This window comes from Sarcophilus harrisii, chromosome 3 (assembly GCF_902635505.1).
Source record: "Sarcophilus harrisii chromosome 3, mSarHar1.11, whole genome shotgun sequence".
NCBI lineage: Eukaryota > Metazoa > Chordata > Mammalia > Dasyuromorphia > Dasyuridae > Sarcophilus > Sarcophilus harrisii.
Window position 1 is genome coordinate 220,271,351 of NC_045428.1, and position 121,896 is coordinate 220,393,246.

General features: G+C 35.0%; 1 protein-coding gene across 3 annotated transcripts; it reads left to right on the plus strand.

Annotated features, from left to right (window-relative positions):
• Positions 1–71,944: 71,944 nt before the first annotated feature.
• TUBGCP5 (tubulin gamma complex associated protein 5) lies at positions 71,945–121,444 on the plus strand. Of its 3 annotated transcripts, none has more exons than XM_023500394.2 (23): positions 71,945–72,289; positions 77,550–77,603; positions 78,010–78,118; positions 80,522–80,618; positions 80,910–80,989; positions 81,577–81,712; positions 85,950–86,067; positions 86,633–86,722; positions 87,872–87,965; positions 88,864–89,110; positions 89,280–89,482; positions 94,422–94,537; positions 99,543–99,811; positions 101,009–101,207; positions 101,888–102,076; positions 102,383–102,565; positions 105,788–105,872; positions 105,968–106,088; positions 106,795–106,973; positions 107,837–107,962; positions 108,558–108,646; positions 116,541–116,645; positions 118,356–121,444. In XM_023500394.2, the coding sequence occupies exons 1-23, from the start codon at positions 72,144–72,146 to the stop codon at positions 118,444–118,446; spliced, it is 3,126 nt and encodes a 1,041-aa protein (XP_023356162.1). In that variant the 5' UTR covers positions 71,945–72,143; the 3' UTR covers positions 118,447–121,444. The 3 variants fall into 3 exon arrangements, with proteins under 3 accessions (XP_023356162.1, XP_003765669.1, XP_031814943.1); XM_003765621.4 differs by having other exon boundaries at positions 71,946–72,289; positions 116,541–116,641; XM_031959083.1 differs by lacking the exons at positions 71,945–72,289; positions 77,550–77,603; positions 78,010–78,118 and adding an exon at positions 78,570–78,693 and having other exon boundaries at positions 116,541–116,641.
• The last annotated feature ends 452 nt before the right edge of the window (positions 121,445–121,896 follow it).

Here is a 121,896-nt window from a genome sequence, read left to right on the forward strand (position 1 = left end):
CATTATATTCAAATATCACAACTTATTCAGCCATTCTCCATTTGATGGCTATTCTCTCACTTTCTAATCCCTTGCCACCACAAAAAGGGCTGTTACAAACATTTTTGCATATGTAGGTTCCTTTCCCTTTTTTATGATCTCTTTGCGATATAGATCCAGTAATGGCACTGCTGGATCAAAGAGAATGCAGTTTTATGCCCTTTGATTATTGTTCCAAATTGCTCTCCAAAATGGCTGGATGAGTTCACAACTTCATCAACAATGCTAAAATACACTTTTATAACAGGAACCAAATTGTAATTTAAAGCTTAGAACTCTACATCAATTGGACAAATGAAAAAGGTAGTTGATGACAGGTCAATGGCAGGATAAAAAACTTTCTTTTCTAGATTGGCCATGGGCAGCCCATTCTTTATTCATACCAAAGCCTTCCTCACAAGGTTAATGAGAATGAACCTAAAAAAAATCTCCAGGGCCAGATGGATTTACCAGTGTATTCTAACAAACATTTAAAGAGCAATTAGTTCCAATTCTATATAAACTATTTGGAAAAACAGATGAAGAAGGAGTTCTACCAAATTCCTTTTATGACATAGATATGGTGCTGATATCTAAATCAGGAAGGGCCAAAACAGAAAAATAAAATTATAGACCAATTTTTCTAATGAATATTGATGCAAAATTTTAAATAAAGTATTAGCCAAGTATAATGTTCTTTTTTTCGGTTTTTTGGGGGTCTCTGCAGGCAGCCCTCTTTTCAGTTCAGTAATCACCACAAGAACAGCCACGTGTTAAAGTCCAAATCCTTTATTGTCTCCTTCAAAGTCTTGTCTCTTTTCTTGGGGCCTGGTTAACTTTTTTTAGAGGCCTATATCTCTTCTTGGTTCCAAGACCTTGAGCTCCCGCCTGTATGCTCTGGCTCCTGAATCTACCCAAATGAATCCTGGCTGAGGTTCCTAGCTTATATGCTCTACACTGAGTATGAACCAATCATTATATCACTAGAAAACCATTATTTGTTGTAAGATTAAATCAATCATACTGAACATAGAGAACATTATGCTAAACTAGGTAACCATTGTCTCCTCAATTCCACTCAATTAGTATCTTATAAGAATCCTTTGTTTCAAGTTCAGAGTTCTGGCCTATAACAGCAAAGACATTACAGCAACATATTAATAAGAAAATACACTATGACCAAGTGTGATTTATACCAGGAATGCAGAGCTGGTTCAACATCAGGGAAACTATCAACATAATTAGCCACATCAATAACAAAACTAACAGAAATCATATGATTATCTCAATAGATGCAGAAAAGGCATTTGACAAAATACAACATCCATTCTTAATAAAAAAAAAAAAAGATTAGAGAGCATAGGAATAAGTGGAGTTTTCCTTAAAATTATAAGTAGCATTTATCTAAAACCATCAGCAAGTATCATATGTTATGGGGAAAAACTGGGAACATTCCCAATAAGATCCCAGGGATGAAACAAGATTGCCCATTATCACCATTAGTATTCAATATTGTATTAGAAATGTTAATCTTAGCAACAAGAGAAGAAAAAGAAATTAGAGGAATTAGAGTAGATAATAAGGAAACAAATTATCACTCTTTTAAGATGATATGATAGTATATTTAGAGAATCCTAGAGAATCAACTAAGAAAACTACTAGAAACAATTAGCAACTTTAGCAAAGTTTCAGGGTATATAAACCCACATAAATCATTGGCATTTTTATGTTACCACAAAAGCCTAGTAGCAAGATAGAAAGAGAAATACCATTTAAAATAATTGTACACAATATAAAATATTTGGAAGTCTACAGGATTATTGGGATGAAAAGGATAGAGTTTATTGAAAAGGATATAAACCTGTGATATTGTTGGTATGAGGAAATCTCACTGGAGGACTCTTCCACTAATGCAAGTTGACCTTGAATCTACAACTTATAATCTTGACAAATCGTTTACAATATTGATAAGTACAGCCAATATGTTAGGTCTTCTACACCTCATTACAATGGAAAACATTACATAGAAATATGACCTATTATCATGAAATGATGGTAATATGATTTTTTGTTGTTGTTGTCATTAGTATCTAAATTCCAATGCATAAACTAAAAAAAGAGGCAAATCTACATCTCAATGGGACTTTCTGAAAACTATTATCAGAATTTAGACATTTCTGTGGCAAGTTGAGAGGAGGAAGCCTGATTTTAGAGGTTTTCACTTATGATATGGAATATGGTTTAGGGAATTTCAGGAAAAGGGAACCTGTGTCTTTCATCTAAAGTCCTACAGATATATCATAAATAGCTATAGAAGAAAAGAACTTTGCAAAAAAAAAATACCCCATGAAACTCTCTTTTTATATTTCCTTAAGTACAAAACAAAGAGTAAATAATGCAAAGAAGAAATGGAAGACAAGGCTTTTGTTCAGTACCACACATGGACTTGCCTAAGATCAGGTTTTTGTAGAAATCATAAAGAAAAAAGAAAAATATTTCCAAATGCCTGTTTAATAATTTTAATAAAAGATGAATTTTGGTCTTGAAAAAGATCTTTCTAATCTCATTAGGTATAAAACATAGAAAATGTTTTCTAGTTACTAGTCTTTGGGGAAAATGAGAAGAAAGGGTCCAATTAGTCACTGAAGTTTGGGGAAATTTATAAATTCAATTGGCAAAAAAAAGTTTTAAGTTTTAATAATTAAGTTCTTCTGTGGAAAATGAAATGGAAAACATGAATAGACAAGAGTAGCAGGAAATATGGATAAAAAGAAGCCTCTTTGGTATATCTTAACCCTTATAATAGTCTCCAGATGACAGCATGCTATAACAGAGGCTGGGTTAATAACTTTGTGAACTCTTTGTCCCTCTACTTTTTGGCTTCCCTAGGAGATGAATGTTTTACAGCAGTTTGCAAGGATTATAGTTCAAGGGGGATTCACTATAAGAACACTTCTTTTTGCAGCAAATTGGAAAAGTGAAACTATCTAAAAGGAAGTGCAAAAATGTGTGCTGATTAAGTACTGATAATTTTTTTAAAAAGTCTCTTGGTAAAAATGCATTTCTATGTCTTCATACAGGAGGAAAAAAAAATAGAGAGGCTGCAAGAGTAATGAAAGAAACCTTATTAAAGGAAGGAGGAAAAGTAAAACTTCTTGATAAGAGTGGGAAGGATGAGGGCTATCAGGGGGAAAAAAAGAAGCAATCAATTTATGAAATCAAAGTTAGAAAGGACTTAAAAATCTAAGAAGGAAGCAAAAGCAGGTCAGATATTTATATTTCAAATAAACCCATTTATTAACGTTTCATTTACAGTTAGAAAGGATGAAAAAAGAAACAGGAAATGTTTATTCTTTTGCACTTAGAAATATGTTCTTTTCCTACTTAGCACATTGAAAGAACATCAGCTTCTCAGCATAACATCAACAACACTTCAAACTTGCAGCCCCTAAATCTGAAATTTAAGAACTTGTTTTCTAGAGGGCCAAATTTGTTTTTTAACATTCTCCTACAGTTTAACATATAAGACTATAACTCCCTTGTGTTTAAATGAAAATGAATACAAATTCATTTCCTGAATAACATTAATTTGTGGTTTCTTTTCTTGCACTGACTTCACACAGAGGGACCCCAAGCCCAATGATCAAGAGATATAGGCCAAATAAAAGATTGTCTGAGATTGTGACCTAGCTGGGAAGACCCCGCTCTTTTTTTCTAAAGAACTGAAATGAAAATCTTGCTTGGGAGAAGAGAAGCTTCAGTAGCAAAAACTGAGGCAATAAGAGAAGTTGAAGGGAGACATTTTTTTTTTAACTCGATCCCTGTAAATGAAAACTTTTTTATATTTTTTCCTCAAAGAGCAGTAGTAAGAAAAAAAGAGACCATTAAGTTTAAGACTAAAAGAGTTTGTATGCCCAAAGGGCTATCAAACTCTGTATACCTTTCATCCAGCAGTGTCTCTACTAGGTCTGTATCTCAAAGATCATAAAAAAAAGAAAAGAATCCACATGTGCAAAAATATTTGTGGCAGCCCTTTTTGTAGTGGCAAGAAACTGAAAACTGAGTAGATGCCCATCCGTTGAAGAATGGATGAAAAAGTTGTGGTATATGAATGTAATGGAATATTATTGTTTTATAAAAAATGATCAAGAGGATGATTTTAGAGTTGCCTGAAGCAACTTAAATGAACTGATGCTAAATGAAATGAGCAAAATCAGGAGATCATTGTACACGGTAACAAGAAGATTATGTGATGATCACTTTTCAACAATGAGATCATTCAGCCCAGTTCCAATGATCTTGTGATGAAGAGAATTATCTGTATTCAGAGAGAGGACTGTGGGAACTGAATGTAGACCACATCATAGTATTTTCACTTTTATGTTGTTGTTTGCTTGCAATTTGTTTTCTTTCTCATTTTATTTCCTTTCTGATCTGATTTTTCTTGTGCAGCATGACAGTTGTGGAAATATGTATACAAGAATTGTACATGTTTAATACATATTGGGCTGTTTGCTGTCTGGAGTGGGATGGAGGAAAGGGAAGGAGAAAAAATTGGAATACAAGATTTTGCAAGGGCAAATGTTGAAAATTATCTATGCCTATGTTTTGAAAATAAAAAGCTTAAAAAAAAAAAAGACTAAAAGAGTTCAGAAGTGACTTCTTCTCCTTTACGGAGGAAATAGCCAAAGATTCCACTGAACTAGAAATTTAGCAGTTTGGGAGATTTTTTTTTCAGCAGCAGAGGTATACCACCTCCATCTAAGTAACATCTGAACAATATCTGGCAGACTATCAGTGAAGACTATATGTTCAAAGGAAAGATCTCTAATAGCATTGGGCAGAAACAGACCAGCAGGCAAAAAGTGTGATACCAACAGCAACCTGCACCATCAGTAGGGAGATTTGAGATAGCTAGATGATGCAACATGTTATAGAGGCAGGAAGACTTGAGTTCCTGCCTCAGACAGTTACTAGCTGTGTGACTGTGGGCAAATCACATAATCTCTTTCTGCTTCTCCACCTCCTGGGCTTTGCTCCAACCAATATAGATTTCAGTTCCACTGAAAGTGTTATGCTCTGAAGAGCTTCTGCACTCAGAAGCCAACCCCGAGGGCTCCTCACCAAACTGACCAGCAACGGATCCTCCTACCAGTGAATGAACTTGCAAGCAAAGCTAAATACTCAGCTCAAGACCAGTGAGTGAAAGCTGCCTACTGTGGCAACTCAGGATACTGGATGGTCAAGAAGGGTCCTCAGGATGCAGGCAGTCCAACATAAGTCTGACCCATCTGGGCCCTGTCTAGCAGCTGGTGGAAGCCCTCAAAAGAAACAAAGGGTCTCAGCTTCTCTAGAAGCTTCTTGGGTCCAGCTTGGCCCACTGAATGTTGGGTTGACTCAACAGGTATATAGATCCTTGTATACCTTTGTAGTTTCAAAACAATCTGTGGGGTGAGAACCAAGTAGGAAAACTTCTTTTTTTTTTTTTTTAATTTAATAGCCTTTTATTTACAGGATATATGCATGGGTAACTTTACAGCATTAACAATTGCCAAACCTCTTGTTCCAATTTTTCACCTCTTACCCCCCACCCCCTCCCCTAGATGGAAAACTTCTTAATCATCTGCTCAATTATTCTATTCTCCATTATGGGGTTCTCCTGAATCATAGCAGATTTTATTCAGATCTCTGACTATTCCACAGGATGACACATGGATGATGTTGGCTGTTAAGACATCACGGAGAGGGAGGCTATAATAATAAATTATTATATTAATGGAATGGAATATTATTGTTCTATAAGAAATGATGAGCAGGGTGATTTCAGAAAAGCCTGGACTTACATGAACTGATGCTGAGTGAAGTGAACAGAACCAGGAGAACATTGTAACAGCAAGTTATTGCTGTTACAGCAAGATTATGTGAGATTCAACTATGATGCACTTGGCTCTTCTCAGCAATGTGGTGATTCACGACAGTGTCAATAGACTAGGGATGGAAAACACCATCTGCATCCAGAAAGAGAACTATGGAAACTGAATGTGGATCAGAGCATAGTATTTTCACCCTTTTTGTTTGTTTGTTTGCTTGCTTTTCCTTTCTCAGGCTGCAGAATGCACAATCCGTGGAAATGCCAGAAATCAGACCAGCTGCTCTGGGTCTCACAGAGATCGTGAAAAGCAAGAAAAAAAAAAAAAAAAAAAAAAAAAAGACACCAGTGTTCTTCCAAAGTGAAGACTAGTAAAAAAGGAAGATACTCTTTATTATCATTAACTCTACTCTTAAATGCTTTCTAACCACAGTATTGCTAAGTAAACACAAATGAAAACAAAAGTAGACAAATCAGTCAGTGTATAAAGGGACTATGTGAAAGCTGGGTTCAAGGAGAAATTTTGACATTCTTAAACACTGTCTCTCTTCCTATCCAGGCAGGTGGCTAATAGTTCCTGTTCCCATTCGTCTCAAGCATTTCTGCTCCCAAAGCTTCCAAATCTCCTGCCAGCCAATGAGCAAAGTGAAGTGGGGGTTTGTACCAGGTCAGAATGACATGAATTACTGCCAGCTGAGTGCAGATTAAGCAGGCAAGAATGCCTGGGAACGTATAGTTTGGAATATAGCAAGCTATGCATTGGTGAGGCAAATGTGATTATATCACCAAGCAGGTGTGATTACTTGGGAGGTCACAATGGTTTTTATTCCTCTTTTGGTCTGATTTTTCTGCACATGAGAAATATGAAAATATGTTTAAAAGAATTGCACATATTTATCCTGTATCAGATTGCTTGCTATCTTGGGGAGAGGGAAGTAAGGGAGGAAGGGGGAAAATTTTGTAACACAAAGTTTTACAAAAATGAATGTTGAAAACTATCTTCATGTGTATTTAGAAAAATAAAAAAAAATTGTTGTAAAAATGGAACCTTTCCTTCTGTCTTTGATTTCTCTATGGAATATTCCTAGTATTGTTATGATTGGGTCAAAGGGTATGTAATTCCAAACTGCCTTCTAGAATAGCTGGAACAATTCATGGGACCAAGAAAAATATATTAGTGTGCCTGTTGTGTCTCAGCCCCTCCATCAGAAGAAAATCAGTTTCCTTAATCCCTAGCCACCATAAGTTTCATTTTTCTTCTCTACAATCAAATGAGAAAGGATTCATACCAACTTTTAGAATATTGAAGTCTACTTATTTCATAAGTATCTACGTACTTATTACCTACTTATTCCACCTTTAATGTTTGCAAATTCTTACCTAAGTAACACAGTGGATAGAGTGCTGAGCATGGAGTCAGGAAGACTCATATTCCTAAATTCATATCTGACCTCAGACACATACTTCGCGTAAGACCCTGGGCAAGTCACTTTACCCTGTTTGGCTCAATTTTCTCATCTGTAAAATGAGTTGGGAGAAGAAAATGGCAAAGAACTCCAGTAAATTTACCATTAAAACCCCCAAACGATGACAAGAAGAGTTGACATGATTAAAAAAAACAAATAAATAACAACAGTCTTCTAATCCTTGTGATTCAGATCTTTCTTCAATCTAAGAAAGAAATAAAAAAACAAAAAATAAAATCCTTTTCTCTACTTCCTGTCCCACATATTCATCTCTATCAAGTTCAGCTAACACATTCCCAGCTATCCCTTGTTTCTTCTATTGTACCTTCTGATATTCTACTTTATTATTAACAAAGTCCCCTCTATTTCACAATATCTTCCTTGGAATTTGGATACCCTTTGAAAATCCCTCTTATTTACTATCTTTTCTAGTGCTGGCTATTTTTTCCCTCATTCCTTCCTCCACCATATCACCTCAAATTGTCCCACCTCCAAGATTCTGAATTCTGAAACTGCTTTCTAATCAGAATCTCCTGCCTTTCCACCTTTTTCACTAACTTTATTCCTCTTGAACCCTCTTGGTCTTCACTGGATCTTCCAGTTCCTTAATCCTTACTTGTTCTTCCAGTTCATTACCACTGCACTGGTCTCATTTCCCTTCCTTCACAGAGATAGGATAATAAGAGAATTGATCACTGGACTTAGAGCAGATAAAGATCTGAATTTAAATCCTGCCTGAGATACTAACTAGCTTTGCATGGCTCTGGATAAATCACTTAGCCTTTCAGCACTTCCTTATCCTCATTTTTAAAATGAAGAGGTTGTAGTTGATCTCTAAGGTCCTTTATAGTTATAAATCTTGTTAGTCAGTCACTTTTCAGTCATGTCTGACTCTTCATGATCCTATTTGGGGTTTTCTTGGCAAACATACTGGAGTGCTTTGCCATTTCCTTCTCCAGTCCATTTTACAGATGGGGAAACTGAGGCAAACACTGTTAAGTGACTTGCCCAGGTTCACATAGTAAGTGTCTAAGGCCAGAGTTGATCTCAAGAAGATGAGTCTTCCTGATTCCAGATCTGACCCTCTATCCATTGTGCCATTTAGCTGGATCATTTCCACAATTATATAAATCTATAATCTTCTGCCCTTGAATACTTCACTCCCTTGTCCTTTTGATGTTTTCACCTTGATAATTCATAACCCTGGGACAAGGCCACCACATGCCTTTCTAATCTGGATGTATCAAATACTGCTGGAGGAAGAAAAGACACCTGCTAGATGGATTCATTGCCAGGCTGTACTATCTAACCATACTAGATCTTTTTCTGTTTCACAGCATACTTTTATTCATCTCTGGTTGGTTCTATAACCCAAGGTTTAAGCCTGGGCATTTGTGTAAGATTCTCAAAGTTGTTGGAAAGAAGGTTTACCAGATCCTCCAAGTCTATATAAAGGGTGTAATTGTCAAGGGCTTAGAAGATGAGACTTCTCTCTAATTTCCAGCATCTGAGAGAGAACACCAATAGTTCTAGACTTTCTTCAAGAAAGAAAGGGAAACTGGAAGGAAAACAAGACTTGGGGAAGAAGCCAGCTCGTAGAGGATCATGATATTATTTCCAGCTTGCTACTTTAGATACTTTAGGAAATTTCTCCTTGGCTAGGACTAGGAACTCTTTTTCTCTTGATAGAATTAAGATATCTCATTCCAATACTGGAAACTTGGACCAGTTTACAATTCCTTATCACTCTCTCTTCAGAAATAAATCTAAAACTTCTCTTCAATCTATCAACTCTACATTCATTGTTCCTCTCTCAGCAGATGACCTCCCATTCTACTTTCCTAAGATTGAAGCAGTCTGTCATGAGTATTCTCATTTTCTAGTCTACACACTTCAGAGCTGCTTTCTATTTTCACTCATTCTGTCTTTGCATCAGCCTCAGAGGATAGGATTACTATTTTACTTGACAAGACCTACTTGTGCCCTTGATCCTATCCCTTACAATTTCCTCTAGGAGCTATCCCCTATTAATTATACACTTTCTTTCATCTTTCATCTCTGGCCTCTTTCCTACTATCTACAAACGTTCTCTTTAAAAAAAAATCATTCTACATCCTTTCAATGCTAAATTCTTAGAAAGAACAGTGACTATTCACTATATCTACTTCCTCATATCTCTTCATTCCTCACTCTCTTGCAGTCTGACTTGTGACCACATTTTATTGAAACTGTTCTCTCAAAGGCAACCAAAGACCTCTAAATTGCTAGATTCAATAGTCTCAGTTTTCATCTTCTTTCAACACTGTTAACCACCTCTTTCTATAAATTCTCTCTTTCCTCAGCTTCTAGAACACTGTTTTCTTCTGGTTCTCTGGCCCCATTTTTCTCGATCTTTCCCTCGGAATCATTATATCTCCTCTTCAGCTATTTCTTTAACTTTCACTCAATCTTGAGAATTGAAGTACCCAAAGATGCTTCTTTTGGTTTTAAGTATAACCAAACAGATGCCTTCTCCTTTTGTGGCACATAAATTCCAACAGTATGCTTCCCATTGATAATCAATCAATAGATTTAATTAGCTTTCAGAAAAAGTTTTTGCTAAGATGTATAAATTTGGATACACTGTTCAATAAATATATACAGTTTTCATAACAAGACTGGTCGCAATCTTGGAGTACAATAGTAATGAGGTATATGTGTAGGATACATGTGTGACAAATGGTAATTCATGGTTCTTGGTAGCTCATGGCTTATAAGTCCTTTGACTTATAGGAGGGAGAAAATATATATGGGAGAAAAAAAATTTCTCTTTCAATTAATTTTTTCCTGGGAAAGTAATAGCATTTCTAGCTATTTGAAAGTGGCAAGTATTAGAAAATGTTTAAAAAAAGATATTAACTTTATTTTTTTTAATAATACAGATACTTTATTAATGAAAGTAAGACATTATCCCTTGCACATCATAGGGGTTAGGGACATGGTGATCCCTTCCAACTCTTACAATCTGGAAAATCTGTGCTCCTAACATGTTGCTATTAAAAGGTATATGCTTATCGATTATGTCTTTCTGCCATAAAGTTAGTACCTTAAAGAACTGGAAACTGAGCAGATGTCTACCAGTTAGCGAGTGACTGAATAAGTTATGATATATGAGCATAATGGAAAATTATTGTTCTATATGAAATGATGAAGAGGCTGATTTCAGAAAAGCCTGGAAAGACTTGCATGACCTGATGCTGAGTGAGATGACTAGAACCAAGAGAACATTGTACAAAACAAGATTATGTGATGATGAATTTGATGGACTTGGCTCTTTCCAACAATGAGGTGATTCAAGACAATTATAACAGACTTGTATTGGAAAGATCCATCTGCATCCAGAGAGAGAACTATGGAGACTGAGAGTATGGATCATAGCATAGTATTTTCATCGTTTTTGTTGTTTGTTTGCTTGGTTTGTTTTTCTTTCCTTTCTCGTTTTCCTCCTTTGATCTGATTTTTCTTGCACGTGCACAGCATGATAAATGTAGAAATATATTTAGAAGAATTACACATATTTAACCTGCGTTAGATTGCTTGCTGTCCAGGGGAGGGGAGAAGAGGAGAGAGGGGGAGAAAAATTTGGAACACAAGGTTTTGCAGGGGTGAATGTTGAAAAGCTATCTTTGCATGTATTTTGAAAAATAAACAGCTATGTTATTTAAAAATTTGCACAGATTTTCCAGATTGTAAGAGTTGGAAGGGATCACCATGCCCCTAATTAGCCCCTATGATGTGCAAGGGATAATGTTTTACTTTCATTAATAAAGTATCTGTATTATTAAAAAAAATAAAGTTCATATCTTTTTTAAAACATTTTCTAATACTTGCCATTTTTAAATAGCTAGAAATGCTATTACTTTCCCAGGAAAAAATTAATTGAAAGAGAAATTTTTTTCTCCCATAACCCACTGGTTACCCTGAGAAGGATGAAAATCTGAATAAGCATTAAACTGTGAGAGGGACTTTCCTTCCAGGAGTAATTTTCAAAGCAATCAATCAAAGCAATCCTTCAGGACTTTCTTGAGAAAGGAAGGGAAATCTGGCTCACCAGTAACCAGGCATTATTGGCATTTCCCCATGACAAAGATTCCTGCTGAAGTAGTATTAACAGTAGTTTCTCACAGAATCCATATCCTATGGCCCGTCCCCCTAAACTATAAACCTTTCCCCTAGGATGCATTCAGGCACATAAGCATCCCTCAATTTCAAATTTGAGAAAAGAAGGTTGTTAGGAGATTTAAAAAAAAAAATAAGGAAACCAAAACATAGAAAGCACTAGGAATTTTCACAGAAGGTTAAATTTAGGATATGAATTGCTCCTAAGTCACTTGATTGTCCTCAGCTCACTAGTAGGTGCCAAAATGAAGGAAAGAGGGAAGAAAGAAATGGAGCTGGACAGGGGATCCATCATCCTGAAAATGTAAAGAGCTGAATTCATGCAAGATTAAATGCATGCATAGCACTCCTTATAGGCTGCTGCCCCAATTTTCACTCATGTTAATGGGCCAGGTCCCTAGTCAGTAGCTTACTCTTTCTTTTAGGGGTACCTCTAAGAATCATTGTAGTTTCTAGTCTTGTTGCTTATGAAGTAGTGTGCTCTCAATTAATTATCAGCTAAAGTTAATTCACTTTCAGAAAGGGTATTTATTAAGTTGAACAATTATAGTTTCTGTAATAATTGGTGTCAGAACAAAGGATCCCATCATTATACATGTTAAGACACAGTTAGCATGGTACTGTGGTTATGATATAAAGTTTCCCTATGGATTTCATTTTAACTGTGATGCAGATAATTCCCAAGGTTCTGTACTGAAGCCTAATCTTTCCCTTGAGCTCTAGAGCTTAACTTTCAGCAGCCTATAAGGCATCTCCTGAATTTCTCTTATCACCTCAAAGCCAACATATATAAAACCAAATACATTATCAACTTCCCTAAAAATGTCCTTCCCTCTAATTTCTCTCTTTTTGTTAGGGGCACCTTTAGTCTTCCTTACCAAGACTTGAAATCTTAGGATCATCTTTGATTCTTTTTCCTCACTATTATTCCATCCCCAACCACTTATTTACCAGAGCTTAGAGATTCTATTTCCACAAAGATGGTCATATTTCTTCCTTTCTCTCTACAAAGGGCAAGTGCTTACAAAGTAGTCAGAAAAAGTATTACAAGGACACCCTCAAAGGTCTCACTTAAGAACTTAAGAATTGATTATATGACATGGGAGACATTGACACAGGACTACCCAACATGGCACACCATGCTCTATGAGCAAAACAGAATTGAATTAATTCAGAAAAAAGTCAAAATGCACCAAGTTAGAGAATCTATCCCACATGTTCATAGGGATTATTTATGTCTGACCTCTGGCAGAACATTCTGAGCTCCTATTGGTCTGATCAATTGGACACACTGTAACTCAACATGATGTCTTAGAGAATGAAGGACAACAACCAACCAATCAACTCATAGATCAGGTCCTTATCACTTCTTACCTGAACCATTGTACTAGCTTCTAATTGAGCTACTTTCCTATCTCTTGTTTCTCTGGTCCATTATTCATAGAGTTACCAAAATTATCTTCCTTTGGCATAAATTTGGTTATTATTTTCCCAATAAAACAAACAAATAAATAATAGAGTGACTTCAGTCTAGAATAGAATATATTGTTTTCAATCTAGCTTATCAAGTTCAACTATAGACATGCAAAGATTATGTTTCAGTTGTGACAGGACACCTTGGTAGACTACTCCCATCAACTCTTCCCCTCAATTTCTTTGCCAACCAGCACATCACTGATCAAGCAGATAATTATCAAGCAGATAAAATTAAATAGGGACAAAAATAATTCTACATTTCAATTTAAAAAATCAATTTCACAACAACAAAATGGAGAAACAATAGCAATTTTTAGTTAAATATGAATATTTTAGTTGACAAGATTAATACAAAAAAAGTTTGAAAAGATGGGGATGTTTCAACTGAAAAAGAATATAGAATACTCCAGTAAAGTAGCAAGTAAATTGAACTAGGACTCACCAGAAATCAGGGTTCAGATCATGCTATAACACCCTCAATTTCTTTATCTGTAAAATTGGAATAAGATTCTATCCCTCTTAATGCTATTGCCTTTCCTTTTTTGATTAACTCCAATTTAGAGTGTGTATGTGTACATATACATATATATACATATATATATATGGAGAGAGAGATAAATATACTTATATATATATATATATATATGTATACATAATTTGTGGCAAAAGAAAGTGTTGGGGATCCCAAATATTTAGTGAAGTCATCTATAGTAAAAGGTTATGTGTGACTTAAGGGAAGGCAGAATAGACATCTCTAGCTTCTTCATCCCTGACTCTTTTTCAAGGAAGACTTCCATTCTTGCCAGAAGGGGAAGCAGAATTTGTTGGCCAGAGGCTACTGCTCTGCTTTCCACAGAGAGAGGGAGATGTCAGACTAGAAGTATATTTATCTGCTCATTTAAATGTTGTTCATCTAGGGGATACAGTTAGGTCCTATCTAATTTTTGATTGCTTTGCCATTTGGGGGATAAAAACCCCCAAATTCTATATCTAAGATGACTTCTTTCCCACCTAATATCAGTTATACAGTAAATGCACATAACAAATATGGTTTAAAAGTTCATTTATCCAAGTCATAACAAAGCAGAAATTAAAGAAGTTATTCTTGTAGGAGAATACATATCAGACAATAGAGGGAGGCAACTCTCTCATTGGGAAAAGATACAGATCAACCCAAAAAGAATGTCCCCGATCTCATCCAAGGGGTAACTCCCCAGTCTCCAGAATAGCAAGCTGAGAATAGATAAATAATGGAGATTTCCCTCTCATTTCTTCCCAGTTTTTTCCTTTAGAAACCTGAATTGGGGTTATAACCTCTTATATCTTCTCTCTAAAAACAAATGTAACATGTTACAAAATAAATGTTCTGCTTGTTTTATTACATGGACATAATTGGTTGCATGTGGTCTCCTCTATTAGATTATAAATTCCATGAGAGCAAGGACTGTATATTCCCTGTCTTTGAAACACCACTACATAGCATAGTCCCTAATATCTAATAGGTGCCTGATAAACATTAGTTGACTAATGGACAGACCTACCATATCACAGAATTGTAGTGAGAACCAAATAAGATAGTATATAAAAGCAATTTACAAACCTTAAAAGTCTAAGTCCTATGTGGGTCCTATTGCAAGACCCATTTCAGTTAAAGCTTCTAAATTAGAAGGAATAATCCATTTGCTAAAGAGCAAGGTACTCAGCTTATTGATTATTTACTTATGTGAGCTTCAAAGAGAAGGAAAAAATAAAAAGTAAGCTAAATGAGAAACAGGGAGGCAGCTGTTGACAATTTAATTTTCTTTCTTCATAGCCAATATTACTTCAGTAGCCCCTGATGGGGTATAATTTTGTTTTGCAGGTAAAGGATTAAATATTTGTTTATGAGACCAAAATGTCCAGGAGAACCTCTATTGAAGCAGATCACTCCCTACACTCCTCAGATCACAATTCCTATTTTACCTATGTATGTGACCACTCCTCTGTACAATGCTTCTATTAGGAAACACAGCATTCCATTCAATTGAGTTCAAGTATCAGAATACCTGGATTTGGATCTAACTTATTACCAGTGTGACTTTAAGCAAATTGCTTAAATTTCCTGAATTTCAGTTCCTTATCTGAAAAATGAAGAGAATGGATTAGATAGCACCTAACATTTTATCCAGCTCTAAATTTATTTGAGATAATAAACACTTTTGCTGTTTGATCATATTTGAGTCTTTGTGACCCTCATTTGGGGTTTTCTTGGCAAAGAGTGATTTGTCATTTCCTTCTCTAGCTCATCTTACAGTTGAGGAAACTGAGGCAAAGAGGGATAAGTGACTTGCCCAGGGTCACATAGCTTGAAGTGTCTGAGAACAGATGAATTCAGGAACATTAATCAGTCTTCTGACTCCAAATCCTACATTCTAAACACTGCATCACCTACCTGCCCTTTTTTGATAAATGTATCAGACTCTTAGTTTCTCTGAGATTGTTTTGAAACCAATGGCAATTCGGTATGGTAGAAGAAACTGAAACTTTCTGTTTATCCCCTTCTTAGTTACTGTTCTTTTCTCTGTGTCAACCTGATCTCTCTATCTTCTATCTCCTCACTCTTCCTAGGTTCTATTTTCCTCTATAGCCTAATTCCAAGCATCCTTTCCTTTAAAAAAAAAAAAAATCAAACAAAACCCAACATTTGAATGCCTTTTTTATACCTATCTCAGTACTAAGTACTAAAGAAGACCTGGGGAATAAAGAAGGAAAAGACTAAGTTAGTGAGTCCCAAAATATCTTAATCATTATAATCTAGTTGGGGGGAGGAGAAGACGCCAAATAAAGCAATACACAAATAAGGCTTTTCTCCCTTTTGCTAGTTGAATTTGCTAATTCTCCTTCTAGATCCCTAAACCCTGAGGAAAGGAAGGAAGGAAGGAAAGAAGGAAGAGAAAGAGAGAAAGAAAGAGAGAGAAAAAAGAGAGAGAAAGAAAGAAAAGAAAGAAAGAAAGAAAGAAAGAAAGAAAGAAAGAAAGAAAGAAAGAAAGAAAGAAAGAAAGAAAGGAAGGAAGGAAGGAAGGAAGGAAGGAAGGAAGGAAGGAAGGAAGGAAGGAAGGAAGAAAGGAAGGAAGAGAGAGAGAAAGAAAGAAAGAGAAATGAAGAAAAGAGGGAAGGAAAAAAGAAAGAACAATCAAATGAACAATAACAACAACAAAGAGGAAAATACACACTCTCCATAGTTCTCTCTCTAGATGCAGATGGCTCTTTCCATCATAAGCTTATTGGAGTAGGCACTATATTTTTTAAAATGTATTTTATTTTGCTAAATATTTCCCAATCACAAGAAAAAAAGTTAACATTCATTTTTTTAATTTGCATGCCAAATTCTCTCCTTTCCTCTCATTCCTCTGCTATTTCTTGAGAAAACAAACAATATGATATCAATTTTTCACATGAAGTAATACAAAATATATTTTTATACTGTGGCTCAATTTTTTTTAAAATTTTACTATTTTGTTCTGAACACCTCCAAATGAATCATTCCATAAATATAATAGAACTTAAAAGAGAAATTACATATGAAACCAAAAATCTTTTCCATACAGCTTGCTTTTTAAAAGGCGTGTAATAAATTCAACATGTTCCTTTCAAAGCTATCCTTATTCATGCTTCCTTCTGAACTTCTTTCTTTTGTTTTCTAGATGTAACACTGATTATACCAGCCTTCAGTACCTGCAAGGACAGGTATGTTATCTCACCTGGGATTCTTCAGAGAGCCAGGGGGATATTTAGGCCCCCTCATACCCGCTGCCTGGCCAGTTGTGTTTCCCCAAGCATAGGGGTAGAAAGTTGTCTCTTGAATTCTCTTTCCATTTAACCACTAATAGTCAGTTTAGCTTTTACAAAGAAATGTTTACTTCAAAAGTTGTAATGACAATATATAAAAACTGACTCCCCAGTCCATGGGAGACATCCTCCTCTTCCTCTTTTGCACCACCCCAGTCTCTGGGGAAGGGAAGGGGATTGGGTTCATGGCTTACTCAGCTCACATTTAGCAGTCTCACTTCCAAGTCCCAAACCCCTCTCTGGCTCAAGTCCCAGCCACCCTGCCTTCTCAAAGGCTTCCTGGACAGGCTGACTGACTACAATATCCTGCCTGGAATCCTGGCTCAAAGGGATCCCCTACCAGCACCAGACAGGGAGAAAGAGGTTTCTGTTTTATTTAACAGAACAGAAACAAATACCCAGGCCCATTTCTCAGAGAGGTAAAAGAGAAGTCAAGCAGAGGAAGGAAGTCCTTCCCTTCTCACTGGTTCAGTCCATGATACCCAAGCTCTAGTTGAATTGTGACCTTGACCTTCTGAATACAGCAGGAAGGATCTCAGGAAAAAGCAGAAGTTAAAAGCAGGACTGTCTTGTTCTGACCGGATTTAAAGGCAGTCTTTTCTGGCTACGTAGCCAGTGAAAGGAGATTATCCTCCTTAGGGGGACAGAGCACCTCCATTTGAGGCAATCTAGACATGTTCTGAAGGTCCCTCTGACCACCTCCATGCTAGGTGATCTGAACATGATTGGACAAACCTTACATATGTGGTTTTAAACAACGTTCCCATGATCCTCTTTACTCTTTCTGTTTTTAATACTTTTGCTGTCTCCATACCTTACCCTTCTTTCCATGACAGTTTCCTGGTCCCATGGAGTCTAGGCCCTCTTGGATTTGGTGGATTCCCAAAGACCATGTGAGTCACTCTATCCTTCACCATATCCTGCCCTGATGACCAGACACATTTCCATAGGAAGGTGAAAGGAGGCTGCATCCAGAGAAGCTGAGGACTCTGTATACTTGTTGCTTATCTTTGCTCTCTTGAAGCAAAGTCAACTTCCTTTTGCCAATTTAAGTGCCTTATTTCATCCCAACATCAAATCTGAGGTGAGAGTGATGGCCTCGAGAGCCCCTTCATACATTAGTTGTTTGGAGCATTTTTAAAATGAAACTATTGATTAGCTTTTATTCTTGAAGAATTCCCTGATCATGTTCTTTGATCATCATCCATATGACTCTTGTTGCTACATATTTGAATCTATTTTCCATATATCTTGGACATCCCACCTTTATCAGAGAAACTAAATGAGCAGATTTTTCCTCCTGGTTACTTTTTCCTCTCAGCACTCCTCATATCCCTTCACAATGAAAAAGGTGGTAAAAAAAAAAAAAGAAGGAATGTGATCAGCACCCAAGATTTATAACTGAAGCAATCTGTTTCTGTTCCACTGCCCCTCCTACTCTCCACTAACACTGACGCTGATTCCTAGGGCTTAATTTTTTTTCTCAATGCCAGAGAAACTGAGGAAAGACAAATTGGTTTATAATCTTTTAATGTGGAGAGTTTTTTTAGGCTAGACGACCCAATGGAACTCATGTTCAAAAATCATTCCAAACTGAGGAACTGAGACAGAGACCTTTTATAAGGTTTTAGCTAAACAGGACATATAACTTAAGTATACAATCTTAAAAGGCAGATAAGGAGGAGTGAGGACACTGAGTGGTCAGACAGGCCATAATTCCAGGAGGGGACCGACCATAACTTAATCCTGACAGGATAAGGGTCAAGATAAGAAAGTGAAGGGCAGGAGACAGTGAGGCAAAGGGCAATACTCAAACAGAGAGGGAATTATTCTAGCAAGGATGGAGATAATGCACCTGGAGTTCATGATACAATGGAATGTAAAATGGCCAGAGCTTCAAGGTTTTTCCTGAATCAATTCTCCCAGTCCTAAAGCCAAGGAAAAAGGGGGGTGTCTATAATAATTTTATTCAGGGCATGACAATTCAGGGCATAACACTTCAGGATCCACTCTCTAAAGCTGGTTTGCTTTGTTTATGGCTATTTTTTCCATCAATATTATCTTCCCTTTTAAGCCCCCTGGCCCTTTCCTATCTGTTTCACTCTGGAATTTAATATTTTACTATAACAAATTCTGTGTATGTGTGTGTGTGTATGTATGTATACATACACCCCTATATGTTTCTACCCCTGTAGAATAACTCAACCTTACTGTATCCAATAGAAAGCCAACTTATGATATCAAACCATGGGGTTAAATTTCCCCTATAAATCTGTCTATGACCTACATCAACTTTGCTGAATCCCTTTTGGATTAGCCCACCACAATATTCTACCTGGTGGTGTCTTTCTCCCCATTCCCTTCCCCCATTGTGCCTTTCTCGTTCTTATATATTAACTAATTCTTTTGTTGTGCCGCATTTCCCTTTTATTTCCTGCCTCAGTTTCCCTAATTGTCCTGCCTAAGTTCCCTTTATTAATCTTACTCAGTCCCCCTGGTTGTAACACCTCCCCTTCCTGATCATTAGGACTGAGATAATTAGGACCTGGAGATCTGGCCACTGGCATTCCAAAAGATAAAACTCCAGATGTCCTATCTCATACCTGGTATCCTCTTCTATCTCTAAGTTCCAGACTTCCTGGCTCTAGTTGGACACCTCTTAAATCCTCCCAATCAGTAAGAATTTATGGCCTACCCCCAACCTGTCAGAACAGGATTGATGGTCTCTGCCTGGAGATTCCCCATTCACCAGAGTTTGGATTCTACCCCTTCCCCGCTCCCCTCCACCCCTGCCTTTATCTAGCGGAGCTTAGAGCCATCTATATTTCACAGGAAACTCACATTCGCTGCTGGATGCTTTGAAACATCAGCCTTGGGGGCAGCGTGCCCCCAGCACAATCTCTCCCTCTTAAATAAAATATTAAAAACTCTCTAATGTAATGTTCTGGTTAGCTTTCTGGAGGTCTCCCGACCAGCCTTGGTTTCAGCAGAATAATCACCACAACAATAGTCAGGAATAAAGTCCAAAGTCTTTATTATCTCCTTCACAGCCTGTCTCCTTTGCCTGGGGCTGGGCTAGCTTTCTGGGGGACCTTCAGATGGGCCTTGGTCTTAGAGGAATGCAGGAGGCAGGAGAGCCACCAAGATGGTGGGAGATGGAATGTCTCTCTTCCAGTCCTTGTTAGCTCTTATATACCCTATTGTACTTACATCATTACAGCATATGATTATGTGTGAACTAGAGAACCATTACATCACCATGCTAAGTACTAAGTATATATGTAAACTAGATAACCATTGTCTCATCAATCCTCTGAGTTAACACCTTATTTCAAGTATATTTCTCCAGAGTTCTGGTTCTCTACACTCTAATCTCTATTTTGCCTCAGTTTCTCTGGCATTGCACTTTTACGGTGCTAAACTCCTTTATGGATTTAATCTGACAGTTAATGGTATACTCCCACTTTCTCCTAGTTAATTGTGAGTTCCACTAGGGAACTTGTCTTTTCCATTATTATTGTTAAAACCCCTTTCCATTGCTAACTATATGCTCTCCCAAATCTATTTCATATTTACTACTCCTAGTGCCTATTTTACCTATTCATTTTGTCTGAACCTCTTATCATAAATAAAATTACCTTTTGCCAAAGGAGAAAGCCTTTGTGAATTGCTACCAAACTCCATCATTTGGTGCCTACATCAATCTCATCATTTGGTGCCTACATCAATCTCATCATTTGGTGACAATTATCTGACATAAATCTCATCACCTCAATGCCTTTCAAAAATGATAAGATTATCAGGAGATAATTATCTATTTTCCCCTTATCAAAATGTTAATATTTAATTATCTTACAACTCCTAGTTGTTCAAATGAATTGAACTTTCTAGGTTTCCCTTGATTCACATTTGCATTTCAAAATTTCCACTCATGTCTGGCTTTTTTATCAGGAATGTTTGAAAGTGTTCTATTCCATCAAAGATCCATTTTTATAATAAGCCTCAGCTTTTGCCTTTGGAAGACCGTATTCAATTGTCTCCTCTCATTTATTGTAGAAACTTCCAACTCGTGTATGTGATCCTAACTGATTGCTTGCTTCTTTCGATCTTAATTTCTTTTTTCTTTCTTTTTTTTTTGTTTGCCGAGTTGGGGTTAAGTGACTTGCCCAGGGTCACACAGCTAAGTGTCTGAGCCCAGATTTGAACTCAGGTCCTCCTGACTTCAGGGCTGGTGCTCTATCCATTGTGCCACTTAGGTGCCCTGATCTTAATTTCTGATTGCAGTATTTTTTAGTATTGCAAAGTTTGTAGTACTTTTCCTTTAATTTAAAAGATCTGGATTTAGAATAAGATATTCATGAGATTTTTTTCCTTTGAAGGTTTCTTTTAGGACTTTAGTAGTGAATTCTTTATATATTAATTTTGCCTTCTTGTTCTAATAGATCTGAATATTTGCAATATCTTGAAACAGTTTCCAAGCTTTTTAAAAAATCAAATTTCATGGTCAGATGTGTAGAAAACATAGTTAGAGATGTCACTACTGGAAGGGAGGAGAGGAAGGAAGCTGCCTATGTGTCAATATACTTGTAAATGACTCTGTGATATGATCAACTAAGGTGATTGCCAATGCAGATGTAATTAGGGGTGGAAACTCATGTGGAGCAATTAGGAGGGCTAGACAGGCTGTAATCTCTGTAACCAAGGGGAGGATTTGTGTTTCAGGATGATGGGGGGACCTTGATACTGTCCTTTTGTTTTAATTTTTAATTTTTTAAAAATTTCTTTCCTTTTCAAGTTGTTATCAAATTCCTATTATGTGCTAGCATTATGTAAAGCACTAGGAATACAAAGAAAGGCAAAAACAATCCCTGTCCTCAAAAAACTTAGAGCATAAAGGAGACTACATGAAGAAAAATTATGTATAAACAAGATATACAAAGGATAAATTGAAAATAAATATGAGGAGGAAGTTCCTAACATTAAAGGAGACTGGGGAGGGCTTCTTGCAAAAGCTAGGGTTTTTTCTGAGACTTGATAGAAGGGGAAGCCAAAAGGGAGAGCTTTCCAGATATGGGGTACAGCCAGGGAATAAAAGTATGTGATGAATTGGCATGTGGTGTGAGAATATCCTGAAAGGCAGGGTCACTGATCATAGAGTATAAGGATTAAAGTGTAAGTAAACTGAAAAGGAAGGGAGGAGGCAGATTATGAAAAGCTTTGAAAGTCTAAGAGAAGATTTTATATTTGATTCCCTAGAGATAATAGAAAGCCAAAGGAGTTTAATGAATAGAGGAAAGATAAGATCATGCCTTCAGAGATTATTTACCTACGTGAATAATAAAAGGAGACTGTGAGCATTCTTATAAATAACTTTGATCCTTTGTTAATTTTTGTTTCATTTGTTTGATGTCATTTGTTCTTTGAGGTCTTTCTTCTCTACAGGATACCTTTTAGGGAAGAAAGGAATGGTCCATCCTAAAAAAGAAATAGATAAATTCCCTCTGGTAATTGATAGCCACCTCATGAAGAAAATATTTTTTTTAACCTAATACCAAAAAAAAAAAAAAAAAAAAAAAAAACCCTCAAAAAAACCAAAAAACTACCTTGCTGAAAATACTACTATGTAAATTCTTTTAGAGAAACAGCAGGAAGAACAATCTGACATCACATTTTGTGCATTTAAAAGTCATAATGATGAAGCTAAAGTAGTTTTACTAGCTAATATAATAATGCACCCTGGAGGGCATCTTTTTTTAAGAGGTAACAGATTTGGGAAGTTTTGCAGACTAGACAACAGTCAGAAACTGTCTTCTGCCTGAAAGCGTAAGCTGCCTGCTTAGGAAAAACAGCTTTGGATACATGAGAAGGTATCTTCAAAATTAGATCTAATTCAAAAGAAAATTCAGTGGGTTCATTTGGTCTAACAGGCATTTACAGCCAAGACTACTTGACAAAGCTTAAGTGAAGGGTTTGAGATATAGCACTAAATGATGAGATTGAGGAGAGTAAATAGTATTAAGTGTTGGAGATTGGCACCAAATGTTGGGGTTCAGTCACGTTAAGAATTCACAATAACCTTACTCTTTGGCAAAAGATATCTTTATTTAGGAGAGGTTACATACAAAATGAAGAGGTAAAATAGGTACCAGGAGTAGTAAATATTAAATGGATTTGGGAGAGCACATAGTTTGCAAGGAAAGAGGTTTTAACAATTACAAGACAGTTGTCCTTTAGTGGGACTCACAATTAGCCAGGAGAAAGGGAATACACAATGAGATAGGAGTATGCCATTAACTGACAGGCTAAATCCATAGAGGAGTTTAGCACCCTAAAAGAGTTAGTTATTTCAAGGAGAAAGACCCCATGAGTCTAAGGGAAGAATGGGGTAAGGAGAATGACACCATGATGCATGAGGGAGAGGATAAAAAGAAACTTCAAGGCATAAAACAGTGGCTGGATGTCCCAAAAGGGATTTAGCAAATATGGCAGAATGGTTCATGGAGAGATTTATAGGAGGAATTTAACCTTCAGGGTTTGATATAACTTGACTTTCTGATCAGATACAAATTCAAGATGGGGATTACCCAAGACCTCCAGAGGGGGTGAACCGTAAAATTGAACTGATGATCCCCATCAGTCCCTTCCCTGCTTGCTTCAGGGAGTAATCTTATCCAGTACTTCAGGCTTTCTCTGCCAATCCCATCTAGTGACCCAGGATTTCATCATAAGATTTCAAATCAATTCAACAAGCATTTATTAAGCTCTTGTTTTGTACCAGGCACTATGCTAAATGCTAATGAAGGAAGAAACATAACATGTTTGTTATTAAGATGCTGAAAATACTGCTAGGATTTCTTCCTGGATCTTAACCATTAATTACCAGCTGTCTAAGAATCAATCTAATATAAGAATTGAGGGGCTAGAGCCAATATCTTATTTCTGTATTTTTAGAAAGTCTCATTAAGAGCTGAAGATGAATTTCTGGTAAGGTACATCAGAGAAGCTGGGTGTCTCAGTGGAAAAAAGCTGGATGTGAATTCAAGAAGACTCATTTTCCTGAATTCAAATCTATCCATAGAAAAAGTATCCGTAGACACTTAGCTCTGTGACCCTGGGCAAAATAAATCACTTAACTTTGTTTGCCTCAGTTTTCTCATCTGTAAAATGAGTTGGAGAAGGAAGGGGAAAACCTCTCAAATATCTTTGCTAAGAAAATGCCAAATAAGGTCATAAAAAGTTGGGCACAATTGAATAACAACAAATGTTATATATCTGAATATACCTAGATCAAAATGTGTACAAGATGTAGATATAAAAAGCAAATTAAGAGAGCAAAGAATAGTTTACCTCTAAGATCTATGGATGGGGGAAGAATTTATGTCCAAACAAAAGATAGGGAGCATTATGAAATTTTGGATATTTTTGGATTATGTTATAATCCAAGTGGATAATTTTGATTATCTTAAATAAATAAAGATTTTATACAAATAGAGCCAATGCAAATAAGGTTAGAAGGAAAACAGAAAGCTGAGAAAAATTTTATAGCAATCGTCTCTGGTAAATATCTCGTTTTTCAAATATAGAGAACTGATTCAACTTTATAAGAATATGAGTCATTACTCAATTGATAAATAGATAAATAGATGAAGAAATCAAACAGTCACACCTATAGTCTATCTAGCTATCTAATATGACAGAAAAAGAAAATGATAAAGTTTTTGGAGAAAATGTCAGAAAATTGAGATACTAATTTATCATTGGTAAAGTTGTGAATTGAATCAATCATTCTAGAGAGCAATTTGGAACTACAATCAAAAGGCAATCAAATTGCACAAGATAAAAGAGTCCACCATGTTCCAAAGCAATCCATTTCAACTTAGAGTTGTTTTGATAAACAATTTTTCTTATAACAAGTTTAAATTTGCCTCTTTACAACTTTGACCCAAGCAGGGCAAGTTTATTCCTTCTTCCACATGACAAATGCTTAATTGTCCCTCTTAATTTTTCTCTTCTTTAGGTTGAACATCACAGATTTCTTCAATTGATCTATATGATCTTAAAAAATCTTCATCATTGTGGTCTCCTTCCCCAAACACTCTCTAGCTTATCAAATGTACTTCCTAGAATGTGACATTTACATTCTCTCTCTGGACATAGACAGCATTTTCCCATCATGAGTCTTTTGAAATTGTCTTGAATCATTGTATTGCTGAGAAGAGTCAACTAAGTCAATCATAGTTGATTATCAGACAGTGTTGCTGTTATTATGTATAATATTCTACTTCTGTACACTTTACTTAGCATCCATTCATATAAGTCTTTCTAGGTTTTTCTGAAATCTGCCTGCTTATCATTTCTTATAGCACAATAAGGTACTCATCATTAATTAAGGAGGTATGACAAGTGGCAAAAATGACAACTCTGAATGAATTTTTCCCAGAAGGAGTCCATCTTCAGTCCATAGCCTAACCATCTTCCTCTACCCAATTCCCTAAAGGAGCTGCAGAGAAACAAACCAGTCCAGCCCAGCCAGGTTTCTCCCTTCTTGATTTCACTCACTTTCTAAGAGGAGTGGACCTTTATAGTCTGACCACCACCCAGGGCTTGGGTCTGTCAGGAGTCCTGGGTCCTCTGCAGCCTATGTCCAGGTTTCCTCCACTGCTACTAGAGCCACTGCTACTGCTCTGACAATCCTATACCTCTTCCAGTACTACTGGAAGCCAGGAGACTATATACTGCATCCACATCATCCTGCAGGAATGTCTGGCAATCTGCCCGACAATGCACAACCTCAGCATCATGGGCTAACAGTTTTGTATATTTCTGCCTTCTCCTGAGGGCAATAGCCCCAGCCAGCAGTGAGGCTGGACATTACTCCTAGTCAACCTCATATTCCTACTGCTCAATCAAAACAACCAAGTGCAGGAGAATGCCCAGCATACGTCAAGTGCTAAAGCACTTTTTTTTCCTTGAAATGCTTCAAATACTGAATTCTGTGGAAGCTACTAAAGTACCATTGTAATCTAGTTAAGAAGAGAATACAGAGGAATAAAACTTCCTAATCCTAGATCATGTCTCATTTCCTTACATTTTACAAAGCAGTTTTTTTAGTCACCTTGAAAAAAGGTAATATAGGTATAATTCCTATATTGCCGAACAAGAAAATAAGGTATAGGTAGATTATCATAACTATTTTCATATAATCTGAAGCATTTAGGAGTGTTGGGCCTGCAGTCAAGAAACCCAAAATTTAAATCACATCTTAAAAACCTAGATGTAGGACCCTAGGCAATAATTTTCATAAAGCACTACATAAATACTAGCTATATTATAATTAGAGGAAGAGCAGTTAGGTGGCACAGAGCACCAGGCCTGTAATCATAAACTCTTTATCTTCCTGAGTTCAAATCTGGCTCAGATACTTCCTAGCTATGTGACCTGGGCACTAACCCTGTTTGCCTCAGTTTTCTTATCTGTAAAATGAGCTGGAGAAGGAAATAGCAAATTTCTCCAATATTTTTGAAAAAGAAAATTCCAAATGAGGTGAAAAATCAGACACAATTGAAAAATGGCCCAACAAAAAAGATGGGATTTGATCTGAGCACAAATCCAGGTCTCTTTCCACTATGCTACATTGTAAAAAATTCCATGTCTACGGATGTTCATGTCACATACATACACTCATAATCAATAGTGGAAAGAGTGAGATGATTATCTTCTTTAACCATATCATGTGCACAGTATGATGACCTTACAAACATACCATTGCCATATTTCTATTATGACATTAGAAGGGCTTATTTGCACAGTCAAGAAAAGAAAGAGGAAGAAAAAAATTTTCATGTGCATCTCAAAGAAATAAAGCAAAAGCCACAACGGATGTGGGTTTCTGCTACTGGTACCTTTTTTCCCACTTCCTGAGCAGCTTGAATGAGATAGACTATGCAAGGTAAATCCAAAAACTGACATTCATCACTCAGTCATAGCCGGTCTTAGAGGCCACCAAGATGGCATCTTTGACAACACTTCGATTAGTATCAACAGGGCTAAGCCAATTCAAACATGGGCAGAAATTAATTGTCCCCTAACTTATGGGGATGGTGAATTAGAAGAGAATAAAATTTAGTCTGAAGGCATGAGTTTGAATCTTGACTCTGCCATCTTTATGTGTTTTATCTTGAATATATCATTTTACCATCTAGATCTCACTTTTCCATTTTTATAATGAGTGGATTGAACTAGATGCTCTCAGGACTCTTCTCCATAGAATCTGTGATTATAGCGGAGTCCAAGCACCAAAAAACAAAATAATTAATCAATAAAAATTCTTCTGTTTTCCTTGTTCTCCTCAAAAACCGGTTATATTAACAGTTTTCCTTTTGTGAGTTCACTTTAGGAAGATTGGAAAAATGAAACCCCCATTATAACTATCAGCATTTTTACAAAAGGGAATTAGCATAAAAAATACAGGCTTCCCCACGCACAACTTCATAAAGGGAGAAGCTTTAAATTAAAATATATGAATTATAATGTAGGCTTTTTTTTAATGTGTTGAAAAGTTTTGCTTATTTCTTTTTGTTCTTTCCTTTAAAAAAAAAAAATGCTCTGCTAGAAGAGATGGCTATCTAGAGTAGGCAAAATGATACAGGGGAAATTTTGGGTCATGTTAAAACAAAAGATAAAGATAAAAATCTATTTTTAAAAAGAAAAATGCATGAAAATGGAGCACGTGTCCCTCTCTGGGTCTATAAGGACTTTAGTGACAAATTTTTTCTATTTTTGTCCAAGAAGTGGGAGTGGTTTACTCATCTGTAAAATGGTACAATACCTTCTATGGCTATTTCTTAACATTGTTGCAAAGATCAAATGTGATAATCTATGTAAAGTAGATGGCAAAATGCTACATAAAACGTGAAATGTTTTTAAATATAATCATAGTCTTTCTAATATCAAATACCCAGTACCAACTTGCCTCTTTCATTTTTCTCCTGAATATTAGTTTATAAATAGCTGATCTATAGAGGTAGTTGAACCTCCCAGTTGAAAGAAAACTGGTCCCTGAGCCAGGGAAGCCTCAGTTTGAATCCCACCTCTGACAAAAACTATGTAATCCTCAGCATCTCATAGAAACTTTTAATGCCCCAGACACTGTAGGACTATAATTTGCTGGGAAGTTATTGACCTAAAATGTTAGAGGAATACCTCTCTTACCCCAGAACTTGCACCATGGAAGAAATTTCAGATTTGATGCTGTTTTTTAATGACCTATCCATTGAAAATTTCATTTAGTTGTTGATCTTTAAAGTCTGTTTTAATTCTTTCTTTTTCAGTTCTGTTGGATGAACTATTCTTATGCAAAATATGTTTTGTAAAAAACATAGCATCAGTTTATAATCCCTAAGAATATAGAAGGTTGAAGCTGGCAGCCTCTGGAGCCACAGGGTATTTCTTGGGCTCTCAACTGCAGTAAACTAATCCAATTATCATCTGCACTAAATCTAGCATTAATATGGTGAACCAGAGGGATAAAGGCCCAGCAGGTAGCCCAGATTTGAAAGACAGGAAGTCTCTTAGGCTGATCACAGTTGGAGGTGCCCATGAGTAGCTCTTGTGTTTCCAGCCTAAGCAAGATAGGAAGATCCATTGGAAACCAGGGGGGTTGGGGGCGTGGGGAGGAAGAAAGGGTGAGAGGTGAGGATTGCTGAACCATAAAATGCTGGCACAGGAAGAGATCGTTGTGATCTTGTCTAATTCTCTGAAATTCCAATTGAGAGGGAAATGTTATTGAATGACTCAGACTTTAGGAACTGCCTTCATCATCCTGTTTCCCCAGCCCTCACAGCCATCATCCTGTGGAGGAGGGGCCAGCTAGCCCCTCTAGCTGCTGACCAACTACCACTTATGGGGCAGGGGATTCAGCCTGGTTGAAATAACAAGGCATCCTAATAGAAAGACAGAAGGCAGAATGTGCCGGGGAAGTCAAACCATTATACCATATTGACCACCATCTTCTCTCAGACCTAGATGGCAACAGTCTAAAGTCCCGAGCCCAACAGTCTTGGGAGTGACAGGGTCCCCCCAACAATATGCCTGCTTTTAACCCATCCCATTCTTCCCTTACCAAAACCATCACTGAGGGAAGAAGAGACCCGGCTTCCTCATCACCACCAGCCATGTCTACTAATCAGCTGACATATTTGGCAGATAAGTAAAAAGGCACAAGGAATGGCAGCACCCCCAAAATCATCAATCCTACTCCCATCTTACCCCTCAAAGTCATCATTCAGGGAAGCAACTTCCTTGGAGAAGGAGCTAGCCAACCCTCCTGAATGCCAATCAACTGCTACACAAGCCAGCGTGGCTGAAGCAAGTCAGTGCATCACTATCACCTTCATCGTGACGGTCCCTCTGACACCAGAGTAGCCTAAGATTCTGAATCCAAGAGCCTTTGGAAAGCAAATGCTTTCAGCTCACTGCCCACAGCCATCATTGGAGGAAACAAACTGAGCAAGTGCTCCTAAAGATGCTATACTCATTTACTGAAAACTCAGAAAAAGAAAGTTCTTGACATCAAAGTTCCTGGCACTTTCAACTTGTTCAGCATCACAAAACAGATAATGATTTTCTCAGTGGAAATGACACTAAAAAAGAAACATTCAGATCTTCTTTACCACACTGTACCCTAAGGGTCATGGGATTTTTCCATCTGACTTCCATCTGAAACTTTCCACATCTCTTTTCTCCCCTATTAGAATGTGAGCTCCTTGAAAACATGAACTGTCTTTTCTGTTTGTATTCCCAGGGCTTAACACAGTGCTTTACATACAATAAATGTTGGTAAATGCTTCGTTCATGCAATCATTCAGGCATTCATTATGCATATGTGAACACGGGAATATTCATCTGCTTAAATCACTTATTTCAGGTCCATCCTAGCAATCTGACCTCAGACTAGAATCAAAATGACTGCTAGTGCTATCATTTAGAAGCAGTATCTTTTATTATCTCTCTTGCTTTGAAGCCGTTTCTTCCTTACAGCATTCTCATGCTATAGTTGTAGAAAGAAATCCTGATCCTCAGCATCTCAGATTCTTCTTGTGTGTTTTTAAAAATTCTGATGTAGTTTTTTTTTTGTCTTTTATATATCATATGGATGAACAATCATTCCTTTTAACTGATAAAAAGCAGTATGACAGATGTCAATTTTAGTGGGTACTAATGGAATTCCAACAGAATGCTCATTAGCAGCCTAAAATGTTGCCTCTGCCAACTATTCCTAAGCCCACTACTCATTTTTCCTTTATAAATGGAGTTTCTAATCTTTACAGCAAAAATCTTTTATAAGAAAAAAAGAGAACAGCAAAGCTGTTCATTTACAATTGCCATCTGATGTTTCACTGGACAAAAATGCCAAAGAAAGAAATGTTTTCCTTTCTACAACTTCTGTATTTTAGCCATTTTGAATCAATAAACCTGGCTTCTTTGAATTATAAAAATTAGAGTCTTGAAAAAAAAGAAACCTGCTTTTTCTCCCAGGTTTATTCAGCTATTTGGAGTAAAATATTTTATGTATCAGAGATCAAATCCCTATCATTGCAATGCTTTCTATTTACAGATCATGTAAGTCACAAATCCAGTAGCAAAAGCATTAGGATATGAAAACAATGTAAGTAACAAGAAAGTCTCAGATAGCAGACTTCTTTCATATAAAAACAGGTAGTCTCTTAGATGCTTCCAGGGAATATAATCTAAAACTATGCAGGTATCTATTCTTCCTTCTCTCAGAACTCATGACTTAGACCTAAAAAGTCAGAGATCAGTGATGTCAGTTGCATGGAATTTTGAGGAAATCTTGGGTAATCAAGCATCCATTGAATCCTTTCAGTTTGTTTTCAGGTATATCAGTGATGTGTTCTTGAGTAACTGGATGCAGTTAGCAGAGAGGGCCTGAGTATTGATAGAATTACTCCCTGGGGCAGGTAGGAAAGGGCACTGATAGGAATCAGTTTGCTCTCATCCTCCAAATCTTCTGTGGAGGTCATGGGTAACTCACCTTGCTATGTTCAGTCAGAAATTCGAATTATGTCAAGCCCCTGAGGTTAAAATTTCCCTTATAAATCTGTATGTGGTTCACATCATCTTTCCTGAGTTCCTTTGTAATTAACTCTTTTAGGGTGATAAACTCCACTATAGATCTAGCCTGTTACCTAAGGGCATACTCCAACCCATGGGGTGTTCCTTTTCTCCTGATTAATTGTAAACCCCACTAGGGAACTTATCTTTTCCATCATGATTATTAAAATCTCTTTCCTTATTATGTGCTCTCCCAACTCTATTTCATATTTACTAGTGGAATTCCAACAGAATGCTCATTAGCAGCCTAAAATGTTGGCTCTATCAGCTATTCCTAAGTCCACTACTCATTTTTCCTTTATAAACATATGTCTTCATTATGTCTGTAATCTCTTCTCTAAATGAACCTACCTTTGGTCAAAAAGAATAGCCATTGTGAATTTTTTACATGAGCAGACTCTAACATTTGGTGCCTAAATCTCATCATTTGGTGTTAAACCCAAAATACATCATTTGGAACTAGCAAGTGCTTTCCTAAACGACATGATTTAAACATTATTAGGATTCTGTTGAAATTTGTAGGCCCAAGTGTTGAGTTTGGGAAGGGTCCCAAAAGGTTGGGGACACAAACTGGTGTCAGGAGGTGTCTCAAAAGAATTTGCAGGCTTGAACCCATTTCCAAGTCAAGGGGCAAAGTTTATTGTTATTGTAATGCCAATTGAAGTGGTCTAATTTTCAAGAGAATTTAGCAAGGAACCTGGAGAAAGGAGACACCTTTATCCAGTTGTTCATGTCAATGATATGCTAATTTTATGGCCTATAGGTAGGACCTCTCCTTGGATCAACTCTTGGGGGTGGGTAACCTCAGGGTCACAGATTCCAATGCCAAAAGACTTTAAAATCACTCACTGACAGATTGTTAGAACAGAAGCCCCCTAAGGTCAGGGGGCCTTAAAATTATTATAATATAAAATTATAGCTCCTTTAGAAGCTATATTACATAATTTTCCCTCTCAAGCAGTTTGTACCCCAAGTTCATTTGGAACAAAGGGATGGAAATCTCATCTTCTGGAGCTGCTTCAGGGTGACAAGGAGTATAGAGCTGTCCCTGCCTACTGGAGTCCAGACTGAGGAGGGGGAGACACATGACTTGAAGAGGAGGGCAACAGCATTCAGAGGGGTGCTGGGTGTCAGAATCAGTTAGCCAATGGTATTCAGGATGAACAAATAATTGGAAGTTCATAGCTTGGAGTGTGGAGGAAACAAATCTACCAATAGGAATGCTAGTTCTCAGAAGGTTATGAAGAAGCTTCAAGAAAGGTAGTGTAGAAGCATTATGAGTGAGTTTGCAGAATAATTTTGGAATGGATATCCTACAATTATCATGTGGGTAAGAGATCCTTTCCAGCAAGAAAACAGGAGATAGTCTGGTTAAAGTTATTCCCCTAGGGGGTTAGCTAGTATGAATGATGTGACATTTGGAATTTGATGGTGACATTTGGAAATGGAGCCTTTGCAAATAATGCATCAGGTCACATCTGTGGGCTGCCTTAAGGATGTTGAGGACCCACTCAACAATCCTGAATGCCCCACTACCCATGGAGTTCCCTAACTGGACTAAGGACTAAGGAGTTATCTCCCCACTGGTAGGGGCTCACAGAGTGACCAAGAGAGCTGAAGAGAAAATACTAGGAACAAAGCTCTGATCCTCGAAGTGTTGTTAAAGGTACACCTGGAAAAAGTGGAAAATAACAAGAAAGAAAGAAAGAAAGCTAGAATGAGGGAGAGAAGGCACAGCAATTTCACCCTTCTCTATCCAGTATGTTTCCAGTGTTTCCAGGAATCCAGCGGATGAATAGTTTCAGGTCCTCTATGGATTCATATGGATTTCAGGAATGTCTGAAGAAAAGAAGTAACAGGAGCACTTTTAATTCTAGAAACTTGAGTCCAGCTGGGGAAACTTTTGAGTTTGCACCCAATACTCTCGAGCCTCCAGGCACAGTTTAGTAAGGACTTGCTTGAGGATGTGATTCATTTTTTCCACTTTCCCAGAAGACTGAGGCCACCAGACAGGGTGTCGAAGTAAGAAATCTCAAGTGCCTCAGCCACCTTCTGAGTTATTTGAGAAGTGAAGGCTGGGTCATTGTTGTTCTGCAAAGAACAACCAGAAAGAAGTTTCCACTGGCTGGCCTCTGGATTAGAAGCTGGCCTGAAGGTGTTTCAAACCACCCAGAGGGGAAAAAGGTGTAACCCTTTCTGAGCTATATGGAGGGGTGTAAGAGTCAGGGAGCTGGGGACTTAAATGTGCCATGGTCACAGGCAAATGAGCAGCAGCATGGACAGTTGAATCTGTAAGCCTGAAATGGATTTCCCTTCTGATGTCCTGTACAAAACATAACAGAAACCTCTCTAAGTTTGTGGACAGTTTGCAATAGTTGTAGAATTTACCTTGCATGTTTAATAAGAGAAATTTTTGCTATCAAAAGTCCTTTTTCATTTCATATAGCCCCATTAGCATGAAAAATATGAAAAGTATATTTGGAGTCTGAATAGATATTCACTTTTATTCCTTTCCCCAGTTCCAAAGCCCTAGTAGGAGCAATGAGCTCAGCTTTCTAGGCAGAAGTCCCAGGAGAGGGGATCAGGTGGGGAGAGAAAGTGGCTTAGCCTCTAAGGTGCCATTGAGGGTTACCACAGAATAACCTGCCTTCCTTACCCCATTTTCAAGAAAATTGAACCCATCTGTAAACCAGTCACCATTTGGATTGTCAAGAGGAATGTCCCTCAAGAATCCAAAGCTTCCTCACAATTATGAATTGTCAGGGAGCAGAGTGACAGGGTTAAGAGTATGACGCACTAGGAGAGTCAAGTCCAGGGTGTCTAGCAGGAGAGCCTCACAGATGATAAGCCTCCCACTAGCAAGCCACTGATGCCCTTTGGCTTCCAAAATGCCCTGAACTCATTGGGGTTAGAACGTCCAATGGTTGGCCTAGGATGAGCTAGAAAGGCTCAGATAGCTCTAAGGCAAGAGGGTCATCCCAAAGACACCAAATTTCTTTGAGAAGCAAGGGGTCTGGAGTCAAGACCCCTAGGACCTGGCTCTACCTTCCATCAATGTATAGTATAAAAAGCTTTAGGCAGGGCTAAGGCTGGGTGGAGGGATTAGTTCAGCTTTCAGGGGCTTAAAAACCTTGGCCTGGTCAGGGCCCCCATTTGAGGGGGAATTGAGTCAGGGCCTTGAATAGAATCACAGAGGGGGCTGGGCAATAACTAAAGTTATTTATAAAATCCAGCCCAACCTAGGAAAGTACATGGGTGTTTCTTTGAAGAAGGTTCAGGGAGTGATTAACAAACTGATAGACAATGTTGGGCCTTTAGACAAAGAAACTTCATAGCCCTGGGTGGGAGAGAAAAGCTGGAAGTTAGGGATTTTTATGGCTGCAGCCAGAGAGGGCTCTCAGTGGGGCTGCAGATCAAGATATCGTCTCCATACTGGATATCCAGAGCCTGTCCAAATATGTGGGGCCTGTCCTGGAAGCAAACAAAATGTCTCCATGTTATGGACATGACTGCCCATGTTAATTGGTGGGGGTTATGTTTCCCTGTATTTGCCCCTTCAAGGGTAAGAAGAAATTGTGAATTTTTATGCAATAACATGCAAAGGAAAGCATCTTTAAGATCTAAGGTAGAAAACCACTGTGTCCCCTGGGATACTTGTACTGGACTCATGGCTTCTACTGACCATTTGCTATGATAATAGAAATTTTCTATAAAAGGAAAAAGCAGGAACATGATTATAATAGCATTAAAACAGTTCTTCAGGCTTCAGCCTGCGAACACATACATGATAAGATAAAGCATCCTTAGATCTATTTGACAGCTGATCATGCAGTAATAATTCCACCTCATAGCCAGATTCAGGGATAATCGGGGGGAAACAAAGAAAGAGAACTGGGAAACTGAGTCAGAAGGATCCTCAACCTTGAGAAGAGACTAAGGTGGTCCTCCCAGCTCTTGCCCAGATAAAACTTCCGGGAAGGCATTCTTTTGAGTAACTTATGGCATTTCTCTCAAATGGTGGGCTACTGATTTAATGATCAGGCAATCAAATTCAAAACTCAAAAGAATATCAGTTACAGTCCCAAGAGAATTTATCTCCAATAGCAAATTCCATTAATCACAGCTTAGGGCTAGATACATTATTTTAAAAGTTTACCAGGATTTACACACATAGGAGATTTTGTTTACATGCTCTTTATGTTGAACCTTATCTTGGTGCAAAGGATCAATCATTAAACAAGTTTATAGATACTTGGTAAACACATTCCTTGTTTAGAAACTATAAATCCTAAACAGGCTTATTTCTCAGGGCTGATGACCTTGTTTACCCTGATGTTTTCGAGAAAATTGGCAAGCTTGCAAATTAAGGGCAGTTGACAGAGACCAGAGAAGGAGTTGAGCTTGATGTTGCTCACTATTCTTAGTGTTTTCATGGGCTTCGATGTTTGATAATTCCCCATTCTGTGGAGGGGAAAAGGTGTTGCACATCTTATACTTCAAGGTGAACTACTAAGGCTTTCATTTCATCCCTCTTCTTCCACACACACAGTAATTACCCATTCTAGGTTTAACATGATGGCAGTAACTCCAAATAACTTAACAATTTTAGAATTTTCCTATGTTATTAGCCAAATAGTTTTAGCTGTAGTTTCTATTCCCTTAATAAGTTTCCCCTTTTGTTTTAGGGAAAAAATAAAATTATCTTAAAATTGTGATAGAACAGATTTCCAAGTCAAGGGGAAAAGTTTATTGTAATTGTAATGCCAATTAAAGTGGTCTAAATTCCAAGAGAATTTAGCAAGTCACCTGGAGAAAGGAGATACCTTTATACAGTTGTTCATGTGATTGATACGCTAATTTTGTGGCCTAGAGACAGGACCAAGGAGTATTCTCAAGAATTTGGTTATCATTGACCAACAGACAGTAATGTTTGTTGACAGACAGATTGTTAGAACAATAGTATTTTTAAGTTGGGGGTGGAGGACCTCAGGATCACAGATTCCAAAGCCAGAGACTTTAGAATCAATGACAGATTGTTTGTTTATTTGTTTGTTTTTATTAAAGCTTTTTATTTACAAAACATAATACATGTGTAATTTTTCAACATTGACCCTTACAAAACCTTTTGTTCCAAATTTTCCCCCTCTTTCTCCCACCCCCTTTCCTAGCTGGCAGGTAGTCTAATACATGTTAAATATGTTAAAATATATGAATCCAATATATGTATTTTTCTAGGTCAGTAAAATAGTTTCTTGGAAGTTTGATTGGTATAGCACCAAATAATAGAACAGTATAGGTAGTCTTATCAGCTTTATTATATCATTGACAGATTGTTAGAACAGAAGCTTCCTAAGGTCAGGGGATCTTAAAATTGTTGTTGTCTCCTCTAGAAGCTATTATTACATCACTAGGACACCATAACACTAGTGGTCTACATGTTCCCTCTTTGGTTTTTCTATTACCACCTACAGCTTAAAGTTTGTCTTTCCATCTCTTCTCATTCTTAGGCTTCTGGATGGGCTCCCAGATATTTTAGGATTGCTACCTTTCACAGAGTACTTGCCTGATGATACCATTACTCTGTAGAAGACAGACACAGAATCTTCTGGGAAATGTAGTCCAGGAAATTCCTCTGTGTGTATCTCTGTATCTCTTTCTCTCTTTCCTTGCCCCTATCCCAAACCTCATGGGAAATAAAGTCCTAGGAGCTTTCTTCCATTCTTTCAATAAGTCATTTTAGTCTATTAAGTGCTGAATATGAGTCGGGAACAGTGGTAAGCACTGGGAATATAAATACAAGACAGTCTCCTCCCTCAAGGAACTTGAATTCTTTTCTTTTTAAAAATTATTATAGCTTTTTATTTACAAGATATATGCATGGGTAATTTTTCAGCATTGACAATTGCAAAACCTTTTGTTTCAATTTTTCCCCTCCTTCCCCCCACCCCCAGATGGCAAGTTGATCAATACGTGTTAAATATGTTAAAGTATATGTTAAATACAATATATGTATATATGTCCATATAGTTATTTTGCTGTACAAAAAGAATCAGACTTTGAAATAGTGTATACTTAACCCGTGAAGGAAATCAAAAATGCAGGTGGACAAAAATAGAGGGATTGGGAATTCTATGTAGTGGTTCACACTCATTTCCTAGTGTTCTTTCTCTGGGTGTAGCTGGTTCTGTTCATCACTGATCAATTGAAATTTATTTGGATCTTCTCATTGCCGAGGATAGCCACTTCCATCAGAATTGATCATCATACAGTATCGTTGTTGAAGTATATAATGATCCTCCTGGTCCTGCTCATTTCATTTAGCATCAGTTCATGTAAGTCTCTCCAAAACTCTCTGTATTCATCCTGCTGGTTATTTCTTACAGAACAATAATATTCCATAACATTCATGTAACACAATTTATTCAGCCATTCTCCAATTGATGGGCATCCCCTCATTTTCTAGTTTCTTGCCACTACAAACAGGACTGCCACGAACATTCTTGCACATACAGGTCCCTTTCCCTCCTTTAAGATTTCTTTGGGGTATAAGCCCAGTAGTAACACTGCTGGATCAAAGGGTATGCACAGTTTGATAACTTTTTGAGCATAGAGGAACTTGAATTCTAATGGGAAAAAAACAATACATAAAAGGAAGCTGGAAGTGGAGGTAGGAGATATGGAAGATGAAGGTACTGGGGATGTAGGCTTGGTAGAGAAATCTAGAGTACAGCCTAGTGAGAAATAAAGTCATGATTGGATTTGGCATCCTCCATAAATGGAGGTTCTTGGAGGAGCCATCCAATTAGAGTGAGGAGACAAAGGGGTAGAAGGCTATCAAGTACATTTTTCTGATATTTATAAAAATATAAAAAGAATAGGTGTTAAAGTAGATTCCAAAGAACCTTTAATATTAACAGAGTTGTCAAAGGAAGCATTACAGATATTGATTTTAGCACATCCCCTATGAAATGTACACACTCAGCAGGCATTCTAAGATTTGTGTTAACCATGTAAAATTTTTCTTTAATCAAATTTAATTTGACCAGTAAAAAAAATTAATAAAGCAGATGTCCTTCAGTTAGGGAAAGACTAAACAAACTGGCACATTTAAATATTACTGAGTAGTGTGAAACTACAAATATGATTGTTGTGCCACAGTTTCCTTTTATTGTCCTGTCTCGGTTTCCCTAAGTTGTCGTGCCTCAGTTTCCCTAAATTGTTCTGCCTTAGTTCCTTGAAATATTCTGCCTTAATCCCCCAGGTTGCAACCCCCCTTTCCTGCTCATTAGAACTGAGATAATTAGAGCTGTGGAGATCTGACATTCCAGAAGATAAGAATTCAGATGTTCTATCTTAGATATCTAATTGGCATTGTCTATATCTCTAAGTCCCAGATTTCCTGCCTCTAGTTGGACACCTCCTAAGTTCTCCCAATTTGTTAGAATTTAAGATCCTATCCTTTGTGTATCTACCTGAGCTTACAGCCATATATATGGCACTGAGAACTCACACTCACTGCTGGATGCTTTGAGACATCAGCCCTGGGGGCAACATGCCCCCAGCATAATCTCTCCTCAAATAAAATATTAATGTGGTATATGAATATTATGGAATATTACTGTTCTGTAAGAAATGACCAACAGGATGATTTCAGAAAGGCCTGGAGACTTACACGAACTGATGCTGAGTGAAATGAGCAGGACCAGGAGATCATTATATACTTCAACAACAATACTATATGATGACCAGTTCTGATGAACCAGGCCATCCTCAGCAACGAGATCAACGAAATCATTTCCAATGGAGCAGTAATGAACTGAACCAGCTATGCCCAGAAAAAGAACTCTGGGAGATGACTAAAAACCATTACATTGAATTCCCAATCCCTATATTTATGTACACCTGCATTTTTGATTTCCTTCACAAGCTACTTGTACAATATTTCAGAGTCTGATTCTTTTTGTACAGCAAAATAACGTTTTGGTCATGTATACTTATTGCGTATCTAATTTATATTTTTATATATTTAACATCTACTGGTCATCCTGCCATCTAGGGGAGGCGGTGGGGGGGTAAGAGGTGAAAAATTGGAACAAGAGGTTTGGCAATTGTTAATGCTGTAAAGTTACCCATGCATATATCCTGTAAATAAAAGGCTATTAAATAAAAAATAAAATAAAATATTAAGAACTCTCTAATCTCTATCATGCCTCAGTTTCTCTGGCATTACATAATGAATACAGAGAAAAATGGAAAGACATGAATTTATTTGAAGTGAAATAAGAAGAAAAAAGTAAACAAATATATGACTACAACAATGCTGGGAAAGACAATATAACTAAAAAACTGACAGTGAAATTCAAAGAATAATCCCCAAAGAAAAGACTTGAGAAAATGCTTCCCTTCATTCATTTGCAAAGCTAAGAGGCCCACAGGTATGCAATATTGTATATATTTTCAGATTTTTTCCCTATCTATTAATTCATTGATTATTTTTTCTGCTTCTTTCTCTTCTTCTTTTAAAAATTTTTTTTGTTATATGGAATGACTCCCTCAAAAAGGGATGAAAGGAAGAAGTTAGTGGAAAATTTAAGGAAATATAAACAAAAGATGTCAATAAAATCTATTTTGTAAAAATACCTTTAAAAATTGTATCAGTTTCTTTATAGGGATGCTTTTTATTTTTTACAGTTACACAGAAAGGAGAAACTAGGGACAGTCTGTCTGCATGTGACTTCTGGATGAAGTGCTTATTGCTATGCTACTTATTGGGGTTGATCAGGAAAACCAGAACAAAATACAATTTTACCACAAGGAGATTTAGATATATTTTCTTAACTTTACCATAGCTATTGCAAGCCAATGCTGATGACTATAATTATTGTAAGAGTAATTCAAGCTGATCTGAACTTCAGGGTTTAAAATATCATGACAAGAGACACTCATAGACATTTAAGAGTTCATAAAAAGAATTTTAATTAGCCATGGCATGAAAAGGACATTCAACAAGGATCCTAAATTGAATGAATAGAGCTCAACTTTCCTGTCTCTGGATTGATCATGCTGGTACAACAGTCAAACCCAAAGGAGAGAAAACTCCTTTAGGGAAAAACTAGCCTGCTCTACATGGTAAATATTACTTTTATCACAATACTTTATGCAATCTTAGGTGCAGAAGCCAAAGGTTTAGTCCTGGGTGAGGAACAAAATACCTAGCACAACTAAGAAAATTCCAATTTGCCTCAAGTATTGTTCTATCAGGTTGGGGAGTGAGGGATGAAGCTCAGTTCTCTAGTTTCTTCTGAATTTCTTTCAGAATATGAACTGCCAATGCTGCTTTCAATAACAGCCATGGTAACTGTGGAATGTGTAGGGGACAACCAGGCTATGTAAATGTGAGCTATTGTGATTAAACTCCTCAAAAGGAAATGGCCTTTTTGCTTTTTCTCATATCAGACCCCCTTCCTTTTGTTCAAAGCTTCCCTACTATTTCTCATAAATCATGAGAAAACTTTTTTATTAAAGCTTTTTATTTTCAAAATAAATGCATTGATAATTTTCAACATTCACCCTTGCAAAACCTTGTATTCCAATTTTTTTCTCCCTCTCTTCCCCCTACCTCCTCCCTTAGACAGCAAGTAATCCAATATATGTTAAACATGTGCAATTCTCCTATACATATTTCCACAATTATCATGCTGCACAAGAAAAATCAGATCAAAAGGGAAAAAATGAGAAAGAAAACTAAAAGCAAGCAAACAACAATAAAATATAGGAAAATATTGTTGTGATCCACACTCAGTCTCACAGTCCTCTCTCTACATGCAGCTGGCTCTCTTCATCACAAGTCCTTTGGAACTGGCCTGAATCACCTCGCTGTTGAAAAGAGCCATCACAGTTGATCATCGTACAATCTTGTTGTTGCTATGTACAGTGTTCTCTTCTACTCATTTCACTTAACATCAGTTCATATAAGTCTCTCCAGAGCTTTCTGAAATCATCCTGCTGATCATTTCTTACAGAACAATAATATTCCACAATATTCATATACCATAACTTATTCTACCATTCCCCAACTAATGGGCATCCACTCAGTTTTCAGTTTCTTGACACTACAAAAAGGGCTGCTACAAATATTTAAACACATGTGGATCCTTTTTCCCTTTTTTATGATCATGAGAAAACTTTTAGGGAAATACAATAAAACTCATTTGATGAATAATTCTTGAAGAATCAAAATAGTGAAAAGATATAAAAATGATTTAGAAAAAGATTGAAGACATAACAAATATATATCTAATATAAGCAATAAGATTCATTTTATACTCAAATATTCATAGTGTATTTAATCACATTTATTCTTGAGGAAATTTTAAACATCTCTGAAAAAAAAAAAAAAAAACATCCGTATCATCCCTAGATAGAAGCTACTATAAATATTGCATGACTTCTGTCATTGCCCTGAAACTCCTGGAGTATTTTCTAAATATTTCTATTTTTATTCTGAGATTGGAAAAACATTTTAAAAATAAACTTAGAGAAGCTGTAGTAGATGTTGTAACAGTGCTGTTGAAATCCATGTCCACTGAAGTGCTGTTCTATTTTACACTGTTCTGCCCTACTACAAATTGATATTAGAAATACCTTATGAAGAACAAATTAGATAATCTGTCAGCAGAATAGTATCAAACCGATTTTATCTTACTTGCCTTCTGCCAGAAAACACAGCAAACATGGTATTTGAAACAAGTTCATAACTTCATAGGAGAATCTCCTTTGGCGTTTCTGAGTAATTCTCCACCTTTTCTTTCTCATGATCTACTTGATTTATGTATGTATGTATGTACATCTAAGTTTCCTTGCTTAAGAGGATAGTACAACCTTTGTCTATTCACCTGTAATGCTAAACTAAGGCTGCTTTTCTTTCTTTTTTCTTTTTCTTTTTTAGGCTTTTTTTTTATGATTGTGTGAGGAGAAGGAAGAGAATAGCAATGGTTGGTAATTACTTCTTTAACTCTTCCATTCATAATACACTCCCTAACTTCCAAAAAACTTAAAATAGAAGAGATAACTAGACACTAGTAGTGACCTTGAATATCCTGTTTCAAGAACTGATACCTCTTTATAGAGTATTTAATATGTGAGTACATATGAATGCATAAATCAGAACTCTGACTTTAATAATCTTTCCCTAATTTTGATAAATACATTTAATGCGTAAAAGATTGAAAATGACCTACTTAATCTAAGCACTAATGCTGATGTCTTATAAATATTCTCTCAGTAAACATTTAAGGAAGTCTATTAATGCAAGATGAATAAACAGATGTAGATTGAGCCACTTATTTTTGTCATTAATCATGCTCACAGGGTTTGCCAGAATAGTTAAAAAGATATAGGAAAACTAATAAAGAGGTGATTTTGCTTCAAGAGGATTCATAAATTATTCTAAGAGACAAATAATTACAGTCTATTTTGTGTCTTATGACTTTTTAGGATGCAAATGGGCAAATCTGTAGAAATTTTAAATGCTTAAAGCAAGTTAAAGAAAAGAATGTCCATAAGCATCAGTTTGATAGCCAGAAGGTAAATATGGGCTTTCTTCCAAATCCTGGACAAGTTCCTCATAGATGCTTAAAATTTCTTATTTACAGAGTTTTTATCTGGGCAAAGAATCATATTTTCCTAAATCTCACAGATAATATAAATATACATGTGCATGCATACATTCAGAGAGGAAGAGAGAGGCATTTTTATAAAGAACTTTGGCATTTTATTCTTGAAAATTTTTTAAATGGTTGTGTAACATCATCTTTAGAGGTAAAACAGACATTTTAGAGATTTGCTTTGTTTAATATTACTGTGCTTAAGATAGCTAGTTGGTGCATGGTATTGTGCCTGGATTCAGGAACACTTTGTTCAAATGCTAGCTTTGTGACTTTGGACAACAAATCATTTGATCACTTTCTTCAACTTCACTAAACCTGTTTCTTTAACTGCAAAATGGGAACAATAATAGCACCTAATTCCCAAGGTTGTTGTGAAGATCAAATAATATAATACTTGAAAAACATCTAGCACAAACTAGATACTTAATAAATGCTTATTTCCTTTAAAAATTTTCTGTAACTGGACATGTATTTATACATTAAAGGAGACTGCCTGCTTGTCAGGCATATTATAGCATATATACTCTGTTCAAGTATGGGTTGTACTGGATAGCCAATTAAATCCCTTTCAATACTAAAATTTTAAGATTCTAGAAATCTGGATTAGTATGTGGAAGTAAGATGTGTTGCAGAGGGGTAGGGGAAGAGTATACTTACTTTCTGTGATTGGCAATGATAGGTTGTTTCTGGTTCAGATTTTTTAAAAAATTAAATCAGTTACAACATAGTTAAAGAACAAAATAAATGTTGCATTCATTATACTTGGGCTTTAATTGATATTTATTATATATGAGCTTTCCAAGAAGTTAATTCCTAACTTTCATTCACTATAGCTTAAATGCATGCGATTAGTACAGAATGAGGAATTTTAAATATGCTCAAATGATGTTTCAGTAAACATCAAAGAATTGATTTAAGGAAAGATTAAAAGTGGATAGGAAAACGAAGAAACATTGATCTTTCAAGCTCATAAGTAAACCTTCTCTAAACCAATGCCTTGTGTTTCAAAGGAAGGAATCTCACAAATGGTACAAATCTGAAGAAAGGTGGATGACTCATCCTGGGATTTAGTGAGCTCAAATCTCCAGTTCTTGGAGGTCCCTGTCTCAACATGATTTCATCTTACACATGACATATTACTAAGTTTATATTAGAAATGCTTGTGCCCCCCCACCCAAGTCTATCTTCCATCTATTCTGTATTTATTTTGTAAGTAATTAAGCTTTCATCCAATACTGCAGTGTTTGGAATATTGCTGGGTGTTTAGGAGAAGAAAACCCTCTACATTGGTGGAGAGAATCCAAGTAAAGAATGGAGCTGATGCAAGAGCTTCTTGGAAAAGAGACAAATATGGAGAGAGAGAGAGATGAATAGACAGACAGACAAAGACAGAAACGGGGACAGAGAGACAAAGATGAGACACAGAGACCAAGATAGAGATAGAGACACAGAGACCTAGAGAGACTTTAAGAGGTAGAGACATAGAGGGAATTCAGCTCCTTAACATGTCTCTAATTTCTACCTTGCCTCTCTAATGATTCCAGAGACTTCCCCCTGGTTGAGGATGGGTCCTCTCTAACGGCTAAAATCTCATCTCACTCCCAACTAAAGAGCTCATTGTCTTTTGTGTATTTTATGTTATCTTCATCAAACCTTTTTGTGTTTCTGGGGATCCCAGAATATTGATATTCTAGACCAGTAACATAGATATTCCAACAGAATTTGGAGGCTTAGATAATATCCAAGTCAAGAGGCAAAGTTTTATTAAAAATGAAACCCCAATTAAAGTAGGCTAAATTCCAAGAGAGGAAAAAAGTGAAAAGCAAGGAAAAAGCAGGTAAATTTAGAGGGATTTGGGAGTACAAAACAAAGAACAGAACAGGGTAAATGACATCACAGGACTGAGGTTCACATGATTGGTGGGAAGTTTGATAATGGGGACTAACAACAACTCCCTTTCTTAAATTAAGACATACTCATTGTTTGAATCCAGATACAAGGTAGCAGCTCAGAATTTGGGATGACACCCCAGACAACCTTGAAAGATAGCTCAGTGGAATAAAGATATCAGGTCCAATTTCCTTTCTTTCATACACATTCTCCAAGGTTGTGCCACATCACTCTATTCTTACAATGACTACATCATTCCCAAGGCCAGGTGTCCTGGGAGTTTCTTGAAAAGTAGTGGGGTGACAATGAGATGATTCAAAGCAATTCCAATAGACTTGTGATGGAAAGTGCCATCCACATCCAAAGAGAGAATTTTGCAGACTGAATATAGATCAAAGTTTTGTTGTTATTTTTGTTGTAATTTGCTTGTTTCTTTTTCCTTTCTTTTGTTTTTTTCCTTTTAATCTGATTTTTTTTTTTGCATAGTGACAAATTTGGAAATATGTGTAGAAGAATTGCATGTTTAACTATATCATTGCTTGCTATCTTGAAGAGAAGGGAAGAGAGGGAGAAAATTTTGAAACACAAGGTTTTGCAAAGGCGAATGTTGAAAACTAACTTTGCATGTATTTGGAAAAATAAAAAGCTATTTTAAAAAGTATTGGGGTTTCTACTACTATTGGGACTTCTACCACACAATTCCCAAGACCAGGTAGTCTGGGGATTATTACTCCAACATTTCTAAAGTTTTTATTGACTGTTTCATTTGGATAAATTGATTTGCTCATTAGTCTCTTTTAGTATAACCAGAGTTTATTAGGGAAGGAATTTAGCTGGCCAGTGTAAGCTAAGAGTAAGTTTTTAATCATACAATCAGCGATATTTAGAGGATAGGTGGACAGATAGACATAATTTTTGTCTGATAGCCCTTTTGAAGACAGTTAAGGGAAAGAGCAAACACCTATACACAGTAGAAAAATTGCTGTCTTTCTGGAGGGATGTATGCCATATTTCAGGGATATCTATTCCCACTATTTGTGAGTCACATTTAGACAGCCAAGAATATATATGTATATTATTGTGTTGTTCGGTTACTTTAGTTGTGTTTGATTCTTTAAGATCCCATTTGGGTCTCAGGTTTTCTTGATAGAGATGCTATAGTGGTTTGCATTTTTTTCTCCAGGTCACTTTACAGATGAGGAAACTGATGCAAACAGAGTAAAGAGACTTGTCCAGGGTCACACAGCTAATAAATATCTGAGACTAGATTTGAATTCAAGAAGATTAGTCTTCCTGACTCCAGACCCAGCACTCTATCCACTAAGCAAGATTTTCACATCAAACAAATATATGTACTGATTTACATATGTCATCTCCCCCATTAGAATATAAACTCATTGAAGAAGGAACTTTGCATTCCAACTTAGCACAGTGTTTCGTGCATTTCAGTAATAAATAAATGCTTGTAAATTGTCTGAGTAGCTGTCAACTGCCACAACTCTCTCCTGTCTTAGCTATAAATTGTTTTTGTTTAATTAAGAAAGTTAAACTAATTAGATTGAACATTTTGATTGATCCAGTTTATGTCCATGTTATGTTCTGTTATTTTTCAATTGTGTTGGACTCTTTATGACCCTATTTGGGGTTTTCTTGGCAAAGATACTGGAGTGGTTTACCATTTCCTTCTCTAACATTTATATCTATAAGTTCCATGCAAAATTCAATATTTTCTATTCAATTAAATATTTTTCCATTTGTTGGTGGTAGAATTCAAGTAGAGTTAGAAAAATTCAGTTGTGCCCTTTCTCCTTGAACCATTATTACTCACAGAAATAAAATGAAATGAGATAGTCATGATTCCTGTGGTTCAACAACAAATCCCTCTGAGAAATTCTTTTTAATAACCCATTTCCTCTCTATTCATCCATCTAGATGATGCTGGAATGTGTGGTATGCATACAATTTCGGTGATCCCAGAATTTATAACTTTTTCCCAGGGAATGTAAGAGCTTAAAAGATTGATTCTATTTCCAGGTTTGTTTGTTTTTTAAACAAATTTAGTGTGCAACATTTTGCCTAATTTGCTTCCACTTAAAAGAGAGAAGAGAAAGGTAAGCCTCTGTAACTTTTTTTTTTATTGTACACTCCTACCAATCACTCTTCTTAGTCTCATCATTTCAATTCAGTTTGACAAAAATTAAGTAAATGCCTGTTATATAAAAGATTCTATATGAGATGCTGGGGCTAGGAAGAAAAAAATTATATAGTTCCAGCATTCTAGGATCTTACACATACACATATAAGTAAATACATTAATATAAAATAACTTGGACTTTAAACAATGTTAACAACTTGGAGTATCAAGAGAAGTCCTGTGGAAGGAGCATATAGAAAGTGTTAGGGCAAGAGATGTTTTGGAGGTAGAATTAACAAGACTTGATAATTAATTAGATATGGTGATGAATAAGGAATAGTGAAGAAATAAAGATGAATGAATGAATCATTTATTAGGCATTTATTAAGTTCCAAGTCCTGTGTTAAAGGCCAATAGTACAAATACAAAAAGTAGGATGTTTCCTACTCTTAAGGAGCTTTTTTCAAATAGGAGAATATGACATATATAGGGGAATGATAGCTAAATCTATGTGTTTTGGTTTAGAAAGTCACAAGGACAGTGAGTTGAATCATAAAGCAATTTGTTGACAGGAAGAATATTGTTGATTTATGTTCCCAGAGCTGGTGGTGAAAAGTTTCAGGAGAAAGAGGAGATCTGAGTGATTAAGGAGAGAAAATACTTAATGTATGATATGAAAATGGCCAAAAAGTATTGTGGTGACTCTGAGGGTTTTTAGACATGTTAAATTCATCAGTGAGAAGTGCAGGTTCCAGGGTGGGAGCCGAAGTGCTCGATGAGAATTAGGGGACAGAGCAAGACAGCTCCATGAAGATAGTTGGAGGTTTTAAAGACTGAGACTGGAGAATAGCAGAAATAGGGTCTCATTGCTGTTTTTGTCATTAGTACACCAAAATTCAGCATCATCTCTTCACTCCCTACTCAACAATCCTTTCCCCCATTTCATGTAAGAGAAAGACCCACTACTTGCTCCATCTCCTAGAACAAAGCAACCTGCAGAATCTATGTGCAGAATTTTTTTCTGTGCATCAATCTAACTTCAGACTTTTGTGTAGCATCACAATCTGTTAGAGTTAGAAAGAACCCTATCACTCCTCTAATCCAATTCCTTCAATTTATAGATGAAGAAACTGAAGCCCAGAGAGGCCATACAACTATTAGTGACAGATCCAGGACTCAAACTCAGTCCTATGACTTCTGGTCCAGTGGTCTCTTACTATATCAGGCTACCTACCATAGCACCTGTTTCCAACTGTTTTACCTAAAAAAGAAAATGTCAAGGGGTATTAGATGGATAGATTGTTTGTTGCAGAAAAAACTCAAAAAGACTGTGTATATTTACTTTAGCACTAGCTGTGGTTGAAGCAGTAGCTAAGCCTAAGACCCCCAGGAAGTAGCAGCATCTTTCTGCCCACAGACCATTGACTTTGTTTCTAGCATGGCCCTTACAGCCATCATTTAGGGAAGCAATCTTGTGGAGATTCCTCATTCCCACCACCAGCAACATTAATGGCCTACCAACTTCTAGCAACAAACTTACTAGTCTAAAAAAAGCCCTGAAAATTAAGTGTTTTCCCCAAAATACCTCTACTCCCCCCCATCTGTAGGATTCTACAGTAAGCCCACTCCAGGAAAGTAACCCTCATGAAGAGATGACCTGGCAACTTGCAATTGCTGCAGCCTCTCCTTTCATAGATAGCATCCACACTACTGAAGATCCACCACCTTAGGCTAGTCAAATAGCTCAACATTAGACAGTGATGCAGTTTGATCAATGGAAATGAACTCAAGAAGATGTATATATAACTCAATATTTCCTTGAAAGTAATTAATACATTGAGGCAATAGTGTCAATGGCTTCCTATTTGTTAATTGCAAGATGAATGGGAAAAGTAATGGCAACATATTCTTAATAAGCAAGAAAAGAAAAATTAATGTTTTGAATGGCTGAAGTCACCATTGTGTCATTTAGGAAACATTACAGGACTAGACAGTAATGTTAGAAGGTATATGTCTTATTTATGAAGGTGTATGATGGCCTCTAGTGGTGTGTATATGAAAACTACACAATTATATAATGTAAAATACTGCTCCCTAGCTAAACATTTATTCTTTCTTGTTACCATTTTTGTAAAGGGTGTCTCCTTTGTCTTTTGGATGCCTCACTAAAGTTGGCAGATTTTTAAATGAAAATGTCACTTTTCATCAGCATGAAAAAGCTATATACTACAAAAAGGAATGTTAGGGGAAATAATCTGAGTCATTTTCATATTTGTTGAGGTTTTTCTAATAAAATGATTATATAAGGGACTGATATTTTAGAAATACATCATAATGATGATGTCCATTAATGGACCAGTAATAAGAAGGCAAAATAAAATCCTAAATTATGCTTAAAAGGCAAAATATTAGCAGCAATTTTCCTTCAAAAGAGGTTCACTGAAAAAGCAAATTCAGAAAGTTGTTTAAAATTCAGAGTACTTCATATATAGGAAATGTTAGGTACATTTTCATACAAGATTTCTTAATTTCATCAAATGTATTTCAAACCATACCCCTATAAGAAGCCCAGGTCTTCCCAATCATAAAAAATTTCCCCTGCCACCCTTTCCAGTTGTCATTCTATTTCTCTCCTTTTTATTTAAGTTCTTAGGGAAAGATGTAAGGTGATTGACCAGGTAAATGCCTGATCAATTTAATAAGTTGAAAGGATAATTTTACTCATGATGAAAAATGCTATCCACTTCCAGAGGATGAACTCTGAAGCATAGATTGAAGCATATTTATTTTCACTTTCTTGATTTTTTTGTCTTTTTTTTTTGCAACATTAATACAGAAATATGTTTTATATGACTTCACATGTATACATATTGTTTACCTTCTCAGAAGATGGGAAAGTGTTGGGAGGCAAGGAGAGAACATGGAATTGAAAATTTTTTAATGAATATTTAAAAAGGGGGGAGGAAAAGACCTTACATAGAAATAAAACTATGCCCTGGCATATTGCTGAGAGGACATTGGAGGTTTAGGATTGCCTTCAAGATGTTTGATAACTGGGAGTCAAGGGATAAAGGACTTTTGTTGATTGAGCAGTCCTTTCACCATATGCTATTTAAAAATGAGCTATGAAACAGTTCTGACCTTTTTATGTGCTTTTCTCTCCCTCTCCTTCTTGTCCTTCCAAATTGTAGTACAGCAAGAGAAAAAGGGAAAGATATTTCTATCCTGACCCTCAGGAATAGAAAATGGCAATCTGCAGGAGAAATACATGGTGATCCTTTTGTGCTTACGCAGGTGCCCTTAGTTTCTGGATTTTCAGCTTCTTGCGTCTTTTGCCTTATTTCTTTTTTTCCAGAGAACAGTTTAAAAACTAAAGTTCCTTAGAATGGTCTTTCAGTAGCAACTGGAACATTGATGGCGTTCCTATAGAAGCATATGTTATCAGCGGACATTTGATTGCATGTGGCCTAAGAGACTAAAGCAGACTTCTTTAGACTTAGGAGTCACCTTATCTTCAATCCCAAATTTGAGAATTCCTAAGTTTAATCATTTGGCACTACCCTATTACAAAGAGGCAATTTTCCTTAATAATAGTGAATTCACTCTTAGTGAAACCTGATAAAAAAGAATTACTCTGAAGCTGAAATGCCAAATTCATAAGACAGTGGAGACAAGATCTTGACCTTGTTAAGCTCCCTTTTACTATGGTTTGCTCAGATAGCATACCTGAGACTTGACAATTGTTTGCTCAAAAAACATGTTGTTACCTTTGAGAGAAGGTGATCTTAGTGAGTTTTGTGGATTATTTTGGTACTTCATGTTTCTCTATTTTTTTAGAGACAGTCCTGAGTCTTTGGTATCTTGTGCATTTTCTGAGATAATGAAATAAAGACTTTCCCATACCCAATACCCATATAATAAATTGAGTATCTGTAAAAGGGTGAGAATTCCACATGTACAAAACTGTTTGTAGCAGCTCTATTTATGTGGCAAGGAATTGTAAATTGAGTGGATTCTCATCAATTAGGAAATGGATGAATAAATTAACATATGTTAATGTAATGGAATATTATTGCTCTATAAGAAATGATGAGCAGGCTGGTTTCAGAAAAGCCTTCAAAGACTTACATGAATGAAGTAAGCAGAACTAGAAGATTGTATACAGTAAAAGGAAGATTATGAGATGATCAACTATGATAGACTTATCTCTTCTCAGCAATGTGGTGATCCAAGACAATTCCAATAGACTTGGGGAGGAAAATGCTATCCACATCCAGAGATAGAACTATAAAGACTGAATGCAGATCAAAGCATAGTATGTTCACTTTTTTTTTTTTTTTTTTTTTTTTTTTTTTTTTTTTTTTTTTTCTTTCTCTTGAGTTTCCCCTGCTGTTCTGATTTTTCTTTCACAACATGACTAACATGAAAATATTAGGTTAAATTAGCTTAAAATGATTATACATGGAGGGAGCTAGATGGCACAGTAGTTAGAGCATGAATAAAAGGGTATAGAGGGGTCAAAGAGGATGAAAACTAGTGGGGGGAAAAGTCATTGAGCTTGTCAATTAAGTCATGAGTGAATTTAGAGAACAATTTCAGGAGTAGGGATGACTAAAAATCAATTGTCAAACTTTAAAAAAAGAATGTTTTTTTTTTTTTTTTCTGTACCCTGAATTCATCACTTTGCTGTGATGAAACAGATAAAATGCTTCATCACAGACTTCTGGAAATATGATTAGTTATTGCTTTGAACAGAGATCTTAAGTCTTTCAACACTGTTTTCTTTTATAGTGTTGTTGTACTTGTGTAAATTGCATTCTTGTGGAACATTATTCTTTAATGCCCCTATCTCATCTTTTAAAATATTGTAGTCCAAGCTCTCTGATACTCTTTAGTAGATGCTGCTGTGTCTTACATGATTCTAACTTTGGTTCTTTGATATTTCAACTCCTTTCAGGATGCTTGAAGTAGTAGGTGTTTGGAAGAGGGATTGATCTAAAAGCTTTAGATTTTGGCTGTGACATTCTGGGACATTTCCTTATAGTTTTTTTTAGGCGGTGATTAGTGCTATTTTTCTATCTTTATTTTGCCCTGGACAATTAAGGCTGGACAGTTGATTTATGATTTCTTGAAATACAAAATTCAGATTTTTTTTTAAAGAAATCATGGCTTTCCAGAGTCTTAAAATTTAAGTTTTAATACTTTAAAATATTTTTTCTTGTTTTCCAGGTCAGTTGTTTTTAATATGAGATATTTCATTTTCTTCTATTTTTTCAACCTTTTCATTTCTTTTTTTTCTGTCTCATGGAGTGAGTCATTGATTTTTCTTTGATCTAATTTTCAAGGAGTTTATTACTCTGGTAAAGTTTATTACTTTCTCTTTCTTGAGAGTTTTAAAAAATATTTTTCTTTTTAATATTAAATTATTAATTTATATATAAATTTTAATATAAATATTAAATTAAATTATATAATTTTTGTGGAAAATTGATTTTTGTCAGAGTCTATGATTAAGGTTGTTTTGCTGTTATTCTTCCTTTCTAATTTGGATTTGGGGCCGACATCAAATTTATAATAATTCTTTATACTATGTGTGCCTTCTTTAGGCACACATAGTATAGTTTAGTTCAATTTAGTTTTGATTTGGGTGACCTGAATGCTACTAATTTGGAGCATTGGATTTTCAGGGTTTTCTATAGTATCTCAAGACACAGTGCTACTGAACTCAGAATCGTAGAGTGTGTCAAAACCAGAAAATTAATGACCAAAGAGTCACAGAAGTTATGCAAAAATTGTTTTTTTTTATTTTTTTTAATAGCTTTTTATTGACAGAACCCATGCCAGGGTAATTTTTTACAACATTATCCCTTGCACTCCCTTCTGTTCCGATTTTTCCCCTCCCTCCCTCCACCCCCTTCCCCAGAGGGCAAGCACAAAAATTATTAATTCTGAGATTACCCAAGAGCTCACAAAGGTTAAACTCTGAAAAACAAGATAAAACCAAATAACTAACAGAGACTAAAAGCAAGAAGCATTGTTTATTCCATTGGAGGAGGGAAACTAGACATATGTGCCAGGGTCTCCTATAGAAGGAGACCCAAAGCAGAAAGGCAAAACCTTAATATGCATAGGTGGGGTTATACAGTTAACCAACTAGTGAGGTATATTTGCACCAATAAGGGATAACAGCAACAATGAGGCAAGTTTGATTCATAGCAGGGTTTCATGACTGGGAATATGGTTCCTACTGCAGCTTGCTGAGCTCAGGGACCAGTTGGAGCTGATATAGCCCAATTCTGTGATGCAGCTGTAACAGTTTATTCATAGAGTGAGCCAAAGGATTGCTGTTATGCCAAGGTCAGGACACAACTTGATTGCTGGGCCTTAACTCTGGAAAACAAAGTGTCCCCTAATAGTAAAAAAAGAGGAGTGAAAAGAAAGAGATGGTTTAGGCATGGGGATCCTGATAGGTGTTCTAGTGGATGCCCTACTAGCAGGACAATGTCCTTGGTACCTTCCAAGATCTATTTTGTGGGTTTCCAATCATTTTTGGCATTTTCTAGGGGAGCCTTCTACTCACGCTACATCTGAATATGGAGCCTAGTTTGCTACATGTATCTTTGGCACATCTCTGGTCATGCTGAGAGACTGATGGCTTGTTGACCTTCACTGGAGCTGTTCTAGCTGGTAGTATCACTTCCTATTGCCAATAGTCTTCTAGTTAACTTTTTGTTCAGTCCTCGGGTAGAAGAAGTCACTTTGTTTCAATAAATTTATTGATCATTATTTGGTCTGGTACAATTTGTTGGGTTTTGTGGAGTAAATATGTGGGAATTGAGCTGACTGTTTCTATTAGGCAGCTTTTGGGGTTAGAAGCTCTTTCCCATATTTGCAATACAGATTTTGGGTTAGTGTCCTACTTCAGTGATTGTCCTTTCTCTCTTCCTTTCTGGGTTTTCATTTTGCTCAGTTCACCAAGATTTTGGCTTTTATTCTTTTCTTTCTCTACAATCTCTCCCTTGAGGCAATCTTTTTTATTCCTTTAGCTTTAACTACTCGTTTTATGCAGATGACATCCAAATCTTTATCTTCAGCCCTAATCTCTTTATAACACAAAATCATATATATAAATGCCTTCAAGATGTTTGCTCCATATGAATGTTAAAAACTATCTTTGCATGTATTTGGAAAAATAAAAAGCTATTATATATTTTAAAAGTTTGTACCATAATGTCCCATCAGTATAGAACATTTTGGAAACTGAATTTAACTTTCCTCCTAAACCTGTTTTCCTTCTGATTTCACTATTTCTGTCTACACCTTTTACTCCATATTTCACATTTTTTAATTTTCAAGCTCTTTGCTCCCTTTCCCTATTCCTCTTATCGATCCTACATAAGATACATCTTTTGCCTTTATCTCCTTTTCTCTATTCTCACTAGCACCATCATAGTATAGGCCCCACCTAAACTACTCCAATAATCTCCTATCAGGTTTTCCTGACCCTTATTACTCCTTCTTACAATTTATTAATATGATTAACTAGGGATTTTCTCCTCTTCCCAGCCCTAGCAGCTATTGCTTTATTTACACAAGATATTGTGTCTTGACTCCTACTGAAAATAACTTATAGCTTTGTCACACTATAACCTAAAGGGCTTAATAATTTTTGGGCAAAGACAAGGCTACTTACATGACTTGGATGAGTAGAGAATTAACAATTCCTTCTGGCAAGATGGTAAAATCTTAGGCTTTAGTGCTTTTCCTATAGTTGAACCCTCCAAAATGTATCATCTATTCTTATTTGAACATGAGCTTCTTGAGAGCAAGGACTGATTGTCTTGTTTTTCTATTTGTTCCCTGTGCTTAGCATAAGGCTTCATATATATTAAGCACTTTATAGGTATTTTTATGTTCCATCCTGGCTTTTGCACAGATCTGGTTATTTCATCATCTTTTTACTCAAAATCTTTGGTAATTCCCAATTATAGTAGAAGTAACCTACTAAAGTACAATTCCTACCATTTAAAATCCTCTACACTCTAGAGTGTACTATTAAATATCTCATATTTTTCACATGTATACACTTTATTCTCCAGTCAATCAAGACTAGTCCCTGTCCCTGGACTTCCACTTTCCCACAACTCGGTGTCAGTTCATGATGATTCCTATCCCTGAAATGACCTTATTTCTTATTATTTGATGAATTGTCATTCACCTTTTAAAATTAAATTTAGATTCTATCTCTCATGAAACTTTCCCTGTTCTCTTCTTCTTTGGAACTCATAATATTTTGTCTTCTCTAATATTTATCATGTAACACTGTATAGTAATAGTATTATATATCTATAGGGTTTCCCTTACTAGCTTATAAGTTTCATGAGAACAGAGATTGGGTGTTAATTAAACTGTGTCAGAGTGCTTTACACACAGTAAGAAGTTAATAAATATTTGTTGAATGAATGAATATGCTACTCGACATAAAATTTTAATTTGTTAATCAGGTCCCACTTGTGCAATGTAGATTATTTTTCTGTCTAGGATCTATTTCTCTGATTAAAAAAGCAAAGCTAAAGAAGTTTAATGTATTATTTTAATTGGATACTTAATGAAAATCAAGCTGCTTCATCTGATTAAATGACTTAATTTGGAAGCATAAATCCATTTTATATTACCCAAAATGACAAAATCACAGAAAAGCATCCATCTAGATTTCAAATTCCAATCCAAAGCTCTATTCTTTTTTATTTTTCTAGTAGATACTTCCAGGATGTCAGGTCTTTATAAAATTTTTATTATTATTCTGATCTTTACAAATGAGATTATATGCATAATAAATTCAGTACATTAGTTTAAAAATACAGTTCTACTTGTCTGATTCCTTTTGAATTTCCTTCAATTTTCTTCTGTGCATTTAATACAAATTCTTCCTTGACCCTATTATCATTCTTTTTTTCTTTTTAAAAAATCACTATTATTAATCTCCCTTTCAGTTCCCCAAAATACTGAACAGTCCACCCTTTGCCAAAAACAAAAACAAACAAACAAACAAACAAACAAAAAAAAAACCCTTCCCTTGTAAAAAAAAAAAAAAATAAGTATAGCCTAGAAAAGCAAATCTGGTCATTGGACATGTATCCAGCTCTAGAACATCATTTCCCTCATGATAGGTAGAGAGCATGTTTCATCATTGCTTCCCAAGCCTTGGTTTTCATGATTTGGGTTCTTAATTCTTTTAAGGATATTTTTCTTTACAATGCCATAGTCAGTGTATAAATTTTTCTTATTGCTGCATCAATTCATACAAGTATTCCAAGATTTTATAAAAATAAGCATAGAACATATAAAATAACTTAGAATATACCTCCCATATACATCCAGGAATTATACTTATTCCCCCTTCTGCCAAGTCTCTACTAATTTTTTTGAGGCATAAATCCTGTAAATGTCATGCTGTAGAAGCAAAAGAAAATGTGACTCAACTAGCTGAGAGAATGCTAAGCACAACATTTTATACAATTCTGAAAGTTGTAAGAGACCTATTGGAGGACACACGTTGGAGGACTTTGACTCAAATAACATTACACCATAAACAAATTTGAGAAGAGGAGAGATATTTCACAACTATAGATAGAAGAAGAGTTCTTGATAAAAGAATGGACAAGATCATAGGACCGAAAAGACAATTTTGATTAAATAAAATTTTAAAATATTTTAATAGTATTTTATTTTTTCCCAATTACACATGTTGAGGTGTGAGAATTGAGGGTAAGAGATCCCCTCTAGTGGCAGATTCTTTGTGACAGAATTCATAAACCCCAAGTTTATGGCAAAAGGGGATTTAGTTGCACTAAGAAGACAGCTTTCTTAGTGGGCAAAGAATCCTGTTAGGATAATTTTTCAAATGGCTGGGCATACAGCATTAGATATATTGGGGATGCTTTGATCTTTGCCCCCAGCCAGGGGCCAATATCCAGATGAACCTGAGACTGATTTTCAATTCAATTCAAAATTAAATGAGATTACTTATCATGGGAGTTTCCTTATGGGTAGGAAGATGTGCCCCTCCCAGAGGTCTGGAGGGTTGAGACCCTGAATCACCTTCCCCCAAAGATTCCTTTCATAACCTCCCCCCACAGATTAAAAGGGACACAATTTATATCACAAAGCCAATTTTTGAAAAAAGATTTTTATTTCCATATTTTCTTATTCTTTCCCTATCAATTTGATAAGGGTTATATATGTGTATTAATTTAGTTTTTTTTTTTCAATTTTTAAAAAAAGTTTTGCACTAGTGAAATAAATGTAGTTCAAATTAGAAGGGAAATAACTTTTTCAAAAAAAAAATTTATTTCCCCCCGTTTTGGATGGGCATTTGTTTGGTTTCCACAAGTTGTGAGGGTTGAATTGGAGAAAAGGAACTGAAATTGGGAGGATTGAAACCCACAGGAACATCTGAGAGAGGTCATCTCCCCCAAAAGAAAGTAAGTTCCTTAGGGACAGGATTTGGGTTTTGTAATCAGGGATGGTAGCCGGAGAATTGAAAAGAATTTTTTGTTCTTTGCCTCTCTCCTTTCCACTGTTATTTTCCTCTTCAAGAATGGAAGCTCTTTGGGGGCAGGGATTAGATTGAGTGGGAAACACTTTGCCTTGTTAAGCATTTGATAGCTTCAGGCTTTCTTACCTCACATTTTTAGATATTTAAACATTGTTTAGAAACACCAGCCAATAGGGAAAGGAGTTAGGGGGTTGGGGAGGAGAACTCACTCTGAAGAATAAAAAGGGATTTCCCCTCACTTGTGTATGTCTTTCTCTCAAACCACACTTTGTGTTTCATAGACTGTGCACCTTTCTCAAGAGAAAGAAATAAACTTTTTCCTGCACTTATACTCGAACTCTTGATTATGTTAGTTGTCATTACTGTCCCACACACATGTAAAAACTAATTTTTTGGTTAGTTATACATATACAGTTTTTTTTTTTTTTTTACATATTTCCTTATGAATCATGTTGGAGGAGAAAAATCAGAACAAAAAGGAAAAACCATGAGAGAAAAAAACAAAAAAGAAAAAAAGATACTGAACATAGTATGTATTGATTTACTATCAGTCTCCAATTTGGATGGTTTTTTTCATCCAAAGTTTATTGGGGTTGCCTTGGACCACTGGACTCCTGAGAAGAACCAAGTCTGTCAGAGTTCACTATTGTGAGGGATGTAGAAGACCCTTACCCAAAATGACTACTCAGAGATCACTCAGTAGAAGGCAGAAAAGTTGTTTATTAAAAACCTCCGGAGGATGAGCCGTCCCATCACAAGATAAGAAAGAGAAAGCTTGCAGTAGGAAGGCTAAAGAAGTAGTAAAGATACATAGCTTTTATACATTTTATTTTTTTTATTTTTATACATTTTATATATTACATCACAAGTAAGACAGCATTGAGAAAGGGAAGGAGAGACATCTAATTGGTTGTTGCTATTTGGAGAGATTGGAATGGAAGGTTTCTGTTTCCCTGAAATCTCTTGATTTCAGGGAAACAGAAAGTCAGTCCTTCAGGCTTAATCAAGCAGACAGTGGTCCAGCTACTAGACTAAATATCGATAAATGTCAAATACCAATAAATGTCATCAGCTCAGGTTAAGTAAATATGTTTCTAGCTGGCCAAGGCTCAAGTAGATATGAGCCTGCACATATTACACAGTTCATAGGGGAAACACAGAAATAATAAAATACAGAAAAAGAATTCATACATCCCCGTAAGTTCTTCACCTTATCTATTCCCCACAACTCCCCACTTTTAATATGTAAATGATTTTTATCATATTTCTATGGAGAACTTACACACTGTTCAAAATCAGTTAACATATCTATACATTGTTTATCAAGTTCACAATCAAGATCGTCCCTCTCTAATACATTCCAGTCTTTTCTCTGAAGAATCATCATTTTAATAGCATCTTTTGTATGCAATATTTTGATAGGGACCATTGAACTATTCTGGTTATTAATGTAATTATACAGGATAGACATAGTGGCAACAGGATAATACCACTGATTGCAATAAGTTCATACCATAAAAATTGCTTCCACCAATTATCTTAGAAACAGTTATCACAGAACAGATTGGCATTTGGCAAACATAAAAATACAAAGATAAATAAGCAAAGATGAGAATCTAGTGAAACTGAGGCACAACATTACACACTCTCCTTCTGAATATTTGAATTTTTGAATTACCTCCCCTAGCTACCTGGGAGGTCTCAGCACCATAATTTTGACCAATCCAATGTGAGGCAAATAAATCAAAATGAAACTAGAAAATGCAAGGACTTATGGCAAGGGCAAGTCTCTTCCTGACAACCCCAGAGTTATCAGCAGTACAAAGGCCCTCATTAGAGAATCCAGTTTGAGATGGACACTTCATTGTGTTAGGTGGTCTTCAGTCATTTGTGCACTTAACTCAGCTTCTGCTTATATAAGGAGTAGCAAGGCTCAAGACAGTCATGCTGCCCATTAGAGGGGCATCTCACTCCAGGGGAGAAGGATAAGGCTTGGAGTAGCTCCACTTGTCCCCACCCAGAGGGACAGACAGGGCTGCTACTAGAATACATATTTCTGAGCAGAGCTATCAGAGCATGCACAGTTAGACCATGATGGCAAGCAAACCCCAAACTTTAGAGGCTTGATCTCAAAACTGCAATGTTATTAAAAATGCTGAGATACCAATTAAGAAACTGGGGTTACAGGGTTGGAGACTGCCAGTCCCAAGACGGGTGTCTTTATCTTGGAGATTTCCTAAAAACAGGCAATCAGAGAATAGTCTGCCAGAGCAATTCCAACAGAATAAGGAGTTTCAAAGCTAAAGCATAGTAAAAATAAAAAGAACTGCTTAAGGACTTCCAATTCAATCTGAACTGGTGGTATAGGGGGTGGGGCAGAAGTACCTAAGGCAAAGTGAACAGAAAACTAAGGGTTCCCACTCTTTTAGGTATTTTGAGAAAAATCCACCAGTTTCCCTAGTTTCCCTATCTCTTCCTCTCCTTTTTTTTTCCTCATGGAAAGGAATCATCCAAAAAAAAAGTACATAGTCAAATAACCATCCATATGTAAATCCCAAAAGTGAATTAAAGTTCCTATACATAACAGACTAGTATAGGAGGAGTTTCCTAAAAAATAATCAAATCAAATCAAATCCCTCAAACAATTACATATTCTGAAGTGAACATAGATATTATAAACATATTATAACTTCCTTAATAGCAACAGTTACCTAAATTTTAACAATTTCCATCCCAAATCTTAAACATACAGTAACATTTGCATTTTTTCTAACTTTAGTAATAGAGTTGTAATTTTAACAATAATTCATCAACCACTTTCCCACTTCCCTCATATCAGTCCAAATTACATCAGGAGCACTGGCGATGGTCTCAATCTTAGCTGCTTAGGGTTGAGAAATGGGCGATGGCTCTCAATCCATGTAGGGGTGTGGTGTCATTCTAAGTTGCAGATAGACCGATCCATATCTCAGAAGAGATTCAATAATCTGTAATTTGACCAAAATCTAGAATAACAAAAAATCAAATCTAATAAGGTTAGAACAGTCTGGTGCTGCAACAAGTGGCGAGGCCAGTATACATTGGCCAGCAGTTCCTATGTGAAGGAATAAGTTTGCTTCACAGGACAAGCAGATGGCTATAGTCCCAATAAATAGCAGTTAGGTTTCACAGACCATTGTTAATTGTCCTCTTATCATTTAGAAACATTTTTAAAACAAAACACAAATATCCAGTAACAGACATGAAGGCTAAATACTTATTTGCCTAAGTATTTAGGATATAACGATTACATATAACCAAATTGGAAACTTCAAGGTATGACATATTTGAATTGCATTAGCAGTTCTTATTAACTATTGTTCTGATCATAGAAATCAGTCACAAGAGGAAAAAATGCAAGAACATAACTATAACATAATATAAGCAGTTAAAACTCAATCTTCAACACAGCAGAGAGTAGAGCTTTAAAACTCCCAAATACCATTAATTACAAGCCCAAAGAATTTTATCTCCAAAATTTCAGATAAATCCCAAACAGTTATTTACCATGACCTTATATCAGTAACAGTAAGAAATTTATTCCAGAAAATTCACACAATTCTTATATACCCAAATAGATGTTGCATCTTGAATAAATTGAATATTATACCAATCATTTTGCTTTTAAAATACCCAATACACAGAAAAATCCAAAATTACATATTGTTCACAACAAAAACATTTTCAAAAGGAAGAAGGCAAAAACTATTATCCGTGGAGTCCCTTTCAGATAATTGGCATCAATACAGTTCATTAAAACATTCTATTTTCACATAAAAATAATCTGAAAAGTTCTTAAAAACATCAATTAAGCTTTTTGAAATAACCATTTCAAACTATAAATCACATTTCTGATCATATTCTTTAATATTCATAACCATTATGTATCTAAAGAAACAAATATTCAATCAATTAACATGTAAGAGCAGCTTATCCCTTTTAAATAACCGTTTGTTTTCTTCAGCCAAAGGAACCAAGCAGCTGCAACTTTCTACTGCTGTTCTGCTGCTCTCCCCCCCACAAAAACACATCCAGTCTCACAGCCGTCTCTGTGACTATCCTTTCCAACCAGTTCCTTCTTTTCCCCACTGATTTCTTCTTGAAATCATTTGCTTCTACTAATCAATCCTTCTTAAATCATCTTCATTCTCCTGTCCCATTTCTCTGTCTCCTCCCAATGCCTATTTGCTCAAACGTTCTCTGAAATACTTCTGACTAGATGCTCTATTTAAACTATTAATTGCTTTTTTAAATCACTCTCTTTTCCCTTGTCTTTAAATCACCTTTTTTTAAACTTTAAACTTCAAGATTCACAATTAATTTTGAACCAAATTTCATAAAACTCATAATATAGTTTACAAATTACCCAATATTTTTAAAAAGCAACATGCCATTTAAGTAGGGAGATACAAACACGAATCCCCCCTAAGGTAATTTACTGGCATTTTGTTTAATAACCTATATTTCAATTTGAAGTCCAACCAAATAATAAAAAAAAAAAAGTTTTTCTCTTCAGTTGTGAAGGTTACAATATTCAAACAATTCTTAAGATTTTACACTCAGAATAAATCTAATATGTGCAAAAAAAATTATTTCCCCCAATTTCAATTTTATTTCAATTTCAAAATTATAGTACCTCTTTAAAATATAGTAAATTTCCAAAACTCTTAATCAAATATTGCAGACAAATAATTACCCAGTTTAGTCTTCTTAAACTTTCTGTTCTCTAATTCCATGAAGGAAAACTTACTAATAATGATTTTTCTTTCTTCTCCTGGAAAATTTTCTTTTAGAAGTATGCCTAGTTTTCCCCACAGGTCCAAAAGGTCAGAACACTCTGTGTTCAACTATTTACCTCTCTTACTCTATTTTTATTCCTCCCTTCCAATATCTGCAGTTTCTTATTTCCAATCTTAAATTTTCCAATCTTAACACACACACCAATTTAAAGTTATTTTAAAATTAACCAGTACTTTAGTTTGTGAAATTTCCTAAAATCTACCTAGATAGTTCATTCAAACATCTTTTCTTTAGTAACCAGGAAAGAGTTAAGCACCAATCCTTGCTTTACCTTGAGAATTCTTTCTCTGGCTGAGTCCTGATAACAGACTCCTTGTTTACAAGAGTGATAGCCACTGTTTTTCTATTTTCTCAAAACTTTCCAAACTTTCAATCTATGTTTTTATTTTTTCCCCCTTCTTTCCCCCATCCTGCAAAGTCACTGCCAGAGACAGAGGGACAGAAAGAGAAAAAAAGATTTTCTTTTCTTGAGAAGCCCAAAACGAGTTCCCAAATTCTAAGACCAATACATTCTGAGCCACTCTGAAAGAATTATTACTCTGAATGAATTCCAGTTCCCACAATTCAGCCTGATATTTTTCTAAACCTTTAACACAGAGGCTGAATTCTTATCTCTTATGAGCTTTCTAACTTTTAACACAGAACAAAGGCAATGCAAAGCAGACATACACACAGACATTCACAAAACTCCATTTTCACCTTTTACTACAGATTTAAGTCTGATATACCCAAATAGTCCTGGAATATACATCCTCCCAGTTTTCTTCCCTTTTATATCTGGGAAGTTCATTCCAGTCTTGAATTCCCTAGCTAACGTCCTGATACAAATTTTTGGACTTCTTCTATACCACCCTGGACCCGGTCCAGGTGTCAGTGGAGGCCCTATGTTACCTTCACACCCCCACAGCCACCCAAGAGCTTCCTTAGGAAAAGTCCTTTATTGTTGGGGTCAACAGCAGTTCACACCAAAAATAAATTTAAGAGGGCTAATCCCTCAGGGTCTTCCTCAACCCAGCCAATAAACCCCCAGACTTCCCAAGAGCTTTACCTTGAGAACATATGTTTCTTTTCAGGCTGCAAATGCCAGCCATCAGGACTCTACTTCCTTCAATCTTCAATTCTGCATTCCACTGAGTATCCCTGCCTCGGGTCGTTGTCTATGAGGGAGGGAGGCTGTACACCCAGAGCCAGAGACCATGGAGAAAACTACTCTGTGGGCGCCTGTCCCTGTTCGGGGTGCACATAGCCGTCTCCCCCAAAGACCCCATCCCGGACGAGCCCCCAACTGTGAGGGATATAGAAGACCCTTACCCAAAATGACTACTCAGGGATCACTCAGTAGAAGGCAGAAAAGTTGTTTATTGAAAACCTCTGGAGGATGAGCCGTCCCATTGCGAGATAAGAAAGAGAAAGCTTGTGGTAGGAGCGCTAAAGGAGTAGTAAAGATACATAGCTTTTATACAAGAAATTACATCACAAGTAAGAGAGCATTGAAAAGGGGAAGGGGAGGCATCTAATTGGTTGTTGCTATTTGGAGAAATTGGAATGGAAGGTTTCTGTTTCCCTGAAATCTTTTGATTTCAGGAAAACAGAAAGTCAGGCCTTCAGGCTTAATCACACAGACAGTGGTCCAGCTAATAGACTCAATATCGATAAATGTCATCAGCTCAGGTTAAGTAAAGATGTTTCTCGCTGGCCAAGGCTCAAGTAGATATGAGCCTGCACATATTATACAGGTCATAGGGGAAACACAGAAATAATAAAATACAGAAAAAGAATTCATACATTCTTGTAAGTTCTTCACCTTATCTATTCCCCACACTATCACATAATCTTGCTGTTGCTATATACAATGTTGTCCTGATTCTGTTTATTTTGCTCAGCATTAATTCATGTAAATCTTTCTAGGCCTTTCTAAAATCAAACTGTTTATCATTTTTTTTAGAACAATAATATTCCACCATTTTCAGATACTATAACTTATTCAACTATTCCCAATTGATGGGCATCTATTCATTTTCCAATTCATTGCTACCACAAAAAGAGCTACTGCAAACATTTTTTGCACCTGTGGGTTCTTTTCTCTCTGCTTTTGATTTCTTTGGGATATAGATCCAGTCGTGGTACTGCTGGGTCAAAGGGTAGGCATAGTTTTGTAGCCCTTTGAACATAATTACAAATTGCTCTCCTAATGTCTGTGATATAATATAGTTTCTAGGGGAGACAGCAATGATTTTGAGGTCCTCTGATTTTAGGAGGGCTTCTGTTCTAACAATAAATCAGTAATCTTAAACCTTCTGGCTTTGGACCCTGCCTCAGGGACTTCCCACACTCCCAATCTGTCAGATTCTGAACAGACCACTCTTCATTTCATTGTTGATTGTTAAATAGCTTCTGGCCTCAGGAGTCCCAGTCCTGAGACAAGTGATAATCTGTTGGTCAGTGAGAACCAGTTCTAGAGACCACTCCCTGGCCTTGGCCCCAGCCCTGGGCCACAAAATTAGCATGTCAGTGATAGAAAGCTTCTCTCTTAGCAGTTTGCTAATCTCCTCTGGAATTTAGCCCCCTTCATTTGTCATTACAATTACAATAAAACTTTGCCCCTTGCCCAGGAAATGGGTTCAAGTCTGCAAATTCTTTTGAGATACTTCACTACAGTGGTCTGTGACTTCAAACTTTTGGGGTCCCTTTCCAAACCTCAATATAAGGAACCAAAATTATATTCCAAAAATAGTGATGGTGTAAATAGACCAAGTCCCTGCTAGCATCCTAGTATCTAAGTGGGCCATAGGGAGGGACATCGATTGGAGAAGACTTTTGTTGAATTTAAGTAGGCCTTTGCTACAGTGGCCCCTAGTTGAATTCCCACAACTACTCCTTGAGGCTAGCAGGGAGGAACATTATCTTGTCCTTAAGTGGAGTTTTGTTATCCTTGAGTGGGTCTTTATTGCTGTGGACCCTTGTTGAATTCCTTGTCACCTAACATGGACAAAATTATCATGACCCCGCAATTACTGTATTCAATCAAAAGGACAAGTTATGATGTTAACATCCAAGATTATTTTTTGTCTATAAAAGAACCTATTGGTACCCCACTTCTTTGCAATTTAGCCCACCTTATGGCAGCAAGTTCTGTAGGAACTTTGCCTGCCTTATCGCATCTACCCCCTTGTTAATGACAAGTTTCCCTAGAAAAATTTAGCTCATGTCTTTCCCCATATAAATTGCTAATTCCTTTTTGGGAATTAAGCCTGACATTAGCATAATAATAAAATCTTTGCCTCTTGATTTGGAGATGATCTAAGCCTATAAATTCCTTTAAGCCATCTCATGGCACCAGTTTGAAACCCCAATATATTTGGGGGATCACATTCCTGCTCCCCAACAAAAGCATCCACACATAAGGATATGGCACCTGAAATGGAAAGAAGGACCATATGTGGCAAGAAACTATAATTGTATGTAGCAGAATAGCCATCTCCAATTTCTCCCATCCTTCTCCAAAAGAAACTTTCATTCCTGCCAGTGCTTTTTTTCACAGCTAGTTCTGGTGTCTGCAAGTCCTCAGTTGTCCCAAGATAGCATGATCCAAAGAGAGGTATGGTCACAGCTCTACTGGTCTATGCTCTGATTTGTGAAGGACCACACACAGTAATCTCTGCTCTGAAACCATAATAAAGGCTCTTGTATTCCACCTATAAAACATGGATAATAATAATAATACCTTCCTTCCAGGGTAGACTAAATTGTCAGGGGCCACTGAATTAACTGTTGCTATTAGAGTTTTACTTGAAGACATATAAGGCAGAGAAACCCACCATCCCTTCGGTATCTTTAAACAAACCTTACCTCAAATAATCCTCTGAATTTCTATCAAAGTTCACTCTACTTTGTACCTGGCCAGAAAGAATGAAAGAAGACAATACTTTAAAGCCTTGAGAAGGACTGAGGTAGAAGATTTCAGGATGAACTCCCCAGTGAAAAATGGGGGACATAGGAGTTAAGACAGAAGGTTACTAAAGCTTGGTACCACAAGCCAGAGAATGAAGGATGAGTCTTTCTATCCATCATATCTTCCTTTATGTTATCCTTTCTTTGCCCACACCCCAGAAGAAAACAGCTTAGTGATTCAGAGGATAGAGTACTGATCTCTGGGTTAGGAGGACCTGAGTTCAGATTTGAATCTTAGATACTTACACTTACTAGCTATGTGACCCTGGGCAAATCAATTAACTCTGCTTGCCTCAATTTCTTCATGCATAAAATGATCTGTAAAAAGAAATGACAAACCACTCCAATATCTTTGCCAAGAAAACACCAAAAGAAGTCACAAAGAGTCAACTAAACAACAACAACAGAGGAAGAGGTGAAGAAAGAAAAAGAATATGAAGAATACTAGTGATCTAAACTGTAGCCATCTGATTCCATACCACTATTTCTCCTTTCTTCTCTTCATTCAGACACTGGTTCTTATCCTTTCTTTCCTTTTAGTCTTTTCTTTATAATAAGTCACACATTTTTTAATGCTTTATCTTTTTTTATATCACCAACATTTTCTTCAGTATTCCTTACCTGTTTTCTTCCCAGAGAGTTATCTCATATAAAAAATGTATTCATGTTAATATTATGTCATAACAATGTTTGTATGCACAGCCTTACATATAAATACATATATATGTATATGTATATGTACACATATGTGCTTGTTTATAATCAGCTAAGAGTCTTAGTAGATAGAATGTAGCCTAGGATCAGGAAGATAAATTTTCCTGAGTCCAAATCTGGCCTCAGACACTTACTTGCTATATGTTGGTGGGAAAGTCATTTAACTGTATTCATGCCTCAGTCCCTCATCTATTAAATAATCTGGAAAAGGAAATGGCAAACTACTCTAAAATCCTTGCCAAGCAAACTCCAAGTGGGTTTGATGGGGCTCTAGTGGCAGAGAATTGTGGGAATCCCCTTTTGGTCGGCGCAGATCCTTTGTGAAAGAATTCACAAACCCAAAGAGTTTTAAGTGGCAAAAATGGAAGTTTATTGTTGGATGAGAAGTCAACTTTGTTAAGAGATTGACTTCCTAGTGATGATGAGGTTTAGATTTGGTGAACCCAAATGAAATTAGGGTTTCTGGCTGTCAGGGAGTTAAATGAGGTCAAGTGGCAGGATTGGGGTTCAGTGTAGGTTTGGCTTCCCTGCACCCCCTTGGGATTTGGTGCAAGGATAGGGAGTTTTGGGGAACTCCATTCTGGTGGCGCAAGAAGTTCCCTGTAAAGGAATTTACAGACCTGTAAACCTAGATTGATAAAAGAGGTTTATTATGAGGATAAGGTTAAAGTCTTGTTAAGGATATAGATGAGGGTAAAGAGAATATGGCCCAGGAAGAGTATTCCAATGGGTAGAGGCTCCTTGGAATACAAAGCATGGTATAGCTAGCATGTTTGGAACCTCTGCAAAGAGAGGATTTTAGTTTGGCTCTTTTTATAATGAGAGATTTAGCTAAAGGGGGTCTGTGGATGGAGTCCCAAATTGGCTCCTCCATGACCTTCATCGAGGGCTACAATTTGCTTGGTGGGGGTTGGGAAACCCAAGCAGATCATCAGAATGGGGGTTGGGATGGCCCAAGTTGGCTTGGATCCGATGGGCCCTGGGACAAGCCCAGATCTCCTATTAAAATTCAAAGGGATGCTTTTGACCAGGATTTGTGAATCAAAGGTCCTGGCTTCCTGAACTGATAATGCATCAGCCAGGAGGGGCTGGGAATAATCAGAAAGGAATCACAAATGCAGTTTCTTTTCTTTCTTTCTTTTTTTTTTTTTTGTGGATCACAACATAGCATTTTCACTTTTTCTTGTTGTTTGCTTACATTTTATTTTCTTTCTCATTTTTTCCAGTTGGATTTGATTTTTCTTGTGCAGCAAGATAATTGTATAAATATGTATGCATATATTGGACTCAACATGTATTTCTACCATGTTTAATACATATTGGACTACTTGCCATCTAGGGGAAGGGGTGGAGGAAGGGGGATAAATTGGACCACAAGGGCAGCCCTGTTTGTAGTGGCTAGAAGCTGGAAACTTAGTGGATACCCATCAATTGGAGAATGGTTGGGTAAATTGTGGTATATGAATGTTATGGAATATTATTGTTCTGTAAGAAATGACCAGCAGGATGAATACAGGGAGGCTTGGAGAGAATTACATGAACTGATGCTAAGTGAAATGAACAGAACCAAGAGATCATTATATACATCAACAACGATACTGTATGAAGATGTAATCTGATGGAAGTGGATTTCTTTGACAAAGAGACCTACTTCAGTTTCAATTGATCAATGATGGACAGAAGCAGCTACACCCAAAGAAAAAACACTGGGAAATGAATGTAAACTGTTTGCATTTTTGTTTTTCTTCCCGGGTTATTTTTTTCTGAATCCAATTCTCCCTGTGCAACAAGAAAACTGTTTGGATCTGCACACATACATTGTATCTAGGATATACTAAGACATATTCAACATATATAGGACTGCTTGCCATCTAGGGGAGGGAGTGGAGGGTGGGAGGGAAAAATCGGAACAGAAGTGAGTGCAATGGATAATGTTGTAAAAAAAATTACCCTGGCATGGGTTCTGTCAATAAAAAGTTACTATAATTTAAAAAAAAAAAAAAAAGAAAACGTTGAAAAAAAATTAAAATTTAAAAAAAAATTGGACCACAAGGTTTTGCAAGGGTCAATGTAGAAGAATTATCCATGCATATGTTTTTTGTTTTGTTTTGTTTTTTATTATAGTTTTTTGTAATGGGCTGAGGTTTGAGTTGATGCACTGAGGTCTCAAGTACGTGAGGCTAAATAGTAATTGGGCTATACTCTAATAATATACATGATTGGATAAAGAATGGTCCCTGCCCACTCTCCGTGCAAGTCCTGATGTGTTGTATGGGAAATGACGATTTTGGTGGGTGGAGGCAGAGGGAGACAGGAAGGGAAGCTGAGAGAGATTGGGCCTGGGTTCGATACTCCTAGCTGCTGGTCGTGTGGCTGCTGGTCTAGCTAGCTTCTTGACTCAGCTGCACACATTGCTATCGCCGATTCTCTTCTACCTCAGATCCTTCTTCACTGAGAATAAAGACTGAAGATTTTCCCCTAACCTGAATTCCTGACTCCTGCTGATTTAAAAATATGCGATCTTCACGCAATCTTCACAGCTTTTTATTTACAAGATATATGCATGGGTAATTTTTCAGCACTGACAATTGCAAAACCTTTTGTTCCAACCTTTTCCCTCCTTCCCCCCATCCTTTCCCCCAGATGGCAGGCTGATCAATTCATGTTAAATATGTTAAAGTATAAGTTAAATACAATATAAGTATACATGTCCAAACAGTTATTTTGCTGTACAAAAAGAATCGGACTTTGAAATAGTGTACAATTAGCCTGTGAAGGAAATCAAAAATGCAGGTGGACATATTTAGAGGGATTGGGAATTCTATGTAGTAGTTCATAGTCATCTCCCAGAGTTCTTTCGCTGGGTGTAGCTGGTTCAATTAATTACTGCTCTATTGGAACTGATTTGGTTCATCTCATTGTTGAAGAGGGCCAGGTCCATCAGAATTGATCATCATATAGTATTGTTGTTGAAGTATATAATGATGTCCTGGTCCTGCTCATGTCATTCAGCATCAGTTCATATAAGTCTCTCCAGGCCTTTCTGAAATCATCCTGCTGGTCATTTTTTACAGAACAACAATAGTCCATAATATTCATATACCACATTTTATTCAGCTATTCTCCAATTGATGGGCATCCACTCAGTTTCCAGTTTCTGGCCATTACAAAGAGACCTGCCACAAACATTCTTGCACATCCAGGTCCCTATCCCTTCTTTAAGATCTCTTTGGGATAAAGCCCAGTAGTAACACTGCTGGATCAAAGGATCACAGTTTGATAACTTTTTGGGCATAGTTCCAAATTGCTCTCCAGAATGGCTGGATGTGTTCACAATTCCACCAACAATGTATCAGTGTCCCAGTTTTCCCACATCCCCTCCAACATTCCTCATTATCTTTCCCTGTCATTCTAGCCAATCTGACAGGTGTGTAGATCTCAGAGTTGTCTTAAGAAATGCAGTTTCTTAAAAGGACCACAACCCACTTAGGTGGCAAAGTCCTATTAGGGAAATGGAGGCTGGCATTGAGAAGAGAATGTCTTCTCAGTGGGCAGGAGTCCTGGCAGCTATACCAAAGAAGCAAAGCATACTACTTTGGACATTCTGCAAAGAAATGAGAGATCAGAAACCTATTTTATGAGCAGATCTTGGGGGTTGGGAGGAGCTGGGGGCACTTTTGAGCTGATCAGACCAGGATCTCCCAAGTGAAATTACTTTGAAGGCTTTTTCAGCCTGAATTTGAATGGAGATCCCAGCTATCAAGGGAGGTGATTTGCCTTAGAAATAGCCCAGCCTGAGAAGCTCTCTCACAAACTCCAAGGAGCCTAGGAGGCCAGGAAACAAAGGGTACAGAATTTCAGTGTTAGATCAAAAGGAAACACAGTTTCACACCCGTCAGGTTCACAAAGAATCTGACAAAACTGAACACCACCAAATATGTATTTGTGTGTTTAAACACACACACACACAGTATAAATATATATGTTTGTATATATATGTGTGTGTGTGTGAATACACTGTTTTATTTTTATTTTATATATATATACACACTGTTTTATTTTTATTTTATATATATACACACTGTTTTATTTTTATTTTATATATATACACACTGTTTTATTTTTATTTTATATATATACACACTGTTTTATTTCTATTTTATATATATGCACACTGTTTTATTTTTATTTTATATATATACACACTGTTTTATTTCTATTTTATATATATGCACAGTTTTATTTTTATTTTATATATATACACACTGTTTTATTTTTATTTTATATATATACACACTGTTTTATTTTTATTTTATATAAATATATATATATCAAGAATGGCCTCAACATCCATTGTACATTAAAGAACAGAATTAGAAAAATGTCCCAAGTCTAGAATCAAGACACTCATACTTTTAAATCAACATTAACTGCACTTAGAGCATTGTGTTAGCTTCTCAAAAGGATAAAACTAGATTACCTTTTCCTCCCCCAGAAATTCACGAAGAAAAATGGCCACAAGGAGGCTTATTAAGGGAACAAATTTCCAAAACAAAGAGCTCTGTGTCTCCACAGCTCCTCCTGCAGGCTCCCAGTGGTGAGAGGTCTGTCTGCGAAATTATTTGTCTTTTATCTTAAAGCACTACTCGAAAATAGAGAAGCTTCAAAAATAAATGAAAAGGAGGAGGCTAGATAGGATTCACTTTCCACCTTCTTTTAAGACGGTATTTACCGATTTTTCTTGTGCAGCAAAATAACTGTATAAATATGTATATACATATTGGATTCTATATTTTTCTATATTATAGAATATATATAAATATATTTATATTCTATATTATAGTCCAACATGTATTGGACTACCTGCCATCTAGGGGATGGGGAGGGGGGGAAGGAGGGGAAAATCTGGAATAGAAAGTTTTGCAAGAGTCATTGTTGAAAAATTACCCATGCATCTGTTTTGTAAATAAAAAAGCTTTAATTAAAAAAAAGATTAAGGATTTAGATTAAATTAGGGGAACTCGAACCTCTTTGCGTGTCACGGATCCCTTTTCAGAGTGTTTTAAAACTATCACCATCATCGTCGATATTGAAACAGAATAATCAATTTAAAAAAAAAAAAAAATGCTCACGGACCCTACGTTAAGACCTCGCGGGGCAGATGATGCTTAAGGTTCTTGCCCCTACTTCTCCCAGGCAACCAGACTCGCCAGTACCGCCACCAACCCGGGGAGACCGTCGGCGCATGCGCGTTCGTGCCCTCCCTCCCTCCGCGAGCCCTACGGGCTGGGGACATTATCGCGAGAGCTGTCAGCAGCCCCGCCAGACACAAACAGAACCCGCGGGACCCTCGGAATCTGGGGACCCTCCCCCAAGGAGTATAAAGAGACCTTCGTTCTCTCCGTAGGTTAATTCCAGCGAGGCCCGGGGGTGGGGCCCGATGGCCGGGGCCGCGCCGCCCTGGAGCCGGCTGGACAAGCAGCAGGACCGGGACGTGCGCGAGCTGATCCGGCGCGTGAGCGGCCTCCAGGACGAGGCGGACCACAACTTCCAGCTGGCCCTGCACTTCGCCTGGACCAATTTCAGGTCAGCGACTGGCTTTGTGGAAGAGCCCGAGCCTTGTAACCCCGTTATTATTCCCCTCTCCGCCCCCGCCCTCTCACCGCAGCTTTTTGCCATGATCGCTAACCTTCCGGGCCACCATACGAGCGGGCAGGTACGGAAGCTCGGCTCGGAGCGTCTTTAGAATGTTCCCCGGATTTGCCCTCCTGCTGGTGTCCCGATCTCTATTGGCCCTCTCGGGCCACCGTAGTCCCCCGTATTCTTCCTGGCTATTGGGGAGTAAGATTTTAGTCCAGCCTCAGCCTTCGCCCCGTGAGCTAAGACGAGGGATCGGGAAGGGCTCAGGGAGAGCAGCGGGACTGGGCGGATTCCCTCGCGGGTGGCAGTTGCGGGACTCGGGTTCTTCCAGAAGTTCGTACCCCGAGTTGCGTGTTTTATTTTTGTCCCCGCCGGTGGCTATCACTGAAGGACCCCCACCGCGGGGAATAACCGGGCAAGGACCGGGGGGAAAGGAGCTTTTGTGACTTTGTGCGGCAGCGCTCTGCCCGGACGGGACTGTTCAAACTAAATAATCATCTGTCATAGTGACAGCTTCTCTTTAAATAATATCGTAAACTCTTCAAAGAATGTTTTACATCCGTCTTCGCATTTGGTGCTTAGAACCACCTGGTGAGGGAAGCTGGGCTAGTGTATTCTGATTCTTATTTAACAATTAAAGAACCGAAAAAAATGATGACGCGCCCCAAGACTACACAGGTTTTTCTGCACAAATAGGGTGGGAACTTAGTGTCTTCCGTCTATTACACTGCATCCCAAGTATCTTTTTGTCCTTCAAACATTTTCCTGTTGCCAATGATTTTCAGTTAAGTCTGTAAACTTTCCTTACAACTTTTTGACTCCAAAACAATAATGCGTGGTGTAAATAGCTTTCCACCTTTCTGAACTAATTGAAGTTCGATAACATGTTATTAAGGAATCTATAGTCTGCTCTTCCTCTTTTTTTTTTTTTTTTTTTTTTTAATAGCCTTTTATTTACAGGTTATATGCATGGGTAACTTTACAGCATTAACAATTGCCAAACCTCTTGTTCCAATTTTTCACCTCTTACCCCCCCCCACCCCCTCCCCTAGATGGCAGGATGACCAGTAGATGTTAAATATATTAAAATATAAGTTAGATACACAATAAGTATACATGACCAAACCGTTATTTTGCTGTACAAAAAGAATCAGACTCTGAAATATTGTACAATTAGCTTGTGAAGGAAATCAAAAATGCAGGTGGGCATAAATATAGGGATTGGGAATTCAATGTAATGGTTTTTAGTCTTTCTCTGAGCGTAGCTGATTCAGTTCATTACTGCTCCATTGGAAATGATTTGTTTGATTTCATTGCTGAGGATGGCCTGGTCCATCAGAACTGGTCATCATATAGTATTGTTGTTGAAGTATATAATGATCTCCTGGCCCTGCTCATTTCACTCAGCATCAGTTCGTGTAAGTCCCTCCAGGTCTTTCTGAAATCATCCTGTTGGTCATTTCTTACAGAACAGTAATCCATAATTTTCATATACCACAATTTATTCAGCCATTCTCCAACTGATGGACATCCATTCAGTTTCCAGTTTTTAGCCACTACAAAAAGGGCTGCCACAAACATTCGTGCACATACAGGTCCCTTTCCCTTCTTTATAATCTCTTTGGGATATAAGCCCAGTAGTAACACTGCTGGATCAAAGGGTATGCACAGTTTGATAACTTTTTGAAGTCTGCTCTTTCTCAAGCTCAGTAGTTAAAGACTATAAAGCTTAGCAGTGAACATTTTTTTTCTTAGTAAGCATTACATAAATATTAGCTACTAGTATTACTAATTACTATATTATTAATGTTATATTTGAGAAGAAATGGTATACTGGACAAATAGAGTAAATCTATTTAAGACAGATTTTGTAGACGAAATGATTTTTGAACCTTAATTAGGAAGGTAAGCAGTTATCAGATATTTATCAAGTCCCTGTTCTGTACCTATATAGTACAAAGCTATGTGTTAGGGTAGACTCCTTGCCCTAGAGGAAGTTACTGTCTTTGAAGAGGATACAAGATGTGTACATGAAACAACTGTGATACAGTTTAGGAGAGTAAATGCCAAATTGCATGCCACAAAGTATGTAGATTTACTTATAATTGGAATTAAGGTAATATTACTTTGGGCTCATTTAATTAGGCTCACTTTGAAAACGTAGATTAAATATTAAAAGTCATCTAATTCAATCACCTTTTTAGTTTCAATAAGATTTTGAGATTGAAATAGAAACTTTTGGTATTCTTTATAGTAGCTAAGAATCTTGGACAGTTTTGTGTTGTTTTTAAACAGTTACCAGTAAAGGGAAATAGTAATTTAAATTAATCTTTAAATTGAACAGAAACTTTCAAGAACATTTTCTCATAAGCAGACTATTTACAGAGTCCTATGTTTTAGTTAGCCTCATTAGAGCAAAACGCAAGTTATAGTGAAAGTATTGTGCTCTTGGTTGTTTGTCTTTGGTAAGATGACCAATGACATTAGGAAGGTGATGTCATGACTTGTAGATGAATTGGATTTAAGTAAAGCAGGGCTGTGTAAAGTTAGCAGCCTCACTCTTTTCCCAAGCCATATGGGTCCATTCACAACATAGTGTATTTTCACCTTTTTTGTTGTTGTTTGTTTGGTTTTTCATTTTTTTCCCTTTTTGATCTGATTTTTCTTGTGCAGCATGATAAATGTGGAAATATATATAGAAGAATTGCACATATTTAACATAGATTATTTACTGTCTAGGGGAACATGTGGGGAGGAGAAAAATTTGGAACACAAAGTTTTACAAGGGTGAATGTTGAAAACTATTGTTGCATATATTTCCAAAATAAAAAGCTATTATTTAATATATACATATATGTAAACACAATATAGATCCAGATAACTAGATATCTAGACCTGGCCCTGGATTTAGTGGTAGACCTTGAAACTGAGGTCTTTCCCAGGTCTTAGTTTATCTCAGGCAATACCCATTCATTAAAGGCTAGGTAGGAAGTGAGGCAAAAAAGGTCTCTTTTATCTAGTTTAAAAGAAAAAAATCTTTCTGAGAGGGGAAGACCCTTAGGATTTCTGGTCAAAACAGAAATAATTGCTATTTACACTCTGAACCATCAAAACCCAGTGACTACTTGAGGTTTGGGCTGGGATTTATTGTTGGCCAGTCTGTGAGAGCCAGATTTAATTGGATTTTAAAGCAAAGATCTTAAAAAAAAAAAAAAAAAAAATCTTGCCTTTAAACTCCCAGATATCTTTCTAGATTTCAGTAATCAAAATTTATATTTCTTTGGGCAGACCACCTGCAGATAAGGGATTTGATTCCTTATGTGGACAGACAAGAGAGGAGGAAAGGAAGAAAGGAAGGCAGGCAGGCATTGTGCTATTTATGCCAACAATAAAAGAATTGAGAGTTTTGAAGTAATAAAATAGACACATATAGTAACTTAGAAAACAATATTAAGTTTGAAATTTTCCAAGAGAAATAAAATTTAAAATGACAGCCTCAGGGAGTTTACTTTTTTCCAATTATAGGCTGGCCACTAGCTTATGGTATTTATGTCACATAAATGAATGACTATCTAGAAATAAGTTGGCTGAAGGCCCCTTATAGAGATGTTTCTTCCCTCTCAGCTGCCCAAATTTGGAATATTTCCTCTTCTTTTCCTCTTGAATTGTAAAGCCCTTATTTTTTTCTGGGCCAAATGGAAAAAACGAAGGGTCATTTTTTACCTTTTACTTCTTCTCTTCCTTTAATAAATACTTGTTGAATTAGCTTACTTAGCATTGCACTTTTTTGCTAGCTCAATCTCTGAGCAATCTCACTCATGGTCCCCTATTCTAAGTAAAATAAAAGCACTTTGCACAATGCCTGGCACATAGTAAACACCACATAAATGCTAGCTGTTGTTATTTATTTTATATTATTATAATATAGTTATTATTATTTGTTATTAATTGTAACTATTCTATGCTTTCTTATTTTTACTCTGTATTTTCTTCCTTAGTACTTTAATTTGTTCCAAAGTGTTCTATAATTAAAATCCCTTTATGTAGATAATGAGGCAGCCAAGTGGTACAATGGATAGAGTATCAGATCTGGATATCAGGAAATCATCTTCCTGAGTTATATCAGGCCTCAGATATTTACTAGCTGTGCAAATCACTTTATCCTGTTTACCTCAGTTTCTTCATCTGTAAAATGAACTGGAGAAGAAAATAGCAAACCACTCCAGTATCTTTGATAAGAGGAAATTCCCAATGAACTTTAGAGTCAAACATGACTGAATAATGAAAATGTAGGTGATTGTTAATTCTATATATCCAGCCATAATCTGTTCTCTGAGTTCCAGTGATGTGTCATACTACAAAGGACCAACTCTATGCCGCCTGGTTTGGTGTGGCCAGTCTACTAAGAATGATTTTTACCTTTTTAAATACAATAAAGTTATATAGAAAAAGTAAAAAATCTTTCTTAGCTTGGCTGGCTAGGATTACAAAAATAAGCAGTGGCTATAGTTTCCCAACCCCTGGCCAAAAGGATATAATACAAAACTGTATAACTTGGTGTTTAGGAGGACCCTCTGCTGTGTGACTCCAGCCTACCTCTAGTACATTCACATGAGCTCTCTTTCATACCTGAAATGCACTCCTTCCTCATCTGTACACTTGAAAAATCTTTCTCTTCAAAGCTCAGCTCAAGATTCTTCCATGACTTTTCCTGATAAACTCAGTTGAGTGTTTTCTTACTCATCAGATATTCTTAAAGCAAATTTTCTGGATATCTTCTTTGCCCCATTACATACTATCTTGTGTTATCTCAGTATGTGTCACAGAATCAGTTACCTAGCATAACCTGTGCTTGGATAGGAATTTTCTATATTGTTTCTAGTAAGCAGTTACTTAGTTTATGCTTGAAAACGTCCAGCTCAATAAAAACGATAGTAGATTGTAGACTCTCTGGGGTCAGGAACTGTTGTGTATCATCATTGTGTATTACAGTAATTTATATATAGTTAATGTTTGTTAAGTTTGCAGAATTGAATGAAAAATGTGTTGAGGAAAATTAATTTTATGAAAGTTTTTAATCCATGGGGGAGGAGGAATAGTGCCAAATATTTATATTTTACTTCCAAATTTATATTTCAGCTAGATTTTTTTATACAGATGTCATAAAATTACCATGAATAAATTATTTTCTTTCAATTTCATTTAGATTTCATCGTTTCCTAGATGTAAGCAGTCACAAAGTAGAGAGGACAATAGAAGGGTAAGTCAGTGTGTGTGTGTGTGTGTGTGTGTGTGTGTGTGTGTGTATGTACATACGTGCACACCAGTATTTTAGTTATCTGTGGGTATTCTCTTCACTAATGAAGGTCACAGTTCCCCTGTGTCTCAGTAGATAGTCATCATGTATTTCTCTGACCCAAAAAAATCAGTATGTGGTGGCAGGTCTTCTGATGATAAGCTTTTCTGAACTTTGTTGAGATGAACCTTGATGACAAATACATTCTCTTGTTAGGCTGGTACTTTATATTTTGCATTGCCTTTGAGTTCCCAATATACTTTGTTGAGATACCTGAATAAAACTATGGAAAACATGTATGTGTATTTAGCCTAAATATTTTTGTTAATACATTTCTTTTTGAAATATTAGTTATCTTTTGTTATTTTAGAATTTATGAAAAGCTCATCATTCATTCAGATCTCAGCAAAGCTGCCAGTTGGAAGAAATTAACTCAAGAGTTTCTACATGCTCAACTTCCAAGTATTAAGGAAGCAAAGGTATATTATTTTACGTACATTACACAAAAGAAGGCTTAGTCTTTAGAATTGAATTTGATTAGTTAATTGTAGCAATGTGCTTTTGAGGAAAGAATGCTAGATTTGTAATTAAAAGACTTATATTTGATTCAGCTCTTGTTATTATCACAGATAATCTTTTTCTTGTGTATCTGTTTCCTTATCTTACATTACTTGTTATGAGGAAAATATTTTGTAAATCTTGAAATATTATATAAATGTGATTTTTATTTACATATGAATTGATTGATTCAGGTATTTCTGTTACACTAAGTGCAATTTTGGCCAGTCATTTGCCTGCTGTCAGAATTAGAGTTCAGAGCCTGGAAGGAGCTGGTAACATTGTCTAGCTAATTTTAAAGTGTATGTTGAAATTATTTGATGGAATTTGGTTGACTTTCACAGAATCACAGAATTTGAGAGTGGGAGAAGACCTCAGCAAATCATTTAGTCCAACCCATCTATGAAAAGCAATTTTCATTATAATATATCAAAAAATTAGTTGTCCAGTTTCTGTTTGAAATCTTCAGAGGAGGGGGAACGTACCATTTCTCAAGGTACCACATTCCATTTTGACATAGCTCTGTTAGGAAGTCTTTATTGACATGAAACTTAAATTTGCTTCTATGTAATTTTACACATGTTTTCTATAACATGGACTCAAGGCTTTTTATCATCTAGAGTGCCTTTCTCTGGGAATTTTCTTTCTTTACCCACGGCAATCAGAACTGGAGAAATTCTGAAGAGGTTTCACCAAAGGGCATCCTATAATAGAACTATCATTTCCCTATTTATGGAAAATGCTTCTCTGATTGTAGCTTAAGACCTCATCAGGTTTTTTGGGCTGCTTTAACCTGGCTACTGATTCATAGTGAGTTTTTCAAAATAGTTGCTGTCTAGCTATGCCTTTCTAATTTTATACTTGTGAAGGTTGTTGTTGTTGTTTTAATAATCAAGTGAAAAACTGCATTTATCCTTCTTGATCCTCATTTTTTAGATCCAACCTGTCATGATCCTTTTGGATCCTGATTCTTCTGTCCACTATATTACCTCTCCCTTTGACTTTGTGTCATCTGCAAATTTGGAGACCATGCTCTCTATACCTTTATCCAAATTATAGATAAGAATGAAAACAGTTCAAGCACAGATCCCCAGAATATTCCACTGAAGACCTCACATAATGACATTCAGTAATTAACAAATAACCTCTTTGAGTCCAGTCATCCAACTATTTCTGAATTCATTGAATTTTATTATTGCCTTCACAAGAATAATATGAGATGATCAAAAGCTTTGCTAAAATCTAGGTAAATTATATCCACGGCATTCCTCTTATCTAATATTTTAATAATCCTTAAGTTTTCCCACCTTGGGAATAGCATACATAGAGGAGAGAACAGGATGTTTCTTCTCCACTCTAGAAGCAAATTGAAATCCCTTTAGGAAGCAGAGTGAGTAGAGAATGGGAAAGAGAGTATGCATTGCTATCACTTTGGACCCTAAGAGAGAAAGAATTTTCTTTCTGTTATTTTGTTGTCATTATATATTAGGAAAGATTCTGATCTAATTAAATTATCTACTTGTAGTGTGATTTGAGAGACTATATCCTTGAAATAACCATAAAATGAAGTTATTAAAAGAACATTCTGAACTGGAACAACATCATGTAGTAGAAAGCTAAATTGATTTAGAGTCCAAAGATCTGTGTTTTCGTGGTGGCCCTGCTTGTTGTAGCATTGTGACTTTGGGCACATTTTTAAATCATTTGTGAGTGTCAATTTCATCACCTGTAAAATAGGAATAATAGTACTTGGAATATAGATAGTGTGCCTAAAGTTTAGAGATTATCTTGCTAATAATATGAAGTATGGGTAACAGTGTAAATTTTGGCTAAAAAGAATTAGAAACTAATTTGAAGATTAATCTCAATACAAAACATTACAAGTTTCACCAAAATTTGGAGCAAGGAATAGAAGTTACGTATAACAGGATAATGGGTAGCAATTGTAGGAGGTAGATAAAGGCTTGCTCTTAATAATTATGTCCTAACAATTAGAGTTATCCCAAAAAAGAATGAGCTGTCTCGGGAAGTATGTTCTTTCTTTTTGGAGATCTTGAATCAAAAGTTGCATTTCCAACTATTGTGTATCTTTTAGATGGAATTTTTTTTCAGGTATTGGTTGGCCTAAATGACTAATTAGTTCCTTTCCAGTTCTGAAATCTGAGAATCAGTATTTAAAAAGTAATTTAAGTTAATGTCTTAGAAAAATAAATTTGGAAAAGAATATTATGTAACTATCAGAGGTTAGGTTTTTAGTCACAAAAAGTGGAATATAGGTTTTAATGATATGCTTTAATAACACATCTTATTCGCTTGTTTTAAAGACAGATACACATTATGCAATATTGTCACTCCTTCTGTGTCTTTCTGATTCTCCATCAAACACCAATTATGTGGAAAAGCCAAGAGAAAAAGAAGTGGGTAAGTTAACATGAAGATTTGCATCATCAGAGGACTTTTGTGAAAGTTCAAATTTTATATGAAATGGAAATTAATTTCAAAATGAAATTTGTTTTGAAGATTTAAAAATTATAATATGAATTAGAATCTATAGAAATGAGTGGGTTTTTCTGTATTTGTTTATTGAGAGACTTCATTCTTGAAATTTGTATTTCTTGATCTTTATTACTTGGAAATTTATGTGATTTCTTTGTGTAGTTTTAGGTCTTTTCTGAGAAAGTTAATAATAAGCAAAACTATGTTATGTCTTAGAAAAGAAAGAAGAATTTGACTGGGGAAAATACTTGATGGAAGGTGAAGAAATTGAATTGGGTCCAGATGCAGATACACCAGTAAGTTACAATAGTTTTGCTATTCATTATTTCAACACTTGCCAAGCATACACAATCTACCTGGTATAACCTATGGCAACAATTTTCTTGTTCTGCATATTCATTTATATTCTGATTCTTTGCAGAAAGGTTTTTAAGAAGCTACCCTTCCCTTTTTGGGGAGAGTGCAGGAATCTTCTTATTATACAACTACATAACTTTTGCTCAGGATTTGCAAAGTTCATACCCAAATAGGAGTTTGAGTAAGATAAATGTTAAGCTAGCCATCTTATCTGAGAATCTTTTTTTGTAACTAATTTGGTTGAATATTATCACCAAAAAAAAAAATGGTTCAATCCTTAATATTGAAAAGTCTCTGGCCATTGCCAGAGTTCTAAAAGATCTAAAAATCTAAATCTAAAAGATACACAATAGTTGGAAATGCAACTTTCGATTCAAAACTACTGAACTTTTAAGAAGTGATATTATTACTATATTTCTTCTTTTGTGGTATTCTTAATCTAGTTCCTTCTTGTTTAAGTGACTCTAGTTTTTTGTTTTGTTTTTTACTATTTACTAAAAGTAAGTTCTACTAACTTATTTGATAGAATTGGTCTGAAGAAAGTGAAGATGATGATGATCAACAGCCTCTTAGTAGAGAAGACTCTGGGATTCAGGTGGATAGAACACCATTAGAAGAACAAGATCAAAATAAGAAAATAGTACCTCATGTCAGTTGGAAAGGTATTTTATAATGAAAATGCCATATCTAATATTACTGAACAAAATGTCATATTTTAAAATTTGGCTAATATATCTTAAGTTCCTGTCTTTCTTTATACTTTGAAAAGCTCCTTTAAGTTTTTGTTTTTGTTTTTGTTTTTTGTTTTTTTGTTGAAGTAATTGGAGTTAAGTGACTTGCCCAGGGCCACACAGCTAGGAAGTGTTAAATATCTGAGACCAGATTTGAACACAAGTCCTCCTAACTTCAGGGCTGGTGCTCTATCTACTGCACCACCTAGTTGCCCTCCTTTAAGTTATTAAGAGATCTATAATTCTAGTATCTTAAAAGGAACACTGCATAATTAATATTAATAAGGAATGTTTATATGACATTTCTGTTCTTCAGTTTTAAAAATAAATAATGTAAGTTTTTCTTTAGTCTTAAATGTTTTTCATGGGGGGAGGGGTCACAAAATTTAAGGTTGTATTTTTCTATAAGATGAGATTAAATTCTTATTTAAGCAAAAAGAAAAATTTAAAATTAAAAAAAAAAAAAGAAAATTTCTTCCTTAACTCATCAGAGAATCATATCACTTTTGAGCTAAAGGAAAGTAAGGCCTGGAAAGCAAGTCTGATGACTTGTCCAGAGTCACCCAACTCGTTAATGATACTAGAATTGAAGCTTGCTAACTCATGGAAATTGTCACAATAAACCTAGCCTTTCTAGGTTGTATTAAAAAAAAAATTTTAAGATTCTTTTATAATTCATTCAGAAAATATTTGTTCAATATATACCTAGGCATGGTGGTAGATAGAAGGGAAAATAAAGCATGGTCCCTGATCTCTTGGAGTTTATAGGCTAGTAGGAGAGAGAAAAAGGACAAAAATTATTGAGTGAAATTTCAGTAAGAAAGGTACAAAATGTTATAGTAGTTTAAAAGGAGAGTTGTTTCTAGTGGGATCAAACAAGTTGGTTTAAGAGAAAACATTAAAGCTATGTCTTGGAATAAATAGTTTTTGAAGCTGGGGAAAGGCTTGCTAGGTGGAATGAATTGCATCCATAGGGGCACCAAGAATGAAAGGCATGTTAATATAACAATACAATTTAACATGTAAGGTTGGCAAAAGGGAATAATTGGAAAGAGAGCAAGAGAAATGTAAGTTGGGGCCAAATTATGCCTTTGAAACTTGTGTTATTGGATTTAGGGGAAGTAGGTAATAGGAAACCATTGAAAGTTTTACAGTGAAGGATATGCAAGTGAGAAGAGATTTTTGTAGTAACATTTCTTTTTTCTTTTTAAACATTTATTTCATATTTATTTTCCCCCAATTACATGTAAAAACAGTTTTTAAAATTAATGATTTTCAAAACTGAGTATGGGAAAAGATTTCCTTAAAAAATCTTTTATTGGGATATTTTGGGTTGGTTTGGTTTTTTTTTTTTATTATCACTTTCAGAAACTTCAAATGTCTGTTTTTTCTACCCTTAGATCATTGCTTTATAACAAAGAAGTACAGTTAAGCAAAACACATGGAAACGTTAGGTTATAGAAAGAATTATCTTGAAGCATTGTATAGAATGGAAGAGACTGGAAGGCAGGAAACAGGATAGGGAGATGTTTCAGCAGTATAGAAAGAAATAGACTGGATTTTGTGATGGTAGAATGATAGGAAGGGATTCGTTACCTCTATGGAAGTAAAAATGATAGGATTTAGTTTGATTAAGATGGAGGTAGGGCCAAAGGCCACAGGTGTTTTTAGCCTGTATAACTAGCTTCATAGTATTGTCATTAACAAATCTGCCTTACATGCAGAAGGTCCTGAGTTTAAAACTCAATGGAGCTATGTTGATCCATCTTAAGGTAGCAATTCATTGGGAAGAGTATTGGATTTGGAATCAAAGGACCTAAGTTTGAATCCTGGCTTTACATGTAGAACCATTGGATAGTCACTTCACATCTTTGAACCTCAGTTAGTTATCTATAAAATAAAGTTGGCCTACATGGCTTCTTGAAGTCCTTGCTCTCATTCTGTGATCCTATGACTCCCACCATTTTACCTGTCCATTTTCAGCCTGAAAAAAAAGAGACAAAGTTCATTGTTCCTGCTCATTTTATTTCAAAATTGGAGCTTGTAATCATGGAGGCAGAAATTCTTGGTTGTGCAATAAACCAGACTGTCTTGATTCACACCCCTTCCCCACCTTCCCCAAAAGTGCACAGTTGTGTACTTTGTGCAGTAAGCCTTGGAAGTGAAAGAATACCATGGCCAATTTTTTGAAGAAGTTTTTATAAAAATGGAAGAAAAGTATGGTGAAGTTGAAATGAATATTTGTGGTAACCTTGGGGATCATTTTGTATAAAATGTATATATAAAGTTTCACCATGAGGAAGATATAGAAAAGAGTGTCCTTGACTTAAACAATCACTGGTTTAGTGCTGTTGCTAATATGAGAATGCAGTCAAGGTTGTTGCATCTAAACTCATCTCCCAAAAACTATAACTGCAGTTGCATGGGCATCATTTTAAGAAGCATAAGTCCTCATCAAGATCTTGTGAATGTCATTCTTGGCTAAAAGATGATTGAGGCTGTGGTAGTGGCAACGATGTGGTAAATTAGTGGAATTACTAGAAAGAGGAAAACTAAGATAAGCACTTAGGTGAGGGGTTGACATTCAGTTTTCATAGAAAATAATATTACAGTTAAACTTTTTTCTAGTTAACTATTAAGAATGTATGTTCTTTCTTAATAGAAGCAGCTTTTACTATTTCATAGTTTTATTTTATTGGACTTTGAAATTCATGAGGGCAAGGATAATATTTTATTTTATTTTTTTGTCCCATATGGTAGGTAACATGTGCACAATAGGTATTTATATGCATATTTGTTGTTTGAATTTTTTTAGTTCTGGTTAATGACATTTCTTTGAATTTTTTATTTCATCACATCAATATGCATATTAATCAATATTTTGATTCAATTCAATAAATGTTTATTTTGCTTGCTATGTTCAAGACACTATAATAGGTACTGGCGATACAAAAACAAAACCAAAATAGTCTCAACCTTCAAGGAGCTTACATTTTACTAAGATGATATAATCTAGTATACAAATAATTAAGTTCAAAGTAATTTTAAAAGAGCTGGAAAGATTGTAACTAGAGGGATAGAGAAAGAAGATAGAATCCAAGGTGTTCTTTGTTTTTTGTTTTCTCAATAGTATTTTATTTTTCAATTACATGTAAACATAGTTTGCATCATTCATTTTTGTGAGATTTTGAGTTCCAGATTTTTTTCTCTCTCCCTCCTTTACTTCTTCTCCAAGACAGCAAGCAATCTGATATAGGTTATACATATAAAATAATTTTAAGCATATTTCCATATTAATTATGTTGTGAAAGAAGAATCATAAAAGGGGAGGAGAAACCATGAGGAAAAAAAAAAGGTGGAAATACTACACTTTGATTTACATGTGGATGACATTTTGGGTTCCAAATCTATTGGAATTGTCTTGGATCATTGCAATTGTTGAGAAGAGCTAAGTCTATCACAGCTGATCATGACATAATCTCTCTGTTACTGTGTACATTGTTCTCCTGGTCCACTCATCTCACTCAGTAAAACTTTCCAGGCTTTTTGGACAATATTTGTCATGTTGTGCAAGAAAAATTAGACCAAAAATCAGTTTCTAGTTCTTTGCCACTACAGAAAAAAGATGCTACAAATATTTTTATACATTTCCTTCTTCTCCGAGTTAGAGACCCAGTAGAGACATTGCTAGACACTGTATGCACGGTTTGATAGCCCTTTGGGCATTATTCCAAATTGCTCTCCAAAATGTCTAGGGTCAGATCACAATTCCACTCCCAAGGCATCTATGTCCCACTTTTTCCACATCCTTTTCAAAATTTATTATTGTCCCAATTGTGCTTTTAAAGAAGCTTGGGATTGAAAACTAAATATGAGAAAGGAGTGTATCCCAAACATGGGAGACTCCTGTGCAAAGTCATGAAAGTGTGAAGTAGAATGCTATGTATGAGGAACAACTAGTAGGCTATTTTGATTGAAATAGTAATGTGTGAAAGAAAGAAAACCACATGAAATAAAACTAGGAGGTTAAGTGGGAGCCAGATTATGGAGGACTTCAAATGCTAGGCTGAGGAGTTGGTATTTTATTCTATCATTTATATAATAATTTATATAATGATTTTAATGTAGTTGCTATTCCAGAAAATTCAACTTTCAAATATCTTTCCAGTTGGTGAGCCAGATGCACGAAGTTGGTTGGAGCAGCATGTTGTCCTTCAGTATTGGACAGCCAGACCCTCACGTTTCTCTCATAGTTTGCATTTGCACTCCAATTTATCTTCTGTATGGTAAGGCAATAAAAATAGTATTAAAAATAATACTTTAAATTGGGTAATTCTTGTTTATCTGCTTTTGAATTTTAATTGAGCTATTTTTCTATACAAAGGTGGTACCCTTTCTGCATTATATATTTGGTTGAATTATTTTTAAAATATGACTTCAATTTAGGATTCTCATGATTTATCTTTTACAATTCAATAAGTAGATTATTTTATTGGTTTATTTTGCCTTATATACCCATCAAACAGTCAAGAAGCACCTTGCTTTATCCAAAATCACAAGTTAATAAGTGTCAGAGATGGATTTGGATTTAGTTTCTTTTTTTTTTTTTGGACATCTAGGGTTACACCCCAGATTTTTGAATAACTTTTTTGGAAGCATACTTATTGTTTTATGATTATGATTCTGGGCATGTCTTAAAATTATAATTATCAGTATGTTCATTATTGTTCACTGGTTATTAGCACCAGGTGGCTTGTAAAGTATAAGAGACCTATTCAAAGTAAAAAAAGAAATTATTTTATTTTAAGAGAAATATTTTATGTTAACAACGGATGTTTATGATCTTTTTAGGGATCAACATTTATACAGTAGTGATCCATTGTATGTGCCAGATGACAGAACCTTTGTTACTGAAACACAGGTTATCCGAGAAACACTTTGGTAAGACTTTTTTTGTACTAAATATGCAAATGAGCCATACTTTATGTAGTATAAAGTGATAAAGGAGATGAGATTTTTCCAAAGTTACTGAGCTAAATAAATACTGGGGATTTGTCTGAGACATATAGAAGTTAATTGCTTTATCCAAAATCACAAGTTAATAGATCTCAAAGATGGATTTGAATTTAGTTCCTTCTTGATTCTAGCCCTGTATTCTATCCACTATGTTTCCCTACCGCACCAAATATCCAAAATAATACAGCATAAGAAAATTTATTAGTGGAAAGTTTGGACTTTAGTTTGTTGAAAGGTTATATTTTGAGGATGCTACAAAAGCAGGTTAGAAATACGTTAGTGTGACATTTTGAAAACATAAGAAAATACAGTTATGCTGTATGGACATGTATACATATATTGTATTTAACATATACTTAAACATATTTAACATGTATTGGTATACCTGCCATCTGGGGAAGGGGGTGGGGGGAAAGAAGGAAAAAATTGGAACAAAAGGTTTTGCAGTTGTCAATGCTGAAAAATTACCTATGCATATATCTTGTAAATAAAAAGCTATAATAAAAAAAAAGTACTAAAAAAAAAATGTAGAAACAGAGATAATAGAAGACTAGAGGTATCTGATAAACTATGAAGAAAACATAAGCATAGATATTTTAATTAGGTTGAGAGTAATCATATGTATTAGCATGTGACTTGAAGGCATAAATACAGAAAGGAACTGAATTTCTTAAGAAATTACACTATATTCATGTAAAAATGGAAAATACACCCTGCAATATTAATACTATATTACTTCAAGCTTCTTGCCTTCAGCAGTTTGGGGCTGACATTAAATTTGAGAAGAACTGATTACAAAAGATTTTCACTGTCAGATTTTGAGGAATAAAATACTACAGATGTTTCTCCTTAGTCAGAAGACTGTATGATTGGAGTGCTTTAATTTTTGTGGTTAGGAAACTTGGGAATCAAACATTTATATTTGATATGCTTGATTTCATTTTGTAATTTTAAAAGAATTTACCTTTTTTAAAACCTTGGATCTTTTTTCAGAACTTTGAAAATATTCCTGTGAAAGAACTTTTTTCCTAGATTTTAAGTATATTAACTTCTCTTTTTTTTTTTTTATTATAGGTTACTTTCAGGGGTAAAAAAACTTTTCATTTTTCAGTTGAATGATGGGAAAGTTACTGTGAGAAATAATATTGTAGTAACTCACTTGACACATGTAAGTCATTAGTAAATAAGCCTTTCCTTCCCTTTATTTATTTAAAGTTTTACCATACTGAATTTTAAGAGGTTTTGAGGACTTGTAATTAAAAAATCAGAAGTGAATATTTGTTTCTTATGGCTTTGTATCAGTTGATGTAGACTTCCTGGTACCTGAATGTCCCGATATATAAACTAGGAATATTATTAAAGGAAGATAGTTTTTCTTTATTTCTGGCTCACAAAAATGTTAGGATAAATTATACATTTCATGTATAGATTCAGCACTTGTGCAGTGGTGGTCTACTTGTGTGCTAAATAATAGCACCTTTTTTCCTGAAATACAGATCATACGAGAAACACTTCGATAAGACTATTTGCACTAAGTACATAAATGAGCTATCATTTATAATAATTCTTAGGGGTAGAAAAAGTAGTTGGGACAGGGAGGGAGAAAAGAGACAAACTACCTGCTTCATTGTCTTGAATTTCCCAGTCTTTCTAGGGTTCTGATTTTCATTTAGAAAATTGAGGGGTTTGGATTAGATTACCTTTAAATCTCTTAAATGTTGTAATTCTTTAAAGTCCTAGGCCTTGGTATTGCCCTAAAGCTACATATCCTCATAGAATTTATTACCTCTTTATAATGTCTCTGTGGTTTTTTTTAAAAAGGTAAAAAATATAATTTTTTTGGTAATATAATATTATAAAGTGAATTTTCCATATATTTTCCCTGGATGTGAAATTTGAATGTTCATCCTAAGTTTATTTTCTTTTTATAAAATATTCTGAGTTTTAATTAAAACTATACTTTTAAGTATATTAAATTACAGGAGCCAAATTTTTATGTTAATAAGTAGAAATTTGAGCTTTCTGGTTTTGAGTGAGACTAATTTAATTATGAAATATTCTTACAGAACTGTTTAAGATCGGTGCTGGAACAAATAGCAGCATATGGCCAAGTTGTATTTAGACTACAGAAGTTCATTGATGAAGTAATGGGGCACAGCTCAGAAAGTACATTACATGGAAATGTTTCTACATCTAAGAAGTCTACTGAACCCCCATTTAGAACCTACCAAGCTTTCATGTGGGCCTTGTATAAATATTTCATTAGTTTCAAAGAAGAACTTAGTGAAATTGAGAAATGTATCATTAATAAAGGTATTGAAATAATTCAGTTTTGCTTATGATATTATAAAAAAATAACTTTTAATTTTTATTTTTGGTTTTATGATTAATACACACATTAGAAACTATTAAAAAATCTCATATGTAGCATGCATTTTACAAATTTATGTTATTCTTTTTCCTATTTGGTTTATTTTTGTAGATACAACAGTTACTCTTTCAATAGTGATAGACAAATTATCACCTCGATTGGTACAGCTCAAGGTTCTCCACAAAGTTTTTAGCACTGGAGTGGCAGAAGTACCACCTGATACCCGAAATGTTGTTCGAGCTTCTCACCTCCTTAATACACTTTACAAAGCCATTCTGGAATATGACAATGTCGGTGAAGCCTCTGAACAAACGGTATGCTGAACTGATGTTTAGTTTAAATCACATGAAGTCAACTAAACAAAACTGATGTGAAGGTGACCTTGATTTCCACAAGGTTTGTCAAAAAGTGCAAGCTCTTACACATTATATTAAACTAGAAAAGTTTTGATCCCAGGCTAAGTGAAAGACTGTTAAGTCTGTCAAAAGAAGAATTAACTTAGCTTAAGTTTAGAGGGATCATTGAAAGTGGGTACAGGAACTCACAATGTTAGCTCAGGTATAAAGGATTATGAATTGAATTGCTGGAGGAGTGGAATACCCACACCAATAAAATTAGAAATAATTTAGAGTATTTAAGGAATACAGCATCTAATAGGGCTTATGGCACACTTGAAGCTGTGATATAAAATTTAAAAACCTAAATGTTTTTAAAGCCTCTATGTTCTTTTGGCAAAAGTAGTTAGAAATGAAAGAAAACATTTAGAGACTAAAATTTGCAAAAGTAGAAGAATTGAACATTCATTCTAGCAAAGGTTTGTAAATATAATTTTACCCATAATATTTACCTAATTATTAACATTTATGAATAAGATAGTGACAACAATATAGTGAGTGGCAAGAGTACTGGGCCTAAAGTGGAAGTCTAATACCAGTTCTGCCCCAAACTTGTTGTATGAATATGGGCAAATCACTTTATATTTCTAGGCCTTACTTTCTTGGTATGCAGAACAAGGGCTTAGATCAGATGATCTTTAAAGTTCTATTCATCTCTAAGCTCTGTCATAGAATTTTTTGCTTTAAAATCCTATCTTTATTTTGACCTAGATGTTCATGATTTATATTACTATTTTACAGCATTTGGAAAAGGCTTTTTATCAAGAATACATTATTCATTTGACTTATAACTCCTAGAAGATATTGAAGATATAATAAACCTATAAAGTATTTGTAAAGGTATAAATAGTTTTAGGTTTGTTATAGTTTGAATATGTATTATCAGAATAACCAGACTAGCTCAGATAAAAATGGTAATTCTTCTGAAATGTATGCAAGTTAAAAGTAGTGTTAAACATTACTAGCCAATTCAGCTTTTGCTTGAGAAAGGTTGGCGATGATACAAAATACCATAATACTTATTGGTGGTGATTATGTCTTTCCTTGTTGATTTTTTTTTTTTACTTAAATATTTAAACTTAATATATAGCAAAAAACATAAACTTTTAGGGCTATAAAGAACAGAGAATTGTATATGAAATTGTTAACTAATATTTCATAGTTTGATTTTTAAATGTATATTCGTTTGTATTTTAGTAACAAAACTTTGCTTGTATATTTAACCTTCTGAACTTCTATTTTGTGTTTTTTTTATTTTTCATTTATAATTTTCTTCATTTTCTTCTTTTTTCATCACTTTCACTGCCTACCCTCACCTGTTTCTTATTAACTTTCACTCAGTCAGTAAACTTTAATTAAGCACAAATTATATGCTAGTCTGACTTGGTAAATTATATCTGAAGAAGGTGTATTTTTTTTACATTATTTTATTTTAGTTTACATTACATATAAAAATTTTACCAACCTAACAGGCTAATGTTATAATTTAGCCTATTGAACATTATCTTCAATACATATATGAAAAAAAGATTTTCCAGACTTAAGTAGTTTTAAATGGTGAGTTATAGCTATATCAAGTGGAATAAGCATGTACATTTTAAAAAATTCATTTATATTGAAATTGAAGTATTTTAATTCTATCAATCAGAGGTGTAGGCATCACTTAGACTAATACATCTTCTCTTTATTACAGTTTATCAAGTATGGGGCTGGGAATAAAAAGACAAAAATGAAACAATGCTTAATCTCATTATTACCTTCTGCTAGATAGGGAAACAACATGTATACAGAGAAGTAAATATAAAATGTATATAAAACATGAGGGTGGAGCTCTAATAAGAGGGGGAATCAGAAAATCCTCTTTTAAGAGGTGGCACTTAAGGTGAGGCTTAGAGTCTCTTCATACTTTACAGAGTCTTTCCACACATTCTGTACCAACCAACTACACTGATATTTGTTTTTTACTTGTATCCAATTATTGTGTACAAAGAAGAGCAAATAGGCCAGCTTGGCTAGAACATCAAGCATGTGACAGGTCAGTGATACATAATCAGTCTGGAAAAATGAGTTGGGGCCAAATGACTGAAAAGCTTTGATGCTAAACAGAAGAGTTTGTATCTTATCATAGAGACAGTAGCAAGCCACTGAAGCTTCTTGATTAGGGAAATTACATGGTCAGACGCTGCTTGTCTACTTATTCTTCCGAACTTCTTTTTCTCTACTAGTTTCAGTGTAGTATCTGCAGGGAGCATAGTTTAGGGATTACTTGACTATTGATTGACTAGATTACTTGAATCTACTAATAGATTCAAGTAGACTAATCGGTAAGCTTTTGCACTAGTCCAGGCAAAAGGTGATGAGGGCTTAAACTAAGATACTAATGGTAAGAGAAAGAAAAGGCAGGGGGAGAATTGATAAGACCTGGCAACCGGTTTATTATAGGAATTGAGTAAGAGTGAAAAGTCAGGGATGAGTAAAGTGAACTTAAGTAACTAGAAGAATTGCACTTGATAGAAACAGAATATTTAGGAGGAAATTTGGATTTTAGGGGAAAGGTAATGAATTTAAGTTTGAGTTAGAAAATCATGGTATAATGGATAGGGATAGTCTTAGAGCTGGCAAAAGCCTAACTTCAAATTCTCCCTCTGATAAAACTTACTCCCTGACTTTGTGCTCTTTAATTTCTTAGTTCCAGTTTTTTTTAAGTTGTAGCATAGTTACTGCTCCATTTTGGTGGTGGGAATTTCCTCCCCTTGGTTGCCAAAGTGATTTTCTTAAAAGTTTTGGTCTGACCATGCTGTTTACCCTCCTTTCTTAGGAAACGCTTTTGACTACTATTTACCTCTAGGTCAAGTATAGAATCTTTTCTTTGCCATTTATAGCCTTTCACAAGCTGACCCCTTCTTACCTTTCTGGTTTTATACTTTATTTTCTTTTGCACACTCTACTCCAGTTCCATTGGCCTCCTTGCTTTTCTTCATGTCAGATACTCCATCTTCTAATTCCATGATTTTTCATAAGCTAACCCCATAGCCTGGAATATTTTCCCTTACTTGTGCCTCCTGGCTTCCTTCAGGACTCAGGTCAAATCCTACCTTTTCTGTCCTATTAGTCAATCTATTTAGGTATAAGGTAGTGCCACAGAATTGTTTTAATTTGCATTTCTCCAATCAGTAGTTAGCTGAGTATTTTTTCATATGGCTATAAATAGCTTTGATTACTTCACCTGAAAAGTGTTGATATCTTTTGGTCATTTACCAATTGGAGAATGGTTCTTATTTTTTTATAAATTTGACTCAGTTCTCTAAATGTTTGAGAAATGAGACCTTTATCAAAGAAACTTGCTTCAAAATTCTTTTCACAATTACTATTGCTAACTGTATTTCCTTTTATTCTCTCCTTTTCCCTTGTTCCTCCTCAAAAGTGGTTTCCTTCTGACTATCCCCTCCCTTAATCTACCCTTCTTTCTATCACCCTTCTCCTTTCTTGTTTCTCCTTTCCTTCCTACTTTCCTATAGGGTAAGATAGATTTCTATACCCAATGAGTGTGTATGTATTTCCTCTTTGAGCCAATTTTGATGATAGTAAACTTTACTCATTTCCCCTTCCCTCCCCTCAATTCCACCACTGAGTTAATAAAGACTGAAAATTACTGTGAAAAGGGGGATATTCAAAAGGGCAACTTCCTGAAGCAGACAGGAAGGGATAGAATCGAGGGCACATAAAGTTGAGAGATTGGCGTTGTCAAGAAGGGTTGCCTTTTTCTCTAAGACTGTAACAAGAGAACAGAAGGGGGCCTGATATTGAGTGGATTTGAGATGGACAGTTGGAAAGAAGAAAAAATTCATAATGGGTGGCATACTTTTTTTTTTCAGTAAAGTCTTGAGACTATCATCCTCAAATCTGAGGAAGAGAAGGGGTGGATAGTGTGGGTGGCTTGAGAAGAGGTTTGGAACAGATGCCGTGCCACATAGGATATTGAATCAGAGAAGTTAAAAAAGATTTCCTGTAGCAGTAAGGACTTGAACATATTTGTAATGCATCCATTTCCCAGAACTGTGTAACTTCCTTCAGTGGTGTTCAGCAGTGTGCTTGTATATGTGAAAAAAGTATTGGGAGCAGTCAAAAATTGGAGTTTGGAAAGGAATGAATGTAGGATAATAGATAGCCAAGGATAACTATGCTAAAGTGATTCCATATCAAGCATTAGAAAGGATTTCCTTTTAAATCTATAGGAAAGAATTTGGGGAACTCCCCGTGGTGTATTAGGATGATATTTTCTATACTTCAGTGCAGCCTTAGGTATTAGATCATATATTCTTTTAGTTGTCTTAATAAAAGAAATCCCATTTTTTAATACATGGAGAACTCTTATAGCTCTTTTTAAGCTTTTCAAGGTTGATGTGATGGTTTTTAATGAAACTCAAGTCTTTTTATTGCATCTGCATATCATTTTGATTTTATTTAATTTTAAATACAACTAGACCAGAGAAGAAATCTTGACATTTAAAAAAAAATCAATACTGCTTACTTTTCTTGTTATATCATTTTTGCTATATGAATCCTTATACTTTGCTATATGAATATATGAATCTCACGTTTCAGGAAGAAGTTAAGCTAGGTAATAATTCAGATAATGATAAAAAATATTTTTCTTGGCAGATGTTTAATAATAAGAATTTTTTTTCTTATTTTAGTTTTAGAAGACTTCTTGCCTTTTTTCCCTTGAGTTTGCCCTATAAAATATTAATATCACTTTAAAAAATGACTTATAAAAATGCTTAAAATATGTCTTTTGTCATTGTATAATGTTTTTCTATAACTGGAAGTTTGAACCATAAAATTTGATGTTATCCAGGTTTCCCTCCTTTTTTCTCTTTGGGTTGAGACTGTAAGGCCATACCTACAGACTGTGGATGAGTGGATAGTACATGGTAACCTATTTGATCCTGCAAAAGAATTTATCATTCAAAGGTAAGAACAAAAGTAAACATTGTATCAGCAAAATATAACAAACAAACTTGGTAATATTAGAAGTAAGCTGAACAGTAATTGTTCTACAGTGTCATGCAAGAGGATGATTATCTCTTTTTTTCACTCTTTGAGAGGGCAGTGTGAAATAATATACAGGCATACCTCATTTTATTATACTTTACTTTGTTGTACTTTGCAGACATTGTGTTTTTTACAAATTGAAGATTTGTTGCAATCTTGCTTTGAGAAATCTATTAACAAAAATTTTTAATAGTGTGTGTTTAATGTGTCTATGTCATATTTTGGTAATTCTTGCAATATTTAAAACTTTCATTATTTTATGTGTTATAGTGCTCTGTTCTCAGTGATATTTGATACTGGTATTGTCATTGTTTTGGAGTGCCATGAATTACACCCATTTAAAACAAAGAGCTTAAATTTTGTGTGTATTCTGACTACTCCACAGATCAGTTCTTCTCCTGTTTGTCACCCTCTCCTCAGCCTTCCCAGTTTCTTGAAACACAACAATATTGAAATTAGGCCAGTTAGTAACCTCTTAAGTGTTCAAGTGAAATGAAGAGTCAGTTGATCTGGTAAACTTCATTGTTGTCTTATTTTAAGAAATTGCCACAGCTATCCCAACCCAATCTTCAGTAACCACCACCCTGTTATTCAGCAGCCATCAACATAGAAGCAGGACCCTCCACCACCAAAGAGATTTTGATTTACTGAAAGCTCAGATGATGATTAGCATTTGCTAGCAATAAATTAAGGCATGTACTTTTTGTACATAATATTATTAAATACTTAATAGACTACAGCATAGTATAAAACCCCCCAAAATATCTGACTCTGTCACAGTATCTGCTTTATTGCAGTGATCTGCAACCAGACCTGCAATATCTCTGCTATGCTGAACTTGGAGTTGAAGAAGACCTGGGGTTAAGCTAGTGTCTGACACTTATCAGCTCTTCAGTCCTAGACAGGTCACTCACTCTTTTAGATGTCTCAGTCCACTCTGTAGGACATGGCTACAAGAGAGTTTGATAATAGAAGTTCTTGTACCAAGACTTCCTCCACTGAGGAGATTACAGATCTTTGAAGTGTATGTGGATTATGCTTTTGATGAGATTGAGATAAGATAATAAATTTTATGGTCCCTGTTTTCAAGGAATTTAAATATTAGGACAGTTTAAAAGCCTCTGAGGTCTCTTCAAGCTCTATAGCTGTGATCTTATATAAAACAGAACATGACTTACATTAGAGATATAAATTAGGTATCATGTGAGGATTGAGGAGGAAGAGACATTTTTCACTGGAGGTTCAGAATAGGCCACATAGTAGAGAAAGCATTTAAGGTGGGAGAATGAATAGAGTGTATGTCAATAGGAACAGAGGGTGACAGTCATTGTTAATTTGTCAATTGTAGCTTGATGATGACTTGGTTTAAACCACTCATCTGTTTAATTAGATCTTATATGCTTTTGTTTTTAATTAATCAGGCTACTTTTATTAACTCTTCCAATTCTGGGTTTCCTTTTCACACAAATTAAGTCTGATCTAACCAATTGGAAAAATATTAAATGTTCTTGGATAGGGAGAGCAAATATAATAAAGATGACAATATTACCCAATTCTGGGTTTTTTGGTCAGGAATCAGGCTCTTAGAAAATTGTTATAGAAAGATATAAAACAGAAATAATAGTCTCATTATTATTAATCATTATCTCATTCTCATTTTAAAATTTATTTTATCTTATTTTTAAGACTGGATCTTTCTATTTTATCAAGACTGGAAAAACACATGCCTGATTCCAATTTTGGTCAACATGGGAGCTTTAACTGTTTTTCCAAACTGGACTGGTTCACCCACCTCCCTAACCATCTTTTTCCCCAATTTTCCGTACTATATTCATGTTATACTTAGACTTAATAGGTTGAGTCTGTAATTAAGGACTACTGAGGTCAAGTAATCTACCAGCCTCATCCTCCCATGATAGCGGGGATTAGAAGTATGTACCAGCACCAGCATGTATAACCATCATTTTGTAGTTCTATAACAATATAGGGATTTAAGCACATCTTCTGCAGGCTCACTAATAGCATCTTGAGACAACTCCCAAAGCAATCAGGATGACAAGGATAATCTATACCACCTTCTCTTCCATTATGTCTTTATATTTTGAAGAATTTTCATTCCACATATATTGTAAATTGTGAAGATTTAATATGACACCTATTAAAAACATTCTTAAATTTTTCTGGGTCACTTTTATATGAGAGAAATTTTGTGATTTTTTTTGGTAATGCTTTAATTCTAGCAAAATTTGTTGAATTTTCAAGAATATTCTGAAATCTGTATTTTTAGTGTGGAGGTTTCTTGTCTTATTATTTTTCAAAATAAAATAAGTAGCAAGCTCCTGGTGTAAAATTCTAGCTCCTGGTTATGTCTTATTGGATATATATTAGGTGCTCAATTTTTCGTTCCTTCCGTACTTGCAGTTATGCTACTTTTTCTTCTGGTATTATTGATTTGTGATGCATTATAGTCAATTGAGACCAACTCTGTCATGTATATTGGGGGACCCATAATTTGATTTCCTTGAAAACTATAATGTTCTGTAGTATAGCCGTATAGAAGCATTCAGATAATGCTATTAAAAGGATAAGCCCTTGCTTCAGGGAGAAGCTTGGGGGTCATTGTTTAAGTTCACAAAAATAGTCCACTTCATTCTACCTGTGTTCAATCCTGGGCTCAATTTTTGGACAATTTTAGTGTCTGTGTAATGGATTAAGTTACTAATGGATAAGCTATATGGGTTGTATAGCTTACAACTATAAGCTATATAGTTGTATTTATTTATATAACTAAATAAAGACATTACTCTTCATTTATTTGTTTTTTTCTACTGTAGATCATTAAGCCAAACTCTTTCTGTTGTTAAGAAAACATTTCAAGATATTGGAGGATCTCATTTTGGGAATAGAGTCAAAGCACAAGGCAGGAACCTTTAATGTATTTACATTAAAGAGTTTCTGTGCAGAGGTGGTAATGGGCATGATCAACCTGAAGAGCATGGATAGGAGCAGAAAAATATGTTTCCCAATTCAATTTAGCAGTTTACCTTCTAACAAAAACAAATTGTTTTCAAAATTGCTCTTTTTGCTAAGGGAACATATCTTAATAGGTTGTCACATCAAATTTCTATGAAATATATTTAACTTGATTCAGCTTAAAGTATTCTAAATTGCCTAGGCATTGTCCCAATAGGATTAACTCAAAGAAAAAAAAATCGCCTTTCTTATAGTGTATGTATTAAAAATAGATTCTATAATTTTGTTATTGGCAAGAGCTTCCTCTCAAAGTTCTTACCATGATACTGTATAACTTCTGATAGTTCTAACAGACTTGCACATGTGAGCATAAAACTGTTTATATTTGTGTAAACCTATTATTTAATTATAAAGTGTATAGCTTTGACATCATTTAATAGATGCAATACTAATGTAGAGTGTAAATTTCTTGAAGGCTAGGATTTTGTCCTTTTATTATTATTAATATTTTTGCATTTCCAGAAACTGGTTTAGAATGTTTCCAAGTTTGACACTTAAATATTTGTTGAATTGAATTTTGTTGACTTTTGTGTGCATTTTAAAATTAGCAACCAGTGATAGCATTTGTTCTTTTTTTGTAATTTTGAAAATCTAATTTTATAGCAACAAAGGAATTTTTTAAAAAATTAAAATTTTTACTTTATACTGTATATTTTCCTGTAATAAGAATTAGTTGAAATGGAACTCTTGACTTACCATAATTACTTCTTTTGGGTTAAATGGTTGAACTTTTTTTAATTTTTGAAAGTAATCCACTTAAGAAATTCATTTGCCTGTGCTAGAGTAATATAGATTTAAATTACTTTCACAGAGGGTGGTAAGAGAGATTATTAGTACCCTACCAAGAGAGCAATAGCATTGGATTAGGACTGTGGAGACACGATAGGAAATGCTGTAGTGCATTTCTTAATTGATAAATCTATGTTGGCAATTTCATTTCGTTAAGAGTAAAAGATTAATCATTAATGCTTTGTAATATTCCAGGTCAGGAAAGTCCATTCTGTTCACTTAAATTTTACCATCATTATTCAGTTTGTTTTATTTTATTTTATTTTATTTATTATTTTTTTTATTTAATAGCCTTTTATTTACAGGATATATACATGGGTAACTTTACAGCATTAACAATTGCCAAACTTCTTGTTCCAATTTTTCACCTCTTACCCCCCCCCACCCCCTCCCCTAAATGGCAGGATGACCAGTAGATGTTAAATATATTAAAATATAACTTAGATACACAATAAGTATACATGACCAAAACATTATTTTGCTGTACAAAAAGAATCAGACTCTGAATTATTGTACAATTAGCTTGTGAAGGAAATCAAAGATGCAGGTGTGCATAAATATAGGGATTGGGAATTCAACGTAATGGTTTTTAGTCATCTCCCAGAGTTCTTTTTCTGGGCATAGCTGGTTCAGTTCATTACTGCTCCTTTGGAAATGATTTGGTTGATCTCGTTGCTGAGGATGGCCTGATCCATCAGAACTGGTCATCATCTAGTATTGTTGTTGAAGTATATAATGATCTCCTGGTCCTGCTCATTTCACTTAGCATCAGTTCGTGTAAGTCTCTCCAGGCCTTTCATTCAGTTTGTTTTAAAAGTGAAGGATAGGGGCAACTAGTTAGTGTAGCCCTGAAGACAGGAAGACCCGACTTCAAATCTGGTCTCAGACCCTTAACACTTCTTGACTGTGTGACACTGAGCAAGTCACTTAACCCAATTGCCTCAGCAAAAAATAAATAAATAAATAAAAGTGGAGGATACAATTCCTGCATATATTTTGGGATCCCTGGAAGAGCAGATATAGTTTGTTAAAATGGGTAAGTACATTTTCTTCTTAGTATGTAGAATTTTAAAATTTATAGTTATTTTGATTTTCTTTTTAGAAACAAAAATGTTCCAGTGAATCACAGAGACTTTTGGTATGCAACATACACACTATATAGTGTATCGGAAAAAACAGAGAATGAGGAGAAAATGAGTGATAATGCTAGTGCCAGTTCTGGCAGTGATCAGGCTCCCTCAAGCAGGCAGCACACCATGGTGTCCTTCCTCAAACCTGTTTTAAAGCATATTATAATGGCTGGGAAATCTATGCAGTTACTGAAGAATTTGCAGTGCTCAGATAGTTCCCCACACCAAGCTGCTTCAAGAGGTGAAAATGCTTGTTTTTCATTTTTCTATACTTAACTGTAGAGTCCTAGTTAAGACTTTCCTACATTTGAACTACTCACTGTTTAGAATCTAAATTGTCCTATTATACATGCTTGAATTACATTTTTAAAATACTAAGACTACCGGGGGTTTATCACCCCTCACAAATGAGGAAATTATGCCAATGTTGATAGTTCTAGTAAGATTTTAAGTGGTTTATTTAAAGGCCACAGTCTTCATTAGGAGCTTTTAGCACAGTGTTTGAACAAGCAAAATGATGAATTGTGCACATACTATATTCACTTTTGTCTCAAAGGCATTTTTTTTTTAAAAACAGCCCCCTAAAAAGCTTTTAATGAGGTGAGTTAAATAAAGCATTGGATTGAAAACAGAAGTATTTACATAGGGAAAATGTAGAATTAGCTCCTCTAGGTGCCCATTGATCCTGACAGTTTTGTCTGCTATTTACAGGTAGACTTAGACCTTCATATATATTTTGAGATACTCTCCACAGTCACAGTATGGTTACAAAAATAATCAACTTGAGCATCTGAATAAGAGAATTGGTTCTTGAAAAGTGTAGACATGAGGTTTTTGTTGTTTTTCATTTTAAATCACTCTAATGGCAGACTTTTTGTTGCTTACATCTTAACATTCTTTCAACTCAGAGGAAATATTTCTCTAAGTAATAGATCCTCATTATTAAATATAGTAACTCCCCTAGGGAGATGAACCATCTTCCGCAGGCATTTCTCAGAGTGCTCTACAATCCCTATAGGTAAGCTGATTATCTAGGACAATTGTCTTGAGTAATTTTTGCAGACAAAAGTATGACTCCTTGAATGTTAACAGTGTATTCCATTGTGATCATTTTGCCATTGTAAATGTATACAATTTTGGGGAGTTATGTTTATGTTAATGGTGGTAGTTTAGAATGGTCCTATACTTTTATAGAGAGGTACTGAGAAAATTTATTCAGGACAAAGCAGCTTTTTTTTCCCCCATTTGCAGAAAATCTATTAGTGCTGTCCATGGACCATGATAATGACAAAAATTCTTCTACATTCACATTGAATGAAATGAATGTTTTTGCCTTTAGGCCAGTATTAATATGAAATTTCTTATTTGGGGGTTGAATTAATCATTTTTATTTACCAGGGAAAATTTTAATCTTAAATAATTTTCCTGTGTACGTCAGATGCAGAAAGAAAAAGTTTATACACACTGTTTCTCGAGTCTGTACAGTCCCGACTTCGGCATGGGGAAGATTCCTTTACAGAAGTCATCACTGAAGAACAGGCTACCAAGGAGAGTTTGATTAAGATGCAATCTATAGCAGAAAGACATCTGGAGCTGGATGATGTTCATGATCCCTTACTGGCCATTAACTTTGCAAGGTAACACAAACTTGTCAGATTTGTGACTGTAGAAGTCCCAGAGTTTATGCAGTGTTTAGTAATTGGTTAGGTAGAATTTTTTATTTTTAAAAAACATTCACAAGTCATGCAAATCTTTTTGTTTAAAGAATGTAAGAGATAGCATTGTTAAAATTTTCAGCAGCATTTATTTGGCATTTTTGTTACTTCAGGTGAAATTTGTTATGAAGTATTAATTGATATCAGCATATTGATGTAGATTTTTTGCTTTATTTTTTTCTCTTAGATAACTGAAGAAAATATTTTAGGATAGGGAAGTTTCTGATGTCTTTGATCCTTCCTGCACAAATGTCATATAACATATTAAGTGATATTCTTTCACTGGGTAAACTAGCATGGAAGTATGGCACTTTTAGAAACTTTAACTTTCTAGGTCTACTTTAATGTATTAGAGTTTTTATTGCCTAAATTAGCCTCTAGCATCTCAGAACAATTAAAATTTGCAAAGATGCCTGAATTTAACTATAGAGCTATAAGGTAACAGATTTTCATATAAATATTTTTATGGTATGATTTGTTTTTGGGATGCTTGATATTTTTAAGATAAGTGAGCATAAAAATAAATTCATGCATTATTGAATCTAAATAATCCAATTTGATGGTAGTAGTAAAAAATCAAGATTCATATTTTTATTTTGAAGGTTGTACTTGGAGCAGAGTGACTTTCATGAAAAGTTCACTTGTGGTGATATTTGTATGGACAGATCATCTGAATCTGTGACGTGCCAGACTTTTGAACTAACCCTGAGATCCTGCCTTTACCCTCATATTGATAAGCAATATTTGAAATGCTGTGGAAATCTAATGCAAACTTTAAAGAAAGATTACAAGTAAGATGGGAAATGAATTCATAATTTAAAATTGTTGATTGTTTATTGTATTTTAAATGCAGCTCAAGGAGTTTGATTGCAGGTTATTTCCCAATTTTGAATTCATTTTAAAATTGTGGTGTTTGGAATAATTTATCTTTCAATACATTTTTCAGTATATTCTGATTATAATTAAGTAATGCAAATAACTTTGTCATTCTATTTAATTTGATGTGGTATACAGAGAGCGAAATGTTTCATGCTTCCAATCTTGTGAATTCAAGATGTTTTTATAAGCTGTTTTTGTCTTTTATTTTTTCCATTTAGATTGGTTGAATATCTACAGGCAATGAGAAATTTTTTCCTACTTGAAGCTGGAGACACAATGTATGACTTTTACACATCAATTTTTGACAAAATAAGAGAAAAGGAAACTTGGCAGAATGTTTCCTTTCTTAATGTTCAACTCCAGGAAGCAGTTGGACAGCGTTACACAGAAGACAGTTCACGGTAAAATATGGGACATTTCTTATTAATGCAAGTATGAAAGAATACCATTATGAACTTTTTTTAACCTTTCAGTTTAGGATACACATGTCATAATATCCGTGTATATTTTAAATCTCTTTTGAGTTCAATTTTACTAGGTTTGTTCTTTTTCACTATCTGTTTCTATGTCTCCCTTTCTTCCTCCTTTCATTCCCCCATCATCTCTTTTCTCCCTTCCTTATATTCTCTCCCCTTTTTCTGGCCCTTTTCCCCATACATTTTATAATTTGGAAAATTGGCTAAATCCCAGCTTCTTAAACTGTGGGTCACAACCTTATATGGTGTCTCATAATTGAATGTGGGAGTCATGAAATTATGATTTATTATCAGTAAATGTTTTATATACTATATACCCGGGGTCACATAGAAATTTTTCTTTTTTTTTTCCCCTGAGGCATTTGAGGTTAAGTGACTTGCCCAGGGTCACATATCTAGGAAGTTATGTTGAACTTGAGTCCTCCTGACTTCAGGGCTAATGCTCTATCCACTGCGCCACCTAGCTGCCCCACATAAAAAATTTTCAAGGAAAAAAGGTGTAGTGAGTGGAAAAAGTTTTAAGAAGCTCTGGCCTAGAGTCACTTTCTCGATGTCACACAGCCAGTATTTCTTAGTGTGTCATAGTGTCTACATAGGTAGAATGTCTTCTTGGCTCTCTTGTGGAGGGTGATATTATACTTATAGGTATATATTATAAAAAAAGTCCGTGATAACTTTGGAGTGATAGTTAACATATACAAATTATACTGCTGAATTTAAGAATATGTCCTTAAGAGCTTATATTTTATGTGAATTATCAATGAATAAAAGTTCTGCTGAGTACAACATTGGTGTCTTACAAGACTTTTAGAATTCAATTATATTTATGAAATATATATAGCTTCATATATTTAATCCAAAGAAGAAAAGAGTTAATGGTTGACATGATTTTGTTGTTATTCGGTCATTTCAGTCATTTCCAACTCTTTATGATGGAGTTTTTTGGTGGAGTAAAAGGGTTTCTTGACAAAGATACTGGAATTGTTTGCCATTTCCTTCTCCAATTTATTTTTCAGATAAGGAAACCAAGGCAGTGTGAAGTGACTTACTAGGGTCATTCAGCTAATAAGTGTCCAAGGCCAGATTTGAACTCAGGAAGATGAGACTTGTTGACTCAGGCCCAGCACTCTATCCACTGAGACTTATTATATATAGTTAAAGAGAAAAGTAGAGACAAAGTTTGGTAGTTACCAGGAAGCACAGTTTAAAGAATTTTCTATCAGAACTGTCCAAAAATGGGATGGGTCATAATGTGCTATATTGAATTTACTGTCCCCAAAAATGTTTGACTGACTCTTAGAGTTTTAGGAGACATTCCTACATGAGGTGTAGTTAGATCTCTAAAACTCTCTGTCATCCAATATGGTATCTTTTAATTCCCTAAAGTGATATAAAAGGCAATTTGTGATTTATGGATTCTGTAATTCTTTTCTTCTATGGAAATTAGCTGGAATAAATTGTATTTAGTCATTTTTATTAATGATAGGAATGTGCTTGTAGAATCATAATTCTATCTCCCCCATCCTTAAAAAATCCATACTAAGACCCTGCTTTCTCCTCAAGTTATTCTCATATATCTCCCTTCCCTTTCAAAGCCAAACTGCTGGGGAAGACTATACTTGCTGTCTTCACATTAGATTTCACCCACTTCTCCACTCTTTGCAATCTGACTTCTAGTGACCCTTCCAAAGTTACCAATGATCCGTGAATTGTTAAATTTGATGGCCTTTTATCAATCTTCTTCCTTCTCATTTGACACTGCTGATCACCATCTTGTCCTATATATCTCTTTTCTTTAAAAGCTGTATGACTACTTCTCGGTTTCTCTTTGTTGGTTCATCATTCATAGTGTCTTCCCTAATTGGGCACATTCCAAGGCTCTTTCTGGAGTTCTCTTTTCTCCTTTAATTTTCTTAATTGGTACCTTACTATCTCCCATGGATTTAATTATAGTCCCTTTATGATGACTTCCAAACTTGTAAACCCAGCACTCATCTCTCTCTCTCTCTCTCTCTCTCACTCTCTCTCTCTCTTTCTCTCTCTCTCTCTCTTTCTGTCTCCCTCTCTCATTACATTTTTTTTTTTTAACATTTGTTCCTAAAATTTTTAAGTTCTACTTTCTCTCCTTTATCCCATCCACAATTAAGAAACCACTTGTGAAGTTATGCAAAACATTTCCATAAAAGTCCTGTTGTGGGGGAAAAAAAACATAGATCTCCCAACTTAATAAAAATAAAAACCCTCAAGAAAAATTAAGTTAAAAAGAAAGAGAGATGGAGGGAGAAATAGAGAATGCTTTGATTTTTATTCAGACTCTATTATTTCCTTCTCTGAGTATGGATAGTATTTTTTCATCCTAAGTTCTTCAAAGTAGTTGTGGATGGTCGTACTCCTGAGAATAATACAGTAATTTGCAGCTGGTCATCCCAAAACATTGCTATTACTTTGTATACAGTACATTTCACTTTGCTTGAGTTAATGGAGGACTGTCCAGGATTTTTTTTTTTCCTCCTGAGAGCATCCTGCTCATCATTTCCCATAGAACAATAATATTCCATCATAAACACACATCAGTTTATTGAACAATCCCCAATTGATGGTCATCCCCTCAGTTTCTAATTGAGATAGCTCAAACTCAACACATACTAACTGTACCTTTAACTTCTCTGTCCCTCAATTTCCTCAGTCAGACGAAAAGCATTTATTAAATGCTTACTATGTGCCAAATATTTAGCTGAACATTGGGGATGCAAAAGGTAAAAAACAATTCATATCTGAATAAGGGAGAAAATATTCAAACAACTATGAATAAAAATATATACAGGGTAAATTGGAGATTCTTTCTTTACCTTTCAATTTAGGACACATGTATCAATGTATATTTTAAGAGTTGGATATATAATGTATATATTTAGATTGATAATTGTTGTATATTTAATTTAATTAGAATCTCTCTTCTGGAATATTTATTTATAATTAATGCTAGCTTTTCTGTCTTTGATAATATATTAAAAAGTTAATTCAGTAAATGAAAAAACTGAATGGTTTTATATTTAAAGATGATTAAGTAATTTTATTTCCTAAAAATTAGTTTGGATAGCCATAGAATAGGTTTATAAACTCAAACTTTGAAGTTTCTTTCTTTAGCTTATCAATATCTTTTGAAAATGTTGACCCCACTAAGAAGAAACTCCCCGTTCATATCTTGGATGGCCTAACATTGAGTTATAAGGTATATAATTATTTTAATCACCTAAAAATTGCCTTTTCTTACAAATCATTCATGAGAACATTATTTTCCATTTACTTTTCCTGTTCTTTTCCTAGGTTCCTTGGCCTGTGGACATTGTTATAAGTTTAGAATGCCAAAAAATTTATAATCAGGTGTTTCTTCTTTTATTGCAAATAAAATGGGCTAAATACAGTCTAGATGTTTTACGATTTGATGGTAAGAAAATAAAGTATTGTCAAAAATTAAAATATTTGGAATATTGTCTTTGACATTTTCTACATACACACTAACACTGAGATGATACCTTTTATTATTATTATTATTATTATTATTATTATTATTATTATTTTGGCTAAGGCAATTGGGGTTAAATGGCTTGCCCAGGGTCACATAGCTAGGAAATATTAAGTGTCTGAGTCCGAATTTGAACTCAGATCTTTCTAACTAAAGGACTGACACACTATCTACTGTGCCATCTAGCTGCCTCGAGATGATATCTTTTAATCAATTATTTTACACACTATGCTAAGTTGAAGATAAATTCTCTGGGATGTTTAGGCAAAAATAAAACTGAAATGCTGTAACATAATTTAGAATTTATCAATAATGCTTTTCTACCTGGTTGATATGAATAGAGGCATTGCCTAAGTTGTTTTTCAGATGAGAAGTTAATGTTAATGAAATGTGAGTTTTCCTTTTTTATATGACAGTAATAATAAAGGAGGAATGCGAAAATTCATTATCTTCCTTTCCCAAGTCATTGAAATTTGAACCTCTTTCTTAGTCTTTTTCAAAGTATTACTGTTTGTACATTCTTTGAAATGTAAATAATTACTTCAATCAGAATTACTATCTGTAATAAAGATAGAATTTCATGTAGATGAGCTTCCCACCCATTGTCTTTTTTTTTTTTCTTTTCTAGAATTGGTTAGTACTGCAGAAAAACCACCATTTAAAGAAGGACCATTATTTGAACCAGACCCTGTTGCTCAATTTGGACCACAAAAGGAACCTGTAAAACAACAAATTCATAGAATGTTTCTTTTGAGAGTGAAACTCATGCATTTTGTTAATAGCTTGCATAACTACATCATGACTAGGGTATGTACCTCTAATGCTTCATTCCATTTCTCATTCTTATTACAGATTTAAAAGGAAGTATTTAGCATTTCTCATAAGATCATATACTCCCTCTAAAAGTTTATATTCTAGATGAAGGCACAGGTTAATTAAATATGTAATTATAATGTGATTGATTTCTCAAGAAAATTTTAAATTTAAGGGAGCATCTTTCTTTCACAAGAAGCAAGTTTAGGAGACTAAGTATTTTTTTGAATATTGTTTATCCTTACTTAAATTAATTCTGAAACTCATTTTGGAATTGTCTTTACAGCCTATAGCATATTTATTTGAGTGTCTTCAAGTTTGGCAAATCTTTGTGCTTTGTTGATATATTTAGTTTTTTTGAAAGAACTCAGAATCATTTTGTGATCAATTTTGGTTATTGGGATGGATGATCAACCCGAGTTATAGTGGATTTCATTCAAAAAACAAAACCTGCATCATTATCACCACCTCTTCTTTACACACACACCCCCCCCCCCACCAAGTAGAGCTACAAAGTAATAAGACTAATTTTATTAAACAGTAATTTTGACTTTATGTTAATGACATAGTTACAAAGTATTTCTAGTTGTATGCACTTATGTAACATTGTGCAAAATATGTATCATGAGTAAATCCCCATTAATATCAATCATGTATCATGTCAAATATTCTTAAACAAATAGTGTAAAAAACCTCGAATAATTTATTTTGTAAAGCTTTACAAAATTAAATGTTTTCAGGATGAATTTGAAACAAGTTGGAAAAAATAGTAAAAGATTTCACAAGTATACAAATTCAGAGAAGAGAAAAAACCCATCAATTTGAGGAGCTAAAGCTGCTTATTTTTCTTTTCCAAGATTCTTCACAGTACAGGTCTGGAATTTCAGCACCAAGTAGAAGAAGCAAAGGATTTAGATCAATTGATTAAAATTCATTATAGGTATTTGTCTACAATTCATGATCGATGTCTTCTGAGAGAAAAGGTACAGTGGCAAATTAAACTGGAGATACTTGCTTATCAGGGTAATAAATTGTCCTGGGAATTTATAATCAAGCCATTTATCTGGTTTTGATAAGTTATAATTAAAAGGCCACTAGGGTTCATATACTGAAATGGTTATATTCTGGGAGAAATGTTCTGTCTTTTCATAAAAGTTAGCTTTCCTCCTTTTTCGTAAAAAAAATTTTATTTGGTAGAGTCATAGTTTAGAAATATTTCCAATTGTGTATGAGTTTGTAACTTCAAGTATGTCTCAATGCATTGACATTGCCTGCCAAATTTTTATATTTATTGCAAGTGGTTTATACTTATAATAGGAGATGATGGTCTGATTGGTTAGAACATAGTGCTGATAACATTATTATCTCCCTTTTCCTGTGTCAGTGTTTTAATTTAATTTAATCTATGGAATTTTCAGTCCCTTAGATACAGTAATTGCTTAGTAAATATTGATGTAATGGTTGATTATTATTTCATTTAAAATGAATACAAAATGATCGTGTCTTCTTTGGATTGAAATTATTAAAGTCTTAGCCACCAAAATGAATGTTTATTTTTATATTCCTAATTCTAAACAGGTGAGTTTCGTGAAGGAAGCTATAATGAAAGTCTTAAATTTAGTCCTCATGTTTGCAGATCGTTGGCAGGCTGGTTTGGGAGCTTGGAAGTAAGTAGGAGTAATTTTTAAAATGTTACTATTTTGAATGTTTTAGCAATTTAGATTGGGCTCATTTCATAGTAGAATTATTATTGTTGTTATTTTTGGAAACACTAACTTTGCCTTTAGTGCTTATTTAAAATCAGAGTTAAGTTTTTGTTTGTTCACTTAAACTAGTATCAGGGGTAACACTACTACCTTTTCTTTTCTTTTTTAATAATTCAGAAGGTTACATGTTAGTAGGAAAAATCTGGAAACTTTTGGGACAAACAAATGTGAATGCTGGTCTTAAATTATATTTCCTCATTTTATTTTGCTTCATTATAATTAATGATTGTATGTTTGATGAACTTGGAAAGTTGATATTAAAGAGTTTACTATTTCTGTTTCAAATTTTTCACTTGTGTTTAGAAGGTACTCGAGTTAACAATAAACTAAAATTCAGAGACACCTTACTTTTTATCTAGTTCTCTCATTTTTCCACTCTGCCTTTTCTGCTTTGTTTTCTTTTTTATAAAATTAGAAAATTGATCATTGAATCTGAAAATGTTATATAAACCCTAAAGTGCCTTATAAATATAAGATTTTATATCTGATTACTTATTATATACTTCTTATACTCATCAGTCTGCAAATTTATTTAATACTTACTATAGTTATTGGAGCAATTTTTAAAAATTAGGCCTTGGGGCAGCTAAGTGGCACAGTGGATAGAGCACCAGCCCTGAAGTCAGGCAGACCTAAGTTCAAATTTGGTCTCAGACACTTAACACTTCCTAGCTTTGTGATCCTGGGCAAGTCACTTAACCCCAATTGTCTCAGTCAAAAAAAAAGATCTTGAAGATCTTACTTCTTTCAAATTATTACTGATAATTTTCATTTTCATTATTAGTAAGTCATCTTTTCAGGCTAAACATTCAATTTTTCTTCAGGTAGTTTTTTTGTTATATTGCCAATTTGTATGTTTATATGAGGTAAAACTTCACTTGTTTTGATTCTCATTTCTTTTATTATTTAGTTTTTCAAATAGCTGTTAATTATTTCTAATTCTTCTTTTGAGAACTGTTTGTTCATGCCCTTTGACTACTTGTTCTGTTCATATCTCTTCTTCTTGTTCCCAGGATATGGCAGAAAAACTTACATAACTGAATTATGTATAATGGTCTCTTTATTTAATAGATTTATAATTGTGTTAAATAAGAAGCGAAGTTAGTGTGATGTGAATTGTATTATTCAACTCATGCTGACTCCTGATCCTTATCTCTTCTCTTCCTAAATATTTATAAACCACACCTTAAATACTCTGATAGTATTACCAAGAATCCATTGTCAAGTACCTTGGCTTATAGTCTGAAATATATAAAATTAGGACAGTGGTTTGCTATGCAGAATTTCTGTTAGGGAACTCTGGTAATTGTTTTTGCCACAATTCCTCAGAGATCAACCACAGAGGTTAAATAGCCAAATACCCTGCCATGTAGATTACCAGCAGACTCAACTCATTGAAGGCACTTATCTTGGGTTTCAGTTTTCACTATTAATTTTTATTCTATCCTACTCATTTTAAAGATAATTAGGAGCTACATACTTTTGGTCCTTTATCATCATCTCACCTTCTCTCAAAAGGGGTCCTTATTTCTTTCTTGATCTTCCTCTTTCCTCCAACATTTCGCCTTCATTCTCTTTTGTTAATTGTTCTTAGTATTTCGTCCCAACATTTAGCTCATGCTTAACTTTATACTTCCTTACATTATTCACACAAGACTGTGCCTCTCTTTTGCATTCATCCTCAGTTACCTAACTTTGCTTTTATTTCCTCTACATATCTTTTTAAAATCTGAGATCTTTATTGAATATTCTGTGTAGCCACATCAATCTTGTCCATTTATTCCTCCTTAGATTATTTCTGATTATCTTCCTGAGAGGCAATTATCTTTCTTCAACCTGTTTTTTTATTTTTTTAGTTTTAAACCATGACATTTCTAGCCTATATCTGAACTCTAAACTAGAATGTACTGTAGATGACCCATTGTTCTTCTCTTTATCTGTATGAACTCTAAACTGTTGAGGTGACTGACTTCCATGGTTCTCATTGCCATTTCTCTAGTAATCTCCTTTGTGATCAGAATCGCTTCCATTATAACCTATCAGTAGGACAAAGGAATTTATCAACTGCTGCACTTTTGGCAGAGAGAGCATGTTAGTACATAAATCATTCAGGTTGTGTGTCATTATTCTGTTCTGCCTCTGTTTGACGCTTTGATGTAAGTTGGAAATTTGTCTTCCTTTTTTTTTATAGCCAACATATATTCTTACCCTAATATCACTTGATTTTTCTTCCTTACGACTTCAACAAAATGTATTATATCATGCGTTCCTTCTCAGGTTCATATATTTCAATATATGTAAATATCACTTTTTTGTGAAATAGTATTCTGCTACTCTCTCCATCTGATATATCAGATTGTAATATTTTGCCTTGAGACATACATAGCTAATTAGGCAGCTTTCTAGTTGGGAAGGACAAACAACATTCCCTATCCAGACAAGAAGTGTGGTATAAATTAGGAGAAGATGAAGAGTAAACTGATGAACCAGGCTGGGTTGGGATCAGGAGAAACAAAATCCAATGGGAAATAAATGGGAAAATCTAATTATCAGAGCAAATTCAGGCTTCAAATTCTGTACTTAACCAAGAAGCAAACTATAAAGAGCTTTCCATGCTGATAAGGTCAGGAATGGGGGCCACTCTGTTGCATCTTAAGGTCAGCATATGATTTCTGCCTATTTTCCTGTTCATAGTCTTCTGAATTCTTGAGTACATCTTCTGCTATTCTTTCAGTGTCATAAGCTTTCTCTCTCTGATCTACAAAAAGCTATTCCTATTCCTTTTTCTCCCTGGACCCTATGGGCTCCTTATATACCTGTTTGTTCTTCATATTTAAATGTGCCCCTTGAATAGGTAGCTATATCTTGAGGCTTTTTCTCATTCCTGCCTTTTCATTTTAAAGTTGTTCTAACCAGATAAATCATTAGCAAATATATTTTTCCTGACTCTCTTGATTTGATTCATATAATACAATGCAGTAAACATTGTGCCTACTTTGGGCCAGCCACTACACTAAGTGCTAGGGATACAAATAAGAAAAACAGACAGTCCCTGACCTCAGGGAACTTACAGTCCAGTGGCAGAAGACTGTACGCTAAAAAATGTTCAAAAGGAGAAGGAGGCATGATGTTGATGGAGTTGTAACTAAACAGAGCAACTGTTGGAAAATGGAGAGAGAGCTCAAAATTCTGAGTCCTCTATAAAGGGAGTTTTTGGGAAGAGTTTTTTGCTCTTCCATCTAGCCCTCCAGTCAGAGGAAAGAGGCTACTGAGGACACTGAGAAAGTATTGAGTACCTAAACTGAAGCAGTCTCCACGATGATGAGATTGTTCAGGGAGATGTGACACTGGTAGCTGATGGGAAATGAAAAGAAGGTTGGAAATTCTGATTCGTTTTGTTCCTTACTAAAAGTTCCTTGTATCATTCCTATCTTAAATCAGAGATGTCAAACAAGCCTTATATAACCCACAATTCTTGTGGATATAGTCAGAATCAGATTAAAATGAAATTGGGAAATATTTAACAAAATAAAAATACAGTAAATCATGGAAAATGTTAATTTGTGCTTTTCTACGTCAGTTTGCAGCTTACAGGGAGGGAGCCTTTTGTATGATTTAGTGACCTCTGTTTTTATTTGAATTCAACATCAATGTTGTTAATTGTCATCTGAAAGCCAGATTCTAATCCCTGATGACATTTTTTTAGCTAGTTATTGGTTTCCCACACATTACTTTTCTAAAGCCTGTGCCATCAATCACCATTGGTGATAAATACCATATGTGAGTCTTTTTTTCCCTTGGGGAACAGTTCATCCTTCTCAATACATTGAAACTCCTTTATTTTTTTTTCCTTATCAGAAAGAACAATTTACACATAACTATTTGTTTGTTTTAATTTTTTTCAAGTAACAGGCATTTACTTTCTTTTCTCCCCCCCAACTCCCATGAGACAAAAACCTTTGTAACAAATTTACATAGTCAATCAAGAAAAATTCTGCCTGTCTCATTCTGCATGTTGTATCTCTGTCAGGAAAAGTGATATAATATCCTTTATAATTGTGATGGGTTGTTGTATCAATCAGAGTTCTTTTGGCTTTCAAAATTGTTTGTCTTTAGAATGTTATTCTTATTGCATAAAAAGTATTCTCTTGTTCTATTAATTTCACTTTTCATCAATTCCTAGAAGTCTTCCCAGATTTCTCTTAAGCCATTCCTTTTGTCATTCCTTAGGGCATAATAGTATTCTATTACATTCATATACCAGAATTCACTATTGATAGAGCTGTAAATTGATTCAGCCATTTTAGAAAAAGTAATTTTGGAGCTATGCCCTACAGGTTATTAAACTATGCATATCCTTTGACTCAGTGATAGAACTGCTAGGCCTTTGATCTCAAAGAGATCACAGAAAGAGGAAATATATATATAGAATATGTCTATTTCTATATCTACATAGATTATCTACATCTATATAGAAATCTATGTAGATTTCTATATCTATAGATATAGAAAAAGTTATTATAGTAGTAATACTTTGTGGTGATAAAAAAATGGCTGAATGAATATGGTATGAAACCACTTGTCTCATCTGTTCTGCGTCTTCAGTTTTTCACTGCCACCTCAGGAAATCACACTTTTATATCACAGAAAAGTATTTTCTTTCCCAGTATCATTGTCTTCCAGAAAGAAACTATCAATATTTAGCAAATTCTCCCCCTCCATACTCATGCTAGCAGTAGCCTCATTCAGTAGGTATTCCAAGCCCAATCACCTCCTCCCTTCATCATTTCTCATTTGCAGCCTGTCTGGTCTTGTTTTTAATAATATCTTATATTTAGTACCTTAGTCCAAGGGGATGGAAGTACAATAAAACCTGATCTCTTATAAATCTTCACAATATATTAATGAGTTAGATTGCAAGTATCATCTTTGTTTTTTGAAGAGAAAATTGAAAACCAAGGATAGATAAATTAGTGAAATTATATAAATCTGTCAAATAAACTTGTAACCCTAGTCTCAAAATACTTAAAATGTACCTTTTTCCATAAAGGTGTGAACTAAACTTATATCTGATAATATTGAAAGGTAGAAAATCAATAATATTGCTCCATGTGCTTCACTAAATAGTAGATTTTACTTTTTATTTTTATTGTACCTGTGATTTCATTAGTATAAGAAACTCAGTGAAGAAACCTCCTCTTTCAAGAACAGCTTCTGGTCTTTATTCTTACTTCTTTCCTCTCTCTTCTTAACTTCATATTCTGGCTTGTAACCTCATCATTCATCTGAAATTGATTTCTCCAAAGTTATCTATGTTTTTTTTTTTTTCTCTTTCCTTTCCTTTTTAAAACTTTTAATTTATTTATTTATTTTGAGGTAATCAGGATTAAGTGACTTGCCCTGGATCACACAGCTAGTAAGTGTTTGAGACTGCTTTTGAACTCAGGAATCCAGGGCCATTGCTCTCCACTGGGCCACTAGTTGCTCCTACCTATGTTCTTTAATTCCTAAATCTAAGGCTTTTTCTCAACTCTTTCTTTATACTCTCTTCTTTCTAGATTTTTGTGACACTGATCTCTCCTGATTATTGTACATATCTGACCATGTTCCTTAGTCTTCTTTGTCAAATCTTCATCTCGGTTGTGTCTGATTACTGGGCCCTCTACTTCCTCTATACTATTTAATTGTTGCTCTCCCCAGCTACTGTAGATTCAGTTATCATCTCTGTGCTGAGGATTCTGAGATTTCCAGTCTTTCATCTCAAACTGGATGTCCAATAGACTTCTTAAACATATTTGCAGCAAAACTCTTTATCTTTCCCCTAAAACTTCCCCTCACCCATTCCCCTTCCTGTATCTTCCTTATTAGTGTAGAGCAAAACTTCTTATACTGTGGGTCGTGACCCCATATATAGAGTCATGTAATTGAATGTGGGGGTTGCGAGATTATGATATATTATCAATAAATGTTTGATTTGTTTACTTATTTTATATACTAGGGTTACATAACAATTTTCTTGGGTGAAAAGGGGTTGCAAGTGGAAAAAGTTTAAGCAGCTCTGGTATAGAAGACAGCACCATCCTTCCCTCAGTCCCTCAGGTTCACAACCTGGAATCATTCAGGATTTTTCACATGCTCTGTAATCCAAACTGCTGCCAAATTCCATTTTTTTCAGCATCTCTCCAATATGAATATTTATGTCCTCTGACACGGCCACCAATCTAGTGCAGACCCTCAATTCCCTCATGACTGGACTATTGTGTTAACCTGCTGATGAGTCTACTTTAAGTCTCTCCACTTGTTCAATCCTGTCTCTAAATTTAAAACCTATAATATCTTGGCTCCTTCCTTCCTTTTCAGTTTCTTGATACCTTATTCTGAGATTCTGTAATGCTGGCCACTAGATACCCTATTTCCTGGATCCCTGCATTTTTACTGTTCTCCATTCTTGCAGTCCTCTCCCTCCTGCCTCTTGGCTTTCCTGGCTTTCTTTAAGTATGAGCTAAAATTCCATCTTTGTAAGAAGACTTTCCTGGACCTCCTCAAAGCTAGTACCTTCCCTCTGAAATTGTCTGTTTTAGGTCTATATCTTGTTTGTACATAGTTGTTTCTGTGTTGTCTCTTCCATTAAATTGTGAGCTCCTTGGAGCTAGGAATCTGCCATTCTTTGTATACCCAGTGCTTAGTACAATGCCTAGAACATAGTAGGCACTTAATAAATACTTGCTGACTTGGTTTGCTCTGATACATAGAATTAGAGAGTTTTCTTGGGATATTCAGTTTAGTAATTTGCCTAGGTCACATGGCCAACATAAATGAGATATGGGACTTGTCTTCTGATTCCGGGGCTAGTTTTCTTACTTACCACCCTATATTGCTTCCCTTTTACATAATTTTGAACCTATTTTATGATAAAGCTTTAACGTACTCTCATTTTACTGGAAGAGTAAGCTATATATAGGTTCAAAACCTCAAGTGTACAATTATGGAATAGAGGAGTCCTAACTAGACAAAAGTTTAGGTGAAAAATATCTCTGAGTTTTAGTGGATTAAAAGCTCAATTTGAAACATCAATGTAACAAGATAGCCAAACAAGGTTATATAATATTAAGCTGCATTAATAGAGGCTTTGGTCAGATAATTAAACTGTTCAGTTTTAAGTACCACAGAAAACATATTACTAGGATGAGTTCAGAGGATAATTATTAAGGACAGTAGGTAAGACTTGGATGGTGTGTTATAGAAACATTAGATGAAGGGACAGACTGGGAGCAGGATGTATGATTAGCCCCAAGAAAAGAAATGCAGATAAGGGTCATGGTAGTTGTCTTCAAGTGATTTGAAAGGCTTTAAGAGAGATTAAATTTGTTCTCATTGGTTCCAGAAAATAACAATTGGTATAAGTTTCAAAGACGCAGATTAGTCTCAGTATAAATATAAACTTGAATTGTAATTTATTCTAAAAAGGAATGATGTTGCTTGGGAAGAAAGGAAAAGTTCCCTCTTATTAACTATATTCCAAGGAAAGCTCCTGGGCACTTTCCAAGAAAGTTGTAACAGGTTCTATTTAGGCATGAACTAAATTGGATGATCTCAAAGCCATTTTAATTATGAGAGACAGTGATAAAACTTGTTTTAATTTTTGATGTTAAGACTTGGGTTAAGACTGTTATAATTAAAATAAGGCAATTTGAAATTAATTCCAAAGTGAAATTTATATACCTAGGTACTTCTTGCTTTGTGTTCATGATATCATCACTGTATTTTTAATGAAAGCTCTATTTTCCTTCTTTAGGATGGAATCAATTGAAAAAATGGAGTCAGATTTTAAAAATTGTCATATGTTTCTTGTAACTGTTTTGAATAAAGCAGTCTGTAGAGGATCCTTTCCACATTGTAAGTATATATAATCACTTAATATAAGTAAACATCTCCCCGGTATGAACCCTTCTCCCCTAACACTGCCACCAATCTAATGTAGACCTTCAACCCCTCATGCCTGGATTTTTGCATACAAAATTGAGATATTTTAAAAATCTTTTAAGAGATGATAACTCATTGATTCAATAATATGAGTATAGTATTATTAGTTTTTGATTAACAGACTTGGTTTTTAACTGGTCTTAGTGAATAGGAATGATAACTCATATATAAGTTTAAGCATGGTACTTTTTACAGTTTGAAAAAGTAGTCTTCATTATGATTTTATGAAATGGGAAAAGCAGCTGTCTCTTAAAATAGCCTTATAAAGTTTACAAGTTATACGTGAAATTGTTGAATACATTATAGACATATATATTCCCTCTGCAAAGAAAAATGTAAGCATTACCTGTCATTAGCACATTCCCCCTAAAAACAAATCAAAAGTCCATGAAAATACCAGTAATTGAGAGATGCTGTAGTAAGGACTAAGACTAAGTCACTTAATTATATCTTTAATCTCACTGACTAGGTGCTATTCCTTAGCATTTTAAACAATGGCAAAGGCACAGAGTAGTTCTATAATGAATTTTCTTGTAGTCATATAATAAAGTAAATATTACATTTAATAAACTAAAATTAACTTTTTTTATAATAGCTTTTTATTTTTTAAAAGAACTGATGATTTCATAACCTTACATCCATAGTTAGTGAACAAAGATGACAAAATTTGCCATATCATTAGTCTTTAGTTAATTTATTTTTTCTTTTAACATAAGTCAGAAACTGCTAAGGATTTCATTTATATTTGCTATACCATTGATAGGTTTTTTACTACTCTATTAAAAATATTGAAAGTTAATTTTATTTACTAAGTTAGCTTTCAGAGTTGTCAGTAAAATGAAATTCAGGCCTAACAGATTGAGAATAAGGTATGTGAAATAAACAGTTTTGAGAAGAAGTTACTTGATAAGTCATAGTGCATAAAAATAATGGAAATATTTAGTCACTTTTTTTCCACACATTGTTTAGAAAATTTAGAAGATTGAATCTGTTGGCTATAGAAATGTATTGAAAATGTAGTCTCCTAATGTATATGATATAGTAGTAGTTATTGCCAGATTTGTGTTAGTTTTATCTCTCACCAGGCTTTTTTTTAATGTTGGGTGTTTATTATGTATTATAGTAGATTACAAATATTTTTTAGTATACCAAATATACAGGTAGATTACATATCAGAATGATTATATAATTTCATGTCACAAATTCATCTTTAAGTATTTATGATACAAGATGTAGCTGGATTGGTGCATGGTAATTTCAAGAAAACAAAAATTAAGTAGTGGCCTTTAGAGAGAGTCCCAAGATATGGGATATAGTTAAACAGTTCTGCACTAAGCAAAGTCACTTGACATTTCTGGCTTTGATTTTCTCATCTTTGCAATTGAGGTGAGTGCCCTAAAAATTCTAACTAGACCCAAAGGCTTCTGATTCTAAGTCTTGAGCCTGAGATAGTAGCTATTCATCTAGAAATGCAGATTAATAAAAAAAAAAATTTGTTTTCTTTACTTAGGTACAGTTTTTGTTATGTATTTAAAACAATCAGAAACATTAAAACTCTTCCCTTTCTAAGGTTATTCTCAAAATTATTGAATACTGATCTAAACATTTTTTTGTTTTTATTCTACAGTGGAGTCTCTGGCATTGTCACTCATGGCAGGCATGGATCAGAGTTAAGATATTTGCAGTCTAGTGAATACCTCAAAAAGTTATTCTTGTAGGCTTTATTTTCTGCATTATATTTATGTATTTTTTAGGTTTTTTTTTTTAAAGGAATAATGCTATCTATTGTATAAATGGATAAATATTTTACTATTATTTTCCTTCAGAGACTATTGTAAACTGTATGGAATTGTGCATATGATAGTATGTAAATAATGTATATTAAGTACAGGGTATGAGTACTTTATTTTTTTCTTTTGTAAGCTATAGATATTCATGATATTGTCCAAAGTATCCTAATTAGACCATAAACTGAAATATTTCATATTTTTTAATTGTTTATTTTTAAAACAGACTTAAGGCACTTTAAATTCTCATTTTGCTGCTATCCATTCAATATAAGATTTTTTTAATGTAGTCCTAGACATCTATTTCTTTGAAGGTTGCTTTGAATTCATTTTAACCTTCTCTGAATTATTTATCTCATTTTTTTTTTACATGAGAGCCATTACAGGTAGAATTCATCACCAAAAAAAAATTAATCTTATCTAATATTACAGTTAGAAAATGCTTATTCTTCTATAGTAGCAACCACTAGAACATATCTACTTTTGTTTTTTGTTAATCAACAACTTGCTTTAGCAGAGCAAAATAAAATGTTACCATGCAATGTATTTGTATTTTATTTGTAAACCTGATGGCAGGTTCATGCTTACATTTGACAAGCTTTATACTATCTATAGTTTTGCAGTTATTTCTTAAAACAAAAAATGGAAAAAAATCCATGCAGCACATTTTACTAGAGGTCTTTACAGCTGAAGGGGAATGGGAATAACCAGTAGTGTTGGATTACAGGTTGTGTGTTTCATAGATTTGCTTTATGAAATAAAACAGTTATGTTAAAAAACATGCCACTCTATTAAGTCATGGGCCTGCCACATATATAAATCCAGTTCCTTTCACTCCTGCTTTAATTTTTTGTAACTTGAAACAAATGCAGTATTCCAGGAAGACTGTCCCCCTGGGGTGAGGGCTGGTTATCTACCTTTCATATCCATCTTCAGACAGATCTCACCTGTGTCTCCAAGAAACTGAAGCTTGCAGTGGCTACACTGTGGGAAAACTTTCGGCAGGAGGGCCAAACCAAATTAAGGATAACTGACAGGCCTCAAAGCTATTGGTTAGTTAGGGAAATGTCTACCTCAGGCAGGTGAAGATTTCCCCCAGCAGATGAAAACAGTTTATTGCAGCATCCATAAAAATGTCTGAAATGAGTATGGTGAAGCATTAAGAGCTTAATCAGACATGGAAGGTGCCGAGGTCATCCACTACATCCTGGGCCGTTGCCAGTCATCTTGCATTTTGTCCTGCCACTGGACTGGAAGAAAGAATGAGGCTGATGACTTTGTACAATTTTGCCTTATTTTAAATTTAACTCACCCACAAGTCAGGACAACATCCTGCGATGTCATCCATTCTTTTCAACAACAAAGGACCTGCAACAACTTATATATCTTGTATTTATGGAATATTAGAATTGGAAAGGAGCCTTAGAGATCTCCCAACCCAATCCTTTCTTATTACAAATGAGAACAATGAGGCCCTGAGAAAGAAACCTAAATCCTAATTCAATCTGTCTTCTTACTACTGTACCACATTATCTCTGTCTTGATTTGTATAATAGGAAAGCTATGCTTTTTAACTATTACATTATAGCTTTTTAAAAGATATATTAAAAGACTAGCATTTGTTTTGAAAGGGCTTCTACCTATGAAATGTTTCACGATATTAGATACTGATGTTGTCTCACTCTTTAGTGAGATTCAGGGACTGGCTAAGTAAAGACCATTCCAGTGATATAAGACAATTTTTCCAAATATTTTGGGAGAACCCTTTTGAGTACTACCGATTGGCTTCCTTGCCCTTTATTTAAAAAAACCAAACAAACCCCAAAAACATGTATTGACAACTATATCTGTCTTCATTAGTTGACTAGCTTTTAAGTTGAGGCAGCAGGATTGACTTTTGGCTTCATAACCTGTTGTCTCACAATAGCTTTTTTCTTTGTTGTAATTATATAAATGATATATTGACTTTTAAGCTTCTCTCATTTGGTTGATCTTTTGGTACATTAACTAATGCACCTTTTGCTCCTCAAAAAATGATACAAAGCCTTTTTTGTGCTCCAAGAACACTTGTCCACAAGACCATATGTAAAGGATACATTAGTTCACTTTAGGAAGGGGGTTGGAATAGTTTCCTTAAGGTTGATTTTGGCCATTACTCTTGGAATGGAAGTCTGACAGGCTGAAATGCTAAAATGGAGATTTCTTTGAATTAATCTTTAAGCAGTTTTGAAGGATTGGGGTTTTAGTTAATAAACACAAATATATACTAAAAAAAATATGGGTCAGGTTGCCGTTTCTCAACAGAAACATTTATCTAAATATTTAGAAAATTTTAGAATCATAGAATGACAAAATGTCAGAACTGAAAACCCATTAGAAATAATCCAGTCAGATTTTTTACAGGTGGGAAACTAGTTGAGCTAGTAAATATTTTCAGAAATGTTTTTTTAAAAAGTTATAATATCAGAGTTTTAAAACTAAATCTATATCTTCTATTATTAGATCATTTTAGAGATCTAACTTAAAAACAATATTATACAATCTCTATGAGCAACTATTAAGGACTTAAATGAACTAATGTCAAGTGAAATAAGCAAAATTAGAGCATTGTATGATGATTAACAATAAACAACTTAGCTTTTCTCAGCAATATGATGATTAGGCAATTCCAAAAGACTCATGAAGGAAAATGCTACCCACATCCAGAGAAAACTAAGAAGTCCAAATGCCAAATGAGCTATACTATTTTCCTTTTTTGGGGTTTTTTCCCATTTTTTTCCTTTTATTGTTTTTCTTCTTTTACAACATGACTAATGTGAAAATATGATTCACAGGATTACACCTCTATAAGCTTTACCAGATCACATGTTCCCTTGGAGAAGGAGGAGGTAAGGGAGAAAGGGAAAAAAATTTAGAACTCAAATTTTTTTTTTTTTAAATGAATGTTGAAAATTGCCTTTTTGTGTAATTAGAAAAATAAAACACCACCAAATTAAAAATTTTTTAAATTTATTCTAACAAAAGCTGACTGATCAGTTATTCAGTGTTTTTCTATAGGGAATTTATGGTCAGATGAGGTTGGCCTCAATACCTTCCAAAGTATATTCTAATTCTGAGAGTCTGATTCTATAAGGAGCATTTTATTCACCTCAGATTGTTGCTTGTAAGAATATAACATTTAACATTTTAGAGGGACAAATGTTACTAGCATTGAAATTTTCTTACAGTTACAATGAAGAGCATAGTTTAGAAAATGCTGATCTAGCACTTAATAATACATAATATTGTATTATTATATCCTAGGTACGTAATACCCAGTACATGTGGTCCTAGAAAGATATGCATAAATATTATAAAATTAATTTTTATAAACAGAATCAT

What these genes read in the sequence shown, in the direction of transcription:
- TUBGCP5 (XM_023500394.2), top strand. Translation starts at nt 72,144, where the DNA reads ATGGCCGGGGCCGCGCCGCCCTGGAGCCGGCTGGACAAGCAGCAGGAC. An exon ending in TAGTAACTCACTTGACACAT is followed by an intron (nt 87,966 to 88,863) that starts GTAAGTCATTAG and finishes ATATTCTTACAG; the next exon opens with AACTGTTTAAGATCGGTGCT. An exon ending in ATAACTACATCATGACTAGG is followed by an intron (nt 106,974 to 107,836) that starts GTATGTACCTCT and finishes TTCTTTTCCAAG; the next exon opens with ATTCTTCACAGTACAGGTCT.